General features: G+C 45.2%; 1 protein-coding gene and 1 non-coding gene across 7 annotated transcripts; both read left to right on the top strand.

Moving 5' to 3' along the window:
* Window positions 1-30323: 30323 nt before the first annotated feature.
* Window positions 30324-30430, top strand: LOC111751456 (U6 spliceosomal RNA). Its single transcript, XR_002786575.1, has one exon. It is a non-coding gene; the product is annotated as a U6 spliceosomal RNA (small nuclear RNA).
* Window positions 30431-79017: 48587 nt separating this feature from the next.
* BDH1 (3-hydroxybutyrate dehydrogenase 1) lies at window positions 79018-143315 on the top strand. 6 transcript variants are annotated; one of them, XM_064269269.1, is made up of 8 exons: window positions 79018-79237; window positions 84865-84950; window positions 93664-93790; window positions 110391-110463; window positions 111193-111303; window positions 126145-126286; window positions 132594-132746; window positions 135207-143315. In XM_064269269.1, exons 3-8 carry the CDS (start codon window positions 93708-93710, stop codon window positions 135674-135676), a joined length of 1032 nt encoding a protein of 343 aa, XP_064125339.1. In that variant the 5' UTR covers window positions 79018-79237; window positions 84865-84950; window positions 93664-93707; the 3' UTR covers window positions 135677-143315. The 6 variants fall into 6 exon arrangements, with proteins under 6 accessions (XP_064125339.1, XP_064125399.1, XP_003412849.2 ...); XM_064269329.1 differs by having other exon boundaries at window positions 84865-84956; XM_064269401.1 differs by lacking the exon at window positions 79018-79237 and adding an exon at window positions 79261-79543.
* Window positions 143316-144179: the final 864 nt, after the last annotated feature.

Genomic DNA, 144179 nt, shown 5'->3' with positions numbered 1-144179 from the left:
TCACACAGGGTCACTATGAGTCAGAGTGGACTCTGCAGTACCTAACAACAACAACAACAACAATAATTCTTCGTTCGGGGGGAAAAGGCCATTAATAAGTGGGAAAATAAAGAAAAAAATGTTAATTTTATGAGATTGTGTCCTTGGACTTAGCACTTATTCAGAGTATGAAAGAAAAAGAAGGCCCTTATCTGCACCCAATAATCCAATTGTATCTCAAAAGAGAAGCTCTTTCCCCTTTGAGAATGGAAATGAGACGAGGATGCCCATTATCACCACTCTTACTCAATATTGTACTGGAAGTCCTAACCAGAGCAATAAGACAAGAAAGGGAAATAAAGAGTATCCAAATTGGAAAGGAAGAAGTAAAACTATTCCTGTTCACAGATGACATGATCCTATACATAGAGAACCCCATAGATTCTACAAGGAAGTTACTGGAACTAATAGAAGTATTCAGCAAATGGCAGGATACAACATCAACACATGAAAATCTGTTGAGTTCTTCTATACTAACAAGGAGAACTCCAAAAATGGAAATAAAAAAAAACAATGCCATTTACGATAGCCCTGAAAAAGAATAAAATACCTAGGAATAAATGGAACCAGGGACATAAGACTTATACAAGGAAAACTATAAAACACTACTGCAAAAAACCAAGAGACCTACATGGATGGAAAAACATTCCATGCTCCTGGATTGGAAGACTTAACATTGTGAAAATGTTGGTACTACCCAAAGCTATCTATAGATACAGTGCAATCCTGATCCACATCCCACCCAGATTCTTTAATGAAATAGAAAAACGAATCTCTGACTTTACATAGAAAGGAAAGAGGCCCTGAAAAACTAAAGCAACATTAAAGAAGAAGTACAAAGTAGGAGGTCTCACACTTCCCAGTCTCAAAACTTACTATATAGCCACAGTAATCAAAAGAGCCTAGTACTAGTCCAACGATAGACACATAGACCAATGGAATAGAATTGAGAAACTAGAAAATTCATTCATCTATGGGCAGCTGATCTTCAACAAATGGTTGAAGTCAATTCAGTGGGGATGAAACAGCCTCTTTAACAAATAGTGCTGGAAAAACTGGATATCCATTTGGAGAAAAATGAAACATGATCCCTACCTCACACCGTACATGAAAACTAACTCAAAATGGACTAAAGACGTAAATGTTACAGCTAAAAATATTAGTTCCTGGAAGATAACATAGGGTCAAAACTAGGGGACCTAATTTTTGGCATAAATAGTCTATCAGGCACAACTAAACATACGTGAACAACAGAAGATAAACTAGGTAAATGGGACCTCCTAAAAATTAAATACTTACGCTCATGAAAAGACTTTACTAAAAGAGTAAAAAGAGAGACCTAAAGGGAAAACATCTTTGGCAATGACATATCTGATAAAGGGCTAATTTCTAAAATATATAGAAGACTTCAACAACAAAAGACAAACAATCCAATTAAAAAATGGACAAAGGACATGAATAGACACTTCACCAAAGAGGACATTCACATGACTAACAAACACATGAAAAGATACTTGTGATCATTAGCCATTAGAGAAATGCAAATCAAAACTACAGTGAGACGATCATTAGCCATTAGAGAAATGCAGATCAAAACTACAATGAGATTTCATCTCACTCCAACAAGGCTGGCATTAATCCAAAAAACACAAAATAATAAATGTTGGAGAGGCTGTGGAGAGATTGGAACACTTCTACACTGCTGGTGGGAATGTAAAATGGTACAAGCACTTTGGAAATCGATTTGGCATTTCCTTAAAAAGTTAGAAATAGAACTACCATACGATCCGGCAATCCCACTCCTTGGAATATATCCTAGAGAAATAAGAGCCTTTACACGAATAGATATATGCACACCCATGTTTATTGCAGCACTGTTTACAATAGCAAAAACATGGAAGCAACCAAGGGGCCCATCAACGGATTAATGGATAAATAAATTGTGGTATATTCACACAGTGGAATACTACGCATCGATAAAGAACAGTGAGGAATCTGTGAAACATTTCATAACATGGAGGAACCTGGAAGGCATTATGCTGAGTGAAATTAGTGGTAAAAGGACAAATATTGCATAAGACCACTATTATAAGAACTTGAGAAATAGTTTAAACAGAGAAGAAAACATTCTTCTATGGTTACAAGAGTGGGGAGGGAGGGAGGGTGGGAGAGGGGTATTCACTAATTAGATAGTAGATAAGAACTACTTTAGGTGAAGGGAAAGACAGCACACAATACAGGGGAGGTCAGCAGAATTGGACTAAACCAAAAGCAAAGAAGTTTCCTGAATAAACTGAATGCTTCGAAGGCCAGCGTAGCAGGGACAGGGGTCTGGGGACCGTGGTTTCAGGGGACGTCTAAGTCAATTGGCATAATAAAATCTATTAAGAAAACATTCTGCATCCCACTCTGAAGAGTGGCGTCTGGGGTCTTAAACACTAGCAAGCAGCCATCTAAGATGCATCAATTGATCTTAACCCACCTGGATCAAAGGAGAATGAAGAACACCAAGGACACAAGGCAATTACGAGCCCAAGAGACAGAAAGGGACACACGAACCAGAGACTACGTCATCCTGAGACCAGAAGAACTAGATGGTGCCCGGCTACAACCGATGACTGCCCTGACAGGGAACACAACAGAGAACCCTTGACGGAGCAGGAGAGCAGTGGGATGCAGACCCCAAATTCTCATAAGACCAGACTTAATGGTCTGACTGAGACTGGAAGGACCCCGGTGGTCATGGCCCCCAGACCTTCTGTTGGCCCAGGACAGGAACCATTCCCAAAGCCAACTCTTCAGACATGGATTGGACTGGACAACGGGTTGGAGAGGGATGCTGGTGAGAAGTGCGCTTCTTGGATCAGGTGGACACTTGAGACTATGTTGGCATCTCCTGCCTGGAGGGGAGATGAGAGGGTGGAGGGGGTTAGAAGCTGGTGAAAAGGACAGGAAAAGAGAGAGTGGAGGGAGAGAGTGGGCTGTCTCATTAAAAAAAAAAAAAAAAATTTTTAGGGGGAGAGTAATTGGGAGTGTGTAGCAAGGTGTATATGGGTTTTTGTGTGAGAGACTGACTTGATTTGTAAACTTTCACTTAAAAAAAAAAGCACAATAAAAATTATTAAAAAAAAAAAACTACAGTGAGATACCATCTCACCCCTGCAAAATGGCACTGATCAAAAAAAAGGAAAACAACAAATGCTGGTGAGGTTATGGAGAGATTGGAATGCTTATACACTGCTGGTCGGATTGTAAAATGGTACAGCCACTATGAAAAACAAATGGTATGGTGCTCAAAAAGCTAGAAATAGAAACACTTTTTTTTGTGTGACCCAGCAATCCTAATCCTAGGTATATATCCTAGAGATACAAGAACATTGACACGAATAGACATATGCACACCTATGTTCATTGCAGCACTATTCCCAATAGCAAAGGATGGAAACAAGCTAAGTGTCCATCAAAGGATGAATGGATAAACAAATTGTGGTATATATACATACAATGGAATACTATGCAACTATAAGGAATAATGAGGAGTCTGCTAAACATCTTATGAATTAATCTGGAAGATATTATGCTGAGTGAAATAAGTCAATCACAAAAGGACAATATTGTATGATCTCGCTTTTATAAAAAGTCCAGAGGAGGTATACACACAGAAACCAATGTTTTTTGATGGCTACCAGGGATGGGAGGGGGAGGAAAGGCGAATCACTTTCTAGATAGTAACACTTGTTATTTTTGGTGATGGGAAAGGTAATACCAAATATGGGTGAAGTCTACACAACTTGACCAAGGCAAATGAAGACACTAAGAAGCATGCAAGAATAAGGGACAATTTCTCTAAAATGCTGTAACATATATAACTTTACAACAACCATAATAACAACCAAAAAATATTCATGTGGTTACATAGATATGTATGCATATATGTGTATAGGAAGGCACATGTGAGTATATGGGGGTGCATGTATAGTGTATCACTAGGCATATGTACATAGGAGCATAGTTATAGAGATGTACTTGACGTATCCAAACAACTTGCGGGATCAGTTTACTGGGTTTAAAGACATAGGACCATAGACCTGTGGGACAACTCAGTCAATTGGCATAGCAGTTCATAAAGGTAATGTTTTACATCCTAGTTGGGTGAGTAGTGTTTGGAGTCTTAAAAGCTTGTAAGCAGCCATCTAACACACAAGCATTGTTCTCTACTTGTCTGCAGCAAAAGAGAATGCAGAAAACCAAAGATTCAAAGAAGGAACTAGTCCACAGGACTAATACCCCGCACGAACCACGGCCCCTCCTAATCTGAGAAGACCAAGGACACAATAGAAGGTCCCAGATGGAATGGGAGAAAATGTGGAACAAAACTCAAATTCCTGAAAAAGGCCAGACTTATTGGACTTGAGAGACTAGAGGAACTCCCCGAGACTGTTGCTCTAAGATACATTTTGAACTTGGAACTGAAGCCACTCCCAGTGGTCACCTTTCAGCCAAATAATAGGTCGGCTTATAAAACAAACAGTATCACCCATGAATAATATGCTCCCTTAAACAATCAACTGTATGAGACCAAATGACCAACATCTACCCAAAAGCAAAGATGAAAAGGCAGGGAGAGGCAGGGAAGGTAGATCAATGGAAACAGAACAAACAATGGAAATAATGAGAATGCTGAAACATTGTGAAAATTGTAATCAATTTGTATAAAAATTGTTAAATGAGAACCTAATTTACTATGTAAACTTTCATCTAAAACACAGCAAAATATTTTTTTAAAGAGAGGAAAATTGTCAGAAAATGAATAAATGAAGATAAAACAAAATAATTTATGTTTCTTAATCTATTTAGAAGGTAATTGTTTAATAATAGTGACACCGTATTGGGCGATTACACTGGATATGTGGATAAGTGTAATGAATGACAGGATGTCATGAGGGGCAGGAGGAGGGAATTGAGAATACTCTGTTATAAAACACCTGCATTTTATGTGAAGTGATATGTTGTTATTCAAAGGTGTACTTATATTGTGAATATATATTGTGAATATATATTGCAAATTTTAGGTCAAATACTTAGATAGGTAGATAGATGGATGATAGGTAGGTAGGTAGGTAGAAAGAGAGAGAAAGAAAGGGCAGCTCTTCCCATGAGATACCCCAATTGTGGCTAAGATTATGAGGAATAGCCAGCGAAGAATTTACCAGAATTGTGCTGTCCAGCGGGTCTGGATTATCTATTTAGAGATATTCCAGTGGGCATTCCTAAAATTCCAGAGGGATAGGGAGACAGAAAAGCAAAACAGATGCTGCGCCAGAGATGGCATCAGAGTTCATGAAAGACCTTTTGATAAAGAAGTGAGAAATGAAGCTAGCTAAGCCTTGAGCCCTCACAGGACTAACTTTTAGGAGTCTGGCCTTCTGAACTACCTCAGGGTACAGACTGGTTCTAATTTAATGGTCTTCTTGTCCTGTGGTTCCTGTGACCTGTCCACAGTCTCACAACAGGCCAAGGCTTCTCCAGGATTTACTCTGGTCTGCAGTTCCCCACATGGACGTTATGGAAGGTTGTGGATAAAAGGCTTCTGTCTAACTCTTCCTCTCTCCTCTTTTTCCCTTTAGCCAGGATTTTTGCCTTTCTGTAGCCAAACTCTCTGAAATTGACTTTGTATTTTATTTTATCATACACTCTATGCTGGCTCTACAGTAGTTTTATATTTTGCTCCCCTGAGGTATGTTGTAAGAGAAGGAACTGTGTTCTCTACTTCCTTGCATTTTATGCCCCTTTATGCTAAATGTATAAAATGGCTCCTCACTGTGTTTCCCAAACCCTATACAAAAGAAAAGTTTTTGTTTGTGTGTGCCTTTTAACAACTCCACACAGGTCCCTTTAACTGTGGACCAGATCTAGTCAATAGCCATTCCACAGAATTTTATTAAGCATCTACATGTGCCAGGCACCATTCTAGGTGTTAGGGATACAGCAGTGAATGAACAAAGTACTGTCCCTCATGGAACTTCCATTCTAGTGGGACCAGATGGCCAAATGCTCCTTGCTGCCATGCGAGTTCATTCATTCATTAATTCATTAAATACCAAGTGCCTACTGTAGTGTCTTTGTCGGACATCGGCTGAGTCACATTTTACAGAATTTCCTTACCTATGTGTTTCTGGTTAGGGTAGCCCACAAGAGAGATTTTTATGTGAGATTTGAAAAGTAGACATGAAGCACCAGCCATTGTGTGTCTCACACTCATTTCACTTACCTGCTGGCTTACCTCTTTGGCATGAAACAGTGGCCAGATCTGCAACAGATCCATCTTCCCCCAATCCTCCTTTAGTTCTCTGACTCCTGGGCCAGGTGTATGCATTTAACCTCCATGACCAAGGGCACCTTTCTTTGGCTTGTCGGCCCTGTTAGCTCCTTGGCACTCTGATTCGCTCTCCAAAAACTCAGTTGTTCACCCCCTATTTGCAGGGGTCCAATGGATCGATTTTGTATGGACTTTCTTGCCATGATCGTCTAACTCCCACCCAAGTGATTGTGCAGGACTGTGCAGATATGGTAATTGTGACCCACCAAGGGAATGGTCAGTTTTGCCATCCCGCTGGGCTTGAAATGAGCCACCCCAGAGGTGGGAGAGAGAAGATCCCACCACCACCAAGGAAGAACAGCCAAAAGCCAGCACGTCCTTTGGACCCAAGATCCCTGTGCTGAGAAGCTCCTGGAACCAGGAGTCGGAGAGAGAGCTGTAACATTAAAAGCAGTGAGAAGCAGCAGCAGAGACCTAGTAGCAGGAGATGGCATGATGGGCTTCCTAGCCCATGGAGAGAGAAGCTGAGTGCCTTTGGGCAGAGGTCAAGGGCCACAGATAGGCATGCCTGCGAGCACGGCTGGGAAGAGGCTGTTCTGATAGAAGAACTGTGTCCTGAGTGTTCCTGAGCCTGAATTGTAACTGTTACTTCCCTAATAAACCCTGTAATCATGAGTATTGTCTGTGGGTTCTGTGTGGCCATTGCAATGAATTATCGAATCCAGCAAGAAGTAGTGAGTGCCGTGAGAGGGACAGTTGGTGTCAAAATTGGTAAAGATGACAGAGAGAGGAGGCATATCTGACCGCCTCCTCATAGGAATCAGCCTTGGGCTGTTGATTTTTCTTGATTCTCCTTCCCCCGTGCAAAGTTAGAGGGGGTCAGACACTGCCTCCATACTGTTTTCACACTTGCGTTCCACTTTCCGCTAGTTAAGGAAACCAGGATGCATCATTTGTTACAAACCATTCTACTTGACTCTATTTCTTCATTCAGTGCATATTTTAATGAGCATCTCCTATATGACAGGGGTTGTGCCAGGTGCGCGGGTGGAGGACAGAACAGCTGTGGTCTCTGTCCTCATGGACTTACAGTCCAAGAAGGGAGCTGTTATGGATTGAATTGAGTCCTCCCAAAATGTGTTGAAATTCTAACCCCTGTACCTGTGGTAGGAGCCCTGGTGGTGCAGTGGTTAAACACTTGGCTGCTAACCAAAAAGCCGGTGATTTGAACCTATCAGCTGCTCTGAGGGAGAAAGATACAGCAGTCTGCTTCTGGAAAGACTTATAGCCTTGGAAACCCCATGGAGCAAGTTCTACTCCATCGTATGGGTCACTGTGGGTCAAAATCGACTTAAAAGCAAAACCAAAAAAACCAGACCTGTTACCATCGACTCAATTCAGACTCATAGTGAGTCTATAGGACAGAGTACCAAAACAAAAGCCAACCTTTTGGTTAACAGCTGAGCTCCTAACCACCAGGGCTCCATAGGTGAGAGTAGAACAGAGTTTTTATGCCAGTGGATGTAATCCCATTTGGGAATAAGGTTTTCTTTGTTATGTTAATGAGGCCATATCAGTGTAGGGTTGTCTTAAACCTAATCATTTATGAGATATTAAAAAAAGCAGATTAGACAGAGGCAAGAGCACAAATGGGGAAGACAAATGCATCGTGAAGGTTGCCAGTAACCGAGGGTAGCCGGGGTTGCAGGTGTCTTCCCCCAGACAAGGACCCTCCCCCGGAGCCGAATTCTGACTTCTAGCCTCCAGAACTATGAGAAAATAAATTTCTGTTCTTTAAAGTCACCCACTTGAACTATTTCTGTAACAGCAGCACTAGGTACCTGAAACAGGAGGAGAGACAAAAAAAAATCAAGCAAACAAACAGAAATGAAACCAGTAAGAAAACAAGTGAGGCTTATAGAGAGAAAACTGTGGCCGTGGTGGGTGGGAGGGCAGGACCTGTTCTAGATGACATAGAAAGGGAAGGCCTTTCTATCCAAATACATTCTTCTTCTTTTTAAGAGTATTTTATTGTGTTTTATGGGGAAGTTTAACAATTTTATATAAATTGTTCCCTGACATTGGTTAAAATTTTCACAAGGTGTCAGTATTCTCATTATTTCCATTCTGTTTTTTCTGTTTCCGTTGATCTAGCTTGCCTGCCTTCTCACCTTGGATTTTGGGCACATGTCGACCATTTGGGGCTCCCTTAAACAATCATATAGTTGATTATTTAAGAGAGCACAGTACTCACGGGTGATACTGTTTGTTTTATACAGCAATTTATTTTATGGCTGAAAGGTGACCTTCAAGAGTAGCTTCAGTTCTAAGTTCAAAGAGTATCTTAGAGCTATAGTCTTGGGGGTTCCCCTAGCCTCTATTGGTCCAGTAAGTCTGGCCTTTTTTTAGGAACTTGAATTTTATTCTATATATTTTTTTCATTCTGTCTGGGACCTTCTATGTGTCCCAGTAGTGGTAGCTGGGCACCATCTCATTCTTCTCGTGTCAGGCTAGAACAGGTCTTGGTTCCTGCAGGCCATTAGTCCTATGGGCTAGTTTCTTCTTTATGTCTTTGGTTTCCTTCATTCTCTTTTGCTGCAGATGAGTAGAAACCAATGGTTGTATCTTAGATGACTGTTTACAAGCTTTTAAGACTCCAAATACTACTCAGCAAACTAGGATGTAGAATACCATCTTTATGAACAATGTTATGCCAATTGACTGAGTTGTCCTACGAGACTATGATCCTAAGCCTTTAAACCCGGTAAACCAATCCCAAAAGTTGTTTGGATATGTCTAGGAAGTCTCCATAACTGTACCCCCTGTGTGTTTTACTTTGTATATGGGTATATATGCAGCACACACAAACATGTATATACATAGGCCTAGAGAGACTTCTATACATGCACCCCTGTATACTCACATGTGCCTTCCTATATACATGTATGCACACATATCTACCTACGTAACCACACTCATATTTTTTGGTTGTTATTACTGTTGTTGCAAAATTGCATTTATGTTTGGGTTATATGTTATAGCATTTACCAAAGTTGTCCTTTTTTCTTGGTTACTTCTTTTTTTTTTTTTTTTAATTAACTTTTATTAAGCTTCAAGTGAACATTTACAAATCCAATCATTCTGTCACATATAACTTTACATACATCTTACTCCGTACTCCCACTTGCTCTCCCCCTATTGAGTCAGCCCTTTCAGTCTCTCCTTTCGTGACAATTTTGCCAGCTTCCCTCTCTCTCTATCCTCCCATCCCCCCTCCAGACAAGAGATGCCAACACAATCTCAAGTGTCCACCTGATATAATTAGCTCACTCTTCATCAGCATCTCTCTCCCACCCACTGACCAGTCCCTTTCATGTCTGATGAGTTGTCTTCGGGGATGGTTCCTGTCCTGTGCCAACAGAAGGTCTGGGGACCATGGCCGCCGGGATTCCTCTAGTCTCAGTCAGACCATTAAGTATGGTCTTTTTATGAGAATTTGGGGTCTGCATCCCACTGATCTCCTGCTCCCTCGGGAGTTCTCTGTTGTGCTCCCTGTTGGTTACTTCTTACTGTCTTCATTTGTGTTGGTCAAGTTGTGCAGACTTCATCCATATTTGGTTATTACCTTTCCCATCGCCAAAAATAACAAGTGTCTATTACCTAGAAAGTGATTTCCCCTCACTCCCCAAATGCATTTTTAAATATTAGAAATTTAAAAGGATATAGACCTATTAAGAAAGCAGTGTTTGTTACAAGTGTTCATTCATTTGAAAAATACAGAGTGGATTATAGGGCCTTTTTTTTTTTTTTTAATTGTGCTTTAAGTGAAAGTTTACAAATCAAGTCAGTCTCTCATAAAAAAAACTTAAACACACCTTGCTATGTTTTCCTAGCTGCTCTCCCCCTAGTAAGACAGCACGCTCTTCCTCACCACACTGTTTTCCCCGTGTTCACTTAACCAGCTCCTGTTCCCCTCTACCTTCTCATCTCGCCTCCAGACAGGAGCTGCCCATATAGTCTTGTGTGTCTACTTGAGCCAAGAAGCTCAATCCTCACCAGTATCATTTTCTGTTTTATAGTCCAGTCCAATCCCTGTCTGAAGAGTTGGCTTCGGGAATGGTTCCAATCGGGCTAACAGAGGGTCCAGGGACCATGACCTCCGAGGTCTATGAGTATCAATCAGACCATTAAGTCTGGTCTTTTTGCGAAAATTTGAGGTCTGCATCCCACTGTTCTCCTGCTCCATCAGGAATTTACTGTTGTGTTCTCACAGGGCCTTTTTAGGGCAATGGAGCTATTCTGTATGATACTGTAACTGTGAACACATGACCTTAAGCATTTTTCAAAACCTGTAGAACTGTACAACACAAAGAGTGAACCCTAATGTAAACTATGAACTTCGGTTAATAATTGGCACCCTGGTGGTGCAGGTTAAGCATTATTGGTTCATTAGTTGTAACAAATAAAACACAGGATGCTGGATATTAATCGGAGAAATGATGTACGAGGAGAGGGGTATATGGGAACGTTCTGTACTTCTTACACAATTTTACTGTAAACCTGAAACTGCTCTAAAACTAAAGTCTATTAGAAGAAAAATATGTACTCTATAGAGGTTAAATTTATTAAGAAGAAAGATAAGTAGAAGTGGAAAGCTTCTTTTTCCTACACAGAAACCCTACAGGACTAGCCCATCCAGGAAGGATGATCAAGGTACTGGCTCTGCATTTTCTTTGACGCTGCCTTGGAACTCAGGCTGAATCTACTCAGACTGTGAGCTCCAGGTTTACCTGAGCTGTGAGATGGACACATTCCCTGGTCAGAGTCAGTCCCTCATCAGGGTGACCCTGGAATAGCTCCCATCTGTCACTAGAGTGTAAGCCCTTTGATAACCTGTTGCTGTCGAGCTGATTCCAACTCATAGTGACCACATAGGACAGAGTAGAACTGCCCCATAGGGTTTCCAAGGAGGGGCTGGTGGATTCAAACTGCCGACGTTTTGGTTAGCGGCCAAGCTCTTAACCACTGCGCCACCAGGGCTAAGCCCTTTGATAGGACCATGATTTTATTCCTTCTATTTTTTGTATGTCCTCGTATAGTGCCAGGCAAAGTGCTGTGTGCCCAGCAGAGAAATGGGTGCTTATGGATCCTTTATATAAAAGCTTTCTGTTTGTGCAAGATCAGTTCTTTTGTTGTTGTTGAGAATATACACAGCAAAACATACATCTATTCAATGGTTCCTACATGTATAACTCAGTGACACTGATTATATCTATGAGTTGTGCAACCATTCTCACCCTCCTTCTCTGAATTGTTCCTCCCCCATGAACATAAACTCACTGCCCCCTGAGGTTTCTGTCTAATCTTTCCAGTTGCTGTTGTCAGTTTGATCCCATATAGATAGTTCTTAAAAGAGGGTAATGCTCAAGGCAGACATTTTTTACTAGTTAAGCCAAACTGTTCAGTTTTAAGACTTCAGGGGATATTTTTGGTTTAAGGTTTAAAGATTGAGAGGTCAGTTCTTAAAGTTTTTAGAGGTTGGGGCCTAAAGCATGGACTCAGGTCACAGAAACGCCAGCAAGAGACTAGAGGATCTTTTTCTGATGTTTCTCGTGATGGTTCCAGGTCTAGTTGCTGGTTTTGGATCCAGAGAAACTGTGCTTCTCATGTTTGAAATTGCACAGATTAGAGGAAGAAGTAAAAGGCAAAGAGACAAGCCAAGTCTGAGGAACAGATTGAAGCCCCGTACTTCTCAAACAAGGACATTGCTTTCAAAACAAGAACAAACACTATGTTTTGGAAATGCCAAGTTCTCTTTACTGTTTTGCTCTCAGGCCAGTTTCAAGTAAATAAGACCCCAGTGTTATTCATTGGGAGCCCTGTCGTGCAGTGGTTAAGAGCTTGGCTGCTAACCAAGACGTTGGCAGTTTGAATCCACCAGCTGCTCCTTGGAAACCCTATGGGGCAGTTCTTCTCTGTCTTACAAGGCTTCTATGAGTCAGAATCGGCTCCATGGCAACAGGTGTGTGTGTGTGTGTGTGTGTTATTCATTGGCCTCCCCAGGTTTGCTGTTAGCTCCTTTAGCTAGGTGACAGCATGCTGATAGATTATAAAAAAGACACAGAAAGAGAAATCTAAGTTAAAATTTTAATTAAAGTTACTGACTTTCCCTGGAATCTGACATTTCCTTTTTTGGGTCAGTGCGTCCAGAGTTCCTGTGGTTCTCCTTTCCTAGGAGACTAAGCACCAAACGCTTCATAGATTTCTGTTACAAAGGTTTTTACCAATGCTGATCCATGCAAAAGACTCATTTGTCACCTTTAAAAACAATAGTGTCCCTCAGCCTTACAGTCAGGCCACAGAAACAAAGACATAAATATCAGAGTCTTCAGTCTAACTTTGTCACAATTCACCCACCTCGGCTATTAATGGCCTTTCTCTGACATAATGCAGATTACCTGTCATAGTTCAGATGAGCAAAAGAAATCACAGAGGTAGGAATGTAAAATGGTACAACCACTTTGGAAATCGATTTGGCACTTCCTTAAAAAACTAGAAATAGAACTACCATATGATCCAGCAATCCCAGTCCTTGGAATATATCCTAGAGAAATAAGAGCCTTTACATGAACAGGTATATGCACACCTATGGAAACCCCAGGTTGCATAGTGGTTAAGTGCTATGGCTGGTAACCAAAGGGTCAGCAGTTCGAATCTATCTGCCAGGCGCTCCTTGGAAACTCTACGGGGCAGTTCTACTCTGTCCTATAGGGTCGCTATGAGTCGGAATCGACTCGATGGCACTGGCTTTGGTTTTTGGTTTTGGTACGTTCATTGCAGCACTGTTTACAATAGCAAAAAGATGGAAGCAACCAAGGTGCCCATCAACGGATGAATGGATGAATAAATTATGGTATATTCACACAATGGAATACTACGCATCCATAAAGAACAATGATGAATCTGTGAAACATTTCATAACATGGAGGAATCTGGAAGGTATTATGCTGAGTGAAAGTAGTTGCAAAAGGACAAATATTGTATAAGACCACTATTATAAAAAAAGAAAAAATTTTTTCTTTTTAAAAAAAAATTATAAGAACTCAAGAAATAGTTCAAACAGAGAAGAAAATATTCTTTGATGGTTATGAGAGAGGGGAAGGAGGAAGCGGGGAGAGGGGCTTTCACTAATTAGTAGACAAGAACTATTTTAGGTAAAGGGAAAGACAACACACAATATAGGAGAGGTCAGCACAACTGAACTAAACTAAAAGCAAAGAAGTTTCCTGAATAAACTGAACGCTTCAAAGGCCAGCGTAGCAGGGGTGGGGGTTTGGGAACCATGGTTTCAGGGGACATCTAAGTCAATTGGCATAATAAAATCTATTAAGAAAACATTCTGCATCCCACTTTGGAGAGTGGCATCTGGGGTCTTAAATGCTAGCAAGCGGCCATCTAAGATGCATCAATTGGTCTCAGCCCACCTGGATCAAATGAGAATGAAGAACACCAAACACACAACGTAATTATGAGCCCAAGAGACAGAAAGGGCCACATAAACCAGAGACTACATTTGCCTGAGACCAAAAGAACTAGATGGTGGCCGGCTATAACCAATGACTTCCCTGACAGGGAACACAACAGAGAACCCTTGAAGGAGCAAGAGGGCAGTGGGATGCAGACCTCAAATTCTCATAAAAAGACCAGATGTAATGGTCTGACTGAGACTAGAATGACCCCAGAGGTCATGGTCCCCTGACTTTGTGTTAGCCCAAGACAGGAACCATTCCCAAAGCCAACTCTTCAGACAGGAATTCGACTGGACTATGGGATAGAAAATGATACTGGTGAAGAATGAGCTTCTTGGATCAAGTAGACTCATGAGACTCTGCTAGCATCCCCTGTCTGAAGGGGAGATGAGAGGGTAGAGGGGGCCAGAAGCTGGCCAAATGGACAGGAAAAGAGAGAGTGGAGAGAAGGAGTGTGCTGTCTCATTAGTGGGAGTGCAGTTAGGAGTATGTACCAAGGTGTTTATAAATTTTTGTATGAGTGTGACTTGATTGTAAACTTTCACTTAAAGCACAATAACAACAACAAAAAAATCATAGAAATTCAAGCAAAAGGAGAAAAAAATACACACACGTGAAGACTTAACCCAAGGCCACCTAGACTAAAGCTGACAGCCAGAAAATTTGTCAGAATCTGTCCTCCAGTGAGGTAGTATGGAGTGGAAAACACACTGTTATGGTTAGGTACCATCGAGTCAGCTCTGACTCATAGCAACCTTATGCATAACAGAATGAAATGTTGTTCAGTCCTGTACTATCCTCACAAAAGTAGGTATGTTTGAGCCCATTGTTGCAGCCACTGTCTCAGTCCGTCTCATTGAGTGTCTTTTTCTTTTTCGCTGACCCTTTACCAAGTATGATGTCTATCTCCAGGGATTGGTTCTTTCTGATAACATGCCCAAAGTAAGTGAGACAAAGTCTCACCATCCTTGCTTCTAAGGCGCATTCTGGCTGTACCTCTTCCAGGACAGATTTGTTCATTTTTCTGGTGGTCCATGGTATATTCAGTATTCTCTGCACCTGCAATAAAGTCTGCCCCCTCATGTAGCCTTCTCACAGTCCCAGTGGAGAAACAACCACCTGAGATTCTGCCTCCAGCACTAGGATGCTCTGGTGACCTGGCTTCCATTTTGGACTCAGAGGCCAAGGCCTGGAACAGCCCGGATTCACCATCGTTCCCTGCAGCAGGAGCTCAAGAAGGTCTGCCTCCAAAATTCAAAGTTTATTACTTGAATAACTTTTTAAATCCTTCATTGTCAAAGGCCATTGCCTAGAGTCTTGGAGAGGATTACAAAAGAATGCTTTCTTCTTCTAGTTTATTTCTTAGGAAATTACCTCTGTACTTGCCAAAGTCACCAAGATCTGCAGGACCTCATTGGTGCTTCATAAATGGAACATTTGGCATCCCTCATGACTTTTCCACTCCCATTTCCTAAGAAGAAAACAAGACCTGGGAAGGAGAGAGAGTCTGCCCCTAGTCTCTTAGCTGCCCTGATGGAAGGGCTCCAAGTGCCAGTTCCAGGAACAAGGCCTGGGACTGGGAATGGACCCATCACTTCTTGCTTACATCTTCCTACTTTACATTGGGTGACCGTACTGTCAGGTGAGGGCTACACTCCTTCCGCTTGGGTGCTTGCCTTCACTCTTGTTTTTTACCACTTATCCTTCTTCCTTCCTTCCAGCCAACCATCTGTCTGTCCATAAATTCATCTACTGTCTATTCATACACGCATCCATCCATCCATCTGGCCATCCATCCATGCATCCACCCATCCATTCATCCATCCATCTATCCATCCTTCTACCCCTTCATCCAAAATTGATGACTTACTATGTGTCAGGCCCTGTGCTAGGAACTGAGTCTAAAGACGAATATAGTTCCTGCCCTGCTTCCAATCGTCTGGGGCAAACACAATGCAAAGGATGGTGTGCGCCATAGACCCAAGGGACTACAGGTTTTCAGAGTAAGAGCATCACCTCCAGTTGTTACCTCCTGTAGCAGACATTCTCTTAAGGTGGCCCCTATGATCCTTGTCTCCTGGTGTTGATACCGTTGTGTGATCCCCTCCTGTTGAGTGCGGGTGGGACCTGAGTGCTTCTAATCAATAGAATGTAGCAAAGGTGACAGGATGCATGTGATTTTGTGTTTGTGATTACATGATTACATTACAAAAGATTACAGTGCCTGTCTTGCTGGAGTTTCCCTTGCTGGCATTGAGGAAGCAAGTGGCTATATTGGGGAAGCCCACATGGCAACGAATTGCTGTAAGAACTACGGGTAGCTTCCAACCAACAGTCAGAAAGATGCTGAAAAATCAGCCATTGAAAACCGTTTGGAGCACAGTTCTACTCTGATATACGTGGGGTCTCCATAAGTCCAAGTTGAATCCATGGCAGCTGATTTACACTTTCCACACACAAGTTACACCTGGTTGTCTTTGTCTGTTTGAGAGATTGTGAACTCATTGATGGCAGGGACCTTGACTTATTTATTGCTGAGCTTCTTGACCCTGGCACATCATAAACCAAAAACCCAAACCCATTGCCATCGAGTCGATTCCAACTCATAGCATCCCTGTAGGACAGAGTAGAACATCCCCCTCCCCACATAGAGTTTCCAAGGAGTGACTGGTGGATTCCAACTGCCAACCTTTTGGCTAGCAGCCAAGCTCTTAACCACTGTGCCACCAGGGCTGCAGAGTAGAACCGTGCCCCATAGGGTTTCCAAGGAGCAGCTGGTGGATTCAAACTGCTGACCTTTTGGTTAGCAGCCAAGTACTTAACCACTGTGCCACCAGGGCTCTGGCACATCGTAGGTGGTATTTATTAAAAAAAAACTTATTTGGGTGTCAATTCTATGTTTTTTCTCTCATTCTCTCTTTCTGTTGTTCCCCCACCCCCGTCTTTTTGCATCTGTATGTCTTTTTCTGTTTCTTAATCTCTCTGTGTCTCTCTCATATACTGACACATACATGTGGACACTCACACAATCACATATATGTTTCTTTTGAGCATCTTGTCCTTCCACGGCCATAGGGGTATAGGTAGGAAGGGAATAGGATTGATGACATGGACTAGCATTGGGTCAGAGGAGGAGCCTTGACTTCAAGGGAAAACTTAAAGTATACAGCTGTCGCCTCATAAATATTGGATGAGAACAACCACATTACCTGCTCATCTGCTAATGGGGGAAACTCATTTCTCTTACTTTCGTATACCCAAACTTTCTCGAATTGGTACTATTAATATTTTGGTTCAATAGTTCTCTTGTGGGGGATGTTCTGTACATTGTAGGATGCCTAGCAGTGTTTCTGGCCCCCTCAGGGACAGTCCCCAGTCGTGACTATCAAAATTATCTCCAACATGGCCAATTGTCGCTTGGAGGGCAAAATCTCCCTCTCCCCACTGAGCACCATTTATGTAGCTCACTTCTGCCAGGATTTGAAGACACCCTTTGTGATTTTCCAGGCAGCCTCCCAAGTATAACATTTCTGTGGGGCACATGAGAAAATACAATGGCTGGGTTCAGGACTGAATAGCAGCCTCAGCCCATTACCATCCTTCCCTGGGCATTGGTTCTGGCCCTTTTAGACCCAGCATTGACCCTGCTGGGCCCCTGCTAGCCAAAGGGCGCCTTGTGCTGCCTCTTATTCTGGGAAGACTCATCCCCAAGTTGGGGCACACAGCTTGGATTTCAGTCCACATTTACCATTCTTCCAGACCTTTTTGTGCAGTGCATAAACTGCACAACTGTATCCTTTAGCCCTGGATACAACTCTCCTTTCTGCCACTAAACAGTGGAACTAATGTGTTATCCTTCTAAAAACATGACAGCCCTGCTCTTCTCTAATACATCCATAGCTGAGGTGGTAGGCATACCTGAGAGTGAAGGGTGAGGAGACACAGTTTTCCCTTTTTAAAGAACCAGTTCACAAATGTAGCTCACCAAGTAGCAGGCTCTGGCCACCTGTGCAGAAGTTCTGACAAGTTTAGGAGAATATAGTGTGAATATCTAGCTAGAGCTCAAGAAAAAAACCCAGGATGGAAACGCAGTTGACACATGGCTGCAGAGATTGATGACCCACACTTGCAAAACAGATTCTGGCACTCTGGGTGACAGGTATGCCAGGGACTCTCAAAAGGAAGTCTGAGCAGACATCTGACCATAGAGGAGTCCACCCCAGAGGGGTTATGTAGCTTAATCCTGTTTAACTTGTTTCATCTGTGCGGTTGGCCAGTAGTGGTGTAAGTACTTTAGGTAGCTTTTTATTTTCATATTTAAAACGATATTATTTTAATAAATAATATTTTATATTATTGTGGCATTTTATTATGATACCTCAAATGCTGTTTAGAAATGTTAAAGTACTTACAGAAGGTTTATTATTTCACTTTTGATTTGATTTGTTACTGTGAGATTATTGGGACAAAAAATTACCTGCTTTCCAAATTCTACTTTTGAGCCAACATCTTTCTTCCACAGCACGTGCCTGACCCTCCTCAGGGAATCGCACACATGTTCACAGCCACAGTCTAACACAGATAATCCACAGGCCACGTCCACCTTGTTGCTCTTTGAAAGATAGATTAATAGTGACTTTTCAATGTTCGTGTTAAGCAGCAAACCCCTCACAAGGAAGAATGGTTTCTCTTCTACAGCACAGAGCCCCAAATATGGTGATAAAAGTCTTGCTCTTTAGTTACTTATTGCAATTAAAAAATACAACAAACACTTACGGTAGCTAACGTCTCGCTGATGTAGGCTTCAATCTGAAATTCAGGTATCTGCATGCTCATGTAAGCCGATGGCTGTAGGACAGAATTGGTTTGCCTCTGATTACATCTGGTTGTCCCCAGTGATGACAATAAACAAGGCAGAAAGGCCAAACGATACTTGTGGGAAGCTCTGAAGGGGGCCTGGGAAGCATTTTCACTTGGGGATACAAAAGAGAAAAAAAAACAACTGGGAGTCACATAGAAAAGGCAAACTGACTTAACTCGGTCATCGGAGCAATGCAAAGTCAAAGTAACAAAGGGGTGTCATTTTATACCTATGAGACTGGTAGGTGCTAGAAAGCTGCTGTGGCTGTGGCTTGTAGGAAACCTCCTGCATGATGGTGGGAGGAGGCACTGGTACAGCCATCCTGGAGAGAATCAGGACTTAGTCACATTACATATACTGTGACCCAGCAGGTCCTCTGCTGGCATGTCTCATAGAAAATTTCATACAGGTCTGTCATGGGGCACGTAAGGGGATAGTCATTGCCGTGTTGTTTGTGGAGTTGGAGCAGTTTGGGTGTCCATCACTGCAGTAATGGAAGTATAAATTATGGTACAAACACACGAAGTGCTATGCAGCAGTTAGAAGCGAAAAATTATTTGTATACATAATGACATGGACATTTCTTAAAAATGTAGCGCTGAGTTTGAAAAGTAAGAACCTGAATAAAATGTAAGCTATGCTTTGTTGTTGTTAGTTGCTGTCAAGTCAGTTCCGACTCATGGTGAGCCGATGTGTGCAGAGTAGAACTGCGCTCCATAGGGTTTTCAAGGCTGTGACCTTTCAGAAGCAGGTCACCAGGCCTGTCCTCCAAGGTTCTTCTGGGTGAGTTTGAAATGCCAGCCTTTTGGCTAGTAGTCAAGTGCTTAACCATTTGTGCCACTCATAATTTAAGACATGTTGTTGTTGTTGTTGTGTGTCATTGAGTTGATTCTGACTAATAGTGACCCTCTATGACAGAGTAGAACTGCCCCATAGGGCTTCGTAGGCTGTAATCTTTACAGGAGCGGATGACCCTACAAAGCCGCTAGTGGGTTCGAACCATGAACCTTTCAGTGAGCAGCTGAACGCCTAACCACTGTGCCACCAGAGACATATCAAACAACAAAATACATTTTTTTTTTCAACGAAAAGATTCACATTAAACATAAACTCTGTGGGGGATGGGGAAAGGAATGAGAGTTGGAATTAGGGTAAAAGGCAATATTTAAATAAAACGAATTCATACATGGGTAAAGAGAAACTATTTACAAGTGTTTCTTGAAATTACGTTTTTGATAAGCCTCATGTAAGAAATTCATGTACATTGTACATTTTAAGAATTGAAAAGCAGACGGAAATTCTAAATAACATTTTATAGATAACTTTTTCCTTTCTTCTCCCTTTTATTTTTACATGGACCAGTGATGACAAGATTTCATGATCTGACATGATTTCACGATTTAATCAAAAGACAAGGAACACATTCTCACCTAAGTGACACCGAAAATGAACATAGCCCTGTGAACACCTTGATGTTAGCCTTGTAAGACCCATTTTGACTGCTGACCTCCAGAACTGTAAGATGATAAATTTGTGTTGTTTTAAGCCCCTAAGTTTGTGGTAATTTGTTACAACAGCTGTGGGAAACTCATGAAGTAATTGTAATAAATATATTACAGGATCTAATGGAAAGGTGTACACCATACATAAACAGACTGGCAAGTTCAGCAAAGAGATGGAAACTATCCAGAAGAATCGAATGAAAATGTCACATATGACAAACACAATATAGAGATGAAGAGTTACTTTTTTTAACTTTCTTTTTTACTGTGCTGTAAGTGAAAGTTTACAGATCAAGTCAGTCCCCCACACAAAAATTTATATACACCTTACTATGTACTCCTAGTTGCTCTACCCCTAATGGGACAGCACACTCCTTCTCTCCACCCTATATTTCCTGTGTCCATTTAGCCAGCTTCTGTCCACCTGTGCCTTCCCATCTCCCCTCCAGACAGGAGCTGCCCACATAGTCTCGTGTGTCTACTTGAGCCAAGAAGCTCACTCCTCACCAGTATCATTTTCTGTCTTGTAGTCCAGTCCAAGCCCTGTCTGAAGAGTTGGCTTTGGGGATGGTTCCAGTCTTGGGCTAACATAAGGTCTGGGGACCATGACCTCCAGGGTCCTTCCAGTCTGAGTCACACCATTAAGTCTGGTCTTTTTATGAGAATTTGAGGTCTGCATCCCACTGCTCACCTGCTCCATCGGGGATTCTCTGTTATGTTCCCTGTCGGGCAGTCATTGGTTATAGCTGGGCACATCTAGTTCTTTTGGTCTCAGGCTGATGTAGTCTCTGTTTTATGTGGCCCTTTCTGTCTCTTGGGCTTATAATTACGTTGTGTCTTTGGTGTTCTTCATTCTCCTTTGCTCCAGGTGGGTTGAGACCAATTGATGCATCTTAGATGGCTGCTTGCTAGCGTTTAAGACCTTAGACGCCACTCACCAAAGTGGGTTGCAGAATTTTTTCTTAATAGATTTTATTATGCCAATTGGCCTAGATGTGCCCTGAAACCATAGTTCCCAGACCCCTGCCCCTGCTATTCTGGCCTTTGAAGCATTCAGTTTATTCAGGAAACTTCTTTCCTTTTGGTTTAGTCCAGTCATGCTAACCTCTCCTGGATTGTGTGTTGTCTTTCCCTTCACCTAAAGTAGTTTTTGTCTACTGTCTAATTAGTGAATACCCCTCTCCCTCCCTACCTCCCTGCCTCATAACCATCAAAGGATGTTTTTCAAGAGTAACTTTGACAGTCTGAGCAGGATGGACTCAGGAGAAGAAAGAATTAGTGAACTTAAAGATAAGTCAAGAGAAATTATGCAAACTAAAACACGAAGTGATGTTGTAGGTGCCGTCGAGTCGGTTCCAACTCATAGTGACCCTATGCACAACAGAACGAAACACTGCCCAGTCCTGTGCCATCCTTACAATCTTTGTTATGCTTGAGCTCATTGTTGCAGCCACTGTGTCAATCCACCTCGTTGAGGGTCTTCTTCTTTTCCGCTGACCCTGTACTCTGCCAAGCATGATGTCCTTCTCTAGGGACTGATCCCTCCTGACAACATGTCCAAAGTATGTAAGACATAATCTTGCCATACTTGCCTCTAAGGAGCATTCTGGTTGCACTTCTTCCAAGACAGATTTGTTCATTCTTTTGGCCGTCCGTGGTATATCCAATATTCTTCGCCGACACCACAATTCGAAGGCGTCAACTCTTCTTCGATCTTCCTTATTCATTGTTCAGCTTTCACATGGATATGATGTGACTGAAAATACCATGACTTGGGTCAGGCACACCTTAGTCTTCAGGGTGACAGCTTTGCTCTTCAAAGCTTTCAAGAGGTCCTTTGCAGCAGATTTGCCAAGTGCAATGCATCTTTTGATTTCTTGACTGCTACCTCCATGGGTGTGGATTGTGGATCCAAGTAAAATGAAATCTTTGACAACTTCAATCTTTTCTCCATTTATCATAATGTTGCTCATTGGTCCAGTTGTGAGGATTTTTGTTTTCTTTATGTTGAGGTGTAATCCATACTGAAGGCTGTGGTCTTTGATCTTCATTAGTAAGTGCTTCAAGTCCTCTTCATTTTCAGCAAGCAAGGTTGTGTCATCTGCATAACGCAGGTTGTTAATGAGTCTTCCTCCAATCCTGATGCCCTGTTCTTCTTCATGTAGTCCAGCTTCTCGTATTATTTGTTCAGCATACAGATTAAATAGGTATGGTGAAAGAATATAACCCTACACATCTAAGAGTTTTAGGACAATACCAGATAGCCTAACATAGGTGTCACTGGAACTCCAAAAGGAGACAAGAAGGAGACTGTGGGGCAGAAGAAATATGTGAAAAGATAACAACTGAGAATTTTATAAGTGAAAGACAAAAACCAACTACAGAGTAAACAAACTGAAAAAATTGTGAGAAAAATTAACACAAAGAAAATCATGCTTACATAGGCACATTGTAGTCAAACTTCTGAAAATTATAGAGATAGAAAATCTTGAAGAGAATCAGAAAAAAAAAACAAAGAAACAATAAACACAGGGAAAATAAAAATGATAACAAATGTTTCATTAGAAACTATTCAAGCCAGATAAAATGAAGTGGTACCTTTAAAGTAATATAATAAAAAATGTCAACCAGTGACACCTAGTTATATCACCTAGTGATAATATCGAAATTTCCAATATATCTAGGTTGAAATCTATGAACTTACCATGTTTTCTTATAATTATTTGTTCTTTGTTCTTTATTCTTTTCCTGCCTTCTTTTAGATTGAATATTTTTTAATGATTACAGTTTACCTCCATTTTGTTGGCTAATTATATTGAAAAGTACATTAAATATAGTCTGAACACCCCAATTAAAATGAAAGGTTGTTAGATTGTATTAAAAAAGGAAGAGCTAACTATATGTTATCTTCCAAAATAACAAAAAACAAACAGCGACAAACCTACTAAAACTTCAAAAGTAGGTTAAAACTGAAAGGATGGAAAAGTTATACTAACAACAGTCAGAAATCTCAATATCATTTAGATGTCATTTCCCCCCAGATTGATCTATAGGTTTAATACAATCTCAACAAAAATCCCAATAGGGTTTTTTTTTTTTGTAGAAATTGTTAAACTTCTTTTAAGAGTGTGTATGGAATTGCAAAGAACTGAGAATATCTAGAACAATTTTGTAAAAGAAGAAAAAAGTTGGAGAAGTTAAACTACCTGATTCAAGATTTACTATAAAGCTACAGTAATCAAGACAGTATGGTAGTGGCATAAGGACAGACATATAGATCAAAGAAGAAAAATGGAGTCCTGAAATAAACCCATGCATGTATGGCCAACTGATTTTTACTAGGGTACTAAGATAATTCGGTGGAGGAAAGAACAATCTTTTCAACAAATAGTGCTAGTACAATTGGATATCCATTTGGAAGAAAATGAAACTTGAGCCTTAGCTCACACCATATACAAAAATCAGCTTGAATTGGGTCAAAAACCTAAACATAAGAGCTAAAACTATAAAAATTCTAGAAGAAAACCTAGGCCAAGATCTTTATGAGAATGAGTTAGGCAAAATGTTATTAGACAGGACACAAAAAACTTTAACCATAAAAGAAAAATTACCAACTGGATTTGTTAAATTTATTTGCTCCTCAAAAGACTCTTTCAAGAAAATTGGAAGAGAAGCCACAAACTGGGAAGAAAATGTTTGCAAAATATATCTGATGAAAGTCTGTATTCTAAATATGTAAAAACTTACAACTCAGTAATAAGACGATAAACAACTAGATTTTAAAAATGGGCAAAAGCACCCTCTAGATAGAAGACACTTGTTATTTTTGGTGATGGGAAAGGTAACACTGAATATGGGTGGAGTGTTCACAGCTTGACCAAGGTAAATGATGTCACTAAAAAGTATGCAAGAAAAAAGGATGTTTTTGGTAAATATTATGATATATATAATTTTGCAACAATAACCAAAAAAAATGTATGTAGTTACATATGGAAGGAGCCCTGGAGGGTCACTATGAGTTGGAATCGACTTGAAGGCAATGGGTTTGATTTTGGTGTATGTATATACATGTATGTGTGTGTGTGTGCATATATATTCATATATAATAAAGCACATAGGGGACACAGTTGTGAATATTTCTTGGATATAACCAAACACCTCATAGGATTAGTTTTCTGGGTTTGAAGGTTTAGGACCATAATCTCATGGGACAACTTGGTCAGTTGGCATAATAATAATTCATAAATTTATATTCTATATCCTAGTTTGATGAGTAGTACTTGGGGTCTTAAAAGCTTGTGAAGCACTAGAAGGCAGGAGGGAGTAGGAAAGCTGGTAATAGGTAACCCACGGTTGAGAAAGGAGAGTGTTGACATGTTGTGGGGTTGTTAAGCAATGTCATAAAACAATATGTGTACTGTTTAATGAGAACCTAGTTTGTTCTAAAGTTCAATTAAAAAAAAAAGTTTGTGAGCAGCTATCCAAGATTTAACTATTGGTCTCTACTGGCATGGAGCAAAAGAGAAAGAAAAAAACCCAAGACTCAGGGAAGAAACTAGTCTCCATCACTAACTGTCCACACAAACCAAGGCCTCATCTACCCTGAGACCTAAAGAACTAGATGGTGCCCAGCTACCACTACTGATCATTCTGATCAGAGCCACGATAGACGGATCCTGATAGAATGGGAGAAAAATATGGAATGTAACCCCAAATTCTTAATAAATTCAGACTTACTAGGCTAGTTGAGACTAGAGAACTCCCCGAGACTATTGCCCTGAGATAAATTATGACGCTTTTTATATATCTTTCTATAAGTTTTTTAGATTCATGATATTGATTTTGTTTAACTTCTATTTAGCAATCAGCTGAATTTTATACAATGTGTTTACCCATCCTCCTGTTGATGGGCATTTAGGTTGTCGCTGGTTTTCCCTGTTACAACGTGGCAGTGAACATTCTTGGTCGTGGGCATGACTCCTTGTGCACACGTGTGGGTGTCTCTCCAGTGTCAGTAGCTGTGACTGGAATTGCTGAATCATGCAGTGGGTGCATCATTTACTTAACTAGACATTGTACATTTACTTTTTTTTAACGATCTGGTTCATGTCAGCTCACATCCCCCAAATTTTATCATGTACACACCTGTGAACCAAGGTCTCCCCCAGGACGTTCATCTGTATTTAAAAACTCAACATTGTACTCTCTGGATGTCTACCGTGTGCAGGTCTGTAGCATGTAGAGAGCTCCCTGGGTGATGCAGATGGTTTGCACCTGACCACTAACCTAAAAGTTGGCGGTTCGAACTCACCCAGAAGAACTCACCAGAAGAAAGGCCTGGCAATCTACATCTGTAAAGATTACAGCCAAGGAAACCCTCTGGAACGGTTCTACTCTGCAACACATGGGGTAGCCATGAGTCAAAATCAACTTGACAGCAATGTTTTTTTGTTTTAACAGCATATAGCCTATACTAAGCACTGTGAACATACAGAAAAACAGTAGGTCCTTTGCCTTCTAGGGACTTACAAACACCTGAAGAAAATTGGAGGTCAGGGCTGGGTTTGTAGGGGGAGCATCTTCACTGATGTTCTGTAATTACCCATGAAAACCCACCAGTGAGATGCATGCCCTGCTACCGTGGAAAGGAAGCAGGAAAGTGAAACGTGATGGCTACATACTATATGCCTGACAGCGCCTTTTCCTCAAGGGTCATCTTCAGATTTATAATCGTTTACATTCATGTAGTGCTTCATAGCTTGCAAAGTGCTTACATAAACATTACCTAATTGATTCTTACAGGATCTACCTGGGAGGCTGAGAGGCACTTGTTATTATCCCCATTGCAGATGGGAAGGAGCTAAGGCACAGAGAGGTGGATTGTAGCAACTCACAAGGCCAGCAGTGGCAAAGCCCACACTGGAACTTGGCTCTCCTGACCCCACCCAAATCTGTGCCTTCCCGAATACATCCCTGACTTTCCACAGAGGACAGACCTTGTAATAACTCTCTACCTGTCCTTGTATCAGGCTGAAAGATGGACAAGTTATCAACAGAAGCTCGTCATACTAAAGCCAGGGCTCCTGATCTCCCCACCCCCCTTGCTGACAAAATGCCCTTGGCAGCCAGGTCATAAGTGTTTCTAGGGGATGCCTCCTTCTCTTCCTCTCCAGGCCTGAGTGCTCACAACCCCTATGGGAAAAGAGCAATTCCATCGTGATTAACAGTACAGTTGGCCCTCCATATCCACGGGTTCTGCATCCAGGGATGCAAGCAACCACAGATCAAAAATATTTGAAAAAATGTTACGGTGTTGCTGATGTTTACTAAAGTAGTTAGGCCTACCATGGTTGCATTTGGAGACTGTTGCATCTGTATTGAACATGTAGACTTTTTTTTCCTTGTCATTATTCCGTAAACAATACAGTATAACAACTATTTACACAGCATTTACATTGTATTAGGTATTGTTAAGTAACCTAAGATGATTTAAAGTATATGGGAGACTGTGGGAAACCATGGTAGCCTAGTGGTTAAGAGCTATGACTGCTAACCAAAAGGTTGGCAGTTCGAATCCACGAGGCACTCCTTGGAAACCACATGGGGCAGTTCTACTCTGTCCTGTAGGGTCACTATGAGTCGGAATTGACTCGACGACAATGGGTTTGGTTTGGTTTTTGGGGAGACTATAATTTATATGCAAATACACTGATTTATGTCAGGGATTTGAGCATCCAAGGATTTTGGTATCTGCGGGGTCCTGAAACCAATCCCCCACGGATACCGAGGGACAACTGTATCATTTTTCTAGAAAACACAGTCTTACGACATTTATCAAACTAAAGTACAGACAGCTGGAACTACTCACCACTCCTCATGCATCTCCTATGTTCCTGTATTGTCTCTTTGCTCAGTTTCCTCCAGGGCTTTGAACCAGCTCAGTCATGACTGATGAAGCAAAACTGGAACAGACCTGCATTTTTAAAATGTGGGCAAACCAGAACAGTAACCAGAAAAAATAGATGTCAAAGCCCTGGAACGGGAGACTTGGAAGAGGTGTACTGAGCCCTTTCAGAGCCTGATGTGGGAGACTGGATTATTGCCAGGACTGTGGAGAATGACATACATTTCAAGCAGCAAAGTAGGCTGCCATCTTTCAGTAGGGCACCATTGTTTCCAACTCTGCTGATCAAGAGATTTGGTTGCTATGCAACATGCACGCTGCCCTTGTTTTCTAATAGGGAAATTAAGTTTCTAGCAGGGTTTTGACCCATAATTTTTCCTGTTCCAACTACTGTTACAGTTCACTCACATTTAAACAATTCAGGTCTATTTTGGTTTTGCTTCGTTGGCCGTGAATGAACTGGGAAGAACTGATTCAAAGCCCTGGTTTCTTCTCCTGAGTGCACTCACCTCAATTTTTCTCTACCAAAATCCTACTCAGACAATTGATGGCTTACCTCCTTTTCAAACCCCGAGCCAGAAATGAGCTTTTGGAGGTGGGGAGAGGGACAGGTCAGTGTGTTGAAGTAGGAAAAGCTTAGAAATGGGGCCAGGCAGACCTGGGTTGAAATCCAAACTGAATCATTTACTGCCCGAATGGCTTTGGGCAAGTGATGTAATCTCTCTAAAACTCAGCTTGCTTTCTTGCTTTCTTCTTCTTTTCTAAAAAATAATATAAAAATAAATATAACACAACATTTGCCAGTTCAGCATTTTTCAAGTATACAGTTTAGTAATACAAATTACATTAATCAGGTCGTACAACCATCACCCATAGTTGTTGCCAAATTTCCTGTCACCATAAACAAACACTGCTTCCTAAACAATGACTCCCTCTTTCCCCATCCCTCCCGTCCCTGGTAACCAGTAATAAACTTTGTATATTCCTGTTATTTCATGTAAGTGGGATCATACAATATCTGTCCTTTTGTGATCGATTTATTTCACTCAACATCTGTTTTCAAGGTTCAACCATGTTGTAGCATGTATTAGGACTTCACTTCTCTTTATGGCTGAGTAGTACTCCACTGTAGGCATGTACTACATTTTGTTTATCCATTCGTCTATTGATGGGCATTTAGGTTATTTCCAACTTTCTTGTTTGCAAAGTTAGGGCAAAAACACCTAGGGGATTCTGTGACGATTAAGTGAGATAATGCATGAAAAGCACCTGACTTTAATAAAGGGCCTCTCTCATAGCATTGGCCACATGGGGCCTTGTAGAATAAAGGAGTCTTGCAGGTGCTGGACTCTTACTCTACGCAAGTGCATGGAAGCCAGAAACTACCTTAACATTAGTTACCCCTCGGTGATGTGGTGGAGCTGGGCCATGTGGATGTCTTCTCCTGGAAGGAGCTAATGTGCTGCTGGCGCCACATCGAGACATGGGGTGGAGGCTCTGGGACCCAGGCAGGACTGAGTAGGAGCCTCCTGACAGAGGTTGGAAAGTGAGGCCCAAGGCTTCCCCAGGGTGGCAAACCAGGAAGAGAGCTTAGGTTTCCACACTCAAGGCTCCTTCCATTAAAACAGAAGGGGAGGAGAAAAATAGGAGAAGAGTGGGGGATGGGGCAGAGAAGGGAAAGGAAGTGAAAAGACTGCAGAAGTGGTGCAGAAGGAGATGCTCAAAGAGCAGATCTATGGTCCTGGCCCCTCTGCCCCCAGCTGTGTGACGTGGTGTGACATGAACCATGATATCTGTTCTGAGGGGTTCAAATGAGGTAACATCATCGATGTCAGACTGTCTTACAAAGAGCAACACACTGCAGGAATGTAAGGGACTCCTGTCTTCAGTCCTCAGAGCTCTGCCACTCACAGCTGTGCTACTTTCTCCACGTGATACAACCTTTTGAGCCTTAGTAAGAGAGAAACGACAATATAGCACATACCACAGAGAAGGTGCTCCATGTTGGTTGTCTTTTCTTTCTGTCCTGCCTAGGACTTGGGTATGTTAGGGGCATCCATCAATCTCCTACTTGGCTCTCCAGACATCCCTGAAAATTAAGGGCCAGTAATCCTGGGAAGGGGAGTATTCAGCTCGTAAGTAAGCTTGGCGACACCAAAGCCAGCCTGTCTGTACGTGGCAGTAATCTTGGGACTAGGAAGGATCAGGCAGACAGCCCTCTCTGGTCCCCTGTCACTGCATGCCGTTATGGAAAACCTCTCCACATGCTTGACTCCCACATGATAAGGCAATTATTGCCTCCACCATGGGTCTTAGGATGGTGCACTTGGGACCAGTCTTTGGGTCAGAATTGTGAAATAAAATAAGTTCATTTCTGGCAACCCTCTCAGTGTGCCCTTCACTGGAAAAGGGGTATAATAATATTAGTACCCACCTCATGGTACTGTGAGGATTAAATGAGATACTTCACGTGTAACAGTACAGCATCTGGCAGATTAAACACTAGTGATTAATCTTTTATCAGGAAATGGGACTAGGTTTTGCGAGGAGTGGTGGGGTGGTGTGTGGTGTTGTGTGCCCAGGATTACTGCATTATTCTTGGTTAGACATGGCTGGCCCAGACCTTCCTCTTTGTTTTTGTAAGAAAGGGTCAGGGAGAATGCCCTGTCTAATGGGAGAGGGGTCTTTGTGCTCCCCCTGAAGTGAATGCATCAAACCCAGAGGCACATCTATCACCAACTCACAAGCATTCGAAGGCTCTACCACTTTCCTCAGGATGGTGGCCTGGTCCAACCTGAAAACTAAGAAAGACTAGAGAGACACACAGGTGAGCCCTCGCCTTGAGATTCCAACAGGTGGAATGACATGAATGCCCTTCCTTTCTGTGGGAAGGGGAACACATTGTCAATGAAGGCCTTCTCCTTGAAATGGTCCAGGGCAACAGATAAAGATCCCTGAGGAGAGAAAAAAAAGATTAGTTTAGCACTTACCACATCCCCTCCCCCCACAGAGAGAAGCCAAGTCCTATTTTAAGCAGGAAAGGGGTGGAGGCAATTGGAGAGAGAGGCACAGTTTTCCCCAGCAACTGCGCCAAATCCCGGCTTTCTCTTCAGGCCTAATTACCACACAATCTTCACTCTGATAAATGTGTTGTAAGAATCATAGCAGTGTGCTTGCTTAGGCAGCATATACACTAAAATTAGAACAATACAGAGAAGATTAGCAGGCCCCCAGCACAAGGATGACAGGCAAGCTTGTGAAGTGTTCCAGACTCTTTATATGTAGAAATTGTTGAATCGATGGCTGTTTTTTCTATATATTTTTACCATAAAAAAGAAAAAATAGCTGTAGCCAGAATGAGAGCTTTGAAAAGTTGTAGCCAGCAAGTTGTAAGTCTGTGTTGGTTGATTCAAGGAGACTGACAGTGGCCTGGGACGAGGACCAGAGGGCCTTGTTCTCAAGGGGAGAAAGGCACCCTAAGGAAGCAGGGTCTGGGTAAATAGTGTCTGGTTATCACACTGAAGTCATGCATGTCCATTTGATTAAACCATTTTACCACTAAATACTTCTCTCATACTAAGAGATCTTTGAAAAAAATGAATAACTCAATCAACTTCAACAGAAAGGAAAGGGGAAAAAAATCACCCTAGAAGCAGTCTTTCCCAAGCCCAACCTCCAGATTTTCTGGATTCCCCATATATACTTGAACCAAACGGAGCTTATGGCATAGAGATATGTTTCTGTATTCTGCTTTTGCCTACTTAACACCAGTTACCATTTTCTGCTGGGAAGTATGTGGAACAACTTCTAAATGTAGTAATATAAAGACAAAAAACTTCAGTAATTAAAACAAAGTCCATACGGTTCCACTAAATACTGAGGTTTTAATTAAAAAATATATATACATTATTTTTATTTTTTCAAAAATTGACTATTTTTAGAGCAGTTTTAGGTTCCCAGAAAACTGAGCAGAAACTACAGAGTTTCCATATACCTCCTTCTCCCCCGTGTACACTGTTTCTCCTGTTGTCAACATCTGTTATTCCTGTGGTACATTTGTTACAATTGATGGACCAATACTGGTACGTCATTTTTAGCTAAAGTCCATAGTTTACATTAGGGTTACTGTTTCTGTCCTACAGGCCTATAGGTTTTGACAAATGCATGTCATGTGTCCATCATTACAATAAAATACAGAAGAGTTTCACTGCCCTAAAAAATGCCCTGTGCTCCAACTATTCATCCCTCCTCCCTCCTCCAGGTTTTACTTTGATAAATGATCTTTGTGAAAACTGAAATGGAAAAGTTTTAAGAAACTGTATAACATTGGGTTTTAGACTCTCAGCTGATGTCATTGTTGTTAGTTGCCGTTGAATCAATTCCAACTCATGGTGACTCCATGTGTGCAGGGCAGAACTGCCCCGTAGGGTTTTCAAGGCTGTGGCCTTTTGAAAGCCCATCACCAGGCCTGTCTTCCTACGTGCCTCTGGGTAAGTTCGAACTGCCAACTTTACAACTAATAGTTGAGTGCCATTTGTACCACCGGGGCTCCTGCAGCTGACAGATGTGTTAAATAACCCTGAGGAAAAGGTAGTGGGTATAATTGTTATTTTTTTTTATCTCTGTTCAGCCTGGGTGAATCCGATAAGACACAGCAGAGTTAATGCCAGTGGAAGTTCTAAATAAATGTCAGGAAAAGCTGCCGCATTTTTATGTAAGCTCCTGTGATTCTTTAATTACCTTGTAATTTGTGTGGAGCATCAAGATGGGTGCTGTGAACTGGCAGCCTGGGAGGAGACGTATTTGGCAAAACGCGGTTTTTGTTGCTGTTTGTTTTTGTTGTTAGTTCAAGTTGGAATGGCCCTAGATGGGGCGTGGGCTCTCCAGTTTGCCACAGGCCTCACTTATCCCTACTGTCTTAGACTCTGCCACATTTACATATTTGCGTTACCTGCCTAACCCTTGTAAGCATTTGAGTTTGCAGTCTGACTTAGAGTCACCACAAGTAGTTCTATTATAATTAGCTTCCTTAACAAGTTTGTTTTTGATAGATTTTAGTGAAAAGTAAAAAAATAAACAAATCGAAAAGCCATAATCTCCCCCTATATGTCCATCATTTTAAAAAATACGAATTTTACAGCTACTGTTTTTTTTTTTTTTTAAGTGCTAGGGACTTTCCTAGGCGCTGGAGAGAAAGCAGGGAACAAAGCAATAAAAAAAAATCCCTATCCCTGCGGAGTTTATATTCTAGTGGGAGAAGACAAACAGCAAATTATAAGGCATATATATATATATGCATATGTGTGTGTGTGTACATATATAGGAGCTCTGGCAGCACAGTGGTTAAAGTGCTCGGCTGCTAACCAAAAGGTCAGCACTTTGAACCCACCAGCAGCTCCGAGGGAGAAAGATGTGGCAGTCTGCTTCCAGAAACATGTACAGCCTTGAAAACCCTCTGGGGCAGTTCCATTCTGTCCTACAGGGCTGCTATGGGTCAGAATTGACTTGACGGCAGTGGGTTTCATTTTTTGATGTATGTATATTGTGAGTGTTACATAACACACACACGTATACACATATATATTGCATTGTAGCATATGTATAGATATGCTACAATGCAGTAAGTGCTATGGAGAAAGATAAAACAGGAAGGGGAACAGAAGTGCTAAGGGGTAAGAGCTATGTCTGCTGACCAAAATGTCAGCAGTTCGAATCCACCAGGTGCTCCTTGGAAACTCTATGCGGCAGTTCTATTCTGTCCTATAAGGTCGCTATGAGTTGGAATCGACTTGATGGCAATGGGTTTTTAAGGGGTAAGAGGCAGTTTCCCTTCAAAAGCCTTCTGGGGCAGGAGATGTTTGAGTGGGAAGATGAATGTTATGGGCCATGATGCTGAGGCAGCCCGTAAAAGTGGAGGCTGAGCTCACCCTCAAGGTCCTTCTCAACTCTGACAGTTAGTGACTCCGTAATTGTCAAGCTCCGAGTAAGTGGGTCTGCTGGTGTGTTTGTGTGCATACCCACTCACATGCTTCCTTCAAGTCAAATGAAAACGGCTGGAGGTGATTAGAGCATTCGGAGTCCCTGGGTGGTGCAAATGGTTAACATGCTCAGCTGCTAACCATAAGGCTGGTGGTTCAAGTCCATCCAGAGGTGCCTTGGAAGAAAGGCCTGGCATTCTACTTCCGAAAAATCAGCCATTAAAAACTGTGGAGCATGTTCCTACTCTGACACATATGTGGTCACCAGGAGTTGGAACTGACTCAACGGCAACTGGTTTGGTTATTGGGTAGTTAGGTGGGACTGCCAAGACAGGGCTGTGTCAAGAGGTGCAGTTGTTCACAACAGTAAAGAGCTCTGTATATTTCACTCCAAGCAATAGGAAAAGCACAGCTATCTTGCTCCTTGCCAGGGTGTTTACTCCACTTGGTAAAGTCCTCGTTTACAAGCAGATGAAAGCAGTGGCCTGGTACATACAGCAATTTCAGGGAGCCTCCAAAGTCCTTTTGCCCTTGTCATGTGCCCCCTTCCCCCATTCCATCCCTTACCCTGAGAACATCTTCCACCTCCCTGCTTCTGAGATGCGAAGTCACTATGTATTAGATGCTTCCATATAAGGTATCTTGTTTAATCTTGTGGGATTGAAGAAATGTAGAGCCATGTAGCGTCAGTCTCTTGTCTCACAGATGAGAAAATGAAGGCTCAGAGACCTTCACTAAGGTTCCCAAGACCACCAAGGCACTAGGTGTGGGGCTCTGTGTCCTGGCGCTCTGCTTTCTGCCATCGAGTCCTGTGGCAGAGGTGATGCAATCACCACACACCTGCGAAAGGAAGAACAAGCGCTGTTACGGGTTGAGTCGTACCCCCCTCCCCTGACCACCACCCCAATATGTTGAAGTCCTAACCCCTGGTTCCTGTGAATGTGGCCTTATTTGGAAATAAGGTCTTTGCAGATGTAATCAAGCTAAGATGAGGACATACTGGAGTAGGGTGGGCCTTAATCTGACATGACTGGTGTCCCTACAAGAAGAGGAGAGACACATAGAGACACAGGAAGAACAGCAGGTGAAGACAGAGGCAGAGGTTGGAGTTGGGATACCACAGGCTTAGGGAGGCCAAGGATCACTGACGACCACCAGAAACTAGGAGAAAAGCATGAACAGACTCCCCCTCAGAGCCCCCGGTAGGAACCAGTTCTGCCACCACCTTGGTTTTGGACATCTAGTCCCCAGAACTGTGAGAGACTACCTTTCTGTTGTGCAGAGTCACCCCATTTGTGGTCATTGTTAACAGCAGTCCTAGGAAACTCACACAGGTGCTTATCCAAGGTCTATGTGGCTACGGTAGTGCCTCTCCTAGGAGCAGCTTTTGATGGAAATGGGGGCCTGGGGTGGCCGATAGGAGGCTTCACACAGCAAGAAAAGCGTCCTGAGAAGTAGGGCCAGGATTAAGATAAGGCAAGTGAGGCACCTAGGGTGCAAAATTTAGGGAGGTGTCACTCTCAGGTACTGACCCCGCACTGCATGACACGGCCAATAAGAAGCTGGCATCACAAAGCCAAACTTCTTCACTCCCTTTTTCCAGGTGTAGCTCTGAGAAAAGGAATGATTTTTCTTTGTTTTTTTTCAGTGTAGAATTGATTTAGTAAAGTAGTGATTGATCCCTGCTGACTGCATTCTGGGATCTGTCTGCTTTGACCTGATAAACTGATGGAGGAGCAGTCCTCAAGGGGGGCCTGCAGAAGCAGCTTTCATGTGTGTGCTGGGGAGGGGGTGTGGAGGAAAGAAAGACAGGAGAGGGTCAGGCCAGCATGGCCTGGGGAGGGAGACTGAATCTTTTGGAGAGGCACATTCTCCTACTCCTCTGATGTTGCGGAGACTGGCAGGAACAGAGAACTCTTTGGTGCCTTCAAAGTCTTGCCACTTTGGGAGTGCTGGGGAAAGCTTCAGCAGCGCCCCCTGGAGGGCACGGGATAAAGAGGCAGTGTGGAGGGCTTTGCAGGAGGACCGTGAACAGTGAGTGGCTGGAGAGACGTGTATGAGGAGCTGACCTTGAGCATGTCTAAACTACTGCAGAGATTCCCAGGAATAAGTGAGGGAGGGGAGAGACTCCGGGTGGGGTGGGCTGGTGGGTGTGGAGTGACAGAAAATAAAAACACGACTTTTAGGTTATGATGGCCTTCTTTGTAGCCACAAGCTGGGGCTTGGGGACATCTTTGGTAATAGAAGAAATCTTGCCTATATTCCCCAGTGCAGAAAGTATATAAAAACAACCACAGGGATATTTCGTCTTTTCTTACCCTGTGACACTTTAAAGGTTTTCAAGGGCAAGAAGAGCTGATACCAACAGCCTGCTTTCAGGGTTTCTCCCCCTTCTGGCACCATGCGGCTTCTCAAAGGCGGTGAGGCATACTGAGGAAGGTGCTCCCTTGGGAAAAAACAATTAGTTCTTGAGCTAGAAGCAAAGAAGAAATATGATAATAATGTGTGCTCAGGTGGGCCCTGAGTACTGCTCAGGGAAGATAATTTCTTTAGGAGTTATTTTTATTTTTTTTTAATTCAAAGAGATGACTTTAAAGGCATCTCTTATAACAAGGGACCCTCCCTGTGTTCCAGAAAAGCACATTTCCCCAACAGAGTTTGTTGTAATTAGTTGCTGATGAGTCAACTCCAACTCATGGAGACCTCATGTACAGCAGAAGGAAACATTGTCAGGTCCTGTACCGTCTTTACAATCGTTGGTATGCTTGAGTCCGTTGTTGGAGCCACTGTGTATTTCGAGTGTCTTCTAACCTAGTGGCTCATCTTCCAGCATTGTATCAGACAATAGTCTGTTGTGATCCATACAGTTTTCATTGGCTAATGTTTGGAAGTAGATTGCCAGGCCTTGCTTCCTAATCTGTCTTAGTCCGGAAGCTCCACTGAAACCTGTCCACCATGGTGACCTTGCTGGTATGTGAAATACCGATGGCATAGCTTCCAGCATCATAGCAACACACAAGCCAGCACAGTACAACAAACTGGCAGATGGCCCAAGAGAGGTGAGAGTAATAAAATGCTTAATTCAATCCAGTGGGGAGGTGAAGTAAAGCATCCATCATATGCCCTGTGTCCAGGTTTGTGGGGGTACTAGACTAAAGTGACCACAGCTTTTGTCCTCGAGAGGCCCATAGTCTAGGTGTAGAGAGCTAGTACCCACCTGGTGAGCGAATTCAACACTTACTTTAAACTAAACGTGAAGCATTTTGGTGGCATCAGTAAGAACATTACTACCCAAGGATGCCAGGCTTGGACCATCTGCCAAAGATCTCTGGATCATTTTACAGCTGGGACATGGAGCGCCCTATCCTCTGTGGTAAAAAGGGGGCTGAAACGTGCCCTATTTATGGACCTGCCAGGCTACCCTGGGCTTTTTGTGGGGCCGTCTTCTCTCTCTATCCAGCTGATGGCACAGACAACTGTGCTTCACTTTTTGGTCACAATGAGCGCTAGGGATGTGTAACCAGCCCCTAGCTGAGGTCTGCCAGGATGAGGAAAGTCTTGGGGTGCTATAGATGCAAGCGGTTGACCTCTTTCCCTGATCCTGAAGGCCTGAGTTCCAGGGCTCAGTAGGTGATAGGCTGGGCACAGCCCTGCCATAGTGACAGGGACATCATTTACTGGGCAGAGAGGTTCTTGCTGCTGTCAGTTACAGGTGAGTCGATTCCAACTCACGGTGATTCCGTGCGTGCAGAGTAGAACTGCTCCTTAGGGTTTTCATTGCTGTGACGTTTCGGAAGCAGATTGCCAGGCCTATCTTCCAAGGCACATCTGGGTGGGTTTGAATAGCCAAACTTTTGGTTAGTAGTCAAGTGCTTAACTGTTTGTACCACCCAGAGAGCCTGGGCTGAAAGGTAACCGTAGTTTTTTCTTTTCTTTTTTGTTTTGAGGCCCTCGCCTAGTTTTAAACTTTTCGTCCTGGGCAGGATTTTGTTTTCAACTCTGCAGACTTTTGCTGAAGGAAGGCAACTAGCTCTCCCTTGTGAAACAAGCCACCACGTGCAGTCATGGGAGCAGCACCTTGGGAGCGAGCCAGCCGGGGTCCTTGTCAGTCTCTTTATTAACTTCGGCAAGATACTGATCCTCTCTAGGGGAGAGTGTTGACACATTGTGGGGTTGGCAACCAATGTCGCAAAACAATGTGTGTATTAATTATTTAAGGAGAAATGAATTTGCTCTGTAAACCTTCATCTAAAGCACAATAGAAAAGAGTAAAAAAATAAAAAAAGATACTGACCCTCTCTAAACCTTAGTATTCCCATCTGAATGGAGAACAAGCCCTTCTGGCTTCCAGCTGAAAATAGGCTGTGACCAGAAAACTAAAGATAAAGGTTGCAGGAGAATGCCGGGGCACAGGAGGAACCACGGCCTCGCCTCAGCAACCTTGGGCCTCTCTCGGAGCTTGTTGGGCTCAGCCTCCTCGTCTGTCCCAGAGCAGCGCCTTCCCACCTGGGGCAAGGGCCGGCCGGGGCTGCCACGTTTGATCAGGGGTAGGAGGCCTACTGCCTGTGGTGCATTTTAAGCAGAAAAAAAAGAAGCTGGGCTTTTTCTTTGGGCTGAGATGCTGCTCGTTGTCTCATGTTGGAGAAGAGCGGCCTCTAGTGGTTATTCTTGGAAGAGGCGCAGCGGCTTCTTTCCGCCTTGGCGAGGCCCCCGGGGGTCTGTCGTGGGGGGAAGTGAGAGGGCCAGGCCAACCCAGCGGGTGAGGCAGGGAGAGGTGGTGGGGGCGAGAGACACATGGACTCAAGCTTCAGGAAGGCTGCCTGTGCCCAGATGACCGCTCAGGCCTGCTCCTGGACACGAAATACATCCTTCTCTGTCACTCTTCTCGTGACTCCCAAGACCCAGGGCTCCACAGAGAGCGGATCACCCTTCACTCTGACTCATCTGGCCACAACAAGCTCACCTGCCTCTGTGCCCGGAGAAGGGAAGAGTGGGAAAGGCACCAAACATGGTTTGGGTATGAACAAGGGCACTTTACCCAACCCTCAGGAGGCCTTGTCTGTGCTCTGCGGTGCTGCGGTGACCAGTGGGTCAGTCCTGCCCTCTGCGTGGGGAAAGCTCAGCAGTGTGAGAGCAGGCAGTGATGGCGGGCATGCCCTGTGAGTGCGGTGGGGACTGTGGCTTTTCAGGACCTCGCCATCTTCATCAGCCCCACTGCATTCTTTGGGATGGACAATTCACATTTTTCCAATCTTCTGTAAAGTGCTACACAATTCTGGGTTAAAGTTCCCCTTTTTTCCCTCCTGGAAGTCTCTGCATGGTACAAATGGTTAACACACTTGACTGTTAATTGAAAGATTGGAGGTTCAAGTCCACCCAGAGGCACCTTGGAAGAAAGGCCTGGCAATCTACTTCCAAGCAATCAGAGATGGAAAATCCTATGGAGCCGGTTCTACTCTGACACACGTGGGGTTGCCATGCGTCAGAGTTTACTCCACTGCAACTGGAGTCCATCCTTCTAAGCAGATTGTTCTCTCTGAGCCCTTCCCACACGGGAATTTTAGAGCTGCCATTGGCCAGAGGACGTGGTACCCACAGTGCTCCTGAGGGCAGGTGCTTTGGGAAATACAGTGACAGAGGAATGCAGGGAGGGAGAGATACCCTCCCCTTTCCCAGTCATGCAGATGCACTCAGCACCTTTGTTGTTGTTTCCTGTGAATTAGAGTCTGTCTGCAGACCCACGTAACTTTACTGAATTTAATCAGACCCCAGACTATTGCATCTACAGGGTCAAACTGAGTGTTATTTGTGTGTAATTTTTGCAAAGTCAAAAATTTCCAATCAAGGAGCCCCAGTGGCACAATGGTTAAGTGCTCAACTACTTACTGAAAGGTTGGTGGTTCAAACCCACCCAGCAGCTCCATGGGAGAAAGACCTGGCGATCTGCTCCCATAAAGATTACAGCCTAGAATACCCTACGGAGCAGTTCTACTCTGTCACATGGGGTCACTGTGAGTCAGAATCAACTCGACAGAACCTAACAATGCTTTCTAGTCACAGGCAGGGTGACCACCATCCTGGTTTGCCTGGGACAGTCCTGGTTACACCTGTCATCCTGCGTAATTGTTAATGGTGCACCTTCTCACTCTGAAAAAGGTCCCCTTTATATGGTAAATTATTTACTCACCCTAATCACAGGTAGTCTATGTAAGAAAATATTTAGGCATTAGGATTAGAGGATGTGAGAGATAATATTATCAGAAATTTGAGATTAAAATCGTTATTATAATCTTGGAATAATTAGCTCCAAGCTTCCTGGCAGCTGGAACAAAACATGAAAGATTAGGAAGTTGATCCTGTCTTGTAAAAGGATCCACATTACATCTTCTGGAGAGACTTAGATTCTTTATATTTTAGGAATTTTTCGTATAAATTGTTACATAAGGGACACTGAGTAACATAAAGGACTATGTCTTAGTTATCTGGAGCTGCTATAACAGAAATAGCACAAGTAGATGGCTTCAACAAACAGAAGTTTATTCTCTCACATTTTAGGAGACTACAAGTCTGAATTCAGGGTGCCTGCCAGCTCCAGGCAAAGGCTTTCTTTCTCTGTCGGCTCTAGGGGAAGGTCCTTATCATTAATCCTCCCCTGGTCTAGGGGCTTCTCAACACAGGGACCCTGGGGCCAAAGGATGCGCTATTCTCCCAACTCATCTTGCTTGGTGGTAATGAGGTCCTTCTCCTCTCTGCTCGATTCTCTCTTTTATATCTCAAAAGAGATTGACTCAAAGTATAACCTAAACCTGTAGATTGAGTCCTGCTTCATTAACATAACTGCCTCTCATCCTGTCTCATTAACATCATAGAGGTTAGGATTTACAACACATAAGATAATTACATCAGATTACAAAATGGTGGACAACCATGCAATACTGGGAATCATGGCCTAGACAAGTTGACACACATTTTTGGGGGACACAATTCAATCCATAACAGACTATGTCTTCAGTAGTAGTTTTTGCAGAAATTCCTGTGGTCCTCAAAAATGACCGTGCTTTTCAAAATGGTACAACCATTTTGGAAAACAATATGCCACTTCCTTGAAAAAAAAAGCTAAAAATAGGAATACCATATGATCCAGCAATCCCACTCCTAGGAATATATCCTAGAGAAATAAGAGCTGTCACAGGAATTGACATATGCATACCCGTGTTCATTGCAGCATTGTTCACAATAGCAAAAAGATGGAAACAACCTAGATGCCCATTAACAGAAGAATGGATAAACAAACTATGGTATATACACACGGTGGAGTACTATGCAATGATAAAGAGCAATGATGAATCTTCGAAGCATCTCACAACATGGATGAATCTGGAGGGCGTCATGCTGAGTGAAATAAGTCAGTCACAAAAAGACAAATATTTTATAAGTCCACTACTGTAAAAACTCATGGAAAGATTTACACACAAAAAGAGACAATCGTTGATGGTTACGTGGGAGGGGAGGGGTGGGGCTGGAAAAACACTAAATAGACAATAGATAAGTGGTAACTTTGGTGAAAGGTAAGACAATACACAATACTGGGGAAGCCAGCACAAGTTGTCTAAGGCAAGGTCATCGAAGCTCCATAGACACATCCAAACTCCCTGAGGAACCAAATTACTGGGCTGAGGACAGTGGGGACCATGGTCTCGGGGAACATCTAGCTCAACTGGCATAACAGAGTTTATAAAGAAAATGTTATACATTCTTCTTTGGTGAGTAGCATCTGGGGACTTAAAAGGTTATGAGTGGACATCTAAGTTAGTACACTGGTCTCACCCTGTCTGGAGCAAGGGAGAATGAAGAAAACTAAAGATATAAGGGAAAGATTAGTCCAAAGGACTAATGGACCACATCTACCATAGCTTCCACCAGACTGAGTCCAGCACAACTAGATGGTGCCTGGCTACCACCACTGACGCTCTGACAGGGATCTCAATAGAGGGTCCCAGACAGAGCTGGAGGAAAATGTAAAACAGAATTCTATCTCGCAAAAAAAGACCAGCCTGACAGACTGGAGAAACCCCAAGAGTATGGACCATGGACACCCTTTTAGCTCAGTAATGAAGTCACTCCTGAGGTTCACCCTTCAGCCAAAGATAAGATAGGCCCATAAAACAAAAGGAGACTAAAGGGGCACACCAGCCCAGGGACAAGGACTAGAAGGCAGAAGGGGACAGGAAAGCTGGTAATAGAAAACCCAAGCTTGAGAAGGGAAGGTGTTGACTTGTTGTGGAGTTGTTAACCAATGTCATAGAACAGTATGTGTACTAATTGTTTAATGAGAAGCTAGTTTGTTCTGTAAACCTTCATCTAAAGTACAATTAAAAAAAGAGTAACCCCCCCCTCCGCCAAATGACTGCTTTTCTAATTCTCTATGAAAAATGAAGACGAAATAATACCTATTTCACAGGGATTAACTGAGATAATGCAAGCAAAATTTTGCCAAAGATCTTTCAAAAGTGGCTGCAACACTGTATCGACAGGGAACTGCCAGAAATGCAGGCTGGATTCAGAAGAGGACGTGGAACCAGGGATATCATTGCTGATGTCAGATGGATCCTGGCTGAAAACAGAGAATACCAGAAGTTACCTGTGTTTTATTGACTATGCAAAGACATTCGGCTGTGTGGATCATAACAAATTATGGATAACATTGTGAAGGATGGGAATTCCAGAGCACTTCGTTGTGCTCCTGAGGAGCTTGTACATAGATCAAGGGGCAGTTGTTTGGACAGAACAAGGGGATACTGATCGGTTTAAAGTCAGGAAAGGTGTGTGTCAGGGTTGTATCCTTTCACCATACCTATCCAGTCTGTATGCTGAGCAAATAATCCGAGAAGCTGCACTATATGAAGAAGAACGGGGCATCAGGATTGGAGGAAGACTCATTAACAGCCTTTGTTAAGCAGATGACACAACCTTGCTTGCTGAAAATGAAGAGGACTTGAAGCACTTACTAATGAAGATCAAAGACCACAGCCTTCAGTATGGATTACACCTCAACATAAAGAAAACAAAAATCCTCACTAGTGGACCAATAAGCAACATCATGACAAATGGAGAAAAGATTGAAGCTGTCAAGGATTTCATTTTACTTGGATCCACAATCCACACCCATGGAGGTAGCAGTCAAGAAATCAAAAGATGCATTGCACTTGGCAAATCTGCTGCAAAGGACCTCTTTAAAGTGTTGAAAAGCAAAGATATCACCTTGAAGACTAAGGTGCGCCTGACCCAAGCCATGGTATTTTCAATTACATCATATGCATGTGAAAGCTGGATGATAAATAAGGAAGACCAAAGGAGAATTGACACCTTTGAATTGTGGTGTTGGTGAAGAATGTTGAATATACCACAGACTGCCAAAAGAGCGAACAAATCTGTCTTAGAAGAAGTACAACCAGAATGCTCCTTAGAAACAAGGATGGCAAGACTGCATCTTACATAATTTGGACATGTTGTCAGGAGCGATCAATCCCTGGAGAAGGACATCATGCTTGGCAGAGTACAGGGTCAGCGGAAAAGAGGAAGCCCCTTAACGAGGTGGATTGACACAGTGGCTGCAACAATGAGCTCAAGCATAACAACGATTTTAAGGATGGCGCAGGACTGGGCAGTGTTTCCTTCTGTTTGTGCATACCGTTGCTGTAAGTGGGAACCTACTTGACTGCACCTAACAACAACTGAGATAATATGTGCGAAAGTGTCAGGTAAACTACAAAAAATCAAAACATTATTTTCATTCTAATCGTCTTGTCCAAATCTCTCCATTTATTGATGGGGAAACCCAGGTCTTGAGTGGGGATCTGAAATGTCTAGTGAGTGGCAAAGCTGGGGTTAAGAGTCCTGTCTACTTCCAAATGCTAATGAACCTCCAAGGATGCTCAACAAGACTTAACTGAAAACCTGTGAGGCCACCAGTGGGGGTCAGGGTCAGGGTTGGGAAATTGATGCAGAAAAAATTTAGAGCCTTGAGTCCTGGACCTGGCGGGTGTTTTAAGTCATCATCTTGGAAAGATGTCGTTAACCTAATTTTCTTTTAGCAAAATGAAAGTCTTCCTCTTAGTGTTTGCTTGAGGCACTCCCAGCTGAAAAGTTAAGAAGAGGCTGTTCCCAGTGTGGTTTCCAGGGAAGCAGTCCTTTGTGGCTAGTTTCAGCAGTGGGTTTCCTGGCATTATAGCATGGCCTTTTTTTCTTTGTAGTGGAACCCTGGTGGCACAAAAGGTCAGCAGTTCAAATCCATCAGCTGCTCCTAGGAAACCCTATAGGGCAGTTCTACCCTGTCCTATAGGGTTGGTATGAGTTGGAATTGACTCGATGGCAATGGGTTTGATTTGGTTTATTTATCCCAGATATATTGAATCAGAATTTACATTTTAATAAGATCCCCAGGTGATTCTTATGTATAATAACGTTTGAGAACCACTCCTCTACTAGACTACAAAGCCATCTCCAGGGGTCTTGAGTTGAGCTTGGATGTAAAAGAAAGCCTGTGATTTATTTTTTATTGAACTTTAGATGAAGGTTTACAGAACAAACTAGTTTCTCATCAAATAATTAGTATACACATTGTTGTATGACATTGGTTAACAACCCCACGACATGTCAACACTTTCCATTCTCAACCCTGGATTCCCTATTACCAGCTTTTCCTGTTCTCTCTTGCCTTCCAGTCCCTGCCCCAGGGCTGGTGTGCCCCTTTAGTCTTGTTTTGTTTCATGGGCCCATTCAATATTTGGCTGAAGGGTGACCTCAGGATTGGCCTCATTACTGAGATGAAATGGTGTCTGGGGGCCATACTCTCAGGGTTTCTCCAGTCTCTGTCAGGCAGCAAGTCTGGTCTTACTTTTTGAGTTAGAATTTTGTTCTACATTTTTCTCCAGCTCTGTCTGGGAGCCTCTGTTGTGATCCCTGTCAGAGCAGTCAGTGTTGGTAGCCGGGCACCATCTTGTTGTCCTGGGTTCAGTCTAGTGGAGGCTGTGACCAAATGACTGATGAGTCATTTGGACTAATCTTTCCCCTGTGTCTTTAGTTTTCTTCATTCTTCCTTGCTCCCAAAGGGGTGAGACCAGTGGAGTATCCTAGATGGCTGCTTACAGGCTTTTAAGACCCCAGACGCTACTCACCAAAGTAAAATGTAGAACATTTTCTTTATAAACTCTGTTATGCCAGTTGAGCTAGATGTTCCCTGAGATCATGGTCCCCACAGCCCTCAGCCCAGCAATTTGGTCCCTCAGGGAGTTTGGATGTGTCTGTGGAGCTACCATGGCCTTGCCTTGTACAGGTTGTGCTGGCTTCCCCAATATTGTGTACTCTCTTACCCTTCATCAAAGTCACCACTTATCTTTTGCCTATCAAGTGTTTACCATTCCCAGCCCTCCCCTCCCATATAACCATCAAATATTGTTTCTTTTTGTATGTAAACCTTTTCATGAGTTTTTATAGTAGTGGTCTCCTGCAATATTTGTCCTTTTGTGATTGACTTAATTTCGCTCACCATAATGTCCTGTGCAAGTACATTTTCTTTGTGGATTTCTTTTGTTTTTGTAGATTTTTTTTATTGAGACTTTGTTTTTCTTCTTTATTTTGATGAGTAGGTTTGTTAACTTCCTTTGTGGTTACCTTGAAATTTACCCTTATCTTCCTAGGTTTGAACCAGTCTATTATTAGTTGGTATCGCCTTGCCTTCCTCTCCATTAAAAAGTTCTATACCTATACCGTTTAGTCCCTCTTTTATTGTTCTGACGTTGTTGTCATTTACAGATTAACCTCTCTGGTTCCCTGTTGCAATTGTTTTGGTTTTGGATAGTCCTTGAGAGTTCACTTCCTAGGTTGATATGTGACTGGTACAACCTTGCATCCTGGATTCAGGCTTCGGTCTGATGTTGTTTGTTCTCAGAGCAAAGGACTCCCTTTAATAATTCTAGTAAGTTTGGTTTGGTTTTTACATATTCCCTTAATTTCTGTTTATCTGGAAATGTCTTAATTTCACCATCATATTTGAACAGAAGTATTGCAGGGTATATTATTCTTGGTTGGCAATTTTTTTCTTTCAAGGTTTTATATATATCACCCCATTCCCTTCTTGCCTGCATGGTTTCTGCCAAATAATCAGAGCTCAGTCTTATTGTTACCCCTCTGTATGTGACTTTATGTTTTTCTCAAGGTGCTCGCAGGATTTTTTTCTTTGTCTTTGGTTTTAGCGAGTGTGATTATGATATGCCTTGGTGTTTTTCTTTTAGGGTCTATGCTATATGGGGTTTGTGGAGCTTCTTGGATAGTCAGCTTTTCATCATTCATATTAGGGAAGTTTCCTATCAGCAAGTCTTCAATGATCCTCTCTGTGTTTTCCGTTTTTGCTCCCTGTTCTTGAACTCCGATCACTCGCAAATTTTTGCTTTTGATTGTATCCCACATAATTCTCAGGGTTTCTTCATTTTTCTTTGTTCGTTTTTCTGATTTTTCCTCAGAGTTGTAGCTAAGTGTTTGTCTTCAATTTCGCTGATTCTGTCTTCCATCGTTTCAGACCTGCTCTTCAGCCCTTCTATGACACTGTCCATTTCTGAAATCTTGTTGTTTATCTTTTGGATTTCTAATTATTGTTTTTGTATGATTTCTAGCTGTAAGTTTATTTTGGCATTTTGTTCCTGAATCACTTTCCTGAATTGTTCCATTTTTTTTGTCTGTATTTTCCATGAATTTGTCTGCCTTTTCCAAAAATTTGCCTATTTTTTCCTCGTTTTTGTCTGCTTTTTGTTTCAACTCTTGGATTGCTCTGAATAGTAGAGATTTTAGTCCCTGTCAGGTAGCTCTAGTGACTTTTCTTCTACTGGAAAGTCATCTGGTGTTTTATTTTGGACCTCTACTGGACCCATGCTGTCCTGTTTTTTTATATATATATATGTTTTGATATTGTCTGCTGTCTTTGGGACATTCAGTAGTTATTTTCTTCATTTCTTGATTGTAGATTTGTTTGTTTGGTCCTGATTTTTTGTTTTATTTGGTTATGTCTGAGCAGGTGGGCTGTGTGTTCTTTGTTGTTTGCTCATCTGTAGTCACGATACTTTTCACCTACTTCTCCAATTGGCAGGGCCAAGCACTCAGCTATGGTGCAGCAGGGCAGGTTCAGTTGAAGGAGAGGGGCTGGGATGGGTTGTTTGAGGCACATACTAGGGTCGACAATGTAGGCCAGGAATCAGTGCTGGGCAGGTTCCAGTAGGCTGTGACTGTGCTGCACGGGGGTGTGATGTTCCGTGTACAGTGCAGGTAGTCAGGAAAGTGGGGGGAGATTGTGACATGTGGAGCTAATGGGGTGTGGGATAGAGGAGAGAAAAACCGGAGCCAAAAACAAACAAGCACAGAGAAAAAGAAAAAAGAGTGCTGAGTCTGCTTGCTGTTGGAGTGGAGAGATGAGAAACCAAGAAATGGAGAAAAGCAAAAAGAAAGAAAAAAAAACTAGATAAAAATTTGGAAAAGAAAAGCCCCCAGGAGTCCTGGAGTCCCACCAGTGGGGCTGCTAAGACTGGGGAAGTGGTTCCCAGGCTGCACAGTATAGCCTGGCTAGAGGGGGTATAGATGTCACACAGCACCAGGTATTCAGGAGTCAGGAGAAGTTAAGTGTAGAGAGACGAGAACTGAGAAATGAAGACAGACAGAAAGGAAAAAAGAGAGCGGAAAGAAAGGAATGGAGGGAGGGAGGAAGGAAGGGGGGGAGGGAAGGAAGGAAGGAAAAGAAATGCCCCTAGGGATCCCACTTACCCAGCTGCACAGATTGGAGGAGTAGCTCCTAAGCTGTGCAGTGCAGCCTGGCTAAAAGGGGCTCCCAAACTGCAAAAAGAAAAAGAAAACAAGCAAACAGAACAGAACAAAGTAAAACAAAGAAAAAAAAAAAAAAAAGCCCCAGGGATCCCACCAGCATAGTGTCCCCGGCCAGGGAAGTGGTTTCCCAGTCAAGCGTGGTGTCACAGCCTTTCAAGAAGAAGCAAAGATGGCCCACGGAGCCAGGTGTTCCAGAGAAAGGAAGAGGAGGTGGTGGGAGGCACAGAAGAAACCAAAAGAGATGAAAAGAACCAACACCAGCTCAGGGGCCCGGCCAGTATGGGCAGGGCGAATCCAAGCAGCCTGAGGCCAAAGCAGTTGCCTCCTGGCCAAGAGACTGTGGCTGGTGGGAAGCAGAGGAGGCCGAGGAGCAGGGAGGAAGGGGGAGAGCTAGGAAAGCATATATCGCTGGTTACCCGGTGTTCTGTCTCCTGCTGGGAGCTTCATGAAGCTGCTTTCACGCACTCCTGGAGATGGTGAAGGAAGAGAAGTGGGCATGCTGGAAGGGATATACAGTGTTAGGCCAGAAGAGGCCTCAGTAGAGTATGTTCTACAGGAGGGTCCAGAGGACATGAATTCACCAAGATCATCAGGAATGTGCTGGTGAAGGAGGGGCAGCAGCATCACTAAGACATAGGAGAGTGATCACAGAGCTGGGATCTGTGATTAATATTCATGGTGATGCCTGTCTCCCCACCCAGTAGCATTGGCCAGGTGGTGGTACTCAGCTGCCAAAAGCCAGGAGGCTGCAATTGCCAAATGACCAGCAAGGTCAGAGGTGCAGTCAAGGGGGCTCCATCTGCGTGGAATTGTGGAGATGGTTATAGAGCATGGCATCCCTAGGGACCAAGTAGTTAGGCAGCCAACAAGGGTGCTGCTTGACATCTGTAACTAGAAAAAGACAAGCATGGGGAGTGGGAAGCTGAGTCACACCAACACAGAGTCACAATCCGTTGCTTGATTTCTTGACTGACCTGGAACCCGTTGACTGAAATCCCTAGGAGGAAGTAGTCGGCAACACTGTGGCAAGACTAGTGTAATGAGTCCTCTAGTCTTTCCCTAAGGGGACTGTCTTAGGCTGGGTTCTCTAGAGAAGCAAAACCAGTAAAGCATATAAATATGTATATAGAGAGATTCTTATCAAGGAAATGGCTCACGTGGTTGTAGAGGCTGAAACATCTCATGTCTGCGAACCCAAGGTCAGAGAGCAGGGCTCTTGCTCACAGGCTATGAAGAGCAATGAATCCCAAGATCTGCGGGCAAGATTGCAGGTAAGCTGCTAGCTGAAGTCCCAACAACCAGAGGTCAGACAGACAGGAGCCAGCTGCAGGATCCAGCATGAGCAAAAAGTTCCCAAGCCTTGCCAGAATGTCCACTTAAATTCAATGCAGCCCACACGTCCAAGGAAACTCCATTTCAACTAATAGGCTACTCACAGCAGATCCCATCATGGGGGTGATCCCATATCAAATCTCAGTATGGAAGTGATCACAACAGTAGATGACTGCCAAAACACTGAGAATCTTGGCTCAGCCAAGTTGACACACAATCTTAACCATCACAGCCATTTATTTGGGTGATCATACTCTGAGAAAAGGGGAAGCTCAGAAATTTTGGGAATTATTGGACACAGGGTCTGAGCTGAAATCAATGCACAGATATCCGAAGCATCATTGTCGCCCCCTTATAAGACTGGGGGCCTGCGGGGCCCAAGTAATGAAGTCTGAGTCAAGTCTAGCTCACACTTTAGGGAGAATGCCCTGAAGAGGCAGTCATGACCAAAGAGGACATTTGAGCAGGCTCCAAGAAGGCTGAAGGTTCATTAGAGCAGGAAAGTGAAGGGAAATAGAATTTTTACTTTCCTTATTTTATTAGTAATTTTTATTTCCCACATTTTCTAGAATAAATTATCAATATTAAACCGAGTAAGCCATTTAGAGTTCCTCATTTGGTGAGTTTTCATGGATGCAGATGGCAGATTCTGCAAGATGATGAACCAGCTTCAGGGAATTGACCTCTGAAAACACGAGGGAGTGAAGCCCAGGAATAGTCAACTCTTTGAGAGGAGGTGAGACTCGGTAGGGGGAGGAGACAGGTCCTAATGTCACTTCATCAAACATTCGTACAGCATGAGCTGCATCAGACAGTGTGTCAAGCACCGGGCACCGGGGATGCTGACATTAATCTAATCTGGCTGCTGAGGTTCAGGAACTCCCAGACCAATAATCAAGAACCAGCCATGAGGACTTCATGACTGGGTCAAGGTCACCTCTTTGTAACTCTCTCAGAATTGGGGATGTTGATATTCACTCACCACTGAGAAGGTTGACCTTTGAGTTGTTTTCCAAATAACAGAAAAATCCTCTCATCCACTGCCTACCTTGGTGAGACAAGGCCAGGTCAGGGCTGGAGCTCCACACCGCACCTGCAGGGCCCTGGGCCAGCTGTGTGTTAACCAGCAGTCGGAGAGGCTGCTGACCCACTGTCCAGGCTGGCAGCCTTCTAGGGAAATCTGTGAAGAAAACACTTCAGTGTGTAAAGTACTTTCTCCAGGGTTTCTGTAGAGTTCCTTCCACCTTGGAAATAACTGATAGTAATTGGCTGAACAAAATTCCAGTGGATGGAAAGGAGATTCTTCTTTTTTTTTTAATAATTTTTATTGAGCTTTAAGTGAACCTTTACAAATCAAGTCAGTCTGTCACATATAAGCTTATATACACCTTACTCCACACTCCCACTTACTCTCCCCCTAATAAGTCAGCCCTTCCAGTCTCTCCTTTCGTGACAATTTTGCCAGTTTCTAACCCTCTCTACCCTCCTATCTCCCCTCCAGACAGGAGATGCCAACACAGTCTCAAGTGTCCATCTGATACAGGTAGCTCACTCTTCGTCAGCATCTCTCTCCAACCCATTGTCCAGTCCCTTCCATTTTGTGATGAGTTGTCTTCGGGAATGGTTCCTGTCCTGAGCCAACAGAAGGTTTGGGGACCATGACCCCTGGGATTCCTCTAGTCTCAGTCAGACCATTAAGTCTGGTCTTTTTCTGAGAATTTGGGGTCTGCATCCCACTGTTCTCCTGCTCCCTCAGGGGTTCTCTGTTGTGCTCCCTATCAGGGCAGTCTTCGGTTATGGCCAGGTACCATCTACTTCTTCTGGTTTCAGGATGATGTAAGTCTCTGGTTCACGTGACCCTTTCTGTCTCTTGGGCTCGTAGTTAATCGTGTGACCTTGGTGTTCTTCATTCTCGTTTGATCCTGGTGGGTTGAGACCAATTGATGCATCTTAGATGGCCGCTTGTTAGCATTTAAGACCCTGGACACCACATTACAAAGTGGGACACAGAATGTTTTCATAATAGAATTATTTTGCCAATTGACTTAGAAGTCCACTTAAGCCATAGTCCCCAAACCCCCGCCCTTGCTCCACTGACCTTTGAAGCATTCAGTTTATCCCAGAAACTTCTTTGCTTTTGGTCCAGTCAATTTGAGCTGACCTTCCGTGTATTGAGTATTGTCCTTCCCTTCACCTAAAGTAGTTCTTATTTGCTAACTAATCAGTAAATAACCCTCTCCCACCCTCCCTCCCTCCCCTCCTCGTAACCACAAAAGTATGTGTTCTTCTCAGTTTATACTATTTCTCAAGATCTTATAATAGTGGTCTTATGCAATATTTGTCCTTTTGCCTCTGACTAATTTCGCTCAGCATAATGCCTTCCAGGTTCCTCCATGTTATGAAATGTTTCACAGATTCATCACTGTTCTTTATCGATGCGTAGTATTCCATTGTGTGAATATACCACAATTTATTTAACCATTCATCCGTTGATGGACACCTCGGTTGCTTCCAGCTTTTTGCTACTGTAAACAGAGCTGCAATAAACATGGGTGTGCATGTATCTGTTCGTGCGAAGGCTCTTATTTCTCCAGGGTATATTCCGAGGAGTGGAATTTCTGGGTTGTATGGTAGTTCTATTTCTAACTTTTTAAGAAAACGCCAGATAGATTTCCAAAGTGGTTGTACCATTTTACATTCCCACCAGCAGTGTAGAAGAGTTCCAATCTCTCCGCAGCCTCTCCAACATTTATTATTCTGTGTTTTTTGAATTAATGCCAGCCTTGTTGGAGTGAGATGGAATCTCATCGTAGTTTTAATTTGCATTTCTCTAACGGTTAATGATCGAGAGCATTTTCTCATGTATCTGTTAGCTGCCTGAATATTTTCTTTAGTGAAGTGCGTGTTCATATCCTTTGCCCACTTCTTGATTGGGTTGTTTTGTCTTTTTGTGGTTGAGTTTTAACAGACTCATATAGATTTTAGAGATCAGGCGCTGGTCGGAGATGTCATAGCTGAAAATTCTTTCCCAATCTGTAGGTGGTCTTTTTACTCTTTTGGTGAAGTCTTTAGATGAGCATAGGTGTTTGATTTTTAGGAGCGCCCAGTTATCTGCTTTCTCTTCGTCATTTTTGGTAATGTTTTGTATTCTGTTTATGCCTTGTATTAGGGCTCCTAACATTGTCCCTATTTTTTCTTCCATGATCTTTATCGTTTTAGTCTTTATGTTTAGGTTTTTGATCCATTGGAGTTAGTTTTTGTGCATGGTGTGAGGTATGGGTCCTGTTTCATTTTTTTGCAAATGGATATCCAATTATGCCAGCACCATTTGTTAAAAAGACTATCTTTTCCCCAATTAACTGGCACTGGGCCTTTGTCAAATATCAGCTGCTCATATGTGGATGGATTTATATCTGGGTTCTCAATTCTGTCCCATTGGTCTATGTGCCTGTTGTTGTACCAGTACCAGGCTGTTTTGACTACTGTGGCTGTATAATAGCTTCTGAAATCAGGTAGAGTGAGGCCTCCCACTTTTTTCTTCTTTTTCAGTAATGCTTTGCTTATCCGAGGCTTCTTTCCCTTCCATATGAAGTTGGTGATTTGTTTCTCCATCACATTAAAAAATGTCATTGGAATTTGGATCGGAAGTGCATTGTATGTATAGATGGGTTTTGGTAGAATAGACATTTTTACTATGTTAAGTCTTCCTATCCATGAGCAAAGTATGTTTTTCCACTTAAGTAGGTCTTTTTTAGTTTCTTGTAGTAGCACTTTGTAGTTTTCTTTATATAGGTCTTTTACATCTTTGGTAAGAATTATTCCTAAGTGTTTTATCTTCTTGGGGGCTACCGTGAATGATATTGATTTGGTTATTTCCTCTTCGATGTTCTTTTTGTAGATGTAGAGGAATCCAAGTGATTTTTGTATGTTTATCTTATAACCTGAGACTCTGCCAGACTCTTCTATTAGTTTCAGTAGTTTCCTGGAGGATTCCTTAGGGTTTTCTGTGTATAAGATCATGTCATCTGCAAATAGAGATAATTTTACTACCTCCTTGCCAATCCGGATGCCCTTTATTTCTTTGTCTAGCCTAATTGCTCTGGCTAGGACCTCTAGCACAATGTTGAATAAGAGCGGTGATAAAAGGGCATCCTTGTCTGGTTCCTGTTCTCAAGGGAAATGCTTTCAGGCTCTCTCCATTTAGAGTGATGTTGGCTGTTGGCGTTGTGTAGATGCCCTTTATTATGTTGAGGAATTTTCCTTCAATTCCTATTTTGCTGAGAGTTTTTATCATAAATGGGTGTTGGACTTTGTCAAATGCCTTTTCTGCATCAATTGATAAGATCATGTGGTTTTTGTCTTTTGTTTTATTTATACGGTGGATTACATTAATGGTTTTTCTAATATTAAACCAGCCTTGCATACCTGGTATAAATCCCACTTGGTCGTGGTGGATTATTTTTTTGATATGTTGTTGAATTCTATTGGCTAGAATTTTGTTGAGGATTTTTGCATCTATGTTCATGAGGGATATAGGTCTGTAATTTTCTTTTTTTGTGATGTCTTTACCTGGTTTTGGAATCAGGGATACGGTGGCTTCATAGAATGAGTTAGGCAGTAGTCCGTCATTTTCTATACTTTGAAATACCTTTAGTAGTAGTGGTGTTAACTCTTCTCTGAAAGTTTTGTGGAACTCTGCAGTAAAGCCATCTGGGCCAGGGCTTTTTTTTGTTGGGAGTTTTTTGATTACCATTTCAATCTCTTTTTTTGTTATGGGTCTATTTAGTTGTTCTACTTCTGATTGTGTTAGTTTAGGTAGGTAGTGTTTTTCTAGGAATTCATCCATTTCTTCTAGGTCTGCAAATTTGTTAGAGCACACTTTTTCATAATAATCTGATATGATTCTTTTAATTTCAGTTGGGTCTGTTGTGATGTGGCCCATCTCGTTTCTTATTCGGGTTATTTGTTTGGAAAGGAGATTCTTGGACTTATCTTTGGGTTGTCCCAGTCCCTAGGACAATGGCAGCACATAATAGGTTCTCAGCTGCTGTTGTTGATTGAAGGTACGTTGTTATCAGATGCATCTGAGAAATTTCACTCAGCACTTTTTTGTTATTGTTTTAATCATGAAGGTATTAAATGCCCTGACAACAAATATCAAATAAAACCAAAAAAACCAAACCCAGTGCCGTCGAGTCGATTCTGACTCATAGCAACCCTATAGGACAGAGTAGAACTGCCCATTAGAGTTTCCAAGGAGCACCTGGCAGATTCGAGCTGCCAACCCTTTGGTTAGCAGCTGTAGCACTTAACCACTATGCCACCAGGGGTTCCAAATAGACAGTTCTAAAGTAAGTCTCACCACCTGCCAATCCCTACTCTTACTCCCCAGAGTTAATAGCTATTAATAGTTTCTTGTAATTCCTTCTAGAAATTTTCTTAGCAAATATAAGCACAAACATATATATATATAATTATTGTACTTTAGATGAAGGTTTACATAACAAACTAGCTTCTCATTAAGCAATTAGTACACGTATTGTTTTGTGACATTGGTTATCAACCCCACTACATGTCAACACTCTCCCTTCTTCTCGACCTTGGGTTCCGTTACCTGCTTTGCCATCCCCTCCTGTCTTCTAGTCCTTGCCCCTGGGCTGGTGTACCCCTTTAGTCTCGTTTTATTTTATGGTCCTGTCTAATATTTGGCTGAAGAGTGAACCTCAGGAGTGACTTCATTACTGAGCTAAAAGGGTGCCTGGGGGCCATACTCTCGGGGTTTCTTCAGTCTCTGTCAGGCCAGTAAGTCTGTTTTTGTGTGTGTGTGTGAATTAAAATTTCTACATTTTTCTCCAGCTCTGCCTGGGACCCTCTGTTGTGATCTCCGTCAGAGCAGTTGGTAGTGGTAGCCAGGTACTATCTAGTTTTACTAGACTCAGCCTGGTGGAGGCTGTGGTAGTTGTGGTCCATTAGTCATTTGGACTAATATTTCCCTTGTGTCTTTAGTTTTCTTCATTCTCCCTTGGTCCGAATGGGATGAGATCAGTGGAGTATCATAGATGGCTGCTCACAAGCTTTTAAGACCCCAGACGCTACTCACCAAAGTAGAATGTAGAACATTTTCTTTATAAACTATGTTATACCAGTTGAGCTAGATGTTCCCTGAGACCCTGGTCTCCACAGCTCTCAGCCCAGTAATTTGATTCCTCAGGGAGTTTGGATGTGTCCAGGGAGCTTCCATGACTTTGCCTTGGACAAGTTTTGCTGGACAAGTTTTCACCAAAGTTACCACTTATCTATTGTCTATTTAGTGTTCTTCCATTCCCTCCCCTCCCCTCCCCTCCCCTCCCTCATAACCATCAAAGATTATTTTTGCGTGTAAACGTTTTCATGAGCTTTTACAGCAGTGGTCTCATACAATATTTGTCCTTTTGTGATTGACTTATTTCACTCAGCATAATGCCCTCCAGATTCATCCACGTCGTGAGATGCTTCACAGATTCATCATTGTTCTTTATTATTTGGTAGTACTCCATTGGGTGTATGTACCACAGTTTGTTTATGCATTCATCTGCTGATGGGCACTTAGGTTGTTTCCATCCTTTTGCTATTGTGAACAGTGCTGCAGTGAACATCGGTATACATATATCTATTTGTGCAATGGTTATTATTTCTCTAGGATATATTCCTAGGAGTGGGATTGCAGGATCATATAGTATTTCTATTTCCAGCTTTCTAAGGAAGCACCATATCGTTTTCTAAAATGGTTGTACTCGTTTGCATTCCTATCAGCAGTGCATAAGGGTTCCAATCTCCCTGCAGCCTCTCCAACATTTGTTATTTTTGTTTTTTATTTGTGCCAGTAATGCCAGGTGAGATGGTATCTCACTGTGGTTTTGATTTGCATTTCTCTAATATTTCCTCATGTGTCTGTTAGCCGCTTGAATGTCTTCTTTGGTGAAGTGTCTGTTCATTTCCTTTGCCCATTTTTTGATAGGATTATTTGTCTTTTTGTTGTAGAGGTGTTGGATTTTCCTGTAGCTTTTAGAGATTAGGTCTTTGTTGCATTTGTCATAGCCAGAATTTTTTTCCCAGTCTGTAGGTTCTCTTTTTACTCTTTTGGTAAAGTCTTTTGATGAGAATAAGTGTTTAATTTTTAGAAGATCCCAGTTATCTAGCTTATCTTCTGGAGTTTGTGTGTTGTTTGTTAACGGTTTGTATCCTGTTATTAGGACCTCTAGTGTTGATACTGTTTTTTCTTCTATGATCTTTATAGTTTTTGGTTGTATATTTAGGTCTTTGATCCATTTTGAATTAGTTTTTGTGCATGGTATGAGGTATGGGTCCTGTTTCATTTTTTTGCAGGTGGACATCCAGTTTTCCTAGCACCATTTGTTAAAAAGACTGACTTTTCCAATGTGATTGACTTTGGGCCCTTGTTGAAGATTAGGTGACCATCGGTGGATGGATTTATATCTGGGTTCTCAATTCAGTTCCATCATTGTCCCGGTACCAGGTAGACATCTATATATATACAGATAGATAGATAGATGTACTCACATACATACAGTAAAGAGCCCTGGTGGCTGCTAACTGAAAGGCTGGCGTTTCAAACACACCCAGCAGCTCTATGGGTGAAAGACCTGGTAATCTGTTCCTGGAAAGATTATAGCCTAGAAAATCCTATGGAGCAATGCTTCTCTGTCACAGGGGTCACTATGAGTTGAAAATCGACCTGACGGCACCTAACAAAAACAAACGCATGCAGTTGGTCATATCACATATTAGATCCTCAATTTGCTTTTTTCACTTAAAATACACATAGAGATCTTTCATACCAGCCTGTTTTATTTAATGGCTGCAAAATATGTTTGATTCCACCAGGGTGCCATGATTTAGTTATCCATTCACCTTTTGGTGGATATTTATATTGTTTGCAGTTTTTTAATACTATGATGTTAAAGTGAACATAATTATTCATATGTTGTGGGGCACTTCTATAAGTAAACATTCCTAAAAGTAGAAATGCTAGGTTGAATTTTGGAAGATATTGCCAAATTGCTTTCCCCCTCAAATTTTTTTGAAACAACTAGTATATGAAAGTACCTGTTTGGCTACATCTAGCTCTACCCTTCGACCTTGATCAGTGAGGCCTCTGCCATGGGCCCTGAGCTGTGGAGGGCACCACTCTGCCTCTCCTCTGGCTGTGCTCCTCCCCACAGGGTGAGGAGTTTGTGAGGTCACAGAGATATGCCCACTTAGATTCTGCACTCCTCCACTCCCTTCTAGAACATGCTGTGGGTACCTGGGACCACAGAACTTCCTGCTATAGAGCCCCAAACCTGCTTCTACGGTCTGCACAGCTTCTTCCCAGATCTATCTTCCATTGTGTGTGCCGCTGAGACACTCAGTCATTCCTACACCCTAGGGTGGCTAACCAAAAAAAAAAAAAAAAAACCAAACCCATTACCATTGAATCAATTCTGACTCATAGTGACCCTATAGGACAAAGTGGGACTGCCCCATAGGTTTTCCAAGGCTGTAATCTTTACGGAAGCAGGCTGCCACATCTTTCTCCCTTGGAGTGGCTGGTGGACTCCAGCAGCCAACCTTTGGGTTAGCAGCTAAGTGCTTAACCACTGTGCCACCAGGACTCCAGGATGGGCAAGGGGTAGCTATATATGGGATGGAGATAGGACTTAGATGTGTGGGCTAGGAAGTACACACACGCAACACACGGGCATGAGGCACCTCACCGTAGAGAATGGAGCTGGGGGTGGGAAAAGAAGGGAGAACAGGCCATGGACCAGCAGCTGGAGCTGGGTCTCCTCACACTACGGCTGGTGTAGAAATCTGAGGGGTCTGAGCATTGTAAACTTGAACCTGGCCTTTCAGATCGGTACTGAAGATAACACATTTTACTTAACCGGTTGTTAGCTTGATTTATAACTTTTAAATATTTAATTATAAGGCATGTGAGTATGCATTTGTACTGTTGCTTTAACACTACAGATGTTAGGGGTGCATCATTTCCAAGTTTTAAATCTTTTCCAATCTGCTGGTGACATGGTATACAGGTCGTCCCTAATTTAAGACAGAGTTCTGTTCCGCGGCTCCATCGGAAGTCTGTTCTGATGTAAGCTGAATACCTCATTTTTTTTTTTTTTAGTTTTCATTATCATCACCTTTTATTATCAGTATCTTTATAAATCCGATCTTTATTGTCTTTGGGGGTTGGCATGAGGATGATAACATCAGCAAATTGTATGCTACAACATTGTATGTAATAGATCACTAAGGATGAGATGTACAAAACCAAAAACAAACCAAAACAAAAAGGGAGCAACCCCCTCACGTGTGTTTGTTTTAAAGCCCTTTCTAATCTTTGGCTGAAAGGTGAACTTTGGAAGTAGCTTCAGTTCTGAGTTAGAAAGATGTCCGGGGGCCGTATTTTCGGAGGTTCCTCCAGTCTCTCTTAGACCAGTAAGTCTGGTGTGTTTTGTGAATTTTCATTTTCTACATTTGTCTCTGCTCTGTCTGGGACCCTCTATGATGATCCCTGTCAGAGTGGTCGGTGGTGGTAAATGGGCACCATCTAGTTCTCCTGGGCTCAGGCTGGTAGATGCTATGGTTCATGTGGTCCATTAGTCCTTTGGACTAATATTTTTCTTGTGTCTTTGGTTTTCTTGATTCTCCTTTGCTCCAGACAGGATGGGACCAATAGACGTATCTTAGATGGCCACTTGCAAGCTTTTAAGACCCCAGACACTATCCAGCAAAGTAGGATATAGAACATTTTCTCTATGAACTATGTTAGCCAGTTGACCTAGATATCCCCTGAGACCATGGTCCCCAGCCCTCAGCCCCAGTAACTTAGTCCCTCCAGGTGTTTGGATGTGTCTAGGAAGCTTCTATGACTGTGCCCCCTTTGTGGTTTATTGTATATATGAATATACATGCTGTACATACAAATATGTGTGTAAAAATATCCACAGCCTAACTTATATACGTACATTGGTATATTCCTATACACCCTCCATCCCCTGTTCAGCATACGTATCTACCTATGTATCTGCTTTTAAGTTGTTGTTTTTACTTTTGTTGTAGGGTTATATATGCTATATCATTTACTGTGAATGTCTCTTTTTTCCTTTTTCTTTGTTGCTCTAAGTGTCTTCCTTTGCCTTGGTCAAACTGTGCTGACTTCCCCTATATTGTGTGTTGTCTTTCCCTTCACCAAAGTTAACACTTGTCTGCTATCTAGTTAGTGATTTCCCCTCCCCACCCCTCCTCTCTCCCATAACCATTAAAGACCATTTCTTTCTATGTGTAAACCTTTTCTTGAGTTTTTATAATAGTGATCTCATACAATATTTGTCCTTTTATGGCTGACTTATTTCACTCAGCATAATGCCCTTAGATTCATCCATGTTGGGAGACGTTTCATGGATTCATCATTGTTCCTTATCGTTTAGTATTCCATTGTGTGTGTGTATTATAATTTGTTTATCCATTCATCTATTGATGGGCACTTTGGTTGTTTCCATCTTTTTGTTATTGTGAACAATGCAGCAATGAACATGGGTTTGCATATGTCTATTAGTGTGCTGGCTCTTATTTCTCTATGGTATATTCTTGGGAGTGGGATAGCTGGATTGTATGATATTTCTATTTCTAGCTTTTTAAGGAAACACCATATTGTTTTTCATAGTGGTTGTACTATTTTACATTCCCACCAGCAGCGTATGAGAGTTCCAATCTCCCCACAACCTCACCAGCATTTATTGTTTTCTGAATTTTTGATCAGTGCCATTCTTGTTGGGGTGAAATGGTATCTCATCATGGTTTTGATTTGCATCTCTAATGCTAATGATCACCAGCATCTCTTCATGTATTTATTGGCCACCTGAATATCTTCTTTGGTGAAGTGTCTGTTCATGTCCTTTGCCCATTTTGTGTCTCTCTCTCTCTCTTTTTATCGCTATTGTTTACATTGATGTTTACATGTTTTTCTAAAACTTACCTCATTCTAAGATCATTTCAGAAATTACCAATACTTTCTTCCAGCATATTTTGGACATATATTGTCTCCTGAGGCAGTAAAGAAAAGAAAAGAAAAAAAAAAATCAGCTTCAGGGACTTACCTAGAACAAGATTCCAAGGCTCATTTCCCCAGGAGTGTTTGTTTTGCTGCCTCAAGAGATTAGGCTATGAAACACCACTCTCATGATATATTTGTGTGTGTGTGTGTGTGTGTGTGTATATACATACATGTATGTATATATACTGTGTTTATGTGTATACGTATATATACACACACTCATATACATATAAGGCAGCTTTATGAGATAAAATCCACATAACATAAACCTCCCCCATTTTAGAGTGTACAGTTCAGTAATTTCTAGTATTTTCATGGAGTTGTGCAACCATCACCACTACCTAAGTTTGGAACATTTTCATCAACCCAAGAAGAAACACCCCACACATTTGCATGGCTCGTTTCTTCACTTCTTTCAAGTCTTTATTCAAATATCACCTTTGGGGTGAGGCTAAGATTGCACCACTGTCCTCCGTCTGGCATCTTGCTATCCTCTTTTCCTACTTTAATTTTATCCTTAGCACTTAACTCCATCTGAAGTACTAATATTTACTTACTAATTTTGTTTATCTTTTGCCTTCCTCACTAAAATTTAAGCTCCATGATGGCAGGGGTTTATTATATGTCTTATTCCCAGCTATATCCCCAGTGCATGGAGAAATGTTTGGTAAATATTAAGTGTTCAATAAATTCTTGTCGAATAAATGAAACTGTACTTTTGGAGTAAGAAGATGGAATAAGCTAATTTGTATTTGTGGACCCTGGGCATGAGGAGCAGCAGGACCCTGGGAGGAAACCAGAGGTAGGAGGAATGGGAAAGACAGGTGGCTCTGCATTCACCAATGGTTGGATGCCTAAGTCCCCCTGACAACAGTCCAAGGTTGATGTTTGGTCATGAATATTTTATGAGGGGCAGATGTGAGTGCCCAGAAGCAGGGGTAGGTTTGAGAGCCCATTCCTGCTCCATTGTCTCCAGGGCAACTTCCTGTGGAAGGACGCTTCACTTCTGAGCAGCGCCCTTAAAGTCTCCCCGCTACAAAGACTTCTTGCACGAGAAGAAGCTTTTCTTCCCCCAATAATGTTCCCAGGCACTCGCAAACCCAGGAGACCCCTGAGCACCTAAAAGGAGTGGGGTAGAATGGAAGCAAAAATAGGAGAAAGAGTATCAAGCATTAGGTTTAAATGTTAGGTAAGATTAACTCAAAGACAGGAAAATAAGACACAGGCTAGGAAGTTCAGGACAGGTCAGAGTGGTCTTGGAGGTGGGTCAAGCTGAGTAGTTCTGAACAAATGCCATCAACAGTGCAAGGGTATTCAAAGCTCATGGATAAGTGGTATAGGCTGCATGGTTCAAGACTCAGATGGCTTGGTGGTGGTGAGAAACCCAGGTACATTTTGCATAATGAGCTGCTAAGGCCCGAATCTCCTGCCAGCTGGCCCTGCCACCAATAACCCATCATCAGCTGACCTGGATCTTTGAGAGAGTCACTGCTTTTCCAGGGCAGTCATTTTGCTAGGGCCTCAAAGACCTGTAAAATTCAGCTTGGGTTGCAAGTGGCCATCCAAGATAGCAATTGGCCTCTATTCACTTGGAACAACAGAGGAAGAAGAAAACCCAGAAATTGGAGAAGGAAATGGTCTGCAGGTCTGGTTGCCCCCATGAACTACTACCTCCCTTGCCGTGAGACCAGAAGAAATGCTTGGTGCCCAGCTACCATTACTGAATGTTTTGATCAGGGACCCACCCAGTAGATGGATCTTGATCAAATGGAGGACTTTTAAACCATGAACCAAAGCATGCCGTGAAGTCATCTTTAAGCCTAACAATACTTTGGCTCAATAAATGTTTGCCTTGAGCATTGGGCCCTTTTAAAGAATTATCTATACAAGATCAAAATGACAACAGTAATGCTAAAACACAGATGAGAACTTCAGGGTGCAGAGAGTCTAAGTTAAAGGTGATAAAACAATATGGGCAGGTATAGTGAGAAAGATGACAAAATGTGAAGCATGTAACCGTTGTCAATGGACTGTACATGTAAAAATTGTTGAATGGGTATATGCTTTGTTGTGTATATTTTCACCAAAAAAAAAAAAAAAATTAGCTTGGTTATCCAAGGGACTTGAGAGATAGAACTTTAGTGAAGAAAGTAATGTTCTAAATACCTTTTAAGGGTAAAGGTGGCTACTGCTTTAAACACCATTGACCTTTTGGAAGCCAAATGGTGGCTTTAAAAAAATTTTTTTGCCAATGCAACATTTTTTACACATACAATTCAGTGACATTTATTCCATTAATCACCTTTTGCAACCATTACCTGAATCAATTGCCAAATTTTCCAAAATGATACATTTTTATATGGTAATTTTATTAAAGGAATAAATATGTACAACTGCACTGTAACCGAATTTTTTCAGTCATAGGTTTTAGAGGAATCTTCCAAGGCTTTATTTTAATTAAAGTGTATTAGATTGAATTTATTACTGTTTCTGGGCAAAACTCCATTCTCCTAGAAAAGGAACAAGGCAATTATGACTACACATGGAGAGTCACTCACTGCTGGCGGAGTCTATTAGTATTTGAGGGAGTATTATTTACGTATACGGTTCAGCGATACACTGTTGGACAGTAATATTTAAGCAGACCATTAAATCAACATACAATTTAATTATTTCTCAATTAAATGGAAAGCTCCACCCTCTAGCCAGTTTGGTTCATTGCAGTTTTTCACAAATGCTGGTGGTGGTATTGGGAATGGATGCTGGGCTCTTTCCTGGATCTCCACCATGTCTCCTGATGACTTCCCATGGATTCACAGCTCTTGGGGCTTGGAAGGGCAGTACAGTGCATGGAGGAGTCAGGAGGACATCATACTGAATAAAAACCATGAAAAATCAGAGCTCTAAGCAATCTTCACTACTACCCAAGCCTACCTTGTCATACTGTGTTTGCAGAGATGGAGGACAGTGGTGGAATTCTCGCCTTCCATGTAGGAGAGCCACGTTTGATTCCTGGCCGGCATACGTCACGCATAGCCACCACCCGTCTGTCAGTGGATGCTTGTGTGTCGCTACGATGCTGAACAGGTTTCAGCAGAGCCTCCAGACTAAAATGTGCTAGGGAGAAAGGCCTGGTAATCTGCTTCCAAAAATCAGTCAGTGAAAACCCTATGGATTCATTTACATACTATTCTTGAAATGACTAAATTATAGAAATTGAGAACAAACAAATTTGTTTGCCAATAAAAATTGTGTGTAATTGCCAGAGGTTAAGGAGGGGGTAGGGGTGGCAGGGATATGAGTGTGGCTATTAAAGGGCAACATGTGGGACTCTTGTGGTAATGGAATAATTCTGTATCTTGACCCAAAGTCAATATCCTGGTTGTATATTGCACTATAGTTTTGCAAGATGTTATTAATGTTATTATTGGAAGAAACTGGATAGAAGGAGAACAAGATTTCTGTTTTATTTCTTACAACGGCATATGAATCTACAGTTAGCAAAAAATAAAAAGCTTAATTAAAAAACAACAACTGTGGATCAAAAGGTCCAACCTCCAACTGATCATGGATCGGTTGTGCGTGAGGTCACCGTGTGTCGGGGGCTGATTGAATGGCAGCTAACAACGACAACAACAACACCTTGTCGTTCTATGTGGAGATGGATGCCCAGAGATGAGAAGTCCTGAGGCCCCTTGGCAAGATAGTGGCCGAAACTGGATGACGGTTCTCTTGTCTCTGAAAAGTATTTAGACCTGCTGAATTGCTAATTTCTTCCTAGACTCTAGAGTAGTTTATTACAACTTTGTCCCTCTGACGCATACTGCCCTGGAAGGTCTAACTCCAGAGGGCTTTTCTAAGAACAGTGAAGAACAGAGCAGGAGGAGTGGGCTCCACCATTTTTCAGGGCTCCTCTTTGGCTCTTTTCCCTCAGGGCAAAAGGGAAGTGATGAACACTTTCGTTTTGTCCCACCCAACCTAGGGAACAGAAATGCTAGCAAGATCTCAAAATATCTAGTGAAGGTAGGTATGAACATGAGTGGCTGTCCCCAGGGGCTTCCCCAGGGGCTTCTCCCCATTCAGCTGTCATCATAGTGTCCCTTGGGTGAAGCTGTTGAGTCGTCTCAGGAATCAGAGGCTGCCTGTTACCTCACGTGAAATTCCTTCTGTTAGCTTTGTTGTTTGTTTGTTTTTGTTTTTTAGCCTACTACGTATTCAGTACTGAGCCAGAATGTATGTATTTCCATGAAGGAAGGAATTTTACCATATCCCCAGTGCCTGGATCAGGGCCTATAACTCTTCATAGTAGGTGCTCAGTAAATATTTGTAGAATTGAATAAATGGATATTGGGAGAAGGAAAAAAGTTAAGGCAGCACTCTTGCCCTCACAAGTCTTTTATTTTTATTTTAATTAAAAAAGTAATTCACCAGGAAGCAGAGCTTAATTTTCCTCCTCTTGAGTGTGGGCTCCAAGAATAGAATATGGAAAGGGAAAAACAGTACCTTTCCAGTGTAGAAACCTGGCAGACACCACTCAACCAAGTGATCAAGGTTTACATCATCAGTGATGTCAGGTTGATCATACGTACCTGTGACATAATGTGATGAAAATGGCACTTCAAGTCTGTGGTTTTCTCCAAAAACCATAATCCCAGTCTAATCAGGAGAAAAACCATCAGACAAACCCAAACGGGGGAACATTCTACAGAATACCTGACAGGTACTCTTCAACTATCATGGTCCTGAAAAACAAAGACTGAGAAACTATCACAGACTAGAGGAAAGCAGGAGACGCAATGACTAAATGCAATGTGATATCCTAGATTAGAGGTAACTCCGTGGCGGAGTGGTTAAGTGCTTGGCTCCTAACCGAAAGGTGAGTGGTTTGAAGCCACTAGCCCCTGCGTGGGAGAAGGATGTGGCAGTCTGCTTCCGTAAAGATTTACAGCTTTGGAAACTCCATGGGGCAGTTCTCCTCGATCCCATAGGGTTGCTATGAGTCAGACTCAGCGGCACTGGGTATTTTTGGTTTATCCTAGATTGGATCCTGGAATAGAAAAAAAGACATTAGTGGAACAACTGGTGAAGTGCAGATCAAGCCTGGAGTTTAGTAAATAGTTCTGTGCCAATGTTAATTTCTTAGTTTTGATAAATATACTGTGGTTATATACGATGTTAAACCCACCAGTTGCAGTTGGGCTGATTCCAACTCATAGGAGTGCAAATGGTCAAGCACTGGGGCTACTAACCTAAAAGTTGGTATTTTGAACCCATCCAGAGGTGCCTCGGAATAAAGTCCTGGTGATCTGCCTCCAAAAGGCCACAGCCAAGAAAACCCTGTGGAGCACATTTCTGCTCTGCCGCACCTGGGGCTGCCGTGGGTCGTGGAGCACACTTCTGCTCCGCCGCACCTGGGGCTGCCGTGGGTCGTGGAGCACACTTCTGCTCCGCCGCACCTGGGGCTGCTGTGGGTCGTGGAGCACACTTCTGCTCTGCCGCACCTGGGGCTGCCGTGGGTCGTGGAGCACATTTCTGCTCTGCTGCACCTGGGGCTGCCGTGAGTTGGAACTGACCCAGCTGGACTTGGATATAAGGTGTTACTATTCATGGAGACTGGGCGAAGGGTATATAGAAATTATACCATCTTTGCAACTTTTCTGTTAATCTAAAATTACCCCAAAATAAAAAGTTTAATTCAAGCATAAAAAGGTAATATATGCTTAGTGTAGAAAATTCAAACAATTCAAAAATAAAGAAGTTTCTTGCCCCCTCTGTGGCCCCAGTTCTACCCCTCAGACATAAGAACTGTTCAGAGTTTGATGACTAATTTCCAAATCTTTTTCCATGCTTAAATCACAGTTCGTAATTTTGTATCTTAGACAGATAAATCATGCTCTTATTTTTTTTTATTTTTAGTGGAATCGTGCTTTCCGTATGTCCTACACCTGGATATTTTCACAGTACAGCACCCTCTGGATGTCTCTCCTTGTCTCAGCAGACATTTGCCTCAGTCTTTTCAATGGCAGCGCAGTATTCCAGGGTGTGGTGTCCTATTAGGTAATAGCTGTTTGGTGGTAAGTGACTGAACGGCCACTTGAACTAGTTTAAGCGAGAAGGGGAATTGAGCCTAAGGATGGAGAACAGGGAGTCTCATGAAGCCCACGAGCAGGAGGCATATGGTGGGGTCTAGGGGACAGCTGGAGCCAGGGCAGGGCTGCCTCGTCTTCTCTATTTGCGGATCTTTGCGTCTCAGCTTCGCGACGGCGCCGTTCACACTCCCTGAGGCCCGGCCGCTGTGGTTGTCGGGTTCCCGTGGTTAAAAATGAGGCTCCTGAGAGGCCTCTTAAGCCGCCGCCTGAGCGCAATCGTTTCCGTCTTCAGACTGGCTCTCCCCACTTTCAGCTCCAGATCCTCAGGGAAGGACTCTGACTCACCTGCTGCGGGTCAAGTGAGCGCCACAAATCCATCCGCTGCGGCCAGGAAGGCAGGCTTGTTCCAACAGGAGTCCTGGGAAAAGGGTTGGGGGATGGGAAAGGCCAGCGTGCGAGGAAGGGTGGTTCTCAGAAAAGCAGCCGGACTGGGAAGACAGAATTTTTGGTACAGGGGGACCATAATTATGGAGCCCTGGTGTCCCTGGTGGCACAGTGTTTAAGAACTGAGCTGCTACACAAAAAGGTTGGCAGTTCAAATCTATCAGCTGCCCTATGGGCCAGTTCTACGCTGTCCTGGAGGATTGCTGTGAGTCAGAACCAACTTAACAGCAATGGTTTTTTTGTTTGTTTGTTTCGGGACCATAATTTATTTAAACATTCCATTATTAGGTTATTAAAAAAAATATTTTTTTTGGCTACAAATCATGTTGCATTGAATGCCCATATGCACACATCCTTGTGAAAGCATGTTAGTATTTTTGTAGACTAGAGTCCCAGAATGGACTTGCTGAATCAACGGTTATCATACATCTTGCCAGATACTCACCAAGTGTTGCACTTTTCACTCCTACCAGCAGCATGAGGGTGCTGCTTCCTCTTCCCTGTCCCAATCTCTTTAATCATCATTAACCTGACAACCCTGGTGGCATAGTGATTAAGTGCTATGGCTGATAACCAAAAGGTTGGCAGTTCAAATCCACCAGGCAGCCCTTGGAAACTCTATGGGGCATTTCTACTCTGTCCTGTAGGGTTCCTATGAATAGGAATCAACTTGATGGCAACAGGTTTTTGTTTTTTATTAACCTGACTGACAAAAGTTTTATTTATTTTTGATTTGCATTTCTGTGATAATGATTTGTTAGTCATACTCGGACATACTTCTTATGTTTATTAGCCATTTTTTTGGTCATTTATCTGCCCTCTGGAGCCCTGGTGTGTAGTGGTTAAGAGCTCAGGTGCTAACCAAAAGGCTGTTGGTTCAAATCCACCAGACACTACTTGGAAACCATGTGGGGCAGTTCTACTCTGTCCTATAGGGTTGCTGTGAGTTGGAACTGACTCGATAGCATGTTGCAACAACATCTGCCATCTATCTATTTTTATAGATAAACAATTAAATTGTTTATCTTTTTAAAATTTATATGTAGAAGCACTTTATATGTTGTGGATTTTTAGCCCTTATTTGTTATATAATAAGCCCTGGCTGGAAACCCTTGTGGTGTAGTAGTTAAGTGCTACGGCTGCTAACCAAGAGGTCGGCAGTTCAAATCTGCCAGGCGCTCCTTAGAAACTCTATGGGGCAGTTCTACTCTGTCCTATAGGGTCGCTATGAGTCAGAATTGACTCGATGGCAGTGGGTTTGGTTTTTTGTTTTGGTGGTGCAGTGGTTAAGTGCTTGGCTGCTAACCGAAAGGTCATGGTTTGAACCCACCAGCTGCTCCTTGAAAGATGTGGCAGTCTGCTTCCCTAAAGATTTATGGCCTTGGAAACCCTATGGGGCAGTTCTTCTCTGTCCAGTAGGGTCACAGTGAGTCAGAATTGACTCAATGGCAATGGGTTTTGTTTTGGGTTTTATCTATTATATTTATCTTAGATATCTAACCCAAAACCAAACCCACTGCCGTGGAGTCACTCGCAACTCATAGCGACCCTATAGGACAGAGTAGAACTGCCCCATAGAGTTTCCAAGGAGCATCTGGCACATTTGAACTGCCGGCCTCTTGCTTAGTAGCTGTAGCACTTAACCACTACAACACCAGGGTTTCCCTTAGTTATCTAGTGCTGCTATAACAGAAATACCACAAATGGGTGGCTTTAATGAACAGAAATTTATTTTCTCACAGTTTAGGAGGCTAGAAATCCGAATTCAGGGAGCCGGCTCTAAAGGAAGGCTTTCTCCCTGTTGGCTCCAGAGGAAGGTTCTGGTCCCTTTTCTGCTCCCTGGCTCCTTGGTGATCTTCATGTGGCAGGGCATTTATCTTCCCCATCTATAATGTTTGCTTGTTTCTTTAATCAACTCTTTTCTGTCTCAAAAGAGACTGACTTAAAACACAGCCTACGCTAACACTGCCTCATTAACATAACAAAGAAAACCCATTCCCAAATGGGATTCTAACCACTATAGGGTTGCTATGAGTGGGAATAGGGGTTAGGGTTTACAACACATATTTTGGGGGAACACAATTTGGTTCCTACAGTGTTGCAAATGTTTTCTCCCAGCAGTGATTTGATTAAATTTTGTACTTAATGAAAAACATTTTTTACTTAAATCTTTTGGTCTTTTTCTTTATGTCAGATTTAGCAAATCCTTTTCCAAACTCAAGATTATAGACATATCTCATATTTTCTTCTCATAATTTTATGCTTTGTTTTGGTTTCTAGGTCTTAATTCTGCCTAGAATTTATATATATATATTTTTAAACAGATAACATTTTTTTAAAACCGATAATTGTCCTTATACCCTTGAATAATTCATCTGTTCTTTTTTTTTTTTAAGAAATGCCACTCCTATTGTATATTAAATTTCCATTCATTTGTGGCTCTGTTTCTGGACTGCCAATTTTTTCTGTTATTCTGTTTTTATTCTATTGATGCAGTAGGGCCATACTTAGCTTAGCTTAGCTTTATAGTATGGTTTGGGGTTTATAAGGCATTTTTAAAAATTATCCTGCTTAATTTTGCATGTTTATTCCTTCAGAGTCAGCTGGTCAAGTTCCTCTCCTCCTAAACTTCATTAAATTATAGGTAAATACAGGGAAAATACATCTTTTTATAGTATTGACTTCCTGTCTGAAAATATGGTGTCTCCTCATTTATTCAGCTCATCTTTCATGTCTGTCAGTAAAGACATACAGTTTTCTTTATAAAAACTTTGCACTTTCTGATTGTCTCTAGGCACTTCATAGTTTTTGTTGCTGTTGTGTTATTATTATTTTTTCCTATTCTATTTTCTGAATGAGGAAGCTTTTAATTTTTCCCTGTATTTGTCTTGTATTCAACCAACTTACTGAAATCCATTACTATTCTAACAGTTTTGGTGTTAATTTCCCTAAATATTTTAGGTTGGTAACAATAGTACCTGCAGTAATAATGGTTTTGACTCTTCCTTTTATCTATACTTCATTGCTGTTTCTTGCCTTATTGGCCTTGCCATTGCCATGTCTGGACACAGCATCTCCCTTTGGCTTCCCTTTGAGATATGACCCTGGGTCTCTGCCTTCTAGCTTCAAGCCTCTCAACTATGGGTCGGACTCTATTTTATTTTTGTGGGGCCTATCCCCTGAACCAGGCTGTGCTTGTCAGAACACACCCTTCCTACAAAGCATAGTGTCCACCTCTCTCTTGTAGCTGCCACCGCCTTACATCACACAGGACAATAAGCAGCCATCCAAGGAAAAGCCTCTAAGGATGACCTGGTATGTCCCGAGTGCCAGCAAACATCTGTGTCTGCCATGGCTCCCTTCTTTTCACATTGCCAGTTCTACCTTTCCTAGCTGGAAGTTAAGATCTAGGATTGGACTTGGAAGACTGGGCTAGTCAATCTGGTAGTCTCTTGTTTCCAGCTTACCCTGTGGTACATTGCTCATCCACTCCCTATGTTGCCTTGAATCCTGTCTGGTTGACCCACTAGGACCCCAACTTATGTCCAATATCCTCCATCACTCCCAGACTTGGCCCAGTGATCAGAGAGAAGAAATACGGATGCTGTTTTTTTTGGGGGGGTAGGTGACCTGACTTCGTCCTGAGGTCCTAGGCTGGCTACAGAACCCAGTGGTATGGGAGGGAGGAAGTGGCAAGGAGAGGCTCCTGGAAGCCCTGGCCTGCCTCAGGTGGTCTCCAGCTATGACACAACATTACACCACCACAACCCAGAGAGACCCCACTGGCTGGGGCCTTTTAAAGGAGGATGTGTTGCTGGGGTGGTCGTGTAACCTTAAGGACACACCTGTCATCACCCAGTGAATCTGCCATGAGTTAGAGAGATGCCACTGCAGACACCTTAGATTCAGGAAGTAAGCTCCCCAGCCTTTCTAGGAGCCATTCCTGTTCTCATCTCTTCAAACTCTTTAGTTCTACATGCTCCTCCTCCCACTCTGGCCACTGACTTGGTCCATGGCTTACTTCCTCTTCATGGCCTGCATTTCCCCCTCCTGAGTCAAGGCTATCTCCAGGGCATATCCCAAGGACACCAACTGGGAGCTGTCCCAGAGGGTAGCCCTGACAAAGCATCATCGAGTGACTTGGTCCACTGCTGCCTTCCGACGTGCCCCTGCAATGCAGGCTACAGAGGGCTGGACCAGGCAGGCTGGATGTAAAGGGGGAGGGGCATCCAAAGAGAATTACAGGTTTTTTGGCTTGGGTGATTGGGAAGGAGAGAGAAGGAAGGGGAAAGGATGGAGGGGCTGAAGGGGGAACATCTCTAGGAAAATCGCTAATGACAGAGCCAGTAGACCCTAGTGAAAAAAAGAGTGTCATTAAAAGTAATTACATTCCTCATTATTTGATTGAGAAGGCGCCCTGGTGGCACAGTGGTTAAACACTTGGCTGCTAACCAAAAGGCTGGTGGTTTGAACCCCCCCAGTCGCTCTGCAGGGAGAAAGATGTGGCAGTCTATTTCCATAAAGATTAACAAACCAAAAAATACCAAACCCATTGCCATCAAGTCTATTCTGACTCATAGCAACTTTATAGGACAGAGTAGAGCTGCCCAGCAGTGTTTCCAAGGAGCTGATGGTGGATTCCATTGAAAACCCTATGGGGTAGCTCTACCCTGTCCTACAGGGTCACCATGAGTTGGAATTCACTTGACGGCGACAGGTTTATTTGATAGAGATTTTTCTCTTTTTTAATAATATGTTGTGGTCTGGGGGGTACTTGGGAAAGCCCCATTGTTCAAAATATCTCTTCCAGAAGCTTGGAACTCCACCATGGGAGGCTCATTTATTTGGGTCTTGAGGGCTTTTTAGTCTTTGAGGCTCTTTTATAAAAAGTTAATATGACCCCAGAGACAGTGACACCACAGTGCCCTCTGATCAAATGCCAGTGAACATGGATCAGACTTCCCTGGTCTGTGCTCATCTCCTGCCACTTACTCACCCTCTCCCTTCCATCTCACAATAAAGCTTCCTGCGACCACAGCTAGTCCCAGACATGCTAGGCTCTTTCACCTAAGGGACACAATTCTTGTTGTTTCCTGTGTCTGGTGTATCCCTCCCCATTTCAGTCTCTCCAAATTCGACCTAAACATCACCTATATAGTGTTCTCACCAGAATATTTAACCTGAATCCAGTCATGAGGAAGGGGCCTTTGTGGCACAGCAGTTAAGCGTTTGACTGCTTGCTGGCAGTTCAAATCTACCAGCCGCTCCTTGGAAACCCTATGGGGCAGTTCTGCTCTGAGTCAGAATCCACTCAATGGCAATGCATTTGGTTTTTTTGGTTTAATCATGAAGAAATAATCAGACAAATCCAGATTTGGGGACATTTTGCAAAACAGCTGGCCTGGACTCATCAAATTGTCGATGTCATGAAAGACCTTTTCCTCCCCCAAAGGGCAGGATACTGTTTTAAATTAAAGGAGACTAAAGAGATGTGATAACCAAACACAAGTCATGATCCATGAAATCTTGACTGAGGGGAAAAAACCATAAAGAACATTGGGACAATTGAGGAAATTTGAGTATGGATTAATTAGATGATAATATTGTTATCGATACGAAATTTCTTGAGTGTGACAATATTTCATGGTTATGTAGGAAAATTGTCTTGTTTTCAGATACGTGCTGAAGCATCTGGGGGTGATGTATCATGACGTCTTCAATGCACTTTCAAACAATTCAGCAAAATGTATATGTGTATATCTAGAGACCCTGGTGGCGTAGTGGTTAAGTGCTACGGCTGCTAACCAAAGGGTCGGCAGTTCAAATCCGCCAGGCGCTCCTTGGAAACTCTGTGAGCAGTTCTACTCTGTTCTATAGGGTTGCCATGAGTTGGAATCAACTCGATGGCACTGGGTTTGGGTTTTTTTGGGGGCATATCTAGAGAGATAAAGCCAGTGTGACAAAGTATTAACAATTCTGAATCTAGGTTATCATTATACAGGTGTTCATTATACTCTTCCTGCATCTTTTAAGTTTAACATCTTTCAAGATAAGAAGTCGAAGGAAAAAATACCCTACCCATCTTTTCAATCCTAGAGTCGTCAGTCACCCCCTCCATGAAGCCTGCTCTCTGACCCCAACTGAAGGAATAGTTCCCTCTTCATCTTCCCAGAGTCCCATGGTTACTCTTATGTTACATCACCTGGCCCAAGCTGCCCTGGAACAGAGTAAGCTGCAAATGTGTCTATAGCCCTCCCTGGGCTGGGAGCACCTGGAGGGCAGTGGCCACAGAGACCTCAGGGGGATGGAGAGGGTGAAAAGCAAGCCTTGTTACATCCCAGCGTGGCCTGGAGCCAGCCCTCTTGCCTCTGACCTGTGGTCCAGGCCCCTGGGTAAGAGTCCCCTCTCCTACTGTTGGATCCTGCTCTCCCAGAGAAAAGATAAGAGGCCAATTCCATCACAGTTATATCAATGTGCAGTCAGGGAAGAGGGCCGCTCTGAATGGGATAAAGGATTTATTTTAGGAATAAGATTTCACACAATTAAAGGAGGATCTGGGGAGGACACAATACTGGAGGGAATCGGAGGATCAGAGACGGTGTCACTCACCAGCAGTCTCAGAAGGCAAACATGTCCAGCCACTGAAGTGGGCCTACAAAGGGAAAGCTTACGGAGAGATCTTTGGGAACCAGTTGCTTCTGTACAACTATTGGCTCTGTGGGTCCACCCTAAGTTACTGGTGGCAGGCCTGGGGCCACTGTAGGTCAACAGGGTCATGGCTGGGAAGAACTGGATGTGGGGTGGAGTAGAACAATGACAAGCTGGGAGCCACCAGCACTTCTGTCTACCTGCCATGCTCATCTAACCACAACAGCCTCCAGAGTCTAATGACTGCTTCTTCTCTTCCACCTTCCAAATCTTGGTCAAATTCCTCTTTTGGCCAACTTTTGCTGGGTGCTATACGCTGAAGTCCTTTCCCTTGAGACCTTCCTAGTAGTACCCCATCTTTTTGCCTCAGCCCTCTCAGGCCCTTCCTATGTCCTAGGTGGTTACTTGTTGACAATAAATTTCTCCTCCATTTACTTTCGCTGACTCCCCTGTGGAGAAAGGGGAGCCCTGGTTCTAGAAAACTGATGAATGGCTTTCATTCATTCATCCCACCACACCTAATACAGGCTGCAGCACGGGCTACACAGATGAATGGGGCAGGAAATCTGCCTTCACTGCAAGGGAAACAAACAAGTCAAGGTCTAGATCTAAACCAGAGTGAGAAGTGCTGTCCCAGAGGGGTGAGCAGACTGCTCGGTGGTGAGAGGAGAAGCCAGTCATTTGTTCAAATAATCCACTTTGCTACTAGAAAGTATAGATCCAAACTGCTTTGTGGCGATCACCAACTAGACTCTTTGCTGAATTTAAGAAAAACTTGGGAGTAACCCAAAAGGAAAAAAAATGTTAGGAGGAGTTTTATGATGAAAAACTCTCAAAAGCCTGATGTACTTGCCTTGTGCACTAATCCTGTGACATCCAAGGGGTATAGCTTTGGCTCCACCTTCTTGCAGGTGACACTGTCCAAAGCTCTTGGCCATCTTGAAATCTCTCTCAGGTCCTGATTCTGGGTCACGGCAGGGCATTCTCTGGGTGTTTCTCATTCCGTTCAGGACAGTTCCCATGCTTATTTATTTTTTCGTTGTGCTTTAAGTGAAAGTTTACAAATCAAGTCAGTCTCTCATACAAAAACTTATATACACCTTGCTATGTACTCCTAGCTGCTCTCCCCCTGAACAGACAGCACACTCCTCTCCACCCTGTGTTCCCCATGCTCATTTCTGCCCACACATACCTGGCAGAGAGAGCTCAAGATGGAGTTAGTTGGAGCTGCCTTTTGGCATAATTTTTTTATGTGTCCCCAAGCAGTGACATCCAGCATTAACCAGTTAGAGAGCCAAACTTCACAGACATTTTAAGCTTAAAAAAACAATTACAAAACTGAACTTTGCCCATTGAATGACAAACACAAAAACATCCAGGATCCCTAATATTGCATTTTATCAATGGATGGCTTTGCTTATCACATGAGTGTGAGAATTTCCCCTCCCAGCTAAAGGCAGGCATTGAAATAGTACACATAAAGCCTGAAGAGGTTTCCAGGGGTGTCTGTTACACCCAGTGCACGGAGCACTAACAGGATTCCAGGTGTATTTGGCTGGCATTTGTCTGGAAAGGATCCTGTGGGCTGACAGTGCTGAGGGAGCCTTGTTACACCATCTGAGGTGAGCGAAGGCTGAACGAGAGGGCTCTCAGCAGAAGGAAACCTTCACGCCTGGTGTGAGGAGAGGGCTTTGGGGATTAGCGAATAAACCTTTGGAAAGTGGTGCTAGTAACTCAAAACAAAGAGGCAGCAGCTTCGCAATTCCAGTTCCCTTTTGGAATAGTAGGCTCTCTCCCTGGTAGCAATAAACGGAAAACAAAAATAACATGTATTCATTTCGAAAAAATGGAAAAAAAAATTACCACAACCAAGCATATGGGTTTATATTCTTAAAAATGAAACAAAACACAGTTTGTAACAACATACTAAATATTCTTTGAAACACTGACTTTGAGGTTTAGAAAATTAAATCAGATTTGTTGTTAGGTGCCGTCGAGTTGGGTTTTGATTCATAGCGACCCCATGTCACAGAGTAGAACTGCTTCATAGGGTTTTCTTAGCTATAATCTCTACAGGAGCAGATAGCTAGGCCTTTCTGCCACGGAGCTACTAGATGGGTTTGAACCGCCCACCTTTGGGTTAGCAGCTGAGGGTTTAACCATCGCGCCAAAAGGCCTACTTAAATCAGATTTAGAAGTTAAGAATCTTGTCACATATTTTTTATTTTAAATGTTTATATGGTCATATAAAACCTACCATTACTTTTCCTAGTTGAAGGCAATAGATCTTGGCATCTGCACTGTATTCAAGTGAAGTCTCATGGAAAGAAATTTCCACACAACAAAGCAATTCCAGCTTCTGTTGGATTACACATAGAAACAGTGCCCAAATGGCTTAACAAATAATCATTTTTTGTTAAAATCTATTAGAGTATTCAACAGTAAGGAGTTGGGGATGTGCGTGTGTGCCTGATTCCGCCCCTGTTTTCCCCTTAAGGAGCCCTGGTGGTACAGCAGTTAAGAGCTTCCTGCTAACCCAAAGGATGGCACTTCAAATCCACCAGCTGCTCCTTGGAAACCTTGTGAGGCAGTTCTACTCTGTCCTATAGGGTCACTATGAGTCAGAATCGACTCGACAGCAACAGGTTTGGTTTTTTCCTTTAAGGTCTAAGCACTTATATTTCTTGCTCCTTCACTGGGGTGAGAGGCCGGACCTCTGGTTCTCTTTCATCTTCAGAACTCAGTATTGCAGTCATGTCAAGGTCAACCGTCAAGGGCTCTTTTCACTCCACTAGATTCTGAGAACCCCAGTTTTGTGTGAGAAGCAGCACAGAATAATATATTGGACTTTTTCTTTTTGTCACTGTTACTTATCCAAAAAGCTATTTAATACTTTTAAAATTCTGCAGACTGATGATATGATTTCTAGCAGGAAAAAAAAAAAAACTTTAAAGAAAACTCCACTGCATGAAAACACACAGAAGACCTGTGGGGTTTGGGGGAAGTCGTTGATCGTATCATTCTTGATCGTATCGTTCTCCACCCGCCAGCAGAACTCAGCACAGAGCATTGCACATCTGGGCTTCTCAAGGGCTTGGCTAGCTAAAAAAAAATAAAAAGGGCAGGATTTAACCTGCGCCTGGCATTCGGCACTTACCTGAGGGCAGAGAAGAGCAGGGGTTTTCAGAGATGGGGCAGGGCCAGATCAGGCAGGGGAGGGGCTGGGCCTAGAAAGATGAGGGAATGAGAATCAGCCTGAGCTGGGATTCCAGAAGGTGTGAGCCAGGAGGCAGTTAGGAGCTGGGGCAGAGACAGGAGGAAGCATCGTGGTGCTTCATGCTGCCTGAGAATCTTCTAGGATTTTTCTAAAAAGCTTATCCTGAGCCTGTCCAGAACTCGACGTGCTCTTTTATTGTCCCTCTTTTAGGAACGTTGCTGTTGTCAGGTGCCATGGAGTTGATTCCGACTCACACTGACCCCATGTAACAGAGCAGAACTGCCTCGTAGTGTTTTCCAAGGCTGTAATCTTTACAGAAGCAGACTGTCACATCTTTCTCCTGAGCAGTGGCTGGTGGGTTTGAACTGCTGACCTTATGGTTCGCTGCCGAGCACTTAACCACTGCACCACGGGGCTCCTTTTAGAAGCGTTAGAGAACTTCTGATGATTCGTTTAGTTGTGCACACGTCTCATTCCCTCCTCGAAGGCAGGGACTAGACGGTCTTTTGCTCCTAAACTCAATTTGGTAATTTTACTCCTAAACCCAGCACCTTTTTGGTATTGAGATAAGATGAAACATGCTAGGTGCTGAAGGCTCTGGCCCAAGACCTTGTATCTGGATGGAGAGGAGCTGCCTTGGAGTGTGGATTTGGGGTAGACAGTATCTTGACCCATCCTGTGTTGAAAATGACCTGGTTCCCACACTGTTTCTGCTTCACGTGTTTAACCCAGTCCACCTGGGCTAAGTTTCTTGTGCTCCAAAGTTAGCAGTCGGACTTAGAAGGAGGGGAGAGGTTTAAGGTGGGGCGGAGAATGACTGCTGGCCTCTCACCTACGCTGCCCCCAGCCTTTCAACTGGCCCTTTCTTCTGGGAGTCTCTGATAGTTTCTGCCTGGCTCTGAAAGCTTTTTAGCGATGTCCTAGAGGGAAGAAAAAAAACTGGGAAATAAAAGGAGCTAACGCTCAAATGTATCAAGTCAACCTCGTCAGCAGGGTTGGGAAAGGTCTGGTTAGGGAATCAAGCCTGGAAGATGTGCTGGGATGTCTCTATTCGGTTAACCATTGGCTTAGCCTGAGTTCCCTCAAAGAGTAGAGCCTGAGCAAGGACTTGTGTACAAGTAGTTTATTTCAGGAATGAATTTCAAGGAATAGGAGTGGAGGACAGGGAAGACTCAAACAGGGAAGGAGAGAAAGAGAAAGGCAATCCAAGTATACATTAAGTTGATAGAATTGGTCACTCTCATGGGCAGCCGGGACTGTCATCTTGGGAGCTGTAGAGAATGCACCCTGGAATTGTCCACCAGAAGGATGGAAGAGCGGAGCATTTCTCCACCAGCTTCTGTCTGCCATTGGCCAAAGGTTGTCCCCGAAACAAACAAAAAACCCATTGCCATAGAGTCTATTCTGACTCATAGTGACCCTATAGGACAGAGTAGAACTGCCCCATAGGGTTTCCAAGGAGTGGCTGGTGGATTTGAACTGTCGACCTTTCTGTTAGCAGCCAACCTCTTAACCACTGCGTCACCAGGATTCCAAATTTACCCCACGAGGTACAAATTCCTTTGCACTTCCTGGTCTGTGCATGTGCCAGAATGGGCAGTGGGTTCCTGCTCCGGTCCTATGCTGCAGGGTCAGAGACGCTCAGGGGAAGGAAGATAACAGGTACAGCTGAGGCAAGGTGCTGTCAGGTTCCATCTGTCAGCAGCTGGTTGTCACAGCAAAGCTAGAGTAAAAAGCTAGGCTAGGCTGGGCTGGGCAGATGTGAGGCCAGCCACAAGAGGTGTCTGATACAACCTCAAACAAGTGGAATATCCTTTCTGTGTCTTCCATAAATATACTTGTTTCCATTACCTTCTCAGCCCAAAGTCAGGAACCACCCAAATGGAAAGATGAATTCTTCCTTTAAGTTATTGTTTGCTTTGCCAGCAATGAATAACCCTCAGAGTGTAACCTAGTGACTCAGCAGTGATTTATTTTCATGGCTGTGGCATGGTGTACCAAGTGACTTTTCTGAAGCACATCAATGCAGCAAGCACTCTGGGCTTGAGTACTACTGTGAAATGGGTGTGGAGACCCCAAAGTGCATCCTCCCTTCTTGATTCTCCAAGTCTTCAAGGCTTCTTCCCTGTTACAGGGTGGAAACCCCAGGTTCTTACTCAGCATTACTCCAATTGGCCAATAAATGAGAGACTGAGGTGAGGCAACAAAAAAGGCACCCTTTATTTTGCCGTACAAGGAAACGGAGTCAGTCGGTGCTTACTGCTGCCAAGACTGCTCACCAAGCGCTGGGAGGCAGGTTAGAGCAACACTGTTAATCATACTGTGTAGGTGCAATGGGATTTACCTATAACCTCCAAGCAAAAGCAAGATTCAAATGCAAAGCAGAGGAGGTGGGAGCTCAGCCAAGGAAAGGATTTTGCAATACAACACTGTAGAGGAGTAAGCCAAGTAAGGCATACAGCACTGAAGGGGCTCTATCTCACCCTCATAGACACTGAGGCTTGTACGTGCCAGAAGCTGCGTGTGTAGAAGGAAGACAAGGCCTCAGCCCTCTAGAAGCTCCTGGAAGGAGCTGGCAGATTCTTTAAAGCTCCGCCAGGCCAGCACTTCCCTTCCGTTTTCATCTAAATTGTCCTAAACGAAGCTCTGCCACTAAGTCCTTGTGATATTTTCCTTAGTCTGTTTCTCATCCCGAAACTTGGCGGGGGGCGGGGGGGGGGGCAGTCTGATTGTCCTATTGCTGAAACTCTGGGGAGCTGTGATATTCTTCATTTATTTTTAAAAGACCCTTCTGAGAAATCCTCAAAAATTTTTTACTTTGTATGAAAAGCTTAAAAGGAAACAGACAAACCCCTATCAGCTCTAGGGGATAGCAAACACACAGGACTAAGAAAGAGGCGAGCCTCCTCACTTCCCGGAGCTGCGCCTTCTCCTCTACGCCCTCGGCCTCGGCTTTGAGGCCTAGTCCCGCCCATTCCAGGACCGGGACAGCGGTGGAGGGCAAACGTGTCCGGGTGAGAGCCGAGACAGGGCGGGAAGGGGTTAATTCTGGGTTGGGCGCCTCGGGCTTCGGAGCACCCCTCCGCCTGAGGGCCGGGCTCGGTGCCCGAGGGCCAAAGAGGAGCCGCGGAAACACTCTCCGCCCCGGCGACACTCTCCGCCCCGGCGACGCCCGCCACCCGGCTCCGCCCCGCGCAGCACTAACGCGCGCAGCCAAAGTGTCTCCGCGCATCTGCGGGGCACCGACAGGCCACGGAGTGGGAGCCGGTAAAGGGGCTTCGGGAAGGAAACGGCGGCAGCGCCCCCACTTGGTCTGCAGGCAGGAACTCGGTCCCTGCGCGGGTCGGGCAAGGCCAGCGTCAGGCGAGCGGTCCGCAGCCAGAGCCCCCGGTCCCTTCGGTTTGGGTAAGAGCAGGGGGCCGCAGCTCTGTAGCTCGGGCAGGACGTGCGGGCGCCTCTGTTCTGTTTGGTGTGGCCCGGCGCGGCCCCTTAGCCGGGTCGCAGCATGCGGGCACCGAGCCCTTAGGCCGCGGCGGGGCAAGGGTGGCAAGATTGGCGTCATCTCGCCCAGACTGGTCCCAGCCCCCGGTGATCCTCACCCGCCACCCTCCGGACGCCCTCTGTCCGCGCCCCGCGAGCCGGGCCCAGCATTTCCTATTCAGAAGGATGTGCTCGGCAGGAGGAAGTCCGGACAGAGCACGCGGCTCCTAGGTGAATCTCTCGGGACTCATCCTTTCCCGCCGCCGCGTTTTACAAAGGAGGGCCCGAGCCCCGAGAAGGGAAGGAACCGGCCCAAGGTCACGTCGTAGTCAGAGGCCGTGCCAGCCGTCCCGCCGTCCAGCCCCGGGTTTTAGGCACTGCTCCCTGCCGGCCCGCCTCTCCCCCTTTCGGCCGGCCCGCCCCTCCCGCGTGCTCCCCGAGGCCCTCGTTCTCGGGGCTTAGGCGCGCACCCGCTCCCCGCCCGCCGCGCTCTCGGGGGCTCCCGCTGCCCGAGCACCAGTCGAGCCGGCGGCAGCTGGAGAAGCGGAGCGGCCGCAGGGCCGGGGAAGGAGGAGGGCGGAGCACGGTGGAGACGCCGCAGGAGCGGCTGGGGATGCTGAGCTGGTGGAGGTTACGGGCCGGGGAAGGCCGGGGAAAGCCGGGAGCCCCGCGGCGCAGCCGGGAGAGGACAGTGGGCCTTTGGCTGGGCGGCACCGCCTCAGCCAATGGGAGCGCGGCCTGGGCCGAGCCCCCCGGCTCCCTGCAGCCTGGCCCGGGGGGTGGAACGGCTTCTCTGCGATTGGGCGTGTTGGCAACCGCGCGGAGAGAGCGAGGCGGTGCCTGCGCGCCTCTGGAGGCCGCGGGGTGGCTCTGCCTGCGCGCGGGAGGGCGTGCGAGGAGCTGTCAGCCCGGGCGGCGGGGCTGGGCCCTCTGTGCAGCTCGGGGGCGCGTTCTGCTCGGGGCCGTGCGGTGCGGGCCGAGGGTTTGGCGGTGTGCGCGGCGTTGAACTCTACGGTTTTTTCCCCAGCCAGTCAGCCAAGGTCAGCCCTTAGTCAGCTGATGCAGAGTCACCGTCTAACCCTGCCGCTAATACTTTGAGGGGTGGCAGAGGCACGTAGGGCTGGCTGCCAGCATCCTTTGTGACGCAACAACGCCCTTCTTTCTGCCAGGACATTGGAGCCCGGCCCTGCACAGGACGTATACCCCTGGAGGGCGATGGAGCTGACCTTGGAAATTTGTGTAGCTTTTGTGTTCCCTCAATACACATTTATAGAGCGCCTGTTCCCTGTCAGGCACCAGAGTAGGTGTTTTGGAGTACCCAGAAGGGAATGATTCAACACGTAGGCCCTGTCTTTGGGGCGCTCACAGCCCAGATGGCTGTGAATAGTTAGAAATACCTCTAATACTGCCTCGCCTAGGTAAGTGCTATTACAGAGGCACAAAAGGAAGGAGTGAAATGCCAATGTGGGGGAGAGATTGATTTTTGACTTAGGGGATTTGGCAAGACATCTTGGAGGAGGTGGTATTTGAACCAGGTAGGACTTGGTCAGATGAAGAAGTTAGATTTGGTATAGGATGAGCAAGGCACAGAAATTGAAAATAGGGGGCCTTATTTAGGGAGGGTGTAACAAATGGCATGATAAGAGCAGATTAGAAAAGTATAGCTGGAGAGATGATTGGGAGGGCTCATGTGAGAGCCATGGCCCCCAGCTTGTGTACCCTGGTTTGAACAGGGTCGCTATGTGTCGGAGCGGACTCAATGGCAATGGGTTTTCTTTTTGGTTTAACCGCTTATTAGTAGAGTGGCTTCTTAATCTGTCAGCTCTACTAATGTCATTTTTTATACCTAAGCCCCAAATCTTGGAAGTATCTCTGATTCTTCCTTCTTTCACACCCCACGTTTAATCTATGCATAAATTATAACGGGTTCTACCTTCAAAACATAGCCAGAATTGACTGCGTCGAATAATCTCCAGAGTTTCCACCAGGGCTGGCAGCCTTCTTATACGTCTCTGGGGGCACCTTTTCACATTTCACAGGACTTGTGCAGTGCACAGCCTGCATGGCTGTACATTATGGTCCCGGATTACTGCAGGCTCTTCTAGCTGATCTCCCTGCTTCTGCCCTTGCCCATCCTCTTCAGTCTCTTCATAACCTAGTGAGAGTTAACTTTCTAAAATGTAAATCTGATCATAGCATTCCTCTGCTCAGTACGCTCTGATTCATTCAAATATTATATTCCTACTGTTTGCAGAGCACTATTCTAGGCATTGAGGATACAACAGTGAACAAAAAAGACAAAAATCTCTGCTCTCAAGGAGCTTACATTCTAGTGGGAGTGAGAACTAACAAAGTAAATAAGTACAATACATAGAAATTATAATGTGGTGAAGTGCCAAGGAGGGGGGAAAAATGAAAGCGGGGAAGGGGATAGAAAGTATCAGGGTGGGGGTGGGACTGAAATATTTGCTGGAGTGGCCAGGGGTGTTTTACTGAGGCGGTGACATTTGAGTAAAGAAGTGAGAGATTGACCTTGTGGTTAGCCAGGTCCATCCTGAGTTGGGTGTCTCTCCCTGGTCCAGTCCTCATGGCCAGGTGGCTGGTCTCACAGTCCAGCTGCAGCTGCACAGGCCAAACCCTCTGGGTGAGGGGCAGGTCTGAAAGGAGGGGGATCAGGTGAACAGGGAAGACACCCAAAAAGTGGCCACCGCAGAGAGCCTTTGTGACGTGTTACCTGAGGAGAACTGGCTACCACCCAGGTCTAACCTGGTGACTAGTGTCTGCATTAGCTTTGCCTTTGCCTGACTGAGCTAAAAAGTTAAATCCTTGGCTTTTATTGAAGGTTAGCTATATGGGAGTCATCTCCGCATTTATGATCAGATGGTGCTGAGAACATTTTCTGCTGTATCATGACGCTCTTCTATAATGTTTCTATTTTATTTTTTCATTCTTTTTTTGTTGTACTTTTGATGAATCTTTACAGAACAAACTAGCTTCTCAGTAAATAATCAATACACGTATTGTTCCATGACATTAGCTACCAACCCCACGACATGTCAACACCCTCCCTTCTTGACCTTGGGCTCCCAATCACCAGCTTTCCTGTCCTCTCCTTCCTTCTAGTCCTTGCCCCTGGGCTGGTGTGCCCCGTTAGTCTTGTTTTGTTTTATGGGCCTGTTTAATCTTTGGCTGAAAGGTGAACCTCAGGAGTGACTTCATTACTGAGCTAAAAGGGTGTCCGGGGGCCATACTCTCAGAGTTTCTCTAGTCTCTGTCTGGCCAGTAAGTCTGGTCTTTTTTTGTGAGTTAGAATTTTGTCCTACGTTTTTCTCCAGCTCTGTCCAGGACCCTCTATTGTGATCCCTGTCAGAGTAGTTGGTGGTGATAGCTGAGCACCATCTAGTTGTACTGGACTCAGTCTGGTGGAGGCTGTGACCAAATGACTGAGTCATTTGGACTAATCTTTCCCTTGTGTCTTTAGTTTTCTTCATTCTCCCTTGCTCCTGATGGGGTGGAGACCAGTGGAGTATCCTATATGGCTGCTCACAAGCTTTTAAGACCCCAGACGCTACTTACCAAAGTAGAATGTAGAACTTTTTTTTTTTATATAAACTATGTTATGCCGACTGAGCTAGATGTTCCCTGAGACCATGGTCCCCACAGTCCTCAGCCCAGTAATTCAGCCCCTCAGGGAATTTGGGTGTGTCAGTGGAGCTTCCATGACCTTGCCTTGTACAAGTTGTGCTGGCTTCCCCAGTATTGTGTACTGTCTTACCCTTCACCAAAGTTACCACGTATCTATTGTCTATTTAGTGTTTTCTCATCCCCATCCCTCCCCTCCCTCGTAACCATCAAAGATTGTTTCTTTTTGTGTGTAAACCTTTCTCATACAATATTTGTCCTTTTGTGATGGACTTATTTCACTCAGCATAATGCCCTTGAGATTCATCCATGTTGCGAGATGCTTTGCAGGTTCGTCATTGTTCTTTGTTGTTGCATTAATATTCCATTGGAAACCCTGGTGGCGTAGTGGTTAAGAGCTACACCTGCTAACCAAAAGGTCGGCAGTTCAAATCCACCAGGCACTCCTTGGAAACTCTATAGGGCAGTTCTACTCTGTCCTATAGGGTCGCTATGAGTCAGAATCGACTCGACGGCACTGGGTTTGGTTTTTTTTTGGTTTAATACTCCATTGTATGTATGTACCATAGTTTATCCATTTATCTGTTGATGGACATCTAGGTTGTTTCCATCTTTTTGCTCTTTTGAACAGTGCTGCAGTGAACATGGGTGTGCATATGTCTATATGTGCGATGGCTCATATTTCTCTGCGATATATTCCTAGGAGTGGAATTGCTGGATCATATGGTATTTCTATTTCTAGCTTTCTAAGTAAGTACCATATCGTTTTCAAAAATGGTTGTACCATTTTGCGTAAGAGTTCCAATCTCCCTGCAGCCTCTCCAACATTTGTTATTTTCTTTTTTTTGATTCGTGCCAGTAATGCCGGGGTGAGAGGGTATCTTATTGTGGTTTTGATTTGCATTTCCCTAATGGCTAGTGATCTTGAGCATTTCCTCATGTGTGTGTTGGCCACCTGAATGTGTCCTCTTTGGTGAAGTGTCTGTTCGTTTCCTTTGCCCATTTTTAATTGGATTTTTTGTCTTTTTGTTGTAAAGGTGTTGAATTTTCCTGTGGATTTTAGAGATCAAACTTTTGTTGGATGTATCACAGCCAAGATTTTTTTCCCAGACTGTAGGTTCTTTTTACTGTTTTGGTGAAGTCTTTTGATGAGCCTAAGTGTTTAATTTTTAGAAGATCCCAGTTATCTAGCTTACCTTCTGGAGTTTATGTGTTGTTGGCCATGGTTTGTATCTTGTTAATGCCATGTATTAGGGTGTCATGGATTGAATTATGTCCTCCTGAGAACGTGTGTATGAACTTGATTAGGCCATGTGTTGTTCTCGATTTTGTGATTTTCCTGTGTTATAAATCATAATCTCTGCCTGTGGTTAAAAGGATTAGGGTGGGATGCAACACTCTTGCTCATGTCACCTCCCTGTAAAGGGAGTTTCCCTGGGGTGTGGCCTGTGCCACCTTTTATCTCTCTTGGCTCTCAAGAGCTGAAAGGGAAGCAAGCAGAGAGTGGGGACCTCATACCACCAAGAAAGCAGCACCGGGAGCAGAGGGCGTCCTTTGGACCTGGAGTCCCTGCACCTGAGAAGGTCCTTGACCAGGGGAAGATTGAGGACAAGGTCCTTCCTCCAGAGCTGACAGAGAAAAAGCCTTTCCCTGGAGCCCATGCCCTGAATTTGGACTTCTAGCCACTTTACCGTGAGGAAATAAACTTCTCTTTGTTAAAGCCATACACTTGTGGTATTTCTGTTATAGCAGCATTAGATGACTAACACATAGGGCCTTTAACATTGATCCTATTTTTTCTTCTATGAACTTCATAGTTTTTGGCTTTACATTTCGGTCTTTGATCCATTTTGAGTTAGTTTTTGTGTATGGTGTGCAGTATGGGTAATTTTTTTTTTTTTTTTTTGCAGGTGAACATCCAGTTTTGCCAGCACCATTCGTTAAAAAGACTGTCTTTTTCTCATTTGATGGACTTTGGGCCCTTGTCAAAGATCAGGTGACTGTAGGTGGATGGATTTACATCTGGGTTCTCAATTCTATTCCATTGGTCAACATATCTGTTGTTATACTAGTACCAGGCTGTTTTGACTACTGTAGCTGCATAGTAAGTCCTGAGGACAGGTAGGGGGAGTCCTCCTACTTCATTCTTCTTCAGTAGTGCTTTACTTATCCCGGATTTCTTCCCTTTCCATAGAAAGTTAATGATTAGTTTTTCCATCTTTTTGAAAAGAATGCTGTTGGTATTTGGATCGAGATTCATTATATTTGTAGATTGCTTTGGGTAGAACTGACATTTTCACAATGTTGAGTCTACCTATCCATGAGCATGGTATGTTTTTCCGTTTATGTAGGTCTCTTTTGGTTTCTTGCAGTAGTGTTTTGTAGTTTTCTTTGTATAGGTCTTGTATATCCCTGGTTAGATTTATTCCTAAATATTTTATTTTTTTAGGGCCTATATAATATTTTTAGACTTGTGTTCTGGGAGTTCCTAAGGAATAGTAGGTGTCTTTTTTTGAATGAGGGCTTTAAAACTTGTCAGATTTCCCTTTTGTCATAGTTTCAAGGAAGCGCCCAGTAACTATAGTTACAATGCACACCTGAGCTGGGCTGATATTTTTAAGAAAAACTATTCCAAGTGATCAGGAGTCTTGGTGGCGCAGTGGCTAAGAGTTTGGTTGCTAACCAAAAGGCCAGCAGTTCAAATCCACCAGCTGCTCCTTGGAAATCCTATGGGGCGCTTCTAGTCTGTCCTATAGTGTTGCTATGAGTTGTAATCGACTTGACAGCAACTGGTGTATGAAATGATCAGAAGGGAAATAGTCAAAGGGTAGTGTGCATCTATGTGGTTAGAGATCTCAAACTCAAATGCCCTCGTGTCCAGAGAGTTAACAAACATTATGTAGGTGGGTTTAAGATTGTCGTTGTTAGTTGCTGTCAAGTTGATTCTGATTCATGGCGACCCCACGTGTGCAGGGTAGAACTGCTCCTTAGCGTTGTCAAGGCTGTGACCTTTCGGAAGCAGATTGCCAATCCTGTCTTCCGACAAACTTCTGAAACAAAAGGTTCCAACCACCAACCTTTTGGCTAGTAGTCAAGTGCTTAACCATTTGCGCCACCCAGAGAACCAGAGGTTTAAGATAGTAGGTGCAGACCGTGTTGAGTTCAAGTAACTTAGCTGCCTGGTTACATTGCCTTTTAAGACAGCAGGCTGACCAAACAAAATAGCCAAGTAGAACAGTTTGGAGGCAGGCTGGCAGTTGTCAGACCTTGGAATCTGTGGGGTCCCTATATAGAATATCTCCCTGCTTGAATCCACCTTGCCCTCTGCACTGGGATAGGGCCTTCCCCTCCTACTTGGTAGTGCCAAAGGTCCCTCTAGACTTCACGTCGGGAAACACATGAGTCCTCTTTCCTGCTAAAGCCCACCTCCTGAGATCTGTTTCCTGCTGATGTCTGCCTCTTCTGAGGATGTCAGTACTGGGAGAGTATGCCTCTTCTAGGGGAGACCCTGCCCCTAACCCACAGGAATGCAGCCAGCTAGGTCCCCTGCAAGACAGCCATGTCAGAATGCAAGACGGCAAGCCCAGCCTCAGTACAAGGATGCACGCACACTTTTCGGGGGAGAATCGGGGGACTTACCATGTATTTTGTGTTGACAGTGGAATGGAGGTACCTTTAAGAACAGACACAGGTGTTTCCAGCATTGAAATGGTCTTTCCCAGAGTACACCTTGTTATGTGAGCATCTTGATTTTGCAACAGTATCTTATGAACTTGGTTGCTATGAGTCAACCCCCCTGTGCCAGGTTACCCTTTGGCAGCTAAGCACTTGAGTTACAGTATGGCAAGGCCAAGGGGACTGCCCCGACAACCCCCCGCACCCGCAGGTGCCCCGCCTTTCTCCTTGCAGCACGCACCTCCCGCAACCATTCCTGTTCCTAACCAAAAGGTGACCGAGTGGCCTTGGAAGTTTCAGAACTTAATATTTACTGAAAATGAAGTCCAGTACATGGCATTAAGATGTCAAACAACAACACTGAAGGAGTCCTTGCAGTCCCCGGCCGTGTTTAGAGTAAAAATAGCAACGTGTTCCAGAACCAAAAAAGAAATCTAAACTTCCACTCTTCCATTTGTAAGAGACTACATTGTAAATAGTGCCTTATCCCAGGGGTTGAGTTTTCGTGCAGTTTATACCCTTTGGACTCCAGTACTTATAGGTATTGCTCTCAGGAAAACAAAATTGAAAGCAGCCCTGTGTTTGGAGACAATACTGAAGCATTTTGTGCCATAGGTGTTGAGCAGAAAGGATTTAATTATAGACAACTGGATTTGAAATCACCCCTGGTGGTGACCTCAGACTCCATTTCTGGCAGGAGGAGGGTGGAGATATGTGTGCTCAGCCAACTGGTCAGTACTGGGGGGAAGGGCACCCAGTTAAGGAACCTGAGCCAATTGTCCTGTTGCCTGCAAAGTGCTTACCACTGGAAGCTACTGTTTTGACCACAGGCTTTTATTTTATTTTTATTGTACTTTAGATGAAGGTTTACAGAACAAACTAGTTTCTCATTAAAGAGTACACATACTGTTTTATAACATTGGTTAACCACCCCACGACATGTCAACACTCTCCCTTCTCAACCTTAGGTTCCCTGTTACCACCTTTCCTGTCCCCTCCTGCCTTCTAGTCCTTGCCCCTGGGCTGGCGTGCCCCTTTAGTCTCATACTGTTTTATGGGCCTGGGCTGACTTTTTGTATGTGTGTGTGTGTGTTTTAGGTGAAAGTTTACAGAGCAAATTAGTTTCTCACTCAAAAATTTATACACTGATTGTTTTGTGATGTTGGTTGCAATCCCTGCAATGTGTCAGCACTTTTCCCCTTTCCACCTGGGTTTTCCGTGTCCGTTTGTTCAGTTTTCCTGTTCCTTCCTGCCTGCGTGTCTTTGTTTTTGGGCAGATGTTGCCCATTTGGTCTCGTATAGTTTGTTGATAAAAGAAGCATGTTCCTCTCATGTGTTATTGTTCTATAGGCCTGTCTGATCTTTGGCTGAAAGGTGAACTTCGGGAATGGCTTCAGTTCTGAGTTTAGAAGGGTGTCCGGGGGCCATAGTCTTTGGGGTTCCTCCAGTCTCTGTCAGACCAGTAAGTCTGGCCTTTTTTGTGGATTTTAATTTTGTTCTACATTTTTCTCCTGCTCTGTCCTGGACTGTCTATTGTGATACCTGTCAGAGCAGTCAGTGATGGTAGCTGGGCACCATCTAGTTCTTCTGAGCTCAGGCTGGTGGAGGCTGATCACAGGCTGACTTTTCACTTTCAGGAGCCTAAGTGCTACAGTGTGCCCTGGTGGACAGCTCTGTTTGCCCTGCTGGCTCTGCAGAGGCTTGCTGAATGCCTCTTGTGTCAGGCCCTGTTCTAAGCACTGGGGATTCAGTGATGACCAGGATAGATAAGGCCCCTGGCCTCATTGAGCTTATAGTCTAGTGGGGGAAGAGAAGTCAATAAACAAGGTACTTTGGGGTGGAGATAGGGGGTCGGGACAGCCCTTCTGAGGCCTGAAGGGCCAGGAGCACTCAGTCATTTGGAGAGAAAGAGAGAAGAGCAAGAGCTGGACTCTGAGGCAGGAACAAGCTTGACATACATGAGATACTCTCAGGAGGCCAGTGTGTCTGAAGTGCAATGAGCAAAGGGGGAGCGTGGCCCAGCTAAGGTTAGAATGGGGACAGAGGAGAGCTCCAACAGGCACGGAAAGGAAGCTTTTAAGCAAGGAGCTGCATCTTTTGATCATAGAGCTCTTTCTGGAGGCAGTGCTGAGAGTGGACTGTGGTGAATGAGAGCAGTGCTGAGAGTGGGCTGTGGTGAGTGGGAGCAGTGCTGAGAGTGGACTGTGGTGGGTGGGAGCAGTGCTGAGAGTGAACTATGGTGAGTGGCGGCAGTGCTGAGAGTGGACTGTGGTGAGTGGGAGCAGTGCTGAGAGTGGACTGTGGTGAGTGGGAGCAGTGCTGAGAGTGGACTGTGGTGAGTGGCGGCAGTGCTGAGAGTGGACTGTGGTGAGTGGGAGCAGTGCTGAGAGTGGACTGTGGTGAGTGGGAGCAGTGCTGAGAGTGGGCTGTGGTGAGTGGGGGCAGTGCTGAGAGTGGACTGTGGTGAGTGGGAGCAGTGCTGAGAGTGGGCTGTGGTGAGTGGGAGCAGTGCTGAGAGTGGGCTGTGGTGAGTGGGAGCAGTGCTGAGAGTGGGCTGTGGTGGGTGGGAGCAGTGCTGAGAGTGGACTGTGGTGGGTGGGAGCAGTGCTGAGAGTGGACTGTGGTGGGTGGGAGCAGTGCTGAGAGTGGACTGTGGTGAGTGGGAGCAGTGCTGAGAGTGGCCTGTGGTGAGTGGCGGCAGTGCTGAGAGTGGACTGTGGTGAGTGGCGGCAGTGGTGAGAGTGGACTGTGGTGAGTGGCGGCAGTGCTGAGAGTGGGCTGTGGTGAGTGGGAGCAGTGCTGAGAGTGGACTGTGGTGAGTGGCGGCAGTGCTGAGAGTGGGCTGTGGTGAGTGGGAGCAGTGCTGAGAGTGGGCTGTGGTGAGTGGCGGCAGTGCTGAGAGTGGACTATGGTGAGTGGGAGCAGTGCTGAGAGTGGACTATGGTGAGTGGCGGCAGTGCTGAGAGTGGACTGTGGTGAGTGGGAGCAGTGCTGAGAGTGGACTGTGGTGAGTGGGAGCAGTGCTGAGAGTGGACTGTGGTGAGTGGGAGCACTGCTGAGAGTAGACTATGGTGAGTGGCGGCAGTGCTGAGAGTGGGCTGTGGTGAGTGGGAGCAGTGCTGAGAGTGGACTATGGTGAGTGGCGGCAGTGCTGAGAGTGGACTGTGGTGAGTGGGAGCAGTGCTGAGAGTGGACTGTGGTGAGTGGGAGCAGTGCTGAGAGTGGACTGTGGTGAGTGGGAGCAGTGCTGAGAGTGGACTGTGGTGAGTGGCGGCAGTGCTGAGAGTGGACTGTGGTGAGTGGGAGCAGTGCTGAGAGTGGGCTGTGGTGAGTGGCGGCAGTGTTGAGAGTGGGCTGTGCTGAGAGTGGACTGTGGTGAGTGGGAGCAGTGCTGAGAGTGGACTGTGGTGAGTGGCGGCAGTGCTGAGAGTGGACTGTGGTGAGTGGGAGCAGTGCTGAGAGTGGGCTGTGGTGAGTGGGAGCAGTGCTGAGAGTGGACTGTGGTGGGTGGGAGCAGTGCTGAGAGTAGACTGTGGTGGGTGGGAGCAGTGCTGAGAGTGGACTGTGGTGGGTGGGAGCAGTGCTGAGAGTGGACTGTGGTGAGTGGCGGCAGTGCTGAGAGTGGGCTGTGGTGAGTGGGAGCAGTGCTGAGAGTGGGCTGTGGTGAGTGGCGGCAGTGCTGAGAGTGGGCTGTGGTGAGTGGCGGCAGTGCTGAGAGTGGGCTGTGGTGAGTGGCGGCAGTGCTGAGAGGGCTGTGGTGAGTGGCGGCAGTGCTGAGAGTGGGCTGTGGTGAGTGGCGGCAGTGCTGAGAGTGGGCTGTGGTGAGTGGGGGCAGTGCTGAGAGTGGGCTGTGGTGAGTGGCGGCAGTGCTGAGAGTGGACTGTGGTGAGTGGCGGCAGTGCTGAGAGTGGACTGTGGTGAGTGGCGGCAGTGCTGAGAGTGGACTGTGGTGGGTGGGGGCAGTGCTGAGAGTGGACTGTGGTGAGTGGCGGCAGTGCTGAGAGTGGACTGTGGTGAGTGGCGGCAGTGCTGAGAGTGGACTGTGGTGAGTGGCGGCAGTGCTGAGAGTGGACTGTGGTGAGTGGCGGCAGTGCTGAGAGTGGACTGTGGTGAGTGGCGGCAGTGCTGAGAGTGGACTGTGGTGAGTGGCGGCAGTGCTGAGAGTGGACTGTGGTGAGTGGCGGCAGTGCTGAGAGTGGACTGTGGTGAGTGGCGGCAGTGCTGAGAGTGGACTGTGGTGAGTGGCGGCAGTGCTGAGAGTGGACTGTGGTGAGTGGCGGCAGTGCTGAGAGTGGACTGTGGTGAGTGGCGGCAGTGCTGAGAGTGGACTGTGGTGAGTGGCGGCAGTGCTGAGAGTGGACTGTGGTGGGTGGGAGCAGTGCTGAGAGTGGACTGTGGTGAGTGGCGGCAGTGCTGAGAGTGGACTGTGGTGAGTGGCGGCAGTGCTGAGAGTGGACTGTGGTGAGTGGGAGCAGTTGTGGAAGCAGGCAGGAGTCGACTGCCTGGTCCAGAAACCAAGGAGATCCCTGCTTGTTTTTCTTTCCTAAGAAATGAGCAGATTAAATGCTTGCACCTGCCTCCTGCCATAAACACTGTAGGAGTTAGTTATGACCTTATCATTGACTTGTTGGCCCAGGTAGGTGATTATGGGTTAGGTTTGGGGTGGCAGCAAACAGGCAGGGGGAGGAGCTGTTTCTCACACAATACCTTATTACTCATAAGAACACTATGACACTAGAGTTAGGTGTACAAAGAGGAGGCTAGAGCCGATTTCCCAGGCAAAGAACAACTCCCCCAGACTCTTAGGTGCCCTGTTCAACTACCTCCTGGCCTCCCATTCTTTCCTCGAGGAAGCACTATCAACCAGAACAGGGAGGGTAGCTAATACACACACTGATCAACAGGTAAATAATAATACAGGACTAGTCCTGGTCCTAGGAACCCTGGTGGCACAGTGGTTAAGCACTTATCCATTAACGGAAAGGTCAGAAGTTCAAACCCACCAGCTGCTCCACAGGTGAAAGATGTGGTCAGTCTGCTTCGTAAAGATTTTTGTAAAAAATATTTTATCTTGTTCTAGGTGGACATTTACATTACAAATTAGGCTCCCCTTTAAAAATTTTTGTACAAATTATTCCGTGCCATTGGGTACAATTTTTACAATATGTCAGCATTCTCATTATTTCCATTCTGTTTGTTCTATTTCCATTGATCCAGCTTCCCCTACCCCTTTTTGCCTTCTGATCTTTGCTTTTGGGTAACTGTTGACCATTTGGTCTCATATAGTTAATTGTTTAAGGGAGCATATTACTCATGGGTGATACTGTTTATTTTATAAGTCAGTCTATAATTTGGCTGAAACTTGATCTGCAGAAATAGCTTCAATTCCAATTTCAAAGGGCATTTTAGGGCAGTAGCCTCAGGGATCCTCTAAGCACTATCAGTCCAGTAGGCCTGGCCTTTTTAGGAATTTGAATTTTGTTCTACATTTTTCTCCCATTCTATCCAGGACCTTCTATTGTGTACCTGGTCAGAATGGTCAGTAGTGGTAGCCGGACACCATCTAGTTCTTCTGGTCTCAGGTTTTAAGAGGTTGTGGTTCATGTGAGCTATTAGTCCCATGGACTAGTTTCTTCTTTGAGCCTTTGATTTCCTTCATTCTTGTTTGTTCCATACAAGTAGAGACCAATAATTGTATCTTAGGAAAAATGTAGAACAAAATTCTAACTCCCCCCCCAAAAAAACAGACTTGCTGGTTAACAGACTGGAAAAACTCCAAGAGTACGGCCCCCAGACACCCTTTTAGCTCAGTAATGGTTCACCCTTCAGCCAAAGATTAGACAGGCCCATAAAACAAAACAAGACTAAAGGTGCACACCAGCCCAGGGGCAAGGACTAGAAGGCAGGAGGGAACAGGAAAGCTGGTAATAGGGAACCCAAGGTGGAGAGGGGGAGAGTGTTGACATGCCGTGGGTTTGGTAACCAATCTGTGTATTAATTGTTTAACGAGAAGCTAGTTGTTCTGTAAACTTCATCTAAAGTACAATTTAAAAAAAAGGTGTATCTTAGATGGCTGCTTACAAGCTTTTAAGACCCAGACACTACTCACCAAACTCAGATATGGAACATAATCTTTGTGAATTGTGTTATGCCAATTGACTAAGTTGTCCCCCAAGGTCCATAAAGATTTACAGCCTTGGAACCCCTGCGGGACAGTTCTACTCTGTCCTATAGGGTTGCTATTAGTTGAAATTGACTCAACAGCAATGGGTTTGGGTTTTTGGGTTTAGTCATGGTGCCAAGTAGACTTAAGGTGACACTGAGTGATATGTGACCTTGCTGCAATAAGGTCAATGTAGCAGGGTTTTTGGGTAGCCTGAGGTGGAGGGGAATGTGTGTGTGTTTTGGGTTGATTAAAGAGTCTCATTATTTCCAAGCTCCAGTCCCCATGCTTTAATGAGTTAGCAGTGTGAAGGGTTGCTGATAAATTCAGCTGCTCCTCAGAGACAGACCACATGTTTGGTGGGGTGAGGGGAGAGAGGTAGAGAGTTGAGTCCAGTGATACATGGCACAGGGCTGGAAGAGCTGCCTGAAGAGACATGTGAGCAAACTGAGAGTGAAGGCTGATGCCCTGGGTCATCAGATGTTTGCTGGACATGGGGAACAACTAGCATGAGGGAACCGGCACTCTCTGAGTCAGGATCCCCACGGGGTTAGGAGTTCCCAGGTGATTGCTGCTCGGCCTGGCTTGGAGATCACTGGTCTGGTCCAGCCTGCTCATATTACAAATGGGTGATGGCTTGTCCAGGGTTGCCCAGTGAGTTGGGACACAGTCAAAACCAGAAGCCAGGCACTCCAGTCTCCTGAATCTTTCCATCACATCAGGCTGTGGGGTGGGGGGACTGGTACCATGCCTGGACCTGGGCAGAACAGACAGAGCCCAGTTTGACTCTTACAACCTGGGGGAAAATGTCCTCTCCTGCCTAAATATCTGAAGGTAACAAGGTCACGCTAAGGCGCATTTTGTGTTTCAGAGCCTGCCAGGAGGAAGCTGATCATTCTACCGGCTGTTGCCACAATGTTGACTGCCCGCCTCTCCAGACCTCTGTCACAGCTCCCAGGGAAAACCCTGAGTTTCTATGCTAGAGAAAATGGAGCAAGGTAAGAAACTGTTGGTGGAGGTGTCCTTGAGGGTCACACATGGATGTTGCAGCTCGTGATAAGGCCTGACTCTCAAAGATGTCTCTCAACTCTCCAGCTGTTTACCAGCAAAGGAAATTCAAAGGCGTCCACAGAAGGCAGAGACCTCCCCAGATTCATAGGCCAAAGAAGCATATATTTCACAACTGCTTTTTTACAAATGTGTTCTCTGGACACTTTTTATCTGCAAAACGAGAGCAAAGGTTTCCTATATACCTTTCACCCAACTTCCCCAAATGTTAACGGTTTTTGAAACCATAGCACAATGATCAAAACCAGGAAGTTACCATTGATATAATACTAGTAACTAATCTACAGACCTGATTCAGATTTTGTCAGATGTCCCACAGTGTCCTTTCTCTGGTCCAGAGTCCAGTCCAGGATCCCACATTGCAGTTATTCGTCGTGTCTCCTTAGTCTCTTCCTGTCAGGGAGAGTCCTTCAGTCTCTACCGTTCATGATCTTGCCACTCTGGAAAAGTACTGGTTGGTTACTGTAGACTGTCTCTCAGTTGGGTTTTGTGTGATGTTTCCTCAGGTTTAGATTCGGACTCTAGACTGTCTCTCAGTTGGGTTTTGTGTGACGTTTCCTCAGGTTTATATTTGGACTTTAGACTGTCTATCAGTTGGGTTTTGTGTGACGTTTCCTCAGGTTTAGATTCGGACTTTAGACGGTCTCTCAGTTGGGTTTTGTGTGACGTTTCCTCAGGTTTAGATTCAGACTTTAGACTGTCTCTCAGCTGGGTTTTGTGTGATGTTTCCTCGGGTTTAGATTCAGACTTTAGACTGTCTCTCAGTTGGGTTTTGTGTGATGTTTCCTCAGGTTTACATTCGGACTTTAGACGGTCTCTCAGTTGGGTTTTGTGTGACGTTTCCTTGGATTTAGACTCAGGTTGTATGCATTTGGCACGGATCCCACAGGAGTGATGTGTCCTTCCCAGTGCATCACATCAGTAGGCACATGATGTTGATGTGTGGCATTACCTTGATCGCTTGGGTAACTGCCTTTTTTAAAAACACATGAAATCAGTTAACTAAAATGCCCTGAGTCTTCACTGAATTGTTTATGTGTCAGTTAGAGGAAGCATTACCCCAACTCGTTGCCATCAAGTTGATTCTGCCTCGTAGCAGCCCTATAGGACAAAGCAGAACTCCCCCGTAGGGCATCCGAGGAGGAGCTGGTGGATTCCAACGGCCGACCTTTTGGTTAGCAGCTGTAGCTCTTGATCACTGTCCCAACGGGACTCCAGAAGAAACATTATGTACAAATTAAACAAACTGCTGTTCTTCTTTGGGAGCTTCTGGAATTGCCTTTCCGGGGGATTCAGTGTCCCCTGTTACCCTGTTTTCCTCTTTTGCAGCCAAAGAGCAAGAGAAAAAATAAACACGTTTTTCTTCCTGTCCTTGTTAGTTACCATTGAGTGGGATCCAACTCAGGGCAGCCCCGTGTGTGCAGAGGAGAACCGCTCCACAGGGTTTTCAAGGCTGTGACCTTTCGGAAGCAGATCACCAGGCCTGTCTTCTGAGGTGCCGCTGGGTGGGTTAGAACCATCAGCCTTTTGGCTAGTAGGCGAGTGCTTAACTATTTGTGTCACCTAGAACTACAGGTGTCCCCTGTTTACTGAGGGGAGTGAAATCGTCAGGTTAAATGTAAAGTCCCAGCAGCTAGAAAATTGATATTTTCTGTGCCACTAAACATGTTTTTTTTTTTTTTTTAAACATGTTTAGAAAAACATATAATATAGGCTTTTGGCAACATTTACTTAAAAGCATTTCTACAGGATAGAGAAGCTTGGTTGGAGATGGGGCTTCAACTGCTGGAGGGCATCATTTGAGAAGAGTTCAAATGGCCCTTCCTGGGCTGTTCATTTCAAGGCCATTGCCACTCCAGAGGGAACAAAACCTGGCTCTGTGGTAGGGCTTTTGAAAGAAGGAGATTTACTGCAATTTTTTTTTTTTTTCAGTGAATGATTCATTGAAATGACAAATCTGCTTCAAAAATGACTTTTAGAAACAAGTGTTAACTTTGGTGAAGGGAAAGACAGCACACAGCATATGGGAAGTGAGCACAGTTTGACAAAGGCAAGGTTATGGAAGCTTCATAGACACATCCGAACACCTCGAGGGACTGAGTTACTGGGCTGAGGACTGGGGGACCATGGTCTTGGGGGATAGCTAGGTCAATTGGCATAGCATAGTTCATAAAGAAAATGTTCTACATCCTACTTTGGTGAATAGCATCTGGGGTCTTAAAAGCTTGTGAGTGGCCATCTAAGATACATGTATTGGTCCCATGCTGTCTGGAGAAAAGAAGAGTGAAAAAAGCCACAGACACAAGGAAAATATTAGTTCAAAGGATTAATGGACCACATGAACCAGAGCCTGAGGTCAGAAGAACTAGATGGTGCCTGGCTACCACCACCAACCGCTCTGGTAAGGATCACAATAGAGGGTCCTGGACAGAGCGGGAAAAAAATTACAGAACAAAATTAAAATTCATAAAAAAAGACCAGACTTACTGGTCTGACAGAGACTGGAGGAACCTCCAAGACTGTGACACCCAGATACCCTGCTAACTCAGAACTGAAGCCACCCCTGTGGTTTACCTTTGAGCCAAAGATTAGACAGGTCTATAAAACAGTAACACACACGAGGAATGTGCTTTTAGATCAGTCAAGTGTATGGAACACCTGCCCAAAAACCAAGATGAGAAGGCAGGGAGGGACAGGAAAACGGGATGAATGGACACAGAGAACCAGGGGTGGGAAGGGGGAGAGTGCTGACATTGCGGGGATTGCAACCAAGTCGCGAAACAATTTGTGTACAAATTTTTGAATGAGAAACTAATTTACACTGTAAACTTTCACCTAAAGCACATTAAAATTTTTTTATTGTGCTATAAAGTGAAAGCTTACGGTTCAAGTCAGTTTCTCATACAAAAACTTATACACACGTTGTTATGTGACCCTAGTTGCTCTCCCTACAATGTGACAGCACACTCCTCTCCACCCTCTTGTCACCCTCTGCCTTTTCATCTTGCCTCCAGATGGGAGCTGCCCACATAGTCTCATGTATCTACTTGAACTAAGAAGCATACTTCACCAGTGTCATTTTTTGTCCTATAGTCCAGTCTTATCTTTGTCTGAAGAGTTGGCTTCGAGAATGGTTCTAGTTTTGGGTTAACAGAGAGTTCCAGGGCCATGACCTCTGGGGTCCTTCCAGTCTCGGGCAGACCATGAAGTCGTCTGGTCTTTTTACTAGATTTGAGGTCTACATCCCGCTTTTCTCCTGCTCCACTAGGGATTCTCTGTTGTGTTCCCTGTCAGGTCAGTCATTGATGGTAGCTGGGTACAATCTAATTCTTCTGATCTCAGGCTGATGGAGTCTCTGGTTTATAAGCACATTAAAATTAAAAAAATAAATGGCTTTTAGAGATTCCTGGAGTTGATTTTATAGAGGAGAAAGTAATCCCAAAACCAAAACCAAACCCGTTGCCATGGAGTCAATTCCAACTCATGGCAACCCTTTTAGGACAGAGTTGAACTGCTCCATAGGTTTCCAAGGAGCAGCTGGTGGATTTGAACTGCCAGCCTTTTGGTCAGCAGCTGAGCTCTTAACCACTGCACCACCAAGGCTCCTTACAGAGGTTTATCCTCAAATTAAAGAGAAATGAGGCATTAGGTTAGCTTCTGGCTCATTTGAGGGTCTTTTGGGTGGATTGTAGAAATAACTAGGTTAGGGTGTTCGGGGCAGAGGGAAAGTGTGGTAGGAACAGATCTGAGTGTTAAGTACATTAAATGTCCTCGGGGTGAAAGTGTCAGTAGGGGTCAGGGAAGTGGTGTGTGAAGGAAGAGGAAACGGTGGGCAACCACTGTGCCTGGGCTTAGACAGGTCAGGCAGGCCTCTGTGGTTGGGGAAAATCTTTAGCTTCATCAGTTTACTTGAATCTCAGTTGGAAAATTAGACTATGAGGCCCTCAGTTGGAAGGGCTTCATACTCTAACGCCATCTGGAGGTAAATCCTGTCAATAACATCCTCAATAATAGGCCTTACAGCTTCCATTTGAGTATCTCCAGTCTTTGGAAGGAAACCCTGGTTGTGTAGTGGTTAAGTGCTACAGCTGCTAACCAAGAGGTCAACAGTTCATATCTACCAGGGGCTCCTTGGAAACTCTGTGGGGCAGTTCCACTCTGTCCTATAGGGTCACTATGAGTCGGAATCGACTCGACGGCAACGGGTGGTCTTTGGAAACCTCCTGTTCTTGGACAGCTCTATTACAAAGATCTTCTTTATATCAAGCAGAAATCATTCTTCTCTAAATGCTGCCTCTTGTTCCTGGGTCTGCCCTCTGTATTCATACTGAACAAGTTGATCCTTCATCCCCATATATCCTCATGATGACATATTTGAAGGCACATGGTTACGTTACCCCCAATATCTACCCACCGCATCTTCTCTGATCCATCTGCAAGTTTTTTCATTATCTCACATGGTTTTTCCACACAGCATCCAGGTATCCCTCCTCCCTCCCTCCTATGTGGCCTGTGCTCCTTATTAAAATGTGGTGCCCGGAGCTGAACACCTACCACTGTTTATATGACCCAGAGAACGAGTCACCCAGGACACATGCAACTGTCCGTATGCAAACCTCACCTGGTGGCCCGATGCTGCCCCCTGCCCGTGTCCCATCATCTGACCACCCATTTTGCGTCCTGGCTCAGCATGGCCCTCAGATTTTGGATTTCTGGCTGTGTCCAGAGGCTTTGGTGTCTCCTAAGTGACTTGCAGATAAGTTCCCCATCCAGGATGCCACCTCCTGGATCCTGATTACGCATACTGGCTGACTCAGCCCCCATGCTGAGCTCTGCTTGCCTGGGCGGGACGCGCAGTAGCCCAGGGGCAGCCTGCCCAGGCAGAATGCAGAAGCGCTTCTGCCTCCCTCAGCCTAGGTTCTTTCCTGCCCAGCCTATGCTCACACAGCTTCTTCGGGCAACCACATCCCACTTGTGATTTATGGTCGACCAGACTAAACTTTCTCCACAGGTGCTGCTGTGAGGCTGTATTTCTCCCAAACTGCACTTGTGACACTGCCACTTGTCCCCTGAAACCCCATCTTGTTAGATTCAGCCTGTCAAACTGCCTCGTGACCCCTCTCACCAGAAGGCTGGGATTCTGATTGTTGCCGATTTGTCATGGCAGGAACAAAAGTGATACTCAGACTGAAGAGGAGAAGCAGCCAGAATGAATGCCCTGGCAAGCATGGCATGGCATCTCAAAAAGGTGGCCCAGAAAGTTTCTGGAAGCCACGTTCTTCCACAGGCCCTTGGGGAAGTGCCAGACTGCACCTCCTCCACCTGTTCTCGTTTTGTTTCTGGGCCAGGACAGAAATCAGGAAGCTTGACTCCTCTGAATCTGGCGGCCACCCCTTTGGAATTCTACCCTTCAGGATGTTTCCTGACGCTCCTGAGTTTAACTTGTACCGCCTGAGAGACGGGCATAGCTGTTGGTGTAATCTGCTTGCTGCCACTGCAGGACCCTCCTGGGCAGAGGGGACCCTCCTGGGAAATACACACTATTTTATATCATGGGCCTGGGCTTAAGCCCTCAGAGCACGCAGCCCTGCTCGGTGATGTTAGGTTTGCATCACATTAAGAGCAGAGTTCAGGGCTAGTGTGGCTTCAGGGGACCCGGGCTCCTTTTTTCTGATCTGCCGTCCTGAGGGCAGCTCTCACCCACAAGGTCCCATGATGCGCCTGCACCTCCAGCCTCAGTCCAGACAGGAAGAAGCAAAGCAACATGGAGGAAGGGAAACAGAGCAGCCCTTGTATTTGGAAAGCAAAATGTTCTTAGCAATCATTGCAGAATTCTGCTTGTACCTCATTAACCAGGAGCAGGTCACATGACCACTAGTTAGCCTATAGTCTGGAAAGGGTTGGGGAACATTGCTACCCCCAGATAAAGTCCAGATTGACAGTGAAACAGATGAGAAGAATGGGTTTTGGAGGGCAAACAGCACTGTCTGCTGCAGCTGAGCTAGGCTGTGGCCTAGAGCTGATTTTATCCCCAGAGATACTTGGCACTCAAGAGGCTCAAAAAGTCCTTTTTCCCCCTTCCCAGCAGTGGTTTTCAGCCCTGGTTGCAGATTAGAGTCACCTAGAGCACTGTGGGAAGAGAAATCCCTGTACCCTACCCCTGGAGATTCTGATTTAATTGGTCAGGGGTGAGGCCAGGGATGGGGATTGTTTATAAAGCTTTCCTGGTAACTCTTTTAAAACTATTTTGTGGAGAATTTCAAACATATACAGAAGTAGAAAGATGTATTGATCCCTGGTATACCTACCACCTAGGCATCAACAATATCAGCTCATGGTCAGTCTTGTTTCATCTGTATCCCCACCCATTCTCCTTCCCCAGCCCCTACTGGATTATTTTGAATCCAATCCTGGACATCATATTCCATTTGTAAATATTTTAGTATGTATCTCTAAATAATAAGAGCTCTTCTTACTAACATAACCATAAAACCATTCTCACATCCCCAAGTGATTCTAATAAAGAACCAGCAAGGAGAACCTGAGAACCACTGCTCTGGACCTAGATCTACCAGCCCTTCACCTGGACCTACTATACTGGAATCACCTGAGGTGCTTGGTTAAAGGTGCAGATTCCCAGGTGCTACCCTTTCCTCCTGAATCACAGTATCAATAGGAGGGACCTGGAGTTTACATTTTAACAAGCTCCTCAGGTACTTGTTAACTAAAGTTTGAGAATTGAGGTGCTAAGGCCTTCCCAGACCCAGTATCGGTACTAGTTGCCCTTGAGTTGACTCCAACTCATGGTGACCCCATGTGTATCAGAGAGAACCGTGCTCCACAGGGTTTTCAGTGACTGTTTTTTGAAAGTAGATCACCAGGCCTATTTTCCAGTGTGCATCTGCGTGGACTCAAACATCCAACCTTTCAGTTACCAGCTAAGTGTGCTAACCATTGCAGCAACCAGGGGCTCCCTGAGACTGAAAAAAAAAAAAAACCCCAACCCACTGCCGTCAAGTCGATTCTGACTCATAGCGACCCTATAGGACAGAGTAGAACTGCCCCATAGAATTTCCAAGGAGCACCTGAGACTGAAGGCCCTTCCAAACTGAGAAGCACCTCTAAGCCAGGGATACTGTAGTAACTGCAGGAGCTCCAAAGTGAAGAAAAGAAATAAGAGCAGGATGAGGCAACCCCAGCAGTACCAGGAGGGAAAGGCTGAGAGGCCAAGGAGTGCCCACTAGGGTACTCTCATGCAAGCTGGAGCGTCTTGGCCACTTTTTAGCCTCGCGTTGCCCACTGTGTCAGGGTTGCTGTTTGGGGTCAGGTGTGGAGGGATGGAGTCTTGTGCTCTGTGTAGAAGTAGAAACATGCCATTGACATCTGGACTGTACAAGTTGGCATGAGCGGATAGAGCCTGATGTAATACATGGGTATATGTGAGAATGAAGAGGTAGGTTGGAGAAAATCTAGTGGCAGGTCAGTCTGAAATAAGCTGTATCTTTTGCTGTAAGCTTTTTGCTAATGTTTTTAAATGTCAAGAAATACTAAGTCGGGGGCAGGGGACAAACATAATCTATTCCAGGAGGGACACCTCTTGTTCTTTTTGCAGAGCAACACCTGGGGTTGTGAGAAAATGCAGTGATTTCCAAAAAGAGTAAAAAGGTAACCTACAGAATGGGAAACAATTTATGGCAACGATATACCTGGCAAGGGACTAATCTCTAAAATTTATAGAAAACTTCAATACCTCAACAACAAAAAGGCAAACAATGCAGTTAAACAGTGGGCATAGGACACGAACAGACACTTTACTGAAGAAGACATTCAGGCGGCCAACAAATACATGAAGAGATGCGATTATTAACTATTAGAGAGATGCAGATGAGAACAACAACGAGGTATCTCACCCTGGCAAAATGGCAGTGATCAAAAAAACAAAAAACAACAGGCTGGCAAGGAGGTGGGGAGATTGAAACTCTCATATGCTGCTGGTGGGATTGTAAAATTTTACAACCACTATGGAAAATGGTATGGCACCTCCTTAAAAAGTTAGAAATAGACTTTATGATCTAGCAACCCCGCTCATAGGTATATATCCTAGAGAAATAAGAGCCATGATGTGAGTAGATATGTGCACACCCATATTTACCGCAGCATTGTTGACAATAACAAAAAGATGGAAACAACCTAAGTGTCCATCAACAGATGAATGGATAAACAAACTGTGGTACAGATGCACAATGGAATACTAAGCAATGTTAATGAATAACAATACATCCAAAAACATCTCACAGCATGGATGAACCTGGAGGGCATTATGCTGAGTGAAATAAGTCAATCACAAAAGAGCAAATATCACATGAGACCACTATTATAAAAAGTCAAGAAAAAGTTTACACATAGAAGGAAACATTCTTTGATGGTTACCAGGGGTGGAAGGGGGAGGGAAGGGAGAGCACCAACTAGAGAGTAGACATGTATTAACTTGGGTGAAGGGAGAGACAAAGGGCATGTCAGCACAACATGACAGAGGTAAAGGAAGACACTGGGAGGTACGCAAGAGTAAAAGGTAATAACTGCGAATACTATTACATACATAATTCTGCAATAGCAGTAATAACAGTTCACAACTGGATACATAGGTCGATGTGTAAGGTGAACAGGTGTGGGATGGCGAATGGGGGCATACCAACGAGCATATATAGGTTTTGGCAAAGGATATTTCTACATACATATTTGTATGTGCTGCAAATATATCCATAGATGTAGTAAAGCACACAGGGGCAAAGTTATGAAAACTTATCTATAACCAAACACCTTGAGGGACTGAGTTTGAGGGCTTAAGACCATAGTCTTGGGAGACATTTGGTCAATTGGCATATCATAGTCCATGAAGACAATGCTTTACATCCTACTTTGGTGAGTAACGCCTGGGATCTTAAAAGCTTGTGAGTGGCCATCTAAGATACAACTATTGGTCTCTTCCCATTTGGAGCAAAGAAGAGTAAAGAAAAAGACTCCAGGAAACAATTAGTCCACATGACTAATGGACTGCATGAACCACAACCTTCACTAGCCTGAGGCCAGAAGAACCAGATGGTGCCCAGCTACCACCACTGACTGTTCTGACAGGGATCACAATGCAAGGTCCTGGGCAGTGTGGGAGAAAAACATAGAACAGAATTCAAATTCATAAAAAAGACTGCACATACTGATTTGATAGAGACTGGTGGAACCCCCAAGACTATGGCCCTTAGACACCGTCGTTCAAACCTGGAACAGAACCCACTCCCAGATATCATTTTTCAGCCAAACGATAAAGTGAACAGTAACACCTGTGAGGAATGTGCTCCTCAGAACAATCAACCATATGAAATCAAAAGGGCAGCATTTGCCCCCAAAATTCAGAAGGCAGGAATGTGCAGGAAAGATGGACTAATGGAACCAGGAAACCCAGGAAGGAAGGGGGGTAGAGTGGTATATTGAGGGGATTGCAACTAATACCACGAAACAAAATGTGTATAAATTGTTGAACGGGAAACTAATTTGCTCTGTAAACTTTCACCAAAGCACAATAAAATATTCAAAAAAAAGAAAATGGAGTGATTCTCTGTGGGTTAGGAATCCTGGTGGCACAATGGTTAAGTGCTCGACTGCTAACCTAAAAGTTGGCGGTTTGAACCCACCCAGTGGCTCCACGAGAGAAAAGACTTGGCAATCTGCTCCCATAAAGACTACAACCTCGGAAACCCTATAGGGCAGTTCTACTCTGTCATATATGGTCACTAAGAGATTCGACTTGACAGCATAGAACAGCAAAGTCATTTCACCACCTTTGGATGTACTAACCATATCATCCTGACACATGAGACTATCCATGCACAAGCTTTTAAAACTCAAAGAGACTCTTCTGTGGCAGATCAAGAGGAAAAGGAGTTTCTTGGTGGACCCATGTTTCCTTCTAGTGAACCCAACATTCCTATGAATGCTTAAAAGAACTTAATATTTTGAATAGGTAATATATTCACATGGTGTAAAATTTAAATAGTACAAAATGGTATACAGTAAAAAGTCTATCTCCCACCTCTTTTCCCTTGTTATGAGCTTTTACCCACCCCTGTCTCCTCCAGTTATTGTTGTTGGGTGCCATCAAGTTGATTCCAACTCATAGCAACCCCATGTGACAGAGTAGAGATGTCCCATAGCCAGGGGTGGATTAACCAGCAAGCAACATACGCATGGGCTTACTTGTGTTTACTTACTAATCTGTAGTGTGCAATTTCACATGGGTTTCACCACATCTTTAACAAACAAATTTATTTTCTCACAGTTTAGGAGGCTAAGAGCCCGAATTCAGGGTGCTGGCTCTAGGGGAAGGCTTTCTCTCTCTGTTGGCTGTAGGGGAAGGTCCTTATCTCTTTAGCTTCTGCTTCTCGGTTCCTTGGAGATCTCCATGTGGCTTGGCATCTACCTTCCCCCATCTCTTCTTCCTTGATTGCTTGTTTAATCTCTTCTATATCTCAAGAGAGATTGACTCAAGATACCTTCTACACTAATCCTGTCTTATTAACATAACAAAGAACCTATTCCCAAATGGGATTATAACCACAGGCATAGGGGTTAGGATTTACAACACATATTTTTGGTAGACACAATTCAATCCATAATAGAGACTCAGGACTTTCTTCACCACTTAGCAGTAATGAGGCCGTACGCCCTCCCCACATGAGGAGCAGTAAGGAGGCACTCTGGCTACTCTCAGACCGGGAGGTATCAGTGGAGCTTAGTGGGGAGCCACAACCTCCACCTCTACCCAACAGTAACACTTCCTAATTCATTTTATGAAGCTAATAGTACCCTGATATCAAAGCCAGACAAAGGTAGTACAATTACAGACCAATATCCTTCATGAATATAAGTGCAAAAATCCTAAAATATTAGCAAACACAATTCGGCAATGTATTAAAAGAATAATACACCATGACCAAATGACGTTTTTCACAGGATGCAAGGATGGTTTGATATTTGAAAATCAATCAATATAATCCATAATGTTAACAGGCCAAAGAAGAAAAATCACGTGATCACGTCTATCAATGCAGAAAAAGCATTTGACAAAATTCAACACCCATCCATGATAAAAAGTCTCAGAAAAATAGGCATAGAAAGAAATTTCCTTAACTTGATAAAGAGCATCTACAGAAAATTTACAGCTAGCACTATACTTAATGGTGAAAGAATGAATGTGTTTTCCTTTAAGACTGGATATAAGGCAACAATACTCTCACCACTCTTACTCAGTATTGGGCTGGAAGTGCTAGCTAGTGCAATAAGGTAAGAAAAGGAAATAAAAAGCATATAGACTGGAAAGGAAGAAATAAAACTGCATTTGCAGATGACATGATTGTCTACATAAATAATCCTAAGGAATCTGCACACACACACACACACACACACACACAAATCCTAGAACTAGGAAGTGAGTTCAAGGTTGTAGGGTACAAGATAAACATAAAAATCATATAGAACATGTGGACACAAAAATTAAATATGTGATATCACTTACAATTGATCAAAAGAAAGAAATACTTTGTTGTATTTAGAAATACTTAGGTGGAATCTAACAAAACAAACACAATTTATATGCTGAAAACTATACAATGCTGATGATAGAAATCAAAGAAGATCATAATAAATCCATACTATGTTCATGGATTGGAAGACTCACACAGTATGCCAATTCTCCCCAAGTTGATATACAGGTTTAATGCAATTCCTATCAAAATCCCAGGCAGATTTTCTTTTTTTTTTTATAGATACAGATAAAATTATTTTAAAATTTATTTGTAAAGGCAAAAGAAATAGAAAAGCTAAAACAATTTTGAAAACTAATAAAATGAGAGGAATCAGTCTACTCAGTTGCAAGACTTGCAGCTACAGTAACCAAGACTCTGTGGTATTTGCAGAGGGTTAGACATATATATACATCAGTGGAATAGAATAGGGAACCCAGAAATAGACCCACAAATTCAGTATGTGTTGCTTAATGTCTGCGATATGTTCTGTGAAATAGGATGTTAAATGATTTGGACATTGTGCTAACACTGTATTATGGGTGAAAGCCCTTTCAGGCATTCGCTTCCAGAATAAGGAGGATTCATCCGTATTAAAAATTTGCTGGGGCAAATAACCTCCCTCTAGGCTTCAACAGATTCTTCTGCTGCCTTCTCATCGGCACTTGAAGACTCACCACTCACTTTCACATTATCCAGTAAAAAACATTTGAAGCCCTTGAACCATCCAGAGCTAGCATTAAGCTTGATGTCACCTGGTCTGCTTTTTCTTAATGCATCTCGAACAAGTTTCCTGCCTTAGCCGTGATCGTCAGCGTGCTGAGAGGGATTCGCTTTTGCGTTTGGTCCCCAGTCCAACACCCATCCTCTTGCCTTTTCATTAGCCTTGTAGCTTTCCATGGAGCCGATCCTTTAATAGCTTGTAGAATTTTTTCTTTGTTTTTGAGGATTGTCGTGATTGTTGAGTGTGACATGCCTAAATCAGCTAAGTCCTCTTCTCTGATCTGGATTTCTGAACTCTGTGGAGCCCTGGTGGCCCAGTGGTTAAAGCGTTTGACTGCTAATCGAAAGGTCAGTGGTTTGAATCCTCCAGCTGCTCCACTCCTTGGAAGCCCTATGGGAAAGTTCTACCCTGTCCTGTAGGGTCGCTATGCGTCGGAATTAGTTTTTGTGGTTTTTTATCATAGCCTTATGAGGCCATGGACGTATATGCGGTCGGACTTTGCCTACACGGATGTTACGTGGTGCATGACTGATGCACAACTGATGTTTGACAGAGGTGCAAAAGAAAGTCAGTGAAGGAGAGATATTTTCAAAGAGTGGTGCTGGAACAAGTGAACATCTGCAGGCATTGCTGATGGGAATGTAAAATTGTTACAGCCATTTTGGAAAACAGTTTGGCAATTTCTTAAAAATCTAAACATGCAACTGTCATATGATTCAGCAATTACACGTCTGTGCATTTATTCCAAAGAAATGAAAACTTATGTTCACACAAAAACCTCTACGTGAATGTCCATAGTAGCTTTATTCATAATAGCCCCAGACTGTAAACAACTCAGATGTCCTTCAGCAAGTGAATGGTTAAACTCTGATGCACCCATACTGTGGAATGCTACTGAGCAATGGAAAGGAACTATTGATACATGCAACAACCTGGATGAATCTCCAGAGAACTGTGTTGAGTGAAAAAAGCCAATCCCACACATACTGAGTGGTTCCATTTATATAACATTCTCAAAATGACAGAATTATAGAAATAGAGAACAGGTTAGTGGTAACCACAAGTTAAGGAGTGGTAGGGAAGTAGGTGTGGCTATAAAATGGCAACATGAGGGATCCTTGTGGTGATGGAAATGTTTTGTATCTCGACTGTATCAATGTCAATATCCTGGTTGTGATAGAGTACTACAGTTTTACAAGATGTTACCACTGGGGGGAAACAGAGTAAAATATAACAGGGCATTTTTCTATATCATTTCTTAAAATTGCATGTGAATCTATAATATGTCAAAATAAAAATAATTAAAAAGAACACCATCGCCACAGTAGTCAAAAAAGCCTGGTACTGGTACAACAACAGATACATGGACCAATGGAACAGAATTGAGAATCCAAACAAATCCATCCACATATGAGCGGTTGATATTTGACAAAGGCCCCAAAACAGTTAAATGGGGAAAAGACAGCCTTTTTAACAAATGGTGCTGGCATAACTGGATATCCATCTGCAAAAAAAATGAAACAAGACCCATACCTCACTCCATGCACAAAAAGGAGCTCAAAGTGGATCAAAGACCTAAATATAAAATCTAAAACGATAAAGATCATGGAAGAAAAAATAGGGACAACGTTAGGAGCCCTAATACATGGCATAAACAGTATGGAAAACATTATAAAGAATGTAGAAGAAAAACTAGATAACTGGGAGCTCCTAAAAATCAAACACCTATGCTCATCCAAAGACTTCACCAAAAGAGTAAAAAGACTACCTACAGACTGGAAAAAAGTTTTTAGCTATGACATCTCTGATCAGCGCCTGATCTCTAAAATCTATATGATACTGCAAAAACTCAACTGCAAAAACACAAATAACCCAATTAAAAAATAGGCAAAAGATATGAATAGACACTTCACTAAAGAAGACATTCAGGTAGCTAGCAGATATATGAGGAAATGTTCACGATCATTAGCCATTAGAGAAATGCAGATCAAAACTACAATGAGATTTCATCTCGCTCCAACAAGGCTGACATTAATCCAAAAAAACCACAAAATAATAAATGTTGGAGAGGCTGTGGAGAGATTGGAACACTTCTACACTGCTGGTGGGAATGTAAAATGGTGCAACCACTTTGGAAATTGATTTGGCGCTTCCTTAAAAAGTTAGAAATAGAACTACCATACGATCCAGCAATCCCACTCCTTGGAATATATCCTAGAGAAATAAGAGTTTTTACACGAATGGATACATGCACACCCATGTTTATTGCAGCACTGTTTACAATAGCAAAAACATGGAAGCAACCAAGGGGGCCATCTATGCATGAATGGATAAATAAATTATGGTATATTCACACAATGGAATACTACACATCAATAAAGAACAGTGAGGAATCTGTGAAACATTTCATAACATGGAGGAACCTGGAAGGCATTACGCTGAGTGAAATTAGTCAGTTGCAAAAGGACAAATATTGTATAAGAGCACTATTATAAGAACTTGAGAAATAGTTTAAACTGAGAAGAAAACATTCTTTCGTGGTTACGAGAGTGGGGAGGGAGGGAGGGAGGGAGGGTGGGAGAGGCGTACTCACTAATTAGATAGTAGATAAGAACTACTTTAGGTGAAGGGAAAGACAGCACACAATACAGGGGAGGTCAGCACAACTGAACTAAACCAAAAGCAAAGAAGTTTCCTGAATAAACTGAATGCTTCGAAGGCCAGCGTAGCAGGGGCAGGGGTGTGGGAACCATGGTTTCAGGGGACATCTAAGTCAATTGGCATAAAAAAATCTATTAAGAAAACACTCTGCATCCCACTTTGAAGAGTGGCGTCTGGAGTCTTAAACGCTAGCGAGCAGCCATCTAAGATGCATCAATTGGTCTTAACCCACCTGGATCAAAGGAGAATGAAGAACACCAAGGACACAAGGTGATTACGAGCCCAAGAGACAAAAAGAGCCACATGAACCAGCGACTACATCACCCTGAGACCAGAAGAACTAGATGGTGCCCGGCTACAACCGATGACTGCCCTGACAGGGAGCACAACAGAGAACCCCTGAGGGAGCAGGAGAGCAGTGGGATGCAGACCCCAAATTCTCATAAGACCAGACTTAATGGTCTGACTGAGACTAGAGGGACCCTGGTGATCATGGCCCCCAGACCTTCTGTTGGCCCAGGACAGGAACCATTCCCAAAGCCAACTCTTCAGACATGGATTGGACTGGACAATGGGTTGGAGAGGGATGCTGGTGAGGAGTGAGCTCCCTGGATCAGGTGGACACTTGAGACTATGTTGGCATCTCCTGCCTGGAGGGGAGATGAAAGGGTGGAGGGGGTTAGAAGCTGGTGAAAAGGACAGGAAAAGAGAGAGTGGAGGGAGAGAGCAGGCTGTCTCATTAGGGGGAGAGTAATTGGGAGTGTGTAGTAAGGTGTATATAAGTTTTTATGTGAGAGACTGACTTGATTTGTAATCTTTCACTTAAAGCAACATAAAAATTATTAAAAAAAAAAAAAACTATGAGGAAACAGCATTAAGCCTCAAACTTGTTAGTTGCAGTTGAGTTGATTCCGACTCACGGCGCCCCCATATGTGGGGGTTAAGACATTGAATTTGCAGAAGTTTTCTTAATAAAGCTATACGTTTGGAAGGATAGTCCATGCTTGAAGTAGTCGGAAGTCCATCGCTGTCATCTTGGAAAGCAGAAGATGGAACTTTATTGGGGTGGGATAAGGGCAGTCAAGATTTGACAGGGTCTCCCAAAAGAAGTAGCTTCTGGATGGGCTTTATTCTCTGGCAGACTTTTCCTGCACAGTGGCACAGATGGCTACTGCCACTGCTGGCCCCTTCCTACCAGCCTAGCAGCCCTGGTGGTGCAGTGGCTGAGAGCTATGGCTGCAAACTGAAAGGTCGGCAGTTCAAATCTGCTAGCTGCTCTTTGGAAACCCTATGGGGCAGCTCTGCTCTGTCCTATAGGGTTGCTAGGAGTTGGAATTGACTTGATGGCAATGGGTTTCATTTTTTTTTTTTTTTTATAGCAGCCCTGGTAGGGAGAGGGCCGCTTTATCAGCAGTACTATCAGGGTGTCCCCAGGAGTTTGGGATGAGGAGACAATCAGTGCTGCTTTTGGCTGGGTGGCAGCTGAGGGCCCTCTGAGTTGCTTTGCCCCAGGAACAAGGTCTAGGGGATGACCACAGCCTGTGCTCATGGCTGCATTTTCTCCTGCAGACACACGCTACTGTCTTCCTCTACCTCCTTTGCTCCGGTCAGCCGTCGAACTTATTCCAATCAGGTGAACCCGGTGAGTGGCAACCCAGCTCCCTGGAAACCATTCGGGTAGTCTGAGCTCTTCCCCCAGGGCCCGAGGCCCTGAGCCACCCTCAGAGCATGGCTTTACACTGTTCAGGATCCTTGGGGCCACATTCTCATTTGACACCCAGCAGTATTGGGGGTTAAGACATTGAATTTGCAGAGGCTTTCTTAATGAAGTTAGGGGTTAAGAGTTTGGACTCCGGAATCTCTCAGTCCTGGTTTCAATTTCAGTTTTACCACTAACTACATTGGGCATTTAAAAAATAACCTGTTTCCTCTCCTGTAACATGGTATAATAATCGTGATTATGGGGTTGTTGTGAGGATTAAATAAGAATTATATATGCATAGGGCCTTGCAATGGTAAATACTCAATAAACATTAGCTTTGATGATGATGGTGGTAGTGGGGGAGGGGGTGGTGGTGATGGCGATAATGGTGATTGTAGCTGAGGAAAAGGAGATCCAGAAAGGGGAAGCAGTTTCCCCAGGTGACACTGTTAGTTGGTAGCAGGGTCTGGGTAGAGCCCAATGCCCTGATTCTGAGTCCAAGCTTTCTTTATTCCACCATGGTACTTCAGACAGGAGAGCTGAGCAGCAAGGGCCAGGCCTGGGCCATTCAGGAAGCACCAACTGTAACTGCCCAGAAGGTGGGGAGGACAGGTCACTTTGCCCTGGGGACCCTGGGTTGCTAATGTGGTGTCTGGCCTTCTAAAACAGGTTGGCAGCAAGGCTGTCCTGATCACAGGCTGTGACTCTGGATTTGGGTTCACCTTGGCCAATCATCTGCATTCGCAAGGCTTCCTCGTGTTTGCTGGTTGCTTGCTGAAGGTAAGAGATGGGTCAGCGCCTTTATCATTGTCCCTTACCTGCAGTCACTGTTTTACAGTTTAGTTGATTTCCTAACAGCAGTCTATACTTTTTCTGTTGACTTCAGTCTCACTTGTTCTTCATAGCTTTGCCCACTCATTCATTCACGTATTCATAGACCAAATACTAGTGATGTGGTAGGCACTTGGCTAGGTGCTGTGGAAGAGTAAGGTCAGATCCCTGCCCCCAAGGAGCTCACCGTCCCATGGTGAGGGGACAGTTGTACACAGACACAGCTGGAAGAAGCAGAATGAAGAGGGCTCTCGGACGTGTGCAGAGAACGTGCAGTGAGAGGGCCGAGAAGGAAGGACTTGATTCTGGCATTTGTTCTGGGCCATGGAGAATGAGTAATGTTGTAATAGGTGGAGGCTGAGAGAAAGACCACTCAGACAGAAGGAATATCCTGAGGAAAGGCTTGGAAACATGAGGCCCCATCTGGGCACATCAAGTGAGCTAGGGTGCATAAAGGGAAGCGTTGGGACATGTGGCTGCAGAAGTAATTAGGGGATGCTTGGCTCAATTTAGAGACCCAGTGGTGCAATGGTTAAGCATTTGGCAGCCAACAAAAAGGTCAGCAGTTCGAATCTACCAGCTACTTCTTAGAAACCCTATGGGGCAGTTCTACTGTGTTCCTATAGGGCTGCTATGAGTCAGAATCGGCTCAACAGCAATGGGTTTTGGTTTTTTTTTTGGTTTCTCAATTTAGAGAGTTGCGCAGCAATCACCACAACCCACTGTTAGAACATTTATGTCACTGCCAAAAGTTTCCTCATCACCATTTGCAGTCAATCCCACACCCACCTCCAGCCTAGGCAACCACTGATTTTCTGTCTCATTAGATTTGCCTTTTCTAGACCTTTCATATCAATGCAATCTTATAATGTGGAGTCTTTTGCACCACACATCTTTCACCTAGCATAATGTTTTTGAGGTTCATAGCATGTATTGTATTGAATATACCATGTATTGAATATACCATGGACTGCCAAAAGAACAAACAAATCTGTCTTGGAGGAAGTGCGGCCAGAATGCTCCTTGGAGGCAAGGATGGCGAGACTGCGTCTCACATACTTTGGACATGTTGTCAGGAGGGATCAGTCCCTGGAGAAGGACGTCACGCTTGGCGGAGTACAGGGTCAGCAGAAAAGAGGAAGACCCTCAACAAGGTGGATTGACACAGTGGCTGCAACAATGAGCTCAAGCATAACAACGACTGTAAGGATGGCGCAGGACTGGGCAGTGTTTCGTTCTGTTGTGCATAGGGTCGCTATGAGTCGGAACTGACTCGACAGCACCTAACAACAACAACAGCATGTGTTTAACTCCTTTTTACGGCTCAATAGTGTTCCATTGTATGAATATACCACATTTTAAAAATCCATTCACCAGTTGATGGATATTGAGATTGTTTCCAGTCTTTTTTTATTATTATGAATCATGCTGCTATGAACATTTGCATTCGTATCTTTTCTGTAGCCATAGATTTTCACCTGGTTTCTTTTAATGGGATTTAGAAACCAAGATCTGGGTATTAAATGTGCTCATTGCTAATGAGACATTGTTGCTTGTAGGCCTCTTAGTAAACAGAGCTAGAAGATGTATATATAATCGCATACACGTACACATGTGTACACAGTCTATCTATTTATACAGTAAAAGCTGTGAAAGCCAGAACCTATGTAAGGCAGAAACCTGTCAGAGAAGGAAATCTCAAATATTTTCCACTAAACAAGCAATAGGAAAGTGGTAAGACTACACCCTGTCAAAGGCAGAAAACTTAGAAGACCTGGAAAAACAAGGCAGTCCCATCGAGTTCTGGCTCTCACAGGTTTCACTGTGTCTATATACCCCCCCCCATATACATTTCCTAAAAGAATATCATGTGTGTGTATGTATACAGCAAGCCCTGGTGGCACAGTGGTTAGAGCAATCAGCTGCTAACCAAAAGGTCTCTGATCTGAACCCTCGAGCTGCTACACAGGACGAGATGTGGTAGTCTGCTCTCATAAAGACTTACAGCCTGGGAAACCCTATGAGGCAGTTTTACTCTGTCCTGTAGGGTCATTATGAGTCAGAATTGACTCCGTGGCAGGGTGTTTGTTTGTTTTGGTTTGGTGTATATGTACAGGTCCCTGGATGGTGCAGAAAACCCTGGTGGCATAGTGGTTAAGAGCTACGGCTGCTAACCAAAAGGTCGGCAGTTCAAACCCACCAGACACTCCTTGGAAACTCTATGAGGTAGTTCTACTCTGTCCTATATGGTTGCTATGCGTTGGAATCAACTCAATGGCGGTGAGTTTTGGTTTGGTTTTGGATGGTGTGAGCAGTTTGCCATCAGCTGCTAACCTAAGTGTTGATGATTTGAACCCACCTGAGTGGTGCTGTAGGAGAAAGTCCTGGCAGTCTGCTCCCATAAAGATTACAGCTAAGAAGACCCTGTACTAGTAACACATGGAGTCACCAAAAGTCAGAATTGACTCAATGATGATGGATTTTTTTTTTTATTTGAGTTTTTTTGCTGTGTATATGTGATAAGGAACATGGTGGCATAAGGATTGCAGGAAAACTCATTAACAACCTGAGATGTGCAGATGACACAACGTTGCTTGCTGAAAGCGAAGAGGACTTGAAGCATTTGCTGATGAAGACCAAAGACTACAGTGTTCAGCATGGGTTACACCTCAGTATAAATGAAACAAAAATACAACTGGACCAATAAGCAACTCCGTGATAAACGGAGGAAATGTTAAAAGTTGTGGAGGATTTCGTTTTACTAGAATCCACAATCAATGCCCGTGGAAGCAGCGGTCAAGAATCATACAACACATTGTATTGGGCAGACCCGCTGTAAAAGACCTCTTTAAAGTATCAAAAAGCAAAGATGTTACTTTACAGACTAAGGTACACCTGACCCAAGCTATGATATTTTCAGTCCCTTCATACGTTTGTGAAAGCTGGACAATGAAAAGAAAGACCGAAGAATTGATGCCTTTGAATTGTGATGTTGGTGAAGAATATTGAATATATACCATGGACTGCCAGAAGAACAAACAAGTCTATCCTGGAAAAAGTACAGCCAGGATGCTCCTTGGAAGCGAGAATGACGAGACTTTGCCTCACATATTTTGGACATGTTATCAGGAGGGAGCAGTCCCTGGAGAAGAACATCCTGCTTGGTAAAACAGAGGGTCAGTGAATAAGAGGAGGACCCTCAGTGAGACGGATGGACCCAGTGGCTGCAACAGTGAACTCAAGCTTAGCATCAATTGTGAGTATGGTGCAGGACTGGGCAGTGTTTTTTTCTGTTGTACATAGGGTCACTATGAGTAGGAACCAACCTGACAGCACCTAACAACAACATCGTACACACTACACACACACACACACACACACAGTATTTATAAATCATGAGTTTTATCCCAATTCAAAACAGCAGCGTTCTTCCTTACCTCCACATTCCGTATTTGTTTCTTCCTTCTGCTGTGAGAACCATGATTCCCAACTTTGTTGTTGTTGTGTGCCATTGAGTCAATTCCGACTCACAGCAACCCCATGTGAGACAGTAGAACTGCCCCATAGGGTTTTGTAGGCTGTAAACTTAAGAAAAGCAGGTGGCCAGGTCTTTCTCCTGGGGAGCCAGTGGGTGGGTTCAAACCACCAACCTTTCAGTTAGCAGCTGAGCTTAACTGTTGTGCCGCCACAATTCCCAACTACACCAATGTATTTATTCATTTGGTTAGTTCTACAATATACAACAATAGTTTCAGAATTGCCACCTTCACACTGTTACAAACAGCAAGACTACTGAATAGGTGTGTTGGTTCCTGTCCTCTGAGAAGCAGATACCAAAATTGGATTAGATGAGCAAGAGACTGAGGAAGGAAATACAATGCTGGAAAAAGGGAGAAGGAGTAGGAAAAGCCTTTAGACTGTAGTGCAGGTCAGTGAAAAGAAACTGAAAGAAAGGAAGATTAGGTAGGCTGAGCTGCAGAGTAGATCTGAGACACTCAGCTGAGACTATGGGGAGTCCCTTAGCAAAGGCTGCTTGTTAGAGGAGACCTGTGTGGGGCAGGAATGGCCCGGTATTACTGCCATGCTCAGCCATTGGCTGAGAGCTTCCCGGGGTAGGTCCAACGGTCTGGCAACTGGATGCAGTCTGAAAACTGTGTGACCAGCAACAGCTTCTCATGGTTCTCAGGTCTGAGAGGTGCATCTGGAAGAAGCAAGTATATGGCCGCCACAGTGTAGCTCAAGGTTTCTCTGAAGATTTTTTTGTCTATTGATTGAAGGTATACAGTCAAAGTACAATGTTTAAATGCTACTTGGATTAGTTTTTTTTTTTTCCCTCCCTTTGTACTGTTGTTTATTTGAAGTATGATTTGATTCATTTATTTCTGTTTGTATCTTTTTCCTTTCCTCAGCCCCATTCCCGTTGATTTAATTTAATTTTTGGATGTGTAAAACATTAACAAGGCTCTAAAGTCAAAACTAAAGGACTCCTGGGGGCTCAGTGCTTAAGCACTCAGCTGCTAACCCAGAGGTCTGTGGTTCGAACTTACCAGCCATTCTGCAGGAGACGGATATGGTAGTCTGCTTCCGTAAAGATTTACAGCCTTGGAAACCCTATGGGGCAGTTCACCTCTGTCGTATAGGGTCACTATGTGTTGGAATCCACTCAGTGGGAACCGGTTTTGGTTTAAAGTCAAAACTATGCAAAAAGGTAGACTCAAAGAGGTGTTACTCCCCACTCTCTATCTTTTCCACTTCTTTTATTTCCCCCTTTTTCTTACACAAATGTTTGTACACAGTTTTTTATTGTGCTTTAAATGAAAGTTAGTTTCCCATACAAAAATTTATACACACGTTGTTATATGACCCTAGTTGTTCCCCTATAGCGTGACAGCACACTCCTACCTTCCACCCAGGATTTCCTGTGTCCATTCAACCAGCTCCTGTCCCTTTTTGCCTTTTCATCTTGCCTCTGGACAGGAGTTGCCCATTTAGTCTCATGTATCTACATGAACTGAGAAGTACACCCTTCATAAGTATCATTTTATAGTCCAGTCTAATCTTTGTCTGAAGAGTTGGCTTCGGGAATAGTTTTAGTTCTGGGTTAACAGAGAGTCTGAGGGCCATGTCTCCTGGGGTTCCTGCAGTCTCAGACCATTCAGTCTGGTCTTTTTACTAGAATTTGAATCCTACACCCCACTTTTCTCCTGTTCCGTCAGGGACTCTCTGTTGTGTTCCTTGTCAGGGTGGTCATTGGTGGTAGCCAGGCACCATCTAGTTCTTCTGGTCTCAGGCTATTGGAGTCTCAGGTTTACGTGGTCCTTTTTGTCTCTTGGGCTGATATTTTCTTTGTGTCTTTGGTGTTCTTCATTCTTCTTTGCTCCAGGTGGTTTGGGAGTAATTGATACATCTTAGATGGCCACTTGCCAAAGTGGGATGCAGAACATTTTCTTAATAAACTTTGTTATGCCAATTGACCCAGATGTCCCCTGAAACCATGGTCCCTAGACCCCGCCCCTGCTACACTGTCCCTTGAAGTGTTTGATTGTGCATACAAACATTTTGTACTTTTTTTTCCCCACTTAACAATATATCTTAGAAATCACTCTATTCACAGAGATCTTCCTCACTTTTTTTAACTGCTTCATCGTACTCCACTGTGTGGATGTACCACAGTTTACACTACCCTTCTGCTATGTGTGAGCATTTAGATTGCTTTCAATATTTTACAATTATAATTGGAGTTTATCTTCAGGGCAGATTCCTAGGAGTGATATTGCTGAGTCAAAGGGTAAATTAAAAAAGTATATATCATCATTTAAAAAAATATTTCTGAATTTCCCAGTATAAGTGCTGTGTAATTTTATATTCCTGTGGTAATGTATGAGTACCTGTTACCATAATATTTCACCAATTTTTACCCTTTTGATTTTTGCCAATCGGGCGGGTGAGAGACAGTATCTCTATGTAGTTTTGATTTGCATTTTTCTTATGAGTGCACAGCCTTGCTCTTTAAGGCATGACCCAGAAGCTGTACATAAATCACCTGTGCTCTCATTCCATTGGCTGAAACTTAATCACATGTTCTGATCTGACTGCAAGGGAAGCTGGGAAATGTAGTGTGTATTCTGAGACTATATGTACCTTGCCTAAAAAGCCAGGGGTTCTATTACTATAGAGGAAAGGGAGAATGGACATTTGGAACAACTTGCTGTCTCTGCTTTAATGAGTGATAATTTTTTCTTTACTTTGAACACAGCAGGAACTCAGGGAAGGAATTTTTTGTACTAGACTTAATTCTCTGTAAAAATGATACCTTGTTCAATGTAAAAATTTCAATAATATAAATAAGTACAAATAAAATAATTTACATTTCCATGCTCTGAACATCTTTCCAGATCAGAGAAGGGTTTGTTTGTCCTTTTAATCTTAATTTCTTTTAAATTACAAAAGTAATACATTCTCTAAAAAGAACTATACAAATGGCCAATAAGCACATGAAAAGATACTCAACATCATCAATCATTGTTGTTGTCGTTAAGTGCTGTCAAATTGGTTCCAACTCATAGCAACTGTTGTAGATTGAATTGTGTCCCCCCAGTATATGTACTGTAAATCCTAGCCCCTGTGCCTGTGGCTATAATCCCATTTGGGGATGGATTGTCTTTGTTATGTTACTGAGGCAGGATTAGTGTAAGTTTATCCTGAGTTAGTCTCTTTTGAGATACAAAAGATTAAACAAGCAAGCTAGCAAGCAGACATGGGGGAAGATTGATGTCAAGCCTCATGGAGATCTCCAGGGAATGAGGAAACAGAAGCTGAAAAGACAAGGACCTTCCCCCAGAGCTGACAGAGAGAAAAAGCCTTGCCCTAGAGCTGGTGTCCTGAATTCGGACTTCTAGCCTTCTAAACTGTGAGAAAATAAATTTCTGTTTGTTAAAGCCACTCACTTGTGGTATTTCTGTTATAGCAGCACTAGATAACTATGACAGAATTTGGTACCGAGAGTGGGGTGCTACCGTAACAGACACCTAAAATGTGGAAGCGGTTTTGGAATTGGGTAATGGGTAGAGGCTGGAAGAGTTTTAAGTTGCCTAACAGTGAAAGTCTAGAGACTTGGTAGAATTATGAACATCAAAGGCAATTCTGGTGAGGGTTCAGAAGGAAGTGAGCAGAGCTACAGAGAAAGACCCTATCATCTTAGAGAATATGTACGGCATCGGGAATAGAATGTTGCTAGAAATGTGGATGTTAAATGTGCTTCTGATAAGACTTTAAGAGAAAATGAAGAACGTGATTGGACGATGGAGGAAGGGCAATGCTTTTTATGCAGTGGCAAAGAACTTGTCTGAATTTTGTTCAGTGCTTGGTGGAAGGTAGAACTTATAAGTGATGAACTTGGATATCTGGCTGAGGAGATTTCTAAGCAAGATCTTAAAGGGGCCACATGGTTTTTCCTTGCTACTAGTACAATGCGAGAGGAAAGAGATGGACTTACAAATGAACTGTGCAAAATGAAAATAGAACGTAAAGATTTGAAAAATGGTGTTGTACTAACTAAGGATACTTGTCCTAGAATGTTCACCAAGGATGTGACTACACAATATTTTGTTAAAGAGATTGACCCCGTGACTGATGGATCTAACCAGCTACCACAATAGAAAACCCATCGGCTTAGACTGAAGGGGACAGAGAAAGAACAAAAGGAGAGAACACTGCAGACCTCTTGGATTCTACAGGCAGGAAGCAGACCAAATATTTAAACAAATATTTATTGAGACCTACTATGGGTCAACAGTGTTCTCTGTTGGAAATGCAGCATATAAAAATTCAGTGAAAAATCCTTGGCCTTATGGAACCTGCATCCTAGTGGGGGAGATGGACAAAGAATAAGATAAATAAGTAAATTACTTCTCCATGGGATGATATGGAAAAAAATAAAGCAGAGAAGGAAGATGGGGTAGTGTGGTGGAGGGGGTGTTCAATGTTAAAGGAGGAAGACCTCGCTGAGAAGGTGCCATTGGAGCTCCCCCACCCAAAGGAGGTGAGGGAGCAAGTCTTGCAGATATCTGGGGAAAAGGGAACAGTCAAGCGCAAAGCCTGGAGGAGGGAGTGTGCCTGGGGTGTTTAAGAAACACCAGGTGGCCATTGTGACCTGAGTAAGAGGGGAGTAGTATGAGAACAGAGGATAGGCATGGGGCAGATCTTGCTTCCCAGAAGGGCAAAGGGCCTCCCCCCAGGAGCACAGGGAAGGTTTGATGGAAAGTGGTGTCTCAGCACCATCTGGAAGGACCAACAGAAGTTCCCTGAGCAAAGGGAACAGCACATAAAGCCGATGGAAGTAGCATATCCAGACACTGCCAGTCGTTTGAGGGAAGCTGGACCCCAGAGCCCTTGTGGAGGAAGAGGAGATGAGCTGGGAAAGGAAAGCAGGACCAGACCACAAAGGGCCCCGACTGCCTGACGCAGCTTTCCCAAGGACACCAACACCTCTGCTCTGCAGAACCCATTGGCTGCTTCTTAGACCACATATCGTACTCAACCCATCAGCAGCCTTTGGCCAAATAAACTACTCTTTCCTGTAACACTTTGTTTTCTTGACTTCTTGGATGCCATACTTTCTCAGTTTTCTCCATGTCTTTGCTAGCTCCTCTTCTTGCTCATCCTCTAAGTATCACAGTACCCAGGCTTACTCCGCTCATTGCAGCGTCTCTGATACGTGTGATAAGGTGGTCAAGTAGGATATGCGCCAAGTGTCCGTGCATCCTGCCTTGAGGTGCCAGACAATATATGTGGAGGGACTGTATAGCCTTTCTGCCAGGATTAGCCTGCCTCAATAGTATAAGAAATTGAGGTGGAAGAGGTTGAGAATACAGATTTCTTTGAATAGAGGTATTAGTATGCTGCGCTATTTTTCCTCTGATCTCGACTCAAATGAGGTGGGCTTCAAGAAAACCACTCGGAGAACTTACCATTTGTGCCCTGGAGTCTGGGGACCACAGAATGACATGTTAATGTTTACCAAAGGAAGTCTAAAGGCCTGAGAGTGAGACATGAGCAGCTCGCCTGGAAGCAGAACAAAGACAGCTGCATGGGGAAGGGGCTGTCCCCCTGCCTGGGCGGAATGCAGCTGCCTGGACCTGATGTGGATGCTGGAGAGAGCTGCCTGGATTCACCTTAAGGGCACCTGTCCAGGAGACTGCTCGGAGGGTCCATGTGGCCCCGGCTGGAGGGAGAAGATGCGCAGCTGGATGAGGGGCACTGTCCCCGCCATGGGAATGGCAGCCAGAGGTCTCCAGTGCAGGGATCTCTGCCAAACCCACAAAAGCGCCCAAGAAGGAAGAGCCAGCACTTGTGCCTCTGCCATTCAAGGGCACCAATAGCAGATGGCAGTGCACCAGCCTCGGAAGACCATGAGCTTGCCCCCTAATTTGCCACCCCTGGATCCAACCCTATGAGTCCCTAGGTGGCGCAAATGGTTAAGCACTTGGCTACTAACCAAAAGGTTGGTGGCTCGAATCCACCCAGAGGTACCTTGGAGGAAAGGCCTGGCAATATACTTCCAAAAGATCAGCCGTCGAAAACCCTGTGAAGCGCAATTCTGCTTTGACACACATGGGGCCGCCATGAGTTGGGGTCAATGCAACAGCAAGTGGTTTGGCTTCTTGGTTTTTGGATCCAGTCCTGGAAGGGTCAGAAATTAAGGTTACTGAATAGGACAGAAAGAGGCGCTAAAAAGATAACCTCCGGAAACCTTGGTGGCGTAGTGGTTAAGTACTGTGGCTGTTAACCAAAAGGTCGGCAGTTTGAATCCACCAGACGCACCTTGGAAACTCTATGGGGCCACCACCACCTCCCAGCTTAGTCAGGCATGGGTCAGGGAGATTTAAATTGGATATAAGTTTGGGAGTTTCGATCTTCAAACCAGGCTGGGCTGGAGTTATTTGATTATTAAACTGAACAGACTTTTAATGCCAAAACAGAGACTTTCATCTGAAATTTCATCCAGAGAAGATTTAAAGGGGCAGTAAGAGAAGGAAGCTGGTGTATGAATAAACCAGTTAAAGAAGTACCAGTACACCAGGACTGAAAGCTTGTCCCTGAGCAGCAAGACAGAGTCTTCAGAGACTCTGGAAACCTGCAGAGGGGAGGCCGTAAAGCCTGGAGCCAGTGAGGGTGGTGTGGCCCGGCAGTGTGGCCTTGGCCTGAGGACAGGCAGACTCGGAAGGGGGTGGGCCAGCGGAGTCTTCAGCCAGCAGGCTGGGATAGTGGGAAAGGTTTCCTTTGAACACCTGGAGGCAAACTGACAGCTTCTGTCACTGTTGACTTGACCATGGGGAGCAGGATATGGAGACTCCACTGAGATGAGGTAGATGAGGATTCCTGAGGTGACCTTCATGGAAGTTAGGGAGATTAGGGGGCCGAAATGTTGAGCAAGAACCTGATCGGAGAGATCAACCTCTGGTTTCCTCTGAAAGAAACAAGGTGGGGAGGGGTCCCTGGGTGGTGCAAATGGTTAAGCACTGGGCTACTAACTGAAAGGTTGGCGGTTCGAATACACCAAGAGGCACCTCGGAAGAAAGGCCTGGAGATCTGCCTCTAAAAGATCACAGCCGTGAAAAACTTTATGGAGCAGCTCTACGCTGACACACATGGAGTCACCGTGAGTGGGGCTGTGAAAAACCTTATGGAGCAGCTCTACGCTGACACACATGGAGTCACCGTGAGTTGGAATCGACTCGAGACCATCTGGTTTGTTTTTTGGTTTTCCTCTTAGCTGACATGCTGGGAAATTAAGACTTCATGTGGGCACCCTGACCTGAAGCGAGGGGCTTCTCCTGGGGCTGCAGGGACATTGGTGGGATGCTGGCCAGGGGTACAAGGTGAGGTCTGCCTGGGTGTCCTTGAGGAGCTGAAGGATAGTTAGAGTGAACAAAGTCCTGGGAAGGGAAACGGACTCTCAGATACCCCTGGCACATCTAAACTAGAATCTATAACACTGGAGGTAGACATGTGCAACCCCTGTGAGATGCAAACCCTTTGGGGCCTGCTCTGAGGGACATTTGAGGACCCACCACATGGAAGACTTAGAACAAGATAGGTGCTTCCCTGGCGCCCAGGTACTGTCTGTGGAAAGGGGAAGTATCTGTGGGCACCTGCACCCTGACTAGCTCGGGAGTGAGGATGGCATCTAGCCATCTTTGCTTTAATGGAGCCGTCTGTGGGCTTCTGAAAATGCCAGCATATACGTCGGTTCTATCTGCTCCCCTGTAGATCAATCCCTCCTGGGTTCCTGGGAAGGTCGGCCCATCCAGGGAAACTTAGAGCCATGCCTTAGACTCACCGACCTTCGAGCCTGGCTGCTATGTGCAGAGGTGACGAGATCTGAGTGTAACTGACATTCCTGGTGCCAGGCCTGGGTAGAGGCTCAGTGGTCACACCACATTATTTCTTCCAAAGGGCCTTTGGGGAGGCTCTCTTTGGGTGGAAAACCAAGCTGTGTGATGACAGCTTTGGGTTGGAATGTTAGAGGGAGGTAAGACTACCCTCTCGTCTGATGCCTGGTCTATTTCTGCACCACATTCCCTCCATCCCCAAACACCACCGCCATCACCACCGCCTTCACCACCACCCCAACCACCACTACCTTCACCATCACCTCCACCACCACTACCTTTACCACCATCTCCACCACCACCACCACCAGCACCACCATCACCACCACCTCCACCACTACCTTTACCACCATCACCACCACTCCTACCTTCACCATCACCTCCACCACCACTACCTTTACCACCACCACCACCTCCACCATCACCACCAGCACCACCGCCTTCACCACCACCGCAACCAATCCTACCTTCACCATCACCTCCACCACCACTACCTTTACCACCATCACCACCACCTCCACCACCACCCCAACCACCACTACCTTCACCATCACCTCCACCACCACTACCTTTACCACCATCACCACCACCTCCGCCACCACCAGCACCTCCACCACTACCTCCACCACCACCGCTTTTACCAGCACCACCACCACCACCTTCACCACCATCACTACCACCGACACCACCTCCACCACCTTCATCATCACCACCGTCACCACCTTCATCACTACCACTACCACCGCTGTTAGTCACCCAGTCACCATCTGAACACCTCCTGGGCAGTCCACACTATCTCCAGACCGTAACAGTCTCTGCATCTTGAGCTGAACTTGTGCTCTTGGCCCGAGTTCTGTTCTCTAGAGCCATTTAGAGCAAACTGACTCTCTCACAGCCATGTTCTCCCCGAGTCTTCCTTCCAGAGCGATTATCATCAGCCCTTTTGGCCCCATGCGATATGGTCCCTTTACCATTCTCTCCTATGTGCCTCTGAAACTGGGTGCTGCTGGGTCCTCCAGGCTGGGGCTAGGGTACTCCTGGTTCAAGCCATTTACTAGGCTTAGCCTAACTTGCAGATAACTTTCTACCCTTGACCTGTGCTGACCATCCTCTGTGCTTCCTACTCTTGCTCTTTGCTTGGATGTTTGCTTCAGTACCTACTGTGTATGCCCCAGGCAAGCCCTGGGCTGGAGAGTAGGCATTTCTATCACTTCATCCTCTGCCGCTACTCCAGCCCCCTTGAAGGATGATTCACTGTTCCGTGCACCACTAAGAAAAAACACTGCCAATTGAATTATGACTGACAATGTTTAATTTCCACATTGATTGTAACCCATCCCTATTGAAAAAAATTGTCATAGAATAGATGAGCTATGGTAATACAACCTGCCTCATGATGTGAGGATTCATGGAAAGTGCTTAGCACAGTGAGCAGCAGAGTGAGCACTCGATAAATGACATCTGTTTTTATTCCGGAAACCCTGGTGGCACAGTGGTTAAGAGTTCAGCTGCTAACCAAAAGGTCGGCAGTTCAAATCCACCAGGCACTCCTTGGAAACCCTATGGGACAGTTCTGCTCCATCCTATAGGGTCGCTGAGTCAGAATAGACTTGACAACAATGGGATTTGTTTTTTTGTTTTTATTCCAGTCCTCCAGCAGCTCGTTACCGCCCACCTCTCCAGCCTCATGTCCCACTGCTTCCCTCTGCCTCTGCTCTGGCTGCAACTAATGACTTACTGCTGCCTCCTCTTAGCACTTCCTGCAGTGCCCCAGCCCCACTGGCCCTTGTTAACCCACCAGTCCTACCCAAGCAGGGGCGGATTATCTAACAGGCAAGGTAAGCACATTTTTTCACCACATCAAAGATTCTGCTTCTAGGGATGGCTGGCATCTGTCTCTCTCCCAACCCCACAGCACCTTCCTACAGAATCAAAGCCTCTTTTCAAATTTATAATCCCTGACAGGGATGGATGAGCCAGGAAGCAAGGTAAGTCCAGGCTTACTTATCCTTACTTACTAATCTGTAGTGAACAATTTCACATCTTTGATGTGAAATTGCTCACTGCAGATGATCTGGTAAGCAAGGTACGCACCGTGCTTACCTTGCCTGTTGGATAGTCTGCCTCTGTACCCGTGTCCTCAGCTGTCACCGCCTCCAGAAAGCCTTCCTTGCCCTTCTCCACCTTCTGTGCTCCCACCCACCTGCCTCACAAGTTTCATACAGCAAATGGTCACTGTGTGGTTGGCTTTCTCATTGGTCTCCTTCCTTAGAACAGGACTCTGAGAACAGGGACTGAGTGTCTTTGTGTCTCCAGGTCCTAGCACAGTGCATGGCCCAAGATGGAGGCCCAAGAAATGCTTGCCGAATGAGTGACACTTTTCTGATGTCTAATACCTGAGTTCTTGGGTGGCACACACAGTTAAGCACTCAGCTCCTAACCTAAAGGTTGGCAGTTCACATCCACCCAGAGGCACCTTGGAAGAAAGGTCTGGCAATCTACTTCTGGAAGATCACAGCCATTGAAAACTCTATGGGGTACATTTCTCCTCTGACATGCATGGGGTTGCCATGAGTTGGAATTGACTCCATGGAAAATGGTTTGGGTTACCTGAATTTGTGTAGCACTTTATAGTTTAACAATTGCTGATGTTGTTTTTTTTTGACTATTTCCTCATTCCATTGACTTGAGCAGGTAGAACAGGTGGTGATGACCTTATTTTACAGCTGAAAAAACTGGGCAGAGACATTAATGGCCCTCCCTTAGTGCACAGAGCCTTGTTAGTGACAGAAGGAGAATTAGAGCCTGGCCTCTTACCAGAACAGACTAGGCAAATGAACAGCCTGCGGGTCAGATGGTCTGCAGATGTTTTGGCTCACACAGGTTTTTTCTTTTTTAAAGTGAAGAAGTTGCCAACACTTAAAAAACTCTGGAGATTTCACACAGAAATCCCATTACTAGCTTAAAAACCTAAGCATCCAGCAACCCTGGGCATATATACCCACCTGGGCAACAATTGGTGAGGCATGTGCCCTAGCTCCCAGGGTCTGTGCCCTCCCTGTTTCTTGTACCCACATGCCTGGCCACAGTAGGCGTTAAGTCTGCAACCCCTGCTTAGAGAAATGATCCTTCCAGATGGTGATCCTGGTGGGTAAATTCTCCATCCTATTTGTGGTTGTGTTTGTGGTACTTAGCTTGGTGCTCGCTATGTCATCAGTGCCCAGGGTAGGGCAGGTCTGGTGGGGCCTCTGGAGAACACCAACTCTAGTTGCCAATATGCCCATGACTTTGGCAGGGACTAGGGACCAGCGTCCTTGCCTTAGCCATGGTCCCCATCCCCAAGTCTGCCTCAGGATGGGAAAGAAGGGAATTGAAGCAGCTCCTTTCTCCTCCCCAGCACAAAGGGGACAGTGGGGTCGAGAAGCTGGACAGCTTGAAGAGTGACCGATTGAGAACCATCCAACTTGACATCTGCAAAAGCGAGGAGGTGGAGGAAGCAGTGGAGATCGTCCGCTCGAGCTTAAAGAACCCTGAGAAAGGTTGGGGTACTTGGGGCAGCAGAGGTGTTGTGTGGGGCCATTCCAAGGGGACCCTTCCTCAACACTGCCCTCCATTTGCTGGAACCGTGCCAAAAGACTGCTTTCTTTTTTGTTTATAGTCTTCCTCCTGCATAATATAGGAGGAAGTAGATTGAATTCAAAATGCCCATGCAGTAGGACAATGTAAAATTAAGCCAGAAGGTGATTTCAGAATCCATAGGAGTGATGCAGGGATGTGGGCTGGTTCAGGTCAGTTCAGCCAATGGTCATTGAATGCCTGCTCTGGGCCAGGTGCTAGGCTGGGCACTGGGGATACAGTCCTTGTCCCTGAGACCCCACAGTTCTGTGGGGACACTGACCTGGGTGATTTCAATATCACGGTCCAGGGCTCTGAGAGAGGCAGAGAAAGAGAAGCCCAGGAAAGAGGGACTTAGCCCACTCTTGGGGGTGGGGTAAAGGAATGGGCCAGTGAGGGCAGATTGTGGCAGAGAGTGAGTCGACCATTCCAGTAGAAGGGGAGGGCATGAACAGAGCCCTGAGGTGGCAAACAGCACAAGCCGTGCTGGGAGATAAGAGGAAGTTTAGTGTTGGTCAGGGGTCAAGTCTGGTGGAGGTAGAGGCAGCAGATGGGGTTGGAAACGGACAGAGGAGCCAGGCGTCCAGGGCCTCAGGCACCAGGCAGGGAGCGTGGCTGAGGGCTGCAGGCACAGTCCCTGAGCAGTGTTAAAAAACACCCAGTGCCATCGTGTTGATTCTGACTCACAGCGACCCTATAGGATAGAGTAGAACTGCCCAAGAGAGTTTCAAAGAAGCTTCTGGTGGATTCGAACTGCCGACTCTTTAGTTAACAGCCGTAGCACTTAACCACTACGCCACCAGGGTTTCCTGAGCAGTGTTAGGAAGGGGAATAACCTGGCAGACTTGTGAAATCTCATGCTAGGGCCTGTGGTGGCTATGTGAGGGTAGAGTTAAAGGGGGACGCGGGCATGAGAGACCCGGAAGTAGGTCAGTGGGTGTTGGGAAAGAGAAGGGATCAGATTCAAGCAATATTGAGAAGGCAGGGGGGGCTGGACGTGGTGATTGAGGAACGTGGGGATGAGAGAGAGAGAGGCAAGAGATTCCTATCGTGGACATCTGTGCCCCTTGGTGGAGGAGCACGTTGAGGAGACACTGGGACACCTAGGGGAGGATCCCTGCTGGAGATCAGGTAAGACTGGGGTGGGGGAGATGCAAGAGGGACTTGGGGAACTTGAGCGTTTGGGGGCACAGGAGGGGGAGGAGACCAAGGAAGAACTGTCAGAGAGGTTGGAGAATAGTGCCCTAGAAGTTAAAGGAACAGAAAGTTTGGGGGGGCACTAGCTGACAGGGTCAAATGCTGCAGAAGGTACCCATCCATAACTCAGGTGTCCTCCCATTTCAGCCACATGGAGGACCTTTGTGGCAGGGGCTGTTATACAACTCCAGGGGGCGCCATTCACCTAGCCTACAACAGTAATGGTGCTCCCTGGAGTCAGGCAGCATCCTGAAGAAGCGAGCCTGGGCCGCTCTCTCATCTGTGAAATTTGCCCTTGAGCTTCCTGGCAGCCCAGGCAGAAAGGGCAGTGTGCTTCAGGTGAGCCTCATTTCAGTGCTCTGCTTTCCTGCAGAGTGGGGTGGGGGCAGCTCTCCTGAACGCTGACTAGCTGTGCCGGGTGTTCTGCTGAGTCAGTCAGAAACGCAGGGCATCTCCTCAGAAGCCTCAGTGCTGTTTGGCATCAAACAGAGGGGCTGTTGTCAGGCTGTCGGTCTGTCAGCCTGTCACTGATGTGTGACCTTGTCAGCCCACTGCCACCCCTAAGCCTACAGCAGGCCGCTCCCAGGCCCCCTGTTCTCTGAGGAGAGGCCTGTGAGTTCCTGAATCACCGAACATCTGTTTAATAATTAATAGGGGGAGCCAGGCATCGTGTCGCATTAGGAAAAGGCAGGATGAGTCTCACTGGGATGATTAGCAGCTTGGAATACGCAGCCTGCTTCGCCCCCTCCCCCGGGATAAATCCTCCCGCTGCCGCCTTCCACACGGCTGGGATATTGCCTTCATAAACTATTAGGCAGAACAGCTGCAGTCAGCACCATAAAGCCGCTTCATTACAGCCTGTGGGTTTTGTGGTGATGTAAAATGCTTACGGCAAGCCATCATCGCTGTGGGCCTGAGGAGAGATTGGGGCTGCTCAGGGCTGTAGTCCTAGCCCCTGCCATGGGGTGGAATCACCTCTGTCTCCTGTACTGGGCCGGCCAGTTAGCCTAACCGGGCAAGGCGGGGGAGGCCGCAAGCCCCACAGTGGGGAGGCGCTCACCCCCATACTCTTGGATCAGGGCTCAAACCCCAGCACCAGCCCTGAGGCACAAACGTTCCCACAATGACTTTTTTCCACAATGACTCATTCAGTGGAAGGTCTGATAAACCACTCACCGTGACCTTACTTAGCCGATACAGCGTTTCTTGGAAAATGAAGATTTTTAGGTCTAAAAAAGAAAATAAATTTGTCAGATATGTGGTTGTGTATTTCACACACACACTGACACACACACCAGGAAAGCAGAAATTCCTCCCTCTTCTCAGTCAATGCTGACTTTGAACTCCAGGTGGCGACCTCCCAGCGCTTCAGGCCATCTTGCCAGTTCCTAAGCGGTGTCCATTGCTGACTCACATCCAAGCAGGAAACTTCCAGAAGTGTTGTTTCCAGCCCCTCCTCTGGGCTATGGGGAGCACATTTTGATGGCGAGTTTGATATCCTTCACCCTGGCTCTTGCGGAGGGAGCCAGCCACAGGGAGTGAGATAAAGGGATTGATTCAAGCAGGTGAGCCATCTGCCACCAGTCCCTTTCCTCCTCAGCAGGACACTGAGGGACTGGACATCTGGAGCCTGGGACCAGCCCTCCCCCTCCCACCCCAGGGAGAAGCCAAGTGTCTGGGCCAGCAGGCAGGCTGTAGGCATGGTCTGATCCTGGCGCTGTCATTTACCAGCCACTGATGCACACTTGGCTCTTGTCCAACTGTAAACTCCTCCTGCCAGGCCGTGTCCTTCCTGGTGCTCAGCACAATACTCAAAAAAACATTTGCCAACTGACTGAGGAGAGAGACAGAGCCAGGGAGAGCCAGGGGGAGGCTTCTCCAATAACACAGGAGAGCGGTCGCAAGGACCCAAACAAATGCAAGTGGAAACGGGAAGGAAGACACCAACTCTAATGACACAGCGAAGCAACCAGCAACAGCAACACAGGGGTTAAGGGTGAGGCCTTTGTCCTCAGACAGGCCTGCTTGCATCCTGTCCCTCCACTTGCTAGCTGGATAACATTGAGCAAGGTGCCTCATCCAGATATGGGACAGTTTAGGTTGGCCAGTTATAGGTGGGTTGTGAGGATCAGGTGAGTTAATGGGTGCAAAGTGCCTAGTTCAGGGCCTGGCAGCTGTCACGCTGATTTTTATCAGTGATATTAAATCCTTGGTGACTCATTAGATGGGGGAGAAGAAGTGAAGGAGGCAGGAGTCAAAGATGAAAGTGAAGCTTGGGAAATTGATGTGTTGGATGTCGTTTGGGTAAGTTGGGGACCTGTGCGACGCTCAGGTGGAAGTGACTGTTAGAAGGAGGAAACTGGGGTCAGAACAGAGCCAGAACTCCTGTGGGGCACATGGGGACCACTGACGTGGAAGTGATGTTTGGGGCTGTCGCAGTTAAGCAGCTGTCACTCAGGCCAGCAGGAGTGTGGTTGTGAGTTTGTGCAGAACGTTGGCCGAGCACCCCAGAGAGATCCTGGGCACACAAACTGTTACTACTTATCAAGTCAGCAAAGCTATCATCCAGGAGTAGTGTCTGTCTTTCACAGGCTAAGTTCAATTAAACTTTTTTGGGTATTGGTGTCAGATGTAATTGTTTCGATTTTTGGATGGAAAAAAGGTGATATGCATTTTAGGTCATGTGATTCTGTCCTGTATGAATTCAGACACAAAGCAGCCAGCAGATTCCACAAACATAAAGCAGATGAGGCTGCCTAAGGATTGAGGGGAATTTGGGAGAAGCAGGCTAGGACGGGGGACATTTATGTTAAGGGGGCAGGCAAAAGAAAGGTACCATGGAGGATGGAGGATGGCATCATGAAGGCCAGCAGATGAGTGCCAAGGGTGATCAGAGTCAAAGGTGGGGGGTCTTTAGCATGTGGCACCCTGGAGACTGCAGGGTCTGGACCGGTGGTGGGACTGGGACCCAGAAAGGTAGGAAAATGGGAAACTGGAAAGTAAAGATTGTTTTCAGAAACCTGGCCTTAGAGGGAAGGAGAGAAGACAGTGGTTACAAGAAGGTTCATTAGGATGTGGAGACATGGTATTTGTTGACATCTGTTCACTTAACAAACATTTATTGAGCACTTAATGTGTACAGAGGAGTTCCTGGATGGTGCAAGCTGTTAAACGCTTAGCTGCTAACTGAAGAGTTGGAGGTTCGAGTCACCCAGAGGCTCCTGGGAAGAAAGGCCTGGCAATCTACTTCTGAAAAGTCAGCAATTGGAAATCCTGTGGAGCACAGTTCCACTCTGACACACATGGGGTTGCCATGAGTCAGAATTGACTGGAGAGCAATCGTTTTTGTTTTTGAATGTGTAGGGTCGCTATGAGTCGGAATTGACTCAATGGCACTGGGTTTTACAATGTTGAGAAGGAGCCCAGGGACAAGGAAAAAGCTGAAGTTATGTAAAGGAGAGGGAAGGATTGATGGGTGATGGTTGAGAAGATGGATGGTGAAATATCAGCCTGGAAAAGCAGAGAGTGGTTTCCTGGGAAGGAGAGTGGGTGAGGCCTCGGGGACGTTACAGGGCTGAGGGCGAAAGCCTTGGGAGGTTAGAGTGGATGACCCTGATCTCATTAGTGGCCACTGTGAGGTCATGGGTGAGACATGAGAGGGAGGCTTCAGAACAGCCGCTAGGGGCGTGGGACGGAGCACTTTGTTAACTAGCAATTTCCTTTCCCTAATAAATGTCCTTAATTCTCCACAATTGAGGGAACAGGCACCAGAGGTCAGTTGACTAAGCTTTAATTTGGGTAACAAGGAAGGAAAGCAGCTAGAGACCAATTACTCTGTCATTTACACGAAGTCATTTCCGTGATTAACTCTGAAGAGAGCAGGGCCAGGGTTCCCACAGGCAGGGCAAAGGACGGAGGGGGAAGCTCCGCGCTGAGACTGCTGGGCTATAGGGAGACTGCAAACCTGAGGGTTTCTACAACAGGGAGGTAGCGCCAGCCCTGACCCCAGGCCTGTCCAGTGCTTGCACCCAAAAAACCAAGCTCACGAGGACCCTGCAAAGCAAGGCTGCTCCTCTTGCCTCTTTCCTTCAGTTCAGCTCTGCCTCTGACTTACTGGGTAAACTTCAGTCAGTCCTTCCTCTCAGGGCCTCAGTTTCCCTATCTGTAATGTTAGTTAGCAAACTAAACTCCAAGGAACCTTCTAGCACCAATGTTCTCTGACTCTACAAAAGCCAGCTGTCCATTGGCTAGTGTTGCAGGAAACAGTCAATCCGAGTATATTTTGAGAGTGTACGTTTGTGCCGACCCTATACCCAGCCCTGTAGGACAACACAAGGTGAGGGATGGTTCCACATGCAAAGACCAGAAGTATACACGTGGGCTATTGGTGAACAGGTTACCGTGTTGTGACATAGCATGTGATACCCAGCGGGCAGTGTGGTGGTTCAGAGATGAGAGATCAGACAGTGGGACACTGCTAGGAGGGGCTCAGGGTGGGGAGGCCTGGGGCCTGGCCTGAAATCAAATCTTGGCTGAGCCCCAACTTGCTGTGTGGCCTTGGAAGCTGGGCCCCCTCTCTGGTCTTCCAGCAGGGCTTGGCCTGGAAGATCCGTGAGGTCCCCTGGCTTCTGGCAAGAGGGAGGATGTAAGCAAAGGTACAGAGGCAGGAAGGTGCGTGGATACGGGTAAGGTGCAGCTAGGGGAAGGGGAGACCGGATGGGGTACAGCAAAAGTGCGTGTTTGAGGCCAGATGGGGCTTGAGGCAGGGGAACACAGCAGGCGTGGGTCACGATTCAGACAGAATAGCCCTCCTCAGTGAGATGAAGACTGGGCATTCTAGATCACAGGGAGGGTCACAGCCTGTACTTGGGCCTCTCTATCTCCTGACATCCTTGGGTAACACTAGAAAGTGTCCCCTGGGCAAGAGGCTGGAAAGTCAAGGGAAAAGGGGACAAAAGTGGGGAGGGGAAGGGGTTGCAGGCTGATGCCTGAGGCTGAACCTGCACAGTGACTGGTTTGTCCTCTCCTGTCCAGGGCTGTGGGGCCTGGTGAACAACGCGGGCATCTCCACATTTGGGGAGGTGGAGTTCACCAGCGTGGAGACCTACAAGGATGTGGCAGAAGTGAACCTCTGGGGGACAGTGCGGATGACAAAGTCCTTTCTCCCCCTCATCCGAAGGGCCAAAGGTGTGTTGGAAAGGGGCCTCCTTCCTGCTTCCTAGACCTGTCCCATCCTTCCACCTTGGTTCAGATGGCAGTGCTCCTTTCAGCCGATCCAACATGCACAGCCCAGCAAGGCTGAGCTCCTGACCCCCAGGGGCCATGCTGGGCTTGGGAATGGTGGTGAGCTGAGGTTCTGAGGCCAGGCAGTGGAAAAGGATGTGTGGTTTTCAGAAAATAGAGTGAGTAAAAGGTCAGCAGTCTACCCACCAAAGGCTTCAAGATCACAGCTATAATCCCACTTCTGAAACCTAATCTAGAGTAATACCTACACATGTGCACAAAGCTTTGTGTGCGTGTTCGTCGTTATCAGTAGGGGTGTGGTTAAGTAAATTTGGCATATCCATTCTGTGGGTTTTTATGCTGTAGTTAAAAAAAATGAGTCAACTGGGGTATTAAGTTAAGAAAAAAAATGAAGATAAGAATTTGGAAAAACAAAGCACCCAAACCAGGTTGGGTAGCTCAGTGTAAACAAACCATCTAAGAACTCATGGACCGGTTTTCTCCCCAGAACAGCAAAAAATTGTGCAAAAAAGGCAAGATCCGTAGGATCTATCCCAAAGTCCCAGCAATAGCAGGGATGCACACAGAGAGCAGCTGTAGGATTTTAGAAGGAAACCTTACCCCTTCAGTGACCTCAATCTTAGAGTTTCCTGAAAGGGTTCCTCCCCACAGTGCTTTCTCCCCACAGAGCGTTCCTTCCTGTGCCCCTTCCCAGGTGTTCTATTCCCAGGTCTGCCTAGACTTCAGGCACTCCACTCCCAGTGCTGGAAGAAGCCACTAGTGCCCACACATGCTCTGTCTTTGCCACTTTGTGCTCCCTGGCTGTTCTCTGAATCTCTGCTGCTCCTGATATCACTCAGAAGTGATAAGGTTTAGGACACACCCTACACTGTTAGGGCTGCATTAACATAACAAAGAAAACCTTATTTCCAGATAGGATTACATCCATAGGTATTCATGACCCCCATTGCCATCAAGTCGATTCTGACTCAAAGCAACCCTATAGGACACAGTAGAACTGTCCTGTAGGGTTTCCAAGGCTGTAACCTTTACAGAAAGCAGACTGCCACATCTTTCTCCCATGGAGCCGCTAGTGGGTTTAAACCACCGACATTTCCTTTCAGTTAGCAGCCAAGTGCTTTAACCACTGCACTACCAGGGCTGCACTCTAGGAGCCCTGGTGGTACAGTGGTTAAGAGCTTGGCCATCCCTTGGAAGCCCTATAGGGCAGTTCTGTGGGGTTGCTGTGAGTCGGAATTGACTCACAGCAATGGGTTTAGGTGGAAAAGTCCACAGAGTAAATCTGTTTCTCATCAAACAATACACATATTGTTTTGTGACATTGGCTGCCAGCCTTGCCATGTGTCAGCGCTCTCCTCCTCTTGACCCTGGGCTCCCCATTTCCATTTGTCCAGTTCTCCTGTCCTTTCCTGCCCACTTGTCTTTGCTTTTGGGCAGGTGTGTCCAGTAGTCTAGCATACATAGTCAAACTACCTGTGGTATTGTCTGTTTTATAGGCCTGTACAATCTTTGGCTGAAGGGTGAACCTCAGGAGTGACTTCCATACTGAGTTAAAAAGGTGTCCAGGGGCCATACTCTTGGGGTTTCTCCAGTCTTTGTCAGACCAGTAAGCCTGGTCTTTTTTGTGAGTTTGAATCATGTTCCACATTTTTTTCCGCACTGTGTCTGGAACCCTCTGTTGTGATCAGTCAGGTGGTGGCAGCCCGGCACCATCCAGTTGCTCTGGACTCAGTCTCATGGGGGCTAGGATTTGTCTTAGTTACTTGCTGCTGCTATAACAGAAATACCACAAGTGGGTGGCTTTAACAAATAAAAATTTATTTTCTCACAGTTTAGGAGGTAAGAAGGCCAATTCAGGGCACCAGCTCCAGAAGAAGACTTACTCTGTCAGCTCTGGGGAAAGTCCTTGTGTCTGTTCAACTTCTGTTCCTCGGTTCCTTGGCAATCCTCTGTGGTGTGTATCTTTCCCCATCTGTGCTTGCTTGCTCTGTGCCTAAACTGCTGTTTTTACACTTCAGACGTGATTGGTTTAAGACACACCCTACACTGATACAGACTCATTAACATAACAAAGAAAATCCTCTTCCCCAATGGGATTACACTCACGGGTATAGGGGTTAACATTTATAACACATGTTTTGAGGGCACACAATTCAATCCATAACAGGATTCTAACACGCATTTTTGGGAGGGTACAACTCAATTCATAAAAAGTACCAAACAAGAAGGCCCCCTGGCTCTGGGTGGCTGAGAAAGCTGGGCCCAGCCTGGCAGTCAGCAGAGTAGGCATCAGAGGCCAGGACGGCCAGGTTCTAGCCAGGGCTCCAGAAAACTGCTAGGCGGCGGCACTGTGCCCCACAGGGTGGTGCCACATGAGCAGGTGTCTGCCATCTCCATCCACAGGTCGCGTTATCAACATCAGCAGCATGCTGGGCCGCATGGCCAACCCGGCCCGCTCCCCATACTGCATCACCAAGTTCGGGGTGGAGGCCTTCTCTGACTGCCTGCGCTACGAGATGCGGCCGCTGGGCGTGAAGGTCAGTGTGGTGGAACCCGGCAACTTCATCGCGGGCACCAGCCTCTACAGCCCTGAGCGCATCCAGGCCATCGCCAAGAAGATGTGGGACGAGCTGCCCGAGGTGGTGCGCAAGGACTACGGCAAGAAGTATTTGGAAGAGAAGATTGCCAAGATGGAGAACTACTGCACCAGCGGCTCCACAGACACGACACCTGTCATCAAAGCTATCACACACGCCCTCACGGCCAGCACCCCCTACACCCGCTACCACCCCATGGACTACTACTGGTGGCTGCGGATGCAGATCATGACTCACTTGCCTGCCGCAGTCTCTGACAAGATCTACGGGTTGTAAAGAGTTTCTCTGTAGCCTCTGTCTCAGAGCGGGGGGGAGGGAGGAGCTCACTAGTCACCTCTTGATTGCCCGCCTGACCAGTTTGAGCATTAACCAGAGGGAGTCATCCAGCCTGACCTATTTGCATAGGGAGTGGTTTGAGCCTTCGCAAACAGGGCACGTAGTGAGGGGCCAAACCAATACCAAACTCACTGCCATTGAGTCGATTCCAACTCATAGTGACCCTGTAGGACAGAGCAGAACTGCCCCGTAGGGTTTCCACGGCTGTAAATCTTTATGGAAGCAGACTGCCACATCTTTCTCCCACGGAGGCTGGTGGGTTTGAACTGCTGACCTTTTCAGTGAGCAGCTGAGCACTTAATCACTGAGCCAGCAGGGCTTCTTGTAGTGGCGGGCAGGTGCCTCCAAACGTGGTATATCTGTGTCTCTGGAGTTTATTTTATACAAAGATCGTTATGTTAAAAAACAGAACTCAAATTCCTTAACATTTTTAAGCCAGAACATTGGTTCGAAAAATTTATCTCATTTGATCCTAAGACAGCCTCCTGAATAAAAAGATAACTTTTTCTTTTGTACTTGAATCTGTGGCCCAAAGAGGAGACATGAATAACCTTTTTATAGCTTATATGTGGAGCGCCTGGACTTGAATCCGGGTCTTTTGGGTCCAGGTTTTTCCTGCCACTGCTGTCCAGACACTTCACATTTTGCATTCCAGGGTGGCTTTGGATGCACTTACCCAAGTTGGATCTGGCTGAACGTGTCCTCTGCTGAGCCACTCACACCAAGTGCCTGCTGTGTACCCTCTTTCTGTGTCCATGGTGCTGTGGCAGCGGGTGATTCAAGGCTGACTATGTGGAGGGGGTGGGACCACCCTGGAGCTTTTCCACTGGGGATTTTTCTAATCTCTTTTAGGACTTAGGATAGACTTGTGCGGAGGTGGTCGTTGCTAAAAGGACAGTTTTTTTCAGGTTTGGGTCTGTTTGGCTTAGCCTGAGGTGGGATTGAGAGGGTGGCTTCTTGGCAGGAGCCTTGGTGCTATGACCGGGCACTGTGGCACCTTCTCCCCCAGGATTGGCTCCCTGTGTGATGCGCACACTCACACACACATCTGTTTCTTGATGGCTGACCTTCCTGCTGTGACCTTATTTTTAACGAAGAAGTCAGGTCACTCATAGGTAGAATCTGTGCCCTCACTTCTTCGGTTCGGGTTTGAAATGACCCTCTGTGTGAATGCAAGGGCCTGGGTGTCTGTACTGCAACGAGGCACCTCTGTCCCCAGGTGGCTGCAGGCCTACAAGGTCCTTCCTGATGGCTGGTCTGGAACTCTCACCTGGACCTGTCCCTCTCCCTGGAGGGGCTCGGCCTGCCACTAGAGGGCACCCTGCCTCCTCCACAGCAGGAGCAAGCTGCCCTGGCTTTCAGCTCTGGAGCTTCCACCCAAGCCGGAGTTTTCTGAGTTCATGCTCCCCACCATGGAGACAGGCCCAGACACAATGAAACAAGACCCCTTAGAAAGTGCTCCTGCTCCTTCTAGCCTTAAACCTGGGGCCTGACGCCAGGAGAAGGCAGAAGAACCCCGGCAGCTGAACGAGTCCTGGGCCTTTGCGCAGTGCCGAGGGGAAGGGGGGGTCTCACGATGTGCCAATTAAGTTTGCCTTTGCGGCCTTTCTCCCCTCTGCCTTCAAACAGGGTCTCTCCCTGACAGCGCCGTCTGCAGGGTGAGGCCGAGAGGGCCTGGGGAAGGGGCGGGCAGGCAGGGCTGAAACCTTCCTGGGCCTGGAGAGGGCAGACAGGCAGAGCCATTGTGTTTACATCACAATCAGATCCTTTTGTACCAGGACCTTTTCAGAACCACATCTTGACATCTTGGTGGATTTTGTTTTCATGCTTAATTTTATTAAACGTAGACGGATGCAACACTTTGCGTTACACCTGTGCAGAGTGATACCTGGGAACTAGAGGGAAGGGGAGGTGGTCACTCTGGATCCGGGTCAGCAGAGAAGCTGCATCTGCTGGGGTCTCCAGGAGCAGACAGGAGCCTGGGCCAGCCCGCAGGTTGCCCCGATGTCTCATTTTTATCCCGGTGATTGGAAGTCCAGGACACCTTCCCACCAGATCACCTCAATACTCGTTAAAACTCACAATTTCCATTCCCTTTCTGTCGGCCCAGAGCCGGCTGATCTAGTCTGGATCCTTACAAGAAAGAACTGAATAGACCAGGGATGGCTGTTGCCATTTTGTAGATCACATGGCCCCAGGAGCCAAGCATTCATTCTTATTTCATCCTCACCAGGGCCTGTGAGGCCGGGAGAGGGCCCAGCAGCCCCTGCCATTTCCAGCTCTGCCACCCGCTGCAAAGTGTCCTTGAGCAAGTCAACAGCCTCACAGGCAAGAAGAAGGAAAGCATTGCAGCAAAGCCTGGAGCCGGGGGAGGGGTTCCCGCCAGGCTCAGCCTGCACCCAGGACTTTGCCCAGTTCCTCTGTCTCTCAGGGATCCTGGTCTGGTGCCTCCAGCCAGCACTAACCCCTCTGATGGCTGGAGGCTGGGAAATGGCTTTTTGCAAGATACTCTTGGCAGTGCCTTGTTACCCAGCTTATGTGCACTCAACATTTCTCCCAGGGCCAAGAGGCAGCGTGAGCAGGTGACAGGCTGGGCTAGCACTGCCTGACACAAACTGCTAGGGCCGTTCGCATGACACCCATGGCAGGGAGTCTGCCAAGGACCCCCCACTTGTGAGGGCTTCACTTGTGTGAACCTCTCTTCCCCAGTGTAGGACAGCCACGAACAGAGGCACCCGCAGCTGAGGGTGAGGGGCGCCATGCTCAGAGGCTAGATAACAACCAGGCGCATGTTTCACAGCCAGTTCGCGCCTCCTCTCACCTGACTCTCACAGCAGCCTGGGAGCTAGGCAGGGTGGGGCTATGATCTCCTTTTACAGGTAAGGAAGTCCCTGACAAAGTGAGCCATAGGGCCAGGTCTCCAAACCAGGTCTAACTTCAGCCCAGAGCTAGTGAGGCATGAAAAGCAGGGCAGATGGCACCAGGATCTAAAATGAGGGAAAAATACCTCAATTGTGTAACCGAAATCTTTAAGCAAATGCACAACAACCACAAAGTACTGCCACATGAGCCAGCTCTTCCTTCCCTTCCCCCTCTGGACTAGGAGAGAATGTTCTGGAGGAGCCCACCAGCTTCCCTCCAGGAGGTAATCTCTCTCAGCTAGGCTACACTGCCCTCATCAGGGCATTTCTGAGGGGATACTCTAGGAATACCAAAGCCCAAACGTTGGGCAGAGGCGGATTCTGGAAGCTTCCCTCAAAGGGCTCAAGGGTTTATGAGCAAAGATCTTGAGAAATGCAGTGGTTATTTCTCCTCAGATGAGGAGATGGAACTAAGTAAAACAAAACAAAACAGCTCAGAGCATAATAAGTCGTTTCTGGTGTGTGCAGGCACTAAGGAAGGGTGATTAGTGAATGGCTGCTTCAGAAGTGTGCCGTGAGCACCCATTGGGCTGCCAGAGGCTTCTAGAACTTTAGAGAAGGAAAAGTGATCTGCCATCATCAAGCCTGACTCCAGCCTCCCAGATAATGGGCCACCTAGCCTGGGCTTGAGCCCCTCCAGTGACAGGAGCTCATTACCTCCTAAGAGGGCGTTTCCTTGACCAGACTAAGCTGAAATCTGCCACCTCTAAGAACTCCTTTGGTACCTGGCTATGACCTAGAACTGCACAGAGCAATTTTAATCTTCTTAACTAGCCCACCAGCTATTCGGAAACCACCAAGTCTTCTCAGGCTCAAGAGCCCAAGTCCCTCAGTTGACAAGGTTTCCACACTCTTCACCATCTGACAAGATTTCAGCTGTGACTATCCCATTCCTCATTCTTGATGACACACACCAGGCCAAATGGCCACCAGAGTTCCCCTCAAACGGCTAAGAACTCTGAGACAGGTTTTAATGCCCCTGACGAGATGCAGACAACGCCTCACATGCCTGTGCTCCCTCATAACTAACTGTGGGCACGACTCATCTCTCACCTTAGCCTCATAAACAGGTTATAAGTTTGGCAGAGCAAAGACCGTTATTCCTGTTTCACAGATAAGGAAGCTGAGCCTCAGAGAGGTGAAATTACAGAGCCAGAAAGTAGGAGAGCCAAGACAGAAACCCAGGCCTTCTGGCTTCTATCTCAGGGATCCTTCCTTTACCTCAAGTTGCCTTGGTCTCCCCAGCAAGGCCCTAGACCTCATTCAGAGGCTGGCCACATAGTGTAGTGGTCAGACTTATGGTCCCCAGAGCAGGGCCATGTTGGTTCAAATTCTGACTCCAACATTGTGTAACTGGGGAAACTTCAGTCCCTGCTTCCTACCTGTAAAATGAGCACAATGATAGTATCTTCCTCACAGGGTGTCTTAGTTATCTAGTGCTGCTATAACAGAAATACCACAAGTGGATGGCTTTAACAAAGAGATATTTATTCTCTCACAGTCTAGGAGGCTAGAAGTCCAAATTCAGGGTGCCAGCTCCAGGGGAAGGCTTTCTCTCTCCTTCGGTTCTGGGGGAAGGTCCTTGTTATCAATCTTCCCCTGGTCTAGGATCTTCTCAGCACAGGGACCCCAGGTTCAAAGGACGCATTTCCCTTCTGGTTTTTCATTCTTGGTTGTAGGAGATCGCCCTGTCTCTCTGCTCCCCTCTCTCTCTCATATCTCAAAAGAGACTGACTCAAAATACAACCTAATTTTGTAGATTGAGTCCTACTTCATTAACATAACTGCCTCTAATCCTGCTTCATGAATATCATACAGGTAGGATCCACGATACACAGGGAAATCACATCAGATGACAAAATGGTGGACAATCACACAATACTGGGAATCATGGCTTAGCCAAGTTGACACATATTTTTGGAGACACAATTCAACCCATAACACAGGATTATTGTAACGATAAACGAGTTAATTCAGGTAAAGAGTTGAGAAGAATTCCTAGAATGTGGTAACTCAAAAACTGTCAACAGTGGTTATTACCACCACTGAGGAGTTGAATGTCAGGTCTCCATGTGGCAAATCCAGCCACTTCTCAGGGGCTCTGTTTTTCTCTACACAATGTTCATACCAGGGAATAAAGCCTTCTTGTCCTGGTGGGGCAGAAGATCAACATACAAGGATGCTGGGAGAAACAGTATCCTCGCCACCATGGCTTGTCTCCTTTCCTTCTCAGACACCTGCCTCTTGCGTCTCACCGGAAGCCCCCTCCAAAGCCCAAACTATTTCCAAGATGAAGAGGGAGTGGGATGTTGGGAAAGGAGGTGATCCTCCTGAGCTGCCTCCATTTCTCAATTTATAGAATAGGGGAAATTTGGCTAAGTTATTCCTAAGATTCCTTCTAGGTCCAACACTGGGCGCCATGCTTTTCTGACTGATAACAGATCTGTTACAGAGGGTGTCATGGACTGAATTATGTCCCCCCCAAAATGTATGTATCAATTTGGCTGGGCTGTATTCTGTGGTTGCCCTCTATTTTATAACTGTAATTTTATGTTAGAGAAGATTAGGGTAGAGTTGTAATTTTATGTTAAAGAGGATTGGGGTGGGATTGTAACACCCTTACCAGGTCACATGCCTGATCCAATGTAAAGGGAGTCTCCCTGGGGTGTGGCCTGTACCACCTTTTATCTCTCAAGAGATAAAAGGAAAGGGAAGCAAGCAGAGAGTTGGGGACCACATACCACCAAGAAAGCAGTGCTGGGAGCAGAGTGTGTCCTTTGGACCTGAGGTTCCCATGCTGAGATGCTCCCAGACCAAGGAAAGACTGATGACAAGGACCTTCCTCCAGAGCTGACAGAGAGAGAAAGCCTTCCCCTGGAGCCGGCGCCCTGAATTCAGACTTCTAGCCTACTGGACTGTGAGAGAATAAACTTCTTTTTGTTAAAACTGTCCACCTGTTGTATTTCTGTTATAGCAGCACTAAATGACTAAGACAGAGGGGTTGTGAGGAGGCAAGTGGGTTCTGAAGCCAGAGAAGAGAAGGAGTGATAAGAGGGTCAGGAGGATTAAAGTCAACTTTCTTCTAGTCCACAGTTTTGCAGAGAGCAGTGCAGAAAAGGGGGCTCAGCCTTTCCTGTGTCTCACTGCGTGGGTGTCTGTGGTATCTCCCAGTGGCCTGGACACAGATGGCGGGCCTAAGGGCAGAGGGAGAAGGAGCAGGGAGGATTCCAGGGCCATGGCTGAGGACCACTTGGCCTCAGTGTCAATGGAAATGTGCTGGAGGAGAGACAGAGTGCCAGTGAGGACGAGCCCCAGGAGATGCTGGGTCCTGGAAATACCTCATGCTGCCCTCTCAGTGAGCCACACTTAATTACTCTATAAAACGTGAGGCTGCCCCCACTATCTAATTACAGATGAGCTTAATTACAATGCACTGAGTAGTCACTCTGGGCTCCTACAGAAATAACAGTGGGCGGGGTGCTCTTCTGGGCTTCAGATACAGCCACATCTCAGACAATGAGAGCAGGCTTAGCGAATTGCACTGGGCGCTCTTGTACTGGTCCTGCTGGGACTGCTCTCGGCCAGTGGGTGCTCTGCTGGGCCATCTGAGCATGCTTTGTTACTGGGTTGTTGGGTCTGCTGGGGCCTGCCTCTCTCTCTCTTCCACTTGAGTTCTGGCCCCAGGTTTTGGCCTGTAGTGTCTGACCGAAGGTGTACAGAGTAGTGCGGCAGTTTCCATAAGAAGCAAAGAAAGAGCATCATGCTGGGTGAGAAAACCCATGCTTTATGGAAACTCAATGGCCCCTTCCAGGACACAGAGTAAGGAGCACTGGTGAGATCAGTGAAAGTTCTGTGACATCATAAAGGGCATCGTAAACGTCCCTGCAGGCTGGCAGCATTGACAGGCTGCTGCTCCAATGGAGGAAACCAGCCAAAGTCTTGTTGTGAGTGGTTAAGAGCTATGGCTGCTAACCAAAAGGTCGAAAGTTTGAATCTACCAGGTGCTCCTTGGAAACTCTATGGGGCAGTTCTACTCTGTCCTATAGGGTCGCTATGAGTCAGAATCAACTGGATGGCAACGGGTTTGGGTTTTATTGGTATGGAAACAGAGGAGCAAATGCCAATGATAAACCAAATTCCATTAGGGTTCCCACATTCAGGGGTGCAGCCCCATGCTTGATAGCATCTCCTCCCTTCTCTCTCTGCCCCATTTATTACTCAAGTCCCTTCTCTTCTTTGTACCCTGTGCTAGGAAATGGAAGTTCAATGGCAGCCATCCCACCACCCTCCCAGAGCTTAGAATCTAACCCGGGAAGGCAGTTACCCTGGTGTGACAGGTGCCATGACTTTGGGGAGAAAGTGAAAGGTTTTACTCTACCAGATATGAATAAAAAGTCATTTTCAATCTAAACATAACCTCATTTGTCTTAACCTGAACACTTAACAGCCCCCAGGTGGACAGCAGATGCCCGGGATGTGAATGATCAGGAGCTTTCCCGACTGGGGAGTCCTGTGACTTTTGGAATAATAAAAAGTGGGCATCCATTGAAAAGGGTCCCTGGATGGCACAGTTAAGGGCCCAGCTACTCACTGAAAGGTTGGTGGTTCAAATCCACCAAGAGGCACCTCGGAAGAAAGGCCTGGTGATCTACTTCCCAAAAATCAGCCACTGAAATACCCTGTGGAGCTCTGATATGCATGGGGTTGCCATGAGTCAGAATTGACTCAACGGCAACTGGTTTGGGTTTTTTTTTTTTTTTTGGGTTCTTTGAAAAGCACTGCTGGGCCTTACCCAAATGCCAACAATGCAAGTGGCCAAGCAAGCAGTGCTGGACCACATGAAGAATGACCAGGCAGGGGCCCTATGACACGTGGGTTGGGGCATGCAGTGTGGAGGCCGAAGGCAGGGCCAGGCCAGATGTATTCGGGCTGAGCACAGACATGAAAGAGCAGACAGCCCGTTGAGGAACGTGACTAACTGGAGTTTCAACGTGGGGGCTTGATTTTCTGTGAGGTTAAGTGTACAGCAAAAGAATCCAGTTAGAACATACCAGAGAAGCAGGGGAGGCTCTTGTTTTGCTGCAGCAAAAACCCATAGAGGGTCCCAAGGGGAAGGGAGCCCACTGGTGACCCCTGACGGAAGAGACCTCAGAGACCCTGCAGCCCAGGAATGGGAAAGAAACAGGCCTTGCTGGAGGATTGACTCCGGGCTTAGCAGCGAGGCTGGCTTTTCATGAATACTGTTCTGCGACTTGGCAGTTGTGTCATGCTGTCAAGTAACCTTGTCTTTCTTAGGCTCAGTTTCCTCATGCTGAAAATTGGAGTGATAATCCGTACTGGGCAGGGTCATTGTGTAGGTTGGGTGGGAGTGTAAGCACCCTAGTACAGCATCTGACAACCAGGGGGAGGGGCGCACCTCTCCAATCCCCACCCCGACTCCACCTTCTAAAAGATGCACAGGCCTGAGTCCAAGGGTGGTCTAAGGGCAGACATTGGGCAGCATGCAGGGCTTTACTACAGCA

The sequence above is a fragment of the Loxodonta africana genome, chromosome 1 (genome assembly GCF_030014295.1).
Source record: "Loxodonta africana isolate mLoxAfr1 chromosome 1, mLoxAfr1.hap2, whole genome shotgun sequence".
NCBI lineage: Eukaryota > Metazoa > Chordata > Mammalia > Proboscidea > Elephantidae > Loxodonta > Loxodonta africana.
Note: the sequence above shows the minus strand (reverse complement) of the source record. Positions and strands in the feature narration are given on the sequence as shown.

Bases quoted from the DNA above. Each gene is read 5' to 3' on its own strand.
- BDH1 (XM_003412801.4), top strand. From the start codon at position 93,708: ATGTTGACTGCCCGCCTCTCCAGACCTCTGTCACAGCTCCCAGGGAAA. The intron at 93,791-110,390 runs GTAAGAAACTGT...TTTCTCCTGCAG, and splicing joins GCTAGAGAAAATGGAGCAAG to ACACACGCTACTGTCTTCCT. The intron at 126,287-132,593 runs GTTGGGGTACTT...TCTCCTGTCCAG, and splicing joins CTTAAAGAACCCTGAGAAAG to GGCTGTGGGGCCTGGTGAAC.